Source organism: Pinus tabuliformis, chromosome 5_1 (assembly GCF_031772625.1).
Source record: "Pinus tabuliformis cultivar Carrire ecotype Pingquan chromosome 5_1, CPIR1, whole genome shotgun sequence".
Classification (NCBI taxonomy): domain Eukaryota; kingdom Viridiplantae; phylum Streptophyta; class Pinopsida; order Pinales; family Pinaceae; genus Pinus; species Pinus tabuliformis.
This window is the reverse complement of record NC_142305.1, coordinates 867,857,300-868,001,478: the sequence shown is the minus strand read 5'-3', so window position 1 is coordinate 868,001,478 and position 144,179 is coordinate 867,857,300. Positions and strand designations below refer to the sequence as shown.

Sequence of the window (144,179 nt, the reverse complement as noted above, 5' to 3'; positions counted from 1 at the left end):
GATCAAGACCAACATGGGGGCATCCTATGCCCATCTAGGCACATAATCAAATAGTCCAATGCCCAACTTTTCAAGCTTAGAATTTCAGCATCTAAAGGCACATCAAGAGGTGTATAAGCATGTGTAAGTTTCTCAAAACCCAATGCTCATCTCCAGAGGGGCGAAATTGGGGCCACAAGGTCATATCTGCTCTTAGAACAAGGAAAAGTACCCCGTAGAAGGTGTTGGAGAGGAGTCAAGCTATCCCTCAATGGATCTCTATTTTGTGTGTGATACCACTTGAAAAAAAGCTCTCAAGATCAAGTGATATCAACTTCATTGGGATTATAAAATAGTTAAATCATCAGGATTATAAAATAGTTAAATCATCATAATGGACCATACATAATTCTAGGGTTATAGAAATACTTCACAAGAAACTCACCTTCAAATGTGTAACTAGATTAGAACCTATAAATAAATTCCATCAATTCTATTAGGTATTATTAGATAAATAAGCCTATTAGTTTTTTCCATCCCCCAATGTGAATAACACGTCTGAGGTTGACCCATAAATCCATGCGTGTGTGTGGCATGGTGGTCATGGAGTGATATGCTTAAAGGAAAATGTCACGCCCATGAGACTAGCTAATGGGGTGTTGATGCCTCGAAAATCGCTGCAACAACATTGGGGGATAACCACCCGATCCAGACCTTAAAAGCAGCTCCTTTTCCGTTTGGTGTGGTGGCTCCGACTGTTCATCTAGGTCCAGTTACCTTCTCCCTATTGCTATTGGTTTATAATGTATATTTAACTACCAATAGACAGGGACATCAGATCACTTCTTCTTGCTGATCAGGCAAGAGAAAGACCCTTAAGCTGATTTGGGTTCAGCCAAGCCACAACTAAAGTTTTGCCTCTTTGAGGAGAGGACTTAAAAGAATGTAGAATTTACTCTAAATGCAAGCTTATTCTATGATGCAAGCAAAAGAAACTAATCTAAATCCTATCTTAATTAGGTAGATATAGATCTAACCCAACCAAGAGCAAGATAATCAAAATATTGGGATTTAAATATGTCTTGTTTATGATGAATATCAAGTTAATGAAGTAGTTCAATTAACTGATATTATGGTTAGCAAAACACATTCTATTGAGACCTTAAAACTGAAATAATAAACCAACAACATTCCAGGAAGTAGTTCACAAAAATGATATTGATTACCAAATCAATAAATCCAATAATTGAATAATGATATGTGGAAATAGTTCACAACATATTACCACTCAATAAATCAGTTTTAATAAGGCATATTTCTGAGTAAATAGTTACTCAGAAATCAGAAATTAATCCATAAGAACAGAGATACATGATAACAACATTGAGACAAACTACCCATATTGACAATAATGCACAAACATGAATAAAATGACACATTCTTGTTACCATAAAAATGAAACTGATATTTGAAACAGTAGTATTAGAAATACCAATTTATTGCATCCATTTCTCTGTCCTTGGTCTCCAACAGCCCTTTACATTGCTTGAACTTCTGCTTTCAAAACTAGAGCCACAATAGTGCAAGCTTTGTTCTTCATGCATAATTCAATATACAAAGGGAAAATCCTCAATAATCCCCAGATCTGAGATTTTCTCTCCTCTCTCCTACAACTCTAAATTCCTATTACAGTAGTGCTTTTAGAAGTCTAGCATTGCAGAGGAGAGCAGCCCCTTTTACATTCTGCAATCTGTTATTTATAATATTTGTGAAGGAATTTTGGAGAGGAGAGTTTGTTGAAGAGAACTCTGCCAAATATAATTTTACTTGCTCCTAATTCTGATCTTCAATCGCTGGAGCATTCTCATTGCTTGAAATCCTTTGCTCCATATCTTTTCCACTGTTTTCCTGCAAAAGAAATCAAAATAAATTAAAATGCAATCAAAATATCATTTCTGGCAATTAAATCAAACCCAATCAAATTCTATTTAAATAAATAAAAAATAAAATAAAATATAAGCTCTGTATTGATGCTTGGAATGATTTGATTGGCAAAGGATATCATTGGCCAATGGATCTGCAATTAGAAGAGGCTTTGGATAAATGAAATTGAAGAAAATAACTCAGAAAATTGATTTTGTTTTTCAAAATTCGGAGCCTGATCTTCTGCCTGATTTTTGACCCAATAAATGAGTAAATCTGTTGGTGAAACCTCCTCCAAAATGTTCTCCTTGATTTTATCTTTCCAATGAGCCGTCCTGGGCCTCATTTGGCCAAGTATAACTCAATCTATGAGCTTCCAAAGTTGAGGAGTCAAATCTGGCATGAATCTGGAAATTCTGTTGCTGGGCTAAAAAAACTCAAAATTATCATTAAAAATCAAATCCTAAATTAGAATTCTAATTAATTGTTAATTTATGAATTAAACTAATTTTTAATGAACTATTTATTAATCTAATTAACTGATATCTAAATGATAATTAAATTTAAATTAATCAAATTAATTAACTGTTATAAATTAATTAATATGATTAGTTTAAAATTTATTAATTAAATAATATATATGAATTAATTTAAATAATATAATATATTACATATTAATATAGAAACTAATTAATATACATTATCCTATACTACTTCTAATACATATATAAAACACTAAAACTAACATAATACCATAATGTTAAATAACTAACCTACACCATACGTTAAATATACTAACCTCACTCATAATATATAAAAACTTTAAAACATAACCATATAAACCATTGAATCATTAACGATTCATATGCAAACCATTCCTAAAACCATCGAATTAAGTTATTGGCATTGAAGTCAAAGATTTGACTTATCGCATCGGAGGAGGAGTGGTGTCGGGGTATATAACTTATACCAAATAAAAATTCCCGATGCGATTGAAACGATTAATGCTCCATTGCACTTTGGTTATCGGCGATCGGAGGTATGAAGGCTTATCGGCACTTCGCATCGGGAGGATGGAGGGGTTCATACAAATGTGTTGCGAATAAAACTTGCGATGCGATATCGCATAAACTCCCGATGCGATTATTTATTTATTTTTTATATTTTTTTTTGTTTGTTTTAAATTTTAATTTAATTAAATTAATTATATAATATATTAATTAATTTAATTAATTTAAAATTTAATTTTAAACTTAAATTTTCATTTTTTGTTTTGTTTTTATGAACATAAGTTTTTAAATGATAGCTACTTGGAAAATAAACGAAAAATAAACTGCAGCCATTTGAATGTTTAGATTTTTTAGATTAAGATTTGATTTGGCAATTGGAGTGAATTTCTTAAAACCCCGATAATTAATAATTTGGCTGCATGACTAAAAAATGAAACTTGCTACGGGTTAATATTTAAAATGAATGCCTTATTGAACTAATTTATTTACAAAATGCAATATTGTACATTTTATACATTTTTAACCCAGGCTAGATAAATGATGAGACTTCAAAGGAGTGCCATTTTCAAACCAGTTGACCAAATGAGACGAAACAAGCGTCAATGAGAAGCTTATAAAAAATCGACTCTAACAAAGCAATCAAAACAAGAATCCAAAGAAAATGTAAAATTAACCAAAGCGTAGTGCAATCAACTAAAATAAAAATCCAAAAAGGTGCTTAGCCAAAATTTTTATAGAAAGGGTCCCCATTATTCGAAGTGGACGCATCAATAATGGGGGGTGTTGTGTTTTTACCACAACAATTGGCGACACACGGGAGAAGAACCAGTTATCTCTTTTTGTTATGAATGAGATTTTCCTAAAATTAAAGTAAAAATAATTAAAGAAGAGAAAATATTGCGTGAAATGCTTGACTAGGTTCATTAGTCTGACTAAAAGCAAGAATCATCTAACTGTAATTTTTCTTAAAATTTCTCATAAATTAAAATATTTCAAAACTCTATATCAGTCATTAATTAGCTGAAGGGATAAAGCAGGGGTAACTTTACAGCTTAGCTTTTAAGATATACTCATTTGTCACAGGTAGAGCCACTGTTGCCAGCAAACATCTATAGTCTCGACAGGGTTACCTTTTCAATCATCAATGATTCAGAATCCCATCTTTTCCAGAATTATTGACCTAGAGATAAATCCATTTATATATGTATTACTTTTTATTTTTTTTATTTTTTATTAAATCTTAAAAGCCATTGTCCTAGTATGGTAGCCAGATAGTTGACAATGCCATTCACTAGTTAAAATTGGACTGAACAAGCTGGCTCGTGATGAGACCCCTTGTCTTATAATTGTTTGCAATCATAAGTCATTACCCTGGTTTGTTTAGCAGTGTTGGTAATGTCAGCATATTTTTCCCCTATGATCATGGTAAGCAGGCTCACAATGAGACCTCTTATCTTTTAAGTTTAAATATATTTCTGGATTATTCTCTAGAAAAATAAGACTCTTTGAGACAGGGAGAATTATTGACTCCTTAAGAGTTAAGAATGACAATTTCAGAGTTAAAGGTGCTTTGCTGTAAAGTGTCTTTACTTGGTTAAAAATAACTTTTCTTGACTGATAATAAAACTTTGAAAGATCTTAATAAAATTTTGAAATCTCAAAATGATTACAATTTGATGAAAAGAAATTTTCAGATTTTATGATACTTTGCCAACTTCTCTTGATTGGTAATCTCTTCCTTAAATATGTTTACCTTTATAATAAGAAAATCAAACTCTGCTAAGAGATTTTTAAGAAAAAGCTAATAGATGACTATTAACAATTTTTCTCCATGTATCCTGACCATTGTTAGGTAACAAGAAGACCTTCCATATAAATAATGGCAAAGTCACCAAAATCAAAGCTGAAATCCGAAGGAAAAGAATTCTTATGCTAAAATGAGAAAAGAAATCAGCGAACAAAAATAAAAACAAATAAATCTCTAAAAATGGGAAGGAAAATCCAAGTTTAGCATGATAAATTCAAACAAGAATGTTTATACCAATGTCTCTAACAATATGAAGAAAAAGAAAATAAGCATGTAATCATTCCTTCTTATGTTGAGATCTAGAAAAACATACCTTGCAGAGTTGTGAATGCTTTAGGCTTTTAGATAACAGTGATTGTAAAATTCAGCCACAATGAATACCTTCTGTCTGATATGAATCTTCTTGTTTCCAAGCATCATCTTAATCATTTTCTAAAAAGGAATGCTTAGAGAAACAAACTAAAGGTTCAGAAACTTCCTGGTGTGGCTGTTTCAATGAGGATTATCGCTGCTTCTTGAAATAAAGCCAGCAGAAGAGTATGGACTTTCGAAAATATGATCTGGCAGAAGATTGAAAGCTTTTAAATGGAGAGCTGCAAAACAGAGTTTTATATCAGCATAATTTAAAAACAAAAATGAAACTAGAATGATGAAATGGAAATTAATGAAAGTGCGTACATGAATCTTACCATTGGATCATTGCTTTTGATCTTACCTGAAAGGTATCAGTTTCTCCAAAGTGGCTGACTTCTTATTTTAATTATCATTAAAAGCATGAAAAAGTCAAACTAACGAAAATCATATAACCCAAAATCATTATTTATTTTATTTAAACTAAAGCAAGCAGTAAACAAATGGAATGCTTAGTGCTTAAGGGAATTGAAATTAAAAGAAATGCATTAGAAACAAAAATGAGAATTTGCAGCAATGACTGTTTCTCAAAATATCATTAGTTTCATATAAATTCCAAGATTTTATAAATTGTCCAGAATCAAGACCAAATTCAAGATAATAAAATTTAAATATGAAGATAGAGAGGTCTTGAATTCCATTTTTAATTATGGAATTATATATTTAAACTAAAATGTATGAGAAATTGAAATAATTTGAATATGCTGCAAATTGGTTATTAACTGCTTTCTTACCATAGTGGTTACCCAAGCTCGCTTTTTAAAATAACACATTGCCGTATCGGATGATTCGTATCAAATGTCTCTTCACCATGCTTGAATTTTAATTTGCAAGACTTCACTTTTGTTGCCATGCCATATATCGATTAAATGTTAATGGCTCAAAGGCATGCATTGGGAGCTATTGCATCGGAGATTGCAATGGCAAATTGCTGATAAGAACATGTGCAATGAAATGAAGCGATCGCATCATTAAAGAAATATTATATCGGGGATTAGAAAATATTTACATTGTGCTTCCCGTATCGCAAAACGCACATCGCAGATTCAGAGAAGTGACGTGAGCATAAAAATGTGATGAAATGATTGCACTATCGGCGATGCGATGGATGTCGTAGCTAATCGGCAATCGGGAAACTTTGGGTACCCGATGTAACACAGTGTATTTTTTGCGATGACGATATGCAATGAAGAGCGGACCCGATTACTTTTTATGATGGGATTTTAATAACATATCAGATCCGAGACATCGGCCATAAATAAAACTGCAAGGAAGCGATTGCGATATCAGCGATGCGATGGATGACGTAAATCGGCGATCGGCAATCTTAAGCACCCGATGTAACACAATATGATTGTTGCGATGCCGATATGCGATGAATGACGTGGCTAATCGGCGATCGCGATCGGCAATGTTATGCGCACGATATAACAATTCTCAATATGCCGATATGTGATGAAGAGTGGACCCAATAATTTTATGATGAAAATTTGATAACATATCGGATCCGAAACATCGGCCTCCTTTAAAGTTATACTCCTACCATTATTGCGATTGAACGGACGCGATATTTTTATGAATTTGATTTGAATTTCATATCGGGTCCAAAATTATGTGTTTATCGCAATATCGGTAAAATCGATTATTGGCGATTCATGTTCATGGAAGTATACTTTACTTGGAAAACTCCGATATGTGAAATGCAATATGGCATATGAGTAAGATAATACATCGGAGGTCTTTGATGAACAATTTTTTATCAAAAGAAATACTAAAAAACTACTTCCGATGAAATCTTATGATGCGAATGGTCTTATGATATTTCTTGAAATTTCAATTGGGTTTTCTAATGAATGAAAGCAAAATTAAAAATGCTTAAATTCTAATGCATCACAAATAAAATTTCCCTGAGCCTATTGCAAATTTGAATTGGGTTTGCTGCTTACTTCAAGTTTTGAAAACAAATGAAAACCTGCAAATAAAACATAACACAAATCAAAAATAAACTAAGGAAAAGATGAGCTAATAATGGATGAGAATAAAGTTGTAAATACGTACCTGAAAGGAATTTGTCTGTAAATTTTACCTGATAAATCCTCAAATTCTTCCTTTGATTAAAATCATCTCATTATTTATTCTAATTCTAAGTGTGCAATCAGCCTAAATGAAATCAATCATTCATGTTCATGGAATATAGAATTTACCAGAAATAAATATTAAGCTATGCTTCCCTTTCGAAGTGAAACAACAATTTATTACCTCTGCTCATTCCGAATTAATCTTGAGAAAAATCTGTATTGTTATAGTGACTGTTCAATAATGCCTTCAGTAAATAAAGATGATGCATTTTACAGCATCAGATAATAAACTAAAGATTAGAATGAGATTAAGCCACTAATTGTAGAAAAATATCAAAACAGATTTGAATGTGTGCACTTGGCAAAATGGACATCCTTAAAATCAGCTTTTAGCAAATTCCGAGGAAGATAATATGAACTCCATATGATTACCGTGAAAGGTTAGACTGACTAATAATGATTGAATTAGAATTAAGCTTATGATAGACAGTCATACATTTCATGGGATAATGGGATCATGAAGCTTTTATATCCTTAAATCCTTACCGTATAAATTTCCAAAGAAAATCTTAGAAGGAAATCCCGAAATGAAGAAAAGTGGCTTTGAGGTAATCGATACCAAGTGCAACTTTTAATTGAATTTAATCAAGACATTATTCAAAATAAGCAGAGTTAAGGTATTGCTGCAAGAAATTTTAAAAGGCAAGCAAGAATTAAAACTTTCTGATAAGGAGAAAATGTTTCAGTGAACATACATGAGAATGGCTGATTGCTTTGTTTTATTTTTAATCTACAGAGCTGTTGAAAATAAATTAACTACATAAAACAAACTAACTAAATTAATTCTACTCCTATTCTAACCATATACATGAAAATGACTAGGTATAGTCATATTTCCAGTGTAGCCATTTTCTCATTTTTATTCCCGCATTTATGTACAGTTCAAATGTTAGTAATAAAAATACAGATTTGGCTAAACTAAGGAAAATAAATATGAAATCAGAATGTACAGTTATTGTTAGGAATTTAATTAAAATCTCTCTCTCCTGAAATTTCCTTTCCAATTGACTACCAATTGGATCATAAAAATCTGGATGGATTTCTATTAAGGATTGAGAAATGTTCAAAGGAAGAGATAACAGGCCAGATTGTGAAGATGAGCTTTTAAATTCAAAGGCCTGGAAAAAATTGTTAGTGTTATGTACAAATGTTAAATCATTGTCAATTTTACTTGAAGGAAAAATTTCCAAACAATTTTCAAATGAGTCAATGAAAAATGGATGGAAGCCTTTCAAATAAAATGGCAATTTATTAATTGAATTAAATTGCTGGCCAGATTGCAAAAATACATTCTCTTGTTGACATTGCCTTTGAAAAGATAGAAGCTTTTGATGAAACATTAGCATTGATTGAAATTGAAATATTGATATCTTTTGATGCTCATGATTATAATATGAAACTTCAATTTCCCAATTAGGCAATGCATCAATTGAGTGTTTGATAGTCAGGTATTCAATATGCCAGCGAAAAATGTGAAAATTTTGCAAAATAAAATCAGAAAATAAATCTAAGTTTAAACAAAATAGCTGTGAAAGAAAAACTAAAATGAAATCACTATTTGTACAACTAATGTTACAGCACAATTGGGATCGTTTTGAAATGATTTCATTTTCACAAGGAATGGCCAGAATTATGGAATTTGAATAATTTTGAATTCCAACTTGTGAAATAGAAAACGAATTATGATTATGAATAGGAATGGGAGTTTGATCCTCATATGAATCATAAATTGGAATGTTTTCTTGAATGGTGAAATCATGAAGATAATTTGCTGCTCTAAAATGAGGATTAGTTGGGATAATTCCTAAATTGAAGCGTTCCTCATTTTCAGATGTTATTTGAATTTTCTCATGAGGATTCTCTTGAGAGAAATAGAAATCAACATCCTCAATGTCAGAGTAATTATCATAAATGATTTCACAATATTCTCTACAATTCCCTTCTATCTCATCCAATATATCAAAACAAGGAGTAACAAGAATTTCATGTTCATTAATGGAAAAAGAATGATCAATCATGGTTTCTCTATCTTGATAAAAATTTATTGGCAATTCATTTAAATCATCCTCTTTAATTTCTGAAATACCATTAATACCAAGAGGGGAAAAATTATCATCATTAAAAATATCAGGATAAAGGGAAAAATGTGAACCTGAAACAATGTATTTAAAATTGTCTTTGTTTGAAAGCTCTTGTGCATTATGCTCATTGTAAATTTCAGATTACAGATCATTCCTTTGCATGCGCATACTTTCTTGAAAAACGCTGCTTTGCTGCTCTGATTTTGGCATTTGCTCATTATGGAGAAATTCATAAATTTGTACAGCAGTTTGCGTTTTGATTGCTGCTTGTACTTGCTGATTTGCGATTTGATTTTCCGAATTTTCTTCACAGTAGCTTTCAGATTTCCAGGCTGTTTTTTCTCCAAGATTGCTGTTGTTGTCTTCTTGCATTTGAATGGAAATATTTTCCAAGCTTTGTGAAACCACTTTATCACAATTTATTTGCACATCCAAATTGGGATTCTCATTTGTATTGGAAGGGGATGGAACAAAGCTTGAATCAATTTCATATGGATTGGGAATGGTTGGAAGAGAACTAATATATTTAAACCAATCTAATGATTCTTCTTCCGTAGGTTTATCTTCGTCGTTAAATCTTAAACAATTCAAGTGAAATCGAATATGAAAATCATTAACAGATTCATTTTTAAACCTTCGTAGATATTCAATTTCTTGACATACCTGTTCATAATCGTAGCCGTCAAATTTACAAATGAAAATTGAAACAAATTGATCCCAGCTATGGATTGAGGCAACTGGAAGAGTTTTGCACCAGTTTCTGGCTTTTGCCGCAAATGTGAGAGTAAAAATTCTGCATAAAATGCCTTCATCAATTCCTTGAAAATCATAATTTGAAACATTTTGAATAAATTGAAAGACATGGTTAAAAGCAGAAGAATTTCTCTTACCATTAAACTTTGCCTGAGACAAGAGTCTTACCATTTCGGGTGGAGTATTGGAGGATGCACGTCCATGGATACAACTCCATATTGGAAGGTCAAGAGGGGCCATCACAATAAATAAAGAATTAAAATTGAAAAGACTCCAACAGACAAAAATCTCAAGCCCTCCTTCTAGCGCCAAAAATGTTGATGCCTCGAAAATCGCTGCAACAACATTGGGGGATAACCACCCGGTCCAGACCTTAAAAGCAGCTCCTTTTCCGTTTGGTGTGGTGGCTCCGACTGTTCATCTAGGTCTAGTTACCTTCTCCCTGTTGCTATTGGTTTATAATGTATATTTAACTACCAATAGACAGGGACATCAGATCACTTCTTCTTGCTGATCAGGCAAGAGAAAGACCCTTAAGCTGATTTGGGTTCAGCCAAGCCACAACTAAAGTTTTGCCTCTTTGAGGAGAGGACTTAAAAGAATGTAGAATTTACTCTAAATGCAAGCTTATTCTATGATGCAAGCAAAAGAAACTAATCTAAATCCTATCTTAATTAGGTAGATATAGATCTAACCCAACCAAGAGCAAGATAATCAAAATATTGGGATTTAAATATGTCTTGTTTATGATGAATATCAAGTTAATGAAGTAGTTCAATTAACTGATATTATGGTTAGCAAAACACATTCTATTGAGACCTTAAAACTGAAATAATAAACCAACAACATTCCATGAAGTAGTTCACAAAAATGATATTGATTACCAAATCAATAAATCCAATAATTGAATAATGATATGTGGAAATAGTTCACAACATATTACCACTCAATAAATCAGTTTTAATAAGGCAGATTTCTGAGTAAATAGTTACTCAGAAATCAGAAATTAATCCATAAGAACAGAGATACATGATAACAACATTGAGACAAACTACCCATATTGACAATAATGCACAAACATGAATAAAATGACACATTCTTGTTACCATAAAAATGAAACTGATATTTGAAACAGTAGTATTAGAAATACCAATTTATTGCATCCATTTCTCTGTCCTTGGTCTCCAACAGCCCTTTACATTGCTTGAACTTCTGCTTTCAAAACTAGAGCCACAATAGTGCAAGCTTTGTTCTTCATGCATAATTCAATATACAAAGGGAAAATCCTCAATAATCCCCAGATCTGAGATTTTCTCTCCTCTCTCCTACAACTCTAAATTCCTATTACAGTAGTGCTTTTAGAAGTCTAGCATTGCAGAGGAGAGCAGCCCCTTTTACATTCTGCAATCTGTTATTTATAATATTTGTGAAGGAATTTTGGAGAGGAGAGTTTGTTGAAGAGAAATATGCCAAATATAATTTTACTTGCTCCTAATTCTGATCTTCAATTGCTGGAGCATTCTCATTGCTTGAAATCCTTTGCTCCATATCTTTTCCACTGTTTTCCTGCAAAAGAAATCAAAATAAATTAAAATGCAATCAAAATATCATTTCTGGCAATTAAATCAAACCCAATCAAATTCTATTTAAATAAATAAAAAATAAAATAAAATATAAGCTCTGTATTAATGCTTGAAATGATTTGATTGGCAAAGGATATCATTGGCCAATGGATCTGCAATTAGAAGAGGCTTTGGATAAATGAAATTGAAGAAAATAACTCAGAAAATTGATTTTGTTTTTCAAAATTCGGAGCCTGATCTTCTGCCTGATTTTTGATCCAATAAATGAGTAAATCTATTCGTTAAACCTCCTCCAAAATGTTTTCCTTGATTTTATCTTTCCAATGAGCCGTCCTGGGCCTCATTTGGCCAAGTATAACTCAATCTATGAGCTTCCAAAGTTGAGGAGTCAAATCTGGCATGAATCTGGAAATTCTGTTGCTGGGCTAAAAAAACTCAAAATTATCATTAAAAATCAAATCCTAAATTAGAATTCTAATTAATTGTTAATTTATGAATTAAACTAATTTTTAATGAACTATTTATTAATCTAATTAACTGATATCTAAATGATAATTAAATTTAAATTAATCAAATTAATTAACTGTTATAAATTAATTAATATGATTAGTTTAAAATTTATTAATTAAATAATATATATGAATTAATTTAAATAATATAATATATTACATGTTAATATAGAAACTAATTAATATACATTATCCTATACTACTTCTAATACATATATAAAACACTAAAACTAACATAATACCATAATGTTAAATAACTAACCTACACCATACGTTAAATATACTAACCTCACCTCACTCGTAATATATAAAAACTTTAAAACATAACCATATAAACCATTGAATCATTAACGATTCATATGCAAACCATTCCTAAAACCATCGAATTAAGTTATTGGCATTGAAGTCAAAGATTTGTCTTATCGCATCGGAGGAGGAGTGGTGTCGGGCTATATAACTTATACCAAATAAAAATTCCCGATGCGATTGAAACGATTAATGCTCCATTGCACTTTGGTTATCGGCGATCGGAGGTATGAAGGCTTATCGGCACTTCGCATCGGGAGGATGGAGGGGTTCATACAAATGTGTTGCGAATAAAACTTGCGATGCGATATCGCATAAACTCCCGATGCGATTATTTATTTATTTTTTATATTTTTTTTGTTTTTGTTTTAAATTTTAATTTAATTAAATTAATTATATAATATATTAATTAATTTAATTAATTTAAAATTTAATTTTAAACTTAAATTTTTTTTTTTTGTTTTGTTTTTATGAACATAAGTTTTTAAACGATAGCTACTTGGAAAATAAACGAAAAATAAACTGCAGCCATTTGAATGTTTAGATTTTTGAGATTAAGATTTGATTTGGCAATTGGAGTGAATTTCTTAAAACCCCGATAATTAATAATTTGGCTGCATGACTAAAAAATGAAACTTGCTACGGGTTAATATTTAAAATGAATGCCTTATTGAACTAATTTATTTACAAAATGCAATATTGTACATTTTTAACCCAGGCTAGATAAATGATGAGACTTCAAAGGAGTGCCATTTTCAAACCAGTTGACCAAATGAGACGAAACAAGCGTCAATGAGAAGCTTATAAAAAATCGACTCTAACAAAGCAATCAAAACAAGAATCCAAAGAAAATGTAAAATTAACCAAAACGTAGTGCAATCAACTAAAATAAAAATCCAAAAAGGTGCTTAGCCAAAATTTTTATAGAAAGGGTCCCCATTATTCGAAGTGGACGCATCAATAATGGGGGGTGTTGTGTTTTTACCACAACATGGGGGTCTAACATCTAGAGTGTAATGATGTAAGGATAGAGAAATCACGGTGGAATAAGTTACCCCCTCCCTCTACCTATTTTTTCCACCCCTTTCGTGTACACTTTACTTTAATGATTTATCTTTATTTGGTGCATAAATTAGGAGCCCAAGGTTTTTTCCAATACCCCTTTAAGATGTAATAGTTTCTCACTTAAGGTTGGGACATTGGAGAATTCATTCACTTTAGATGAAGCATGGAATGCTCAAGGAATGGGCTGATGGCCATGTTATTTTTCTCGAAGTCCAGCAAAATGATTGATGTGTTAGCGAAAATTTATATCCATAATTTTATTTTTACTGAAAACATAGAAATATCAAATCTGAAATCTATGCACAACTAGCACAGTTAAGCTTCTAACAAAGTATGCACAACAAAAATAAGGAATCCAAGCACATAAAATTTTACACAATGTTTACCCTAGAAAACCCAATGTGGGGAAAACAAGAAAAGAGGGATTTTAGTAGGCTTCAAAGAAAATACTCGGGAAATAATTACAACAACATATCTAGAGAATGTATAGCCAAGAAAACCACAAAAATCAACCCTCTCTCTTCTACAATGGTACGGCCTAAAGCATGAGCTCTCTCCAATAGAGTACGAACCCTTTCCTTCAAAATATATCATCGCAGGGTTCGACCTCTCCTCTAGCAAGAAAATCAGGCCCAATATTGAACCTCTCTCTTCTACAAACATAGCCTAGGGTTCAGCCCCTCTCTCATTGCTCAATATGGCCAGGCTACATCCCCTCTTTCTCAAGATGGCCCATTCTCCTAGTTGTTCGGCCTTCCTTCTTCTCACCCAAATTGGTCGTCTTCTCTCTTATTCGATGTGATATCTAATGTTTCCTTCACCCACTCATTCCAACAATTTATAATTTCTCTCATAATCCTATTTCCTCCTTGATATCTTCAAAGAAAAGATCAAAGGAAAAATCTTATCGCTTTCCTTGATTTTGTTAAATGGAAAGACTAATTTCCAAAGTTATAAACTTTATAAACCTAAGTTACAAATCTAATAATAACTAATTTATGTTTTTTCTAAGTTTGGACTTAAGAAGAATTAAAAAATGTCGAAATAAGTATTTTTTCAAGATATCATATGCATGCCTAGACACAAGGCGTATGCATAGACACCTAGTTGGGCTACAATTTTAACACTCCCTCTTAGCAAGAAAGGTGTTATGCACCACCCCCAACTTGTCCCTAAAGAATACAAACTTTCCTTTCATCAAGGCCTTCGTGAGGATTTTTGAAACCTACGTATCCATAAGTACATATTGCAGCTTCCTTGTTCCTTTTAGCACACAATACCAGATGAAGCAATACCTGATCTATATGTGTTTTGACTTGTGATGAAACATTGGATTTTTTGATAGATTGATGTAGCTCTTATTTTCACATTATATCACAGTCATCTCCAACTCATGATCAAACATCCCCATGAATAACTTCCAAATCCAAATGGCCTCACATGATGCCAAACCCATTGCCATGTACTCAACCTGAGCAAAACTCAGTGCCATTGACTTCTATTTCTTATTGAACAATGAAATAGCTCCATACCCCAAGCTAAAATAACAACCTGATGTACTTTTCCTTTCAACTGCACTACCTACCTAGTAATCATCCAACTAGCCCACTAACATCACTCCATCTCCCTAGACATAACTCAACCCATACTCCATCATACCATGTAAATACCTGAGTATGTGTTTCGTTGTCATCGAATGCACTTACTTTGGCTCAACCATAAATTGATTGAGTGTATTGATAGAAAAACATATATCCAATCTAGTGTTGACTAGATACACAAGAGAGCCAATCAACTACCTATATAAAGTGGGGTCCACTTCCTCTTACTTGGAAGCATCAATTTTCTTCCAATTGGTCACCATTGGCATAGCTATAGGCCTATAGTCCTACATACCTAATCACTTTAGGATCTCTAAAGAGTACTTCCCCTATCTAATGAATACTTCCCCCTCTAGCACACCTCTAGCCCCAAAAAGTAGTGCATCAACCCCATATTATTCATCTTGAACTCTAAATCAATATCCCTCTTGAAATTTACAATGAGCTTCTTTGAACCTGTAAGAAACAATTCATCGACATATAACACAATAAGGAGTGGCTCTGCCCTAACCAATATATAGTACAATTTTGTGCCAACATCACTCTTGGTGAAGCCCATCCCTATCACATAGTTATCTATCCTAGACTACCACACATGTGGTCCTTCCTTAAGTCAATAAAATTCTCTCTTCAACTCGCAAAAATGGGAATCCCTCCCATGCAACTAAAATCCCTTAGGATGCTCTATATAGACCTCCTCTATTACACCATTAAGAAATGTCATCTTGATGTCCATCTGATGGATATTCCAACCCCTATTTGTAGAAATGGAAATCATGGCCTTGATGGAGTACTTGGCTATAGGGGAAAATATCTCATCATAATCAATTCCCTCTCTCTGAGAGAACCACTTAAGCACAAATCAGTCTTTGAACTTCTCAACACTACCATCGATAGTTGTTTGATCATATAGATCCCCCTAGATCCCACCACTGATTTCCCTTTAGGTCTTGGCACAACCTCACATACATCATTCTTCATGATGTAAGAGTACTCTTCCACCATGGAATCCCTCCACGCCTACTATTCAAATGCCTCATAAACACTAGAAGGCTCTACCTCAATCAACTCACTCATAAGAGCCATGTAATTGGAAAAACTTTATGGTGGTATAATCTCCTTTACTGAAATCCTAGGAGCATCCACCTACTCCTAAGCTTCCCTTAATATATGTTCCACTCATTTCAGCCTCTTCATCCTGGAAGTATCAACATGGGTAAGTGGAGCATCCTACTCCTCCTCATGCTTATGTTGTTCATGCTGCACAAAAGTTTGGGTTCCTACAATCTATAATGGTTGTCTCCCTTCTACCTTTGGTGCTTCCTTCTCTTAAACCTCTACTACAGTTGGCATTGAGCCACAATGCTTTCTAAAATAATTTTCCTCCTCAAAATTCGCATCCCTCTGCACCATTGTCTTCCTAAGTACAGGAATGTACACTATGTAAGCCTTTGAGGTCTCATTGTATCCAACAAAGATACCCTTCTATGCAAGAGGCTCGAGCTTCATCTTCTTCTTCGATGGAACGTGGAAATAAAACAAGAACCAAAAAATGTGAAGATGCCCAACCTCTAGTTTATTTACCTTGAATGCCTCTTCAAGTTTCATCCTCCCCAACAGCTTGTGTGGACTCCTATTTTTCAAATAAATTGTCATATTACATGTTTTCCCCATAAGAACATTAGTAGATCCTGATCATGCAAGGTTTATTTCGTTTCCCTAATAATGGCTTCATTCTTCCTCTTCAATACTCCATTCTGATGTGGTTTGTATGGAACTATAGCTCCCTCTTAATTCCAAAATCTACAAAAAAATCCTTGAAGGCATTCTAGTTGTACTCGCCTCCATTGTCATATATAGGCACCTTGAACTTTCTTCCCATCTGGCTCTCCACAAGAGCTTCAAACTCTTGGAACCCATTAAAGTCCTCGTCCTTGGTCTCCATAAAATAGATCCATGTTTTCCTTGAATGGTCATCTATGAAGGTCTCCAATATACATAGCTGACATGGGTTGTTACACAACCCGCTCACAAAATAGAAGAAAAGATAGAGCAACGACTTCAAAATCAGTCTCTTCGAAGGAGCAACCTCCTTTACATTACTAAAATGAATAATTCTTCAATGATACAAATGACAAAACCTTCTTTCTATATATAGGAGTATAAGGGGTCACAATATAGTCAAAGATGACATAACAATAATAATGTAAGGGTACAACAATAACAATAGTGGGTTTCTATGGTGCACAATAAAAACAATATGGGGACAACATGGGCACAACAATAACAATAAGGGGCTACAATGACAATAATAATAAGGGAATACACTAGTATTATAGGGACCTAGCATGACCCTCTCCTTTAGAAAAGTGTTGTCCTCAACGCTTGAGTAGTTTTGGATGCTTATATATAAAATTCTCATCTTCCCATGTGGAATCTTTAGCGGGAAAGTTCTTCCACTTGATGAGATACTCTGAAATTGATCGATTTCATAGCTGTCGAGTTCTTGTTTATGTGACTGTTGCAGGTTCCAATATGATTTTTCCTTCCTCGTCAAGTTTTGGCAATATTGTTTGAATTGGGAGCTTGTCACCTATAACCTTCTTTAAGCATGAAACATGGAAAATTGGGTGCACCCTAGAAGTTGTAGGAAACTCCAATTTGTATGTTATAGTACCAAACTTTTGCAACACCTTGTACGGACCATAATACTTTGGTGATAATTATTATCCTTCTTAGCTTGCTTGATGGACATTTCTTTGTATGGTTGTAGCCATAGAAATACCCAGTCTTCTACATCAAAACTTCTTTTGTTGTGATGTTAATTTACCTGTTGTTTCATTCTATTATGTGCCAAAGTGAGGTTATCCTTTAAGAGTTGGAGAACTTGTTGTTGATACTCGATGTGATCTTCCACTGCTTTAACATTAGAATTTTCTGTTAAATATGATGTGATGGACGATGGATGATATCCATAAAGTTCCATAAATGGGGTCATTTTTGTTGCAATATGGAAGGTAGTGTTATACCACCATTCAGCGAAAGGCAACCATTTGACCCATTGTGTCTGTTTATCAAATACAAAGCAACAGATATATCCTTCCAAACATTTGTTCACTATCTCAGTTTGTCCATAATATTGAGGATGATAATATGAGCTATGAGCTAACTAAGTACCCAGACAAGAAAATAATTATGTCCAAAAATTTCCAGTGAAAATGGAATCTCTGTCACTTACAATAATCTTTGGGTTTCTATGTATCTTTTGAATTGTTTCCATAAATGCAGTAGCAATTGTACTAGATTTAAAGGAACGATATAATGCACAAAAGTGTGCATACATGGCAAGTCTATCAACTACCACCATGATGACACTCTTTCCATCGGACTTGGGTAAACCTGTGATAAAATCCATTGAAACCTCCTCCCAACGTTGACTTGGAATGGATAAAGGTTGTAATAGACCTGGGGTCTTAATTGTTTCAACTTTATTTTGTTGTCAAACCAAACATTCCACCACAAACTTTTGAATATCATATTTAAGGCCATTCCAAAAAAAATTCTTCTTAACCATGTGGTAAGTTTTTAAAAATCCTGAGTGCCCTCCTAAGCGATAGGTGGGCAATTCCATAAGAATATTTTGTTTGAGTTGGGAATTCTTACATAGGTATAAGAGATCTTTATACCATAACGAATCATTTTTCCAACTAAATGTATCAGATGTACTAGGGTCTTGTTGTAACTTTTGAATGAGTGCCCACACTTCTTCGTCATTCTTCCATTCATCCCTTGCTTCGTTTATCCAATCTGGTTCGATAATAGAAATGGCGCTAAGCAATGCTTCCACATCCTCATCCTTTCTTGAGAGTGCATATGTAACAACATTTTGCTTCCCTTTTTTGTAAATTATTTCAAAGTCATAACCCAACATCTTTGTGACCCATTTTGTTGCTCTTCTGAAGATAATCTTTGTTCTAAAAAGTATTTAAGACTATCATGATCTATTTTTATCTTGAAGTGTCTTTCCATTAGGGAAGGTTGTCATTTCTTAAGTGCATGTATTATTGCCAACATTTCCTTCTCATAAATAGCTTTGTGTAAATAATTTCCTTTGATTGGACGACTTTCGAAAGCAATGGGTCTTTCTTCTTGCATTAAAACAGCACCAATTCCATTTCCTGAGGCATCACATTCCACAATAAAGGTTTTTGTGAAGTCTGGTGTAGCTAAGACTAGTGCTTGGCACATTGCCTCTTTAAGATGTTCAAAGGCTTTCGTTGCTTCTAGAGTCCATGAAAATGCATCTTTCTTTAGTAATGTTGTTAGAAGTTGAAGTATAAAACTTCCGGATAAACAGAAATATATATATAAATACTTTATTAATAAATGAATAGACAGATGATGTCTGATTACAATGGGGTTCCTGGCTTATATACCGCCACGGACACCCTTTGGGAAAGGGCATGATCTTATGATTGTGCCCTTTCATCTAATTAAACCTAAATTAAATAATAAACCTAAAATTAACTATTTTTTACATAACATTGCCTTCCTCTCGAAAGAATGCTTTGTCCTCAAAGCATATGTAACGACGGACGTTGTTGAAGAATGATTCATTCTCCCAGAAAGCGTCTTCTTCGGGTAAGTCCTTCCACTTGATCAGATACTCCAAGATGATCAAAGTCACACACTTTAAAAGATCTTGGATTAATCTCTCAATTCCCGCTTTTTGGAGATGTGGATATCGGTATGGCTTGATGTTGATGGGGTTTGACTCTGTTTTAACTTCTGTTCTACGCTCAATTTCTGTATTAGGCGACATCTTCATAGGTAGGTCTTGAATCTCTGGTGATTCTTCTCTGGTCATATTTGCAGATAACATTTCTAATTGGTGACATTGTATTGCATAAGCAGGTGCTCTTCTTCGACTCAGCTTCATCATCTGAGATGATGATACAACATGATTTTCTGGTGCTTGGAATCCATGTAGTTTGTACTTCTGACCTCCCCATTTGAATTTTATAAATTGTACTTGATGGTTGGCGGCATAAGTACCTAAAGTTCGTAGCCATTGGATACCTAAGACTACATCTACTCCTCCTAACGGTATTGTGAAAAACGGAGACTCTAAACTGAAGTCTTGAATCTGCAATTTAACCTTATGGCATTTTCCCACCTTTTCAATCTTCTTACCGTTAGCTATCATCACTTTCATGTTTGGTAAGGGAAATGAAAATATATTGAGTCTCTTTGCCACAGTTGTATCTAAAAAATTGTGTGTACTTCCAGAGTCGATGAGAACCACTACGTCGTTCTTCTTTATGTGTCCTTTTAACTTTAAAGTCTGAGGGTGTGATATACCTGTCATAGCTGATAATGATACTTGTGGAATACTTCCATCATCTAGTTCTGGTGAAAATTCTGGAGCGTCTTCTGTGTCTTCTATGTCATAATCTTCACTGTTTGAATCATTGGTTGCTTCACAATTATATAGGTTCTTTGGTTCTTTTCCTTTAGCACATCTATGTTTGGGGTCCCACTTCTCACCACAACGTTTACATTTACCCTCTTTTATCCTTTGCATTTCCACATTAGATTTTTCATCTTCACGACAATGTGGTGGAACATATCTTGTATTATTTGAGTCCACATACTGGGGTATCCTTCGTCTTGCATAAGCTTTTTCCACTGTTGACCAAAATATTGGTTTGGATTTCTTTTCGGCTGTTTTTGCTTTTCGTCTTGCTTCTTCTATAGATGTAATATCATGCATCTCAAGTTCTGCTTGTAAATGGGTTTTGAGTCCCGAGATGTATGACTGAATTAGACGAAATTCTGATAACCCAGGTACTCGTGTTACTAAGGTCTCCCATTCTTGAGTGTATTCATCAACACTTCCTTTTTGTCGTAGTTTGATGAGTTTTGAAAAGAACTCTTCTTCCTTTACACCTTGGAATCTTTTGAAGAATGCATCTTTAAATTTCCTCCAGCTAATGACATGTGTTGTCTTTTTCCACCACATATACCAGTTATATGCTTCTCCCTCCATTTTCATGGATGCATGTCTGAGCTTTTCGTCATCGTCAGTGATGTCATATATCTCAAAGTATTCTTCTGCTTTATTTATCCATGCAACATTGTTTTTTTCGTTTCCATCGAATTTAGGCATCTCGACCTTTGCCCTTCGCTGGTATGTTGCCACTGGTTGAGCGAAAAAAGGGTGTTGATTGGTAAAGTTATCCCAGAGTTGCTTGTTTGTAAAGACTGTGTTACTTGCTTCTTGGTGGGGTGTCGCTGATTTTTTTGGGGATTCATCCTTGTCATGAGACTCTATGGACTTAGTTGAATCCGACGAGACGTGTTCTTGATTCTCTTCACCTTCTTTCAGTAGTTGTTCGGGCGTACAATTCGACCTTTTACACAGAACTTTTAGCATTGTTAAGACCTCTTTGAAGTTTACTTCTGTTTGGACATGTTGACTTTCCATCTTTATCTCTATTCGATTTGTCGTATCTTCAAGATTTTTGATTTTATCCGCTTGCTCCCCCAGCTTGCTCTCGACTTCATTTAATCTTTTACTGACCTCGTCGTGGTTGTTATTTATCTTTTGCTCTGCATCCAACAACCTTTTTTGGAAATCCGCCATTGTCATTGTCGACATTGAGCGGGTTTGCGGAGGCGTGTATTTATTTGCCAGCTAAAATATTTTTCCTCCGTCCTTTTTTTTTATTTTAGCTAAAATAAATTTTAATTAATTAAAATAAATTAAATTAATTAAATTAAATTTTATATATATAACATTTAATTAATTTAATTAACTTTTTATATATATAAAACTTTTAATTAATTAAAATTAATTAAATTATATATATTATATATAATATAATTATATATATTATATATAATATAATTATATATATATATGTTATATATATTATATATAAGTAAATAAATAAATTAAATTAATTAAATTATATATAATATATAATATAATTATATATATGTTATATATATTATATATAGATTACCGTTATATATAATATATATATATGTATATTGCACGTTATATATATATATATTTTTAACATACACCGTCACGTTATATTTATAATATATATATATAGTGTATAATATATAACTATATAATATAGTTATTTATATATTACAACTATATATAACGAAATGTTGAAATTACGCCTTACGCCTTTTAATTGAAAGCTATTTAATTAAACGACAGGGCTGGAGAGTCAACAGTCGTGTTGATTGGCAGCAAACGTGGCAGATTAAACTTCTGATTTTACCGTGATACCCACTGTAATAGAACCGCAATTATCACCGCAAACGCAGGTACCGTGCGGGGATAAGCAGTATCAGGTTTATGCGGTTTAGACTTCACAACGTCACGTTTAATCTTTTTTACTCAATTACTCGACTTATATCTCATCGGACTCTACACACGCTCCACTTATATTTAACGGTTTCTACGGAGGAACGATGTAGATACTCTCTGCTCTGTTCTGTGGAATGATGTGGCCTCTGCCAGATGCTTCGAAGATTGTGTTAAACTCACATGGATAGGAAAACAATAGGAAAGATAAATCAGTGAGTACTATTTTTATTAACATAAGATACACCTTTATAGTACAATAGGTGACTCTTGGGATTCAGATCCCAAGGTCTCTTGGACTGCTTTTGTCCATTCTAATTCCACACTAACCCTTTAGGATTAGGTGTCCAACATTCCCCCCCTTAATCCGAAGGGTTATGTATGAGTCCAAGAAGAGAGCTGTAATACAAAATGTGCAAAAAATTGCATGGCAGCACTAGGCTGAATGTGCTCTATGAAATGTTGGTAAAAAAAGGGCGGTGGTTTAAGGATGACCACCAACACTGGAACGCTTAGTGCAGTTCCCGGAACTCTTCCAATACTGGCAAAAAACTGAAGTTTTCTGCTAGAGGAAGTGATCCTATTGTTTTAAAGAGGGAAACCTTCAACCATGAAAGGGAGGTCTCACCCCGCATAAAAGGTAAAACTTCAACCTGAAAAGGGAAGTCTCAACCTGTGATGGTTTAAGGATAACCAACAACTCTGGAATGCTTAATGCAATTCCTGTAACTCTTCCAAAACTGGCAAGAAGCTGGAGTCTTCTGCTAGAGGAAGTGTTCTCAATCTGTTCACGGGCATCTTTGTCTCTGGCTGCAACTCTGAAACTGGTGTGGCAGGTTGTGGCTCAGGCTCGCTTGATGTGACTTTGAAGCTTGTAGATGACCATCATTTCCCCCCCTGTCAGGTACAAGGTGAGAAGATGGAGAAAACTCAACTGCAAGACTGTTCAATACTCTGGAACAAGTTCTGACATGTGTTTGGAATATCTTCTTGGTTGTTGATGCCCATTGCCAAGAAGCGATCCATCCAAGATGAATCTTTGTTCTTGCAGGGTGTTTGTTTCTGAAGCATCTGTTTGAAGAATGGCTAGTTTTATGACAGTGCTCACATGGATGAAGATCAAAACAGTGATCTTTCAGATGGCCAACTCGATCACAGTGTTGGCATTTCTCAATCTGTTGTTGTTGTTGCTGTGGAAGAGGGGCAGAATCTGAAACAGCTAAAGCTGAACTTTCATGAGGAGCAGCTGAACTGTCATCAATGAATCCAGCACTATGAAACTGAATGGGCTTTGAGTAGTCTGGAATATGAAAGGACAAGTCCTTGTCATATCCAAGACCAGTTCTGTGCTTGTTGTGGACAAGCTGTTCCCAAGGTCTGATGATGGGCTTGGGAAGTGCAAACTGAGTTTCTGCATCTGCATGTACAACTGCTGCTTTATTGGATTCTGAATTTGAACCAGCTGTAACATTATTGACTTGCTGTTTATGGGATGCAGTCTCAATGTTCTGAACATGTTTAGAATGATGACTCCTCTGTTTTAATTCTTCTTGCTGAAGCTGAGATTCAAGTTGTAAAAAATCAATCTTTTCATGTACATCTTGTAAACAACTATGAATATCGGTGAGAAAATCCTTGCTGATTTTGACTGTATTATCCATAGTAGAGAGTATTAGATTGTTCACTAACTCTAATATTGCACCGATTGGAGCCATTTCTAACCTCAAAATAATAAAACAGTGAGGAAAAGATGGACACCAAATAAACTTATGGCAACAACTTCAAATCAGCTTGGAATAGATTCAACATACAGAGAATGGTGATATCCAGAAAACAGACTCCTCATTCAAAAAATGAATTTTCTTCAATTCACCTGAGAACAAAGCATGCTCCACTCTTCAGCAGGATCCAACTACATTCACAAAACGCATCATCACTAGTTCCTGCCTCTCAAGTATTTTGTTACAAGGTACAGCTGTTCAAGGACAGGCAGTCTAGCTGAATGTTTTAATAATTATAAGATTCCCAACTGTACAATTACCACCATAAATTTGAACTGAATTCTGTTCTTACTTTCAAGTTCTGACAAAAATCACTCTTAAGAAATATCTATGCCCACACTACTCCCAGTGCTCACAAATTAAATCCTGTGTACAAGAATACTCTCCAGCAAGTGTATGAAAGCCTCCTCATTGGCACGTGCAAAGAATTTATTCAAACAAGATAGTCAAAGTCATTGATATCTTAGAATTGAAGAACATGAGGATTAACCCAGTCTTTATTACCATCGATCCCTTGCGTGATACTCCTTCACAATTGCGTGCATATTTCAAAGAATTTCATGCAAAAATAATGGGGTTGACTGGACCTGTAAATGCAGTAAGACAGGTAGCCCAATTGTACCGTGTTTATTTCAAAAAAACTGATGAAGAAGGATCGGATTACCTTATTGACTGTTCACATAATATGTACTTGAAGGATCCTAACATGGAATTTGTGAGAATGTTTGGGCTGGAGTATAATGCAGAGCTTGTGAGAATGTTTGGGCTGGAGTATAATGCAGAGCAATTGACTGATGCTATAGCTTATGAACTTATATTTCTAATGACATAATGCGCGTGCGCAAGGAATAATGGATTGAGTAATCAAACACATATAAGACATGGGCAGATTTCAGCAACTCCACTGGTCTACAACGATTTCAGCAACATCGTCCTGAAGCGGGTTCACAGTATTTGAAGCGGGTTCTGCTGCCGCTGCCGCTGCCTCCAATCTTGGATCAAGTATTGGTGGATACTTTAAAGATATAGCATAATAAAGTTTGAAATTCACAAAATCTATAAGAGTCTCATAAAATTCTACAAATGTCAGCATAACACGAAAATCAACATCCCCGGGGAGAACTTGTTGCAGAACATGTGGTGTGAGCCACGTAATGTTTTGACCCTCGACTTCTGCCTGATAGTAGATGCCCTTAACAGATACAAATGTCTTACGCAAAGAATGTGTTCTGGAAATGTAGGCCTGCCACTCCAGATTTAATCTTCGACAGCTGTGGACACGCTCAGCAGGAATGTCATGTGTCTTGTCTTCAATAAGTTTACCGGTTTTGTATTTTAATAGTCATGTCGTCACTTACTACAGAATGGCTTGACAGTTATCGGCCTTCAATAAAAATTCAACGCACATTCAATATTAAAACTGCGCACTGTATATAACCACTTTAAAACAGCGCACAGCGCATGCTACCAATATATATATCACGGTATATATATATCACTTCAAAACAGCGCACAGCGCATAAACTCCACAAAACAACTGATAAACATGCATTCGTCCGCATACAATACCATACCATACGATCTACTCCCAATATGCAAAAGAGATGAAGCCACGTCGTCTATCTATGTCGGAAGCATTGGTGTGTCAAGGCCTTTTATTCTCCAGGTTTTTATGTACTCTCAGACATCAATGCTTGATATATCAAATCCTACATAAAATCTCTGAACAGTCCCATAAATATCATAATGCTGACTTATGAAAAAAATCGAACTTCATTTTCCGCTGCAATAATATCACTTTGACTTCAAACCATAATCGGAAACCGTTATTGCTGTTCTAATAATACCAGTCTTATTTATAAAAGGCTTAAACTTGAAAGGTTTAGTGCTTGTTTATAAAGAATAATGTCGGAGAGTAGAACGTGAAGGATGAGGGCAACGACAACAAAACAGGTGAAGGAATCGAACTGTTACCAGAAGGCCAACCAGCTGGCATCGGTATTTCCGGCCTTTTCCACCAGATACACTATTCTGCTGCGAATGCCTCCGCTGTCACAAGTGCCACCATTACCATATCCATTATGTTAAAAAACACTCTGTTACCTGGGTAAGCATTCGGTCTCAGATAGAAACATGCAATTTTATTTATAAATCGAATTACAATCTAACGATTTATAAAGCAATGGTAAGTGGTAACGCCATTTTGAAGGCGATAGTGTGGACGTTGCTCGAGCTCCGCCGACGTGACTGCAATCGGAATGCAAACTAGAAAGATACCAGCCAATGCAATGGCGGTATTGCGCCTCCGGTACTTGGGTCTACTGAACCATCCTTCCCAAACACTAGTATGGATTTCGCACTTGATCAACCTCGGCCAACTGGTTATGATCAAGCCAGCAACGATGGTGGGGCTCTCTCTTGGTGAGAAAAACTTTATACAGGGCGCACAATCTGGACTCCACCACAGCGTCTTCTCTCGCCAAGCGTTGCAGCAAACTTCTTTGTTATCTCTCGGCTGAGCAAAACACGTTCAGATGCATCTAACCCGAAAATAGTGTCAAAACGCTTCAACGGATGTATAGTGCGCAGTCTTCATGACACCTCTGTCGCAGCAGAAAACGGATGCGCAGAGATTCAATGAGGTGCAGAGAATCAGGCAGAGGACAGAGCGCTAGGAGGTGCAGAGGTGTGTCAGGCAGCGTTACCGATTCAGCTCTGACATCATTTTGACTAGGCCAGCTCTAGTCAGCACTATTCAAGGCAACTCAGACCAGTTGCTCAGGGAAAACAGGCCACTCATCATGGCTCTGATACCATGTTAAACTCACATGGATAGGAAAACAATAGGAAAGATAAATCAGTGAGTACTATTTTTATTAACATAAGATACACCTTTATAGTACAATAGGTGACTCTTGGGATTCAGATCCCAAGGTCTCTTGGACTGCTTTTGTCCATTCGAATTCCACACTAACCCTTTAGGATTAGGTGTCCAACAGATTGAACGGCACAGTCGCCAATACAGCAGGGGGCAATTTCAGAGTTTTTAAGGCCACCGGCCCGCAGGGTAACGCAGTGTCTGCCAGGCAAGATCGCTTGCTCCGATACCAGATGAAGTGTAAAACTTCCGGATAAACAGAAATATATATAAAAATACTTTATTAATAAATGAATAGACAGATGATGTCTGATTACAATGGGGTTCCTGGCTTATATACCGCCACGGACACCCTTTGGGAAAGGGCATGATCTTATGATCGTGCCCTTTCATCTAATTAAACCTAAATTAAATAATAAACCTAAAATTAACTATTTTTTACATAACAGAAGTGTTGCTATTCTCCCATAATTCTTAACAAACTTGTGATAATACCCTGTCAATCGGAGAAATCCTTGCATATGCTTTATGGATGTGGGGATTTTACATTCCTTAATGGATTTAATTTTGCTAGAGTCTACCTTAACACCTTCATGAGATATAATTGACCCAAATATTCCACCTTTTGTACTCCAAAGAAACATTTGGAGATTTTTGCATATAATTGTTTCTCCTCCAATAGTTTGAGCACTCTATCAACATGTTGAACATGATCCTTCCAAGACTTTATGTAAACTAGTATATCATCAAAAATTAATGACACAAATATTCTAATGAAGGGTTTGAAAATGGAGTTCATCAAACCTTGAAATGTAGAAGGTGCATTGGTAAGGCCAAAAGGCATGACCAAAAATTCATAATGACCCTCATGAGTTATAAATGTTGTTTTCGGAATGTCTTCTGTTATATACCTAGGGGGGATAATATGGGTTACAAAGGGACATACCCAAGGGAATAACGTAATAATGGGATGGGCCATAGTAATAAATAAGGTGGTTAACCCGTATCATGTAAGGGACCACAAGTAGTTAGTAATAATGTAATGGGCCCATGGTATTAGATAGATGGTATTGATGGAACCATGGTAATGACCCATGGTATTGTATGTATGAGGCCTATATAGAGGCTAGAGACTCCACATTGGGAGGTCAAGGATTATTGTATGAACAGACATATGACTTGTGGAGTGTTCTCCTTCCTTAAGGAGCGAATATATGGTGTTGCCCTACCTTAAGGGTTTGATCAATAAAGAATCATTTTTATCTATATCCAAATCTTCTTATTCTTGGTTTTATCTCTATTATCTTATATTTTTGGGTCAGATCTATAACAAGTGGTATCAGAGCACTTTCTTGGGCAAAAGCGGAGAATTTGTTTTAATTTTTTGTAGGAACTTTCTGGGGCGGCGAGTTTGCAGATCAGATCTGTACGTTTTGGAGAAAATATGCAAAATCTAATTGCAGATCTAGATTCTTTGTGAAAAAATACCCAAATTCAAAAAAAAAATTGGCTGAATCAGAGTCCGGATGAAGGAGATATCGTTGATCTAAAAATCAGTGGTGTTGCAGACAATTTTTCGAGGCAACGAGTTTTCAGCGCAAATCTGGACATCCTAGTGCAAAATCTGCAAAATCTAATTGCAGATCTGGATTTTTTGTGAAAAAATACCCGATTTCAAAAAAAAAAAATCAGTCGAATCGGAGCCCGGATGAGGGAGATATTGTTGATTTAAAATCAGTTATTTTTCAGTGATTTTTTGTGACGGCGGGATAGTTGCAGCATGGATCAGCGATTCCAGTGCCTAGATCAGGATTTCTATCACATGGGCAGATGCAGAATGGTTGTTCCATTTCTGAAAACAGGTAATAATAGGGATTCTGAGCAATATTGACTAAACTGTGACAATTTCAAATTTTCACCAAGTAAGTGAATTTTTTTCAAAACCCTCTTCATGGAGATGTTATATTTTACAGGAAAAAATGATAGCCCTACTATTGAAGAATTCCTACAGAGGCACAAGTTCAAATTTGGGAATTTGTGGAGGGGTATGGTACCGCTTACTTGCAAAGATGAGGTTGCCAAATGGTGGTTCTCACTTGACAACAAGCAATTGTCCAAATTGTCAAATGAAGAATTTGAAAGAGTCATTTTAGACAAATGGTCTCATGCTAAAAAACAGAAGAATGAGACATGTAAGGGGTTATTTTCTACTGGTATATCATTATTGCAGGTTTATGGATTCATTCAGAAGGAGAAGATTGTTGTGTCTATAAATCCTGGTTGCAAGAAAATCTCATAAATGTCAATTTGGCAAAAAAATTGCAAGTCCCTGCAAAACACATTGAAAACACATAGGTTAATGATGAGGATGTGCAAGTTTATAAAGATTTGAAGATTTCTATGGACAAGTATGTATTGCATTCTGATTTTTATGCTTCAGATATGGTTAATGAGGATGTTGTTTTGGGATACCCATGGATGGAATCGATGGGTACTATAAATATTAACGTGCGGAAGAAATTCCTGAAGCTCTGGTATAAAAAGAAGAAAATTACATTACAAGATATTTCCATCAATAAACAGGTAGAGTCCATGGAGGTTGAAGAAGAAGATGTTCCAGGGACTGACATATCAGATGATGAGCCATTGATGATCGACAATCAAACACAAACAGAGGCTGAAGTAGAAAAGGATACAGGTGCTGATACATCAGATGAGGGCTCAGTGGTTGAAGTAATATTGGAAGATAAGACACTACAGCAGGCACCACAACATGCACCAGATAACAGTCAGGCTCCAGTAAGGGGTGAATTAAATAAAAAGACACCATGGGTTAAAACTTCAACATATCATCACCCACATCACCCCGCAAGACAACAACCAACAAGATGGAAACCAATTAGCCACAAGGACAACAACCCCCGCATGACAGATAGAGAGGAGCAAAGATCCACCTACTACACATCAACACAAAAGAGCGGCCACGGTCAACTTCCATCTCAAGCGAGCGAGGCACCAGTGAGATCAAGGGTTCACCTTTCTCTTGGATGGCTAGATGCACGTGCATGGTACCAGTGGACTACTCTTTTGAGTAGATCTTATTATTTGTGTTCTTCCCATGTTTCGGGGACGAAACATGCTAAGGGGGTGGAAAGTTATATACCTAGGGGGGATAATATGGGGTACAAAGGGAGGTACCCAAGGGAATAATGTAATAATGGAATGGGCCATAGTAATAAATAAGGTGGTTAACCCGTATCATGTAAGGGACCACAAGTAGTTAGTAATAATGTAATGGGCCCATGGTATTAGATAGATGGTATTGAGGGAACCATGGTAATGACCCATGGTATTATATGTATGAGGCCTATATAGAGGATAGAGACTCCACATTAGGAGGTCAAGGATTATTGTATGAACAGGCATATGGCTTGTGGAGTGTTCTCCTTCCTTAAGGAGTGAATGTATGGTGTTGCCCTACCTTAAGGGTTTGATCAATAAAGAATCATTTTTATCTATATTTAGATCTTCTTATTCTTGGGTTTATCTCTATTATCTTATATTTTTGGGTCAGATTTATAACATCTTCAGTCTTCATTTTGATTTGATGATATCCTGAATGAAGGTCCAACTTGGTGAAGTAAATTGTTCCATGTAATTCATCCAATAATTCATCAATGGCAGGAATGGGAAATTTATCTTTAATAATGAGCTTGTTGAACTCCCTATAATTCGGACACATGCGCCATGATCCATCCTTCTTGTGCACCAATACTACTGGAGCAGAGAAAGAACTTTGACTAGGTTGAATTATACCAGCCTCTAGCATTTCTGCAACCATACATTCAATTTCACTCTTTTGGTCATAGGGATATCTATAAGGCTTTATGTTTGGAGGAACACTTCTTGGAATCAAATGAATAGCATGATCATGATCATGAATATGTGGGAGGTCTTTGGGAGTCTCAAATACCTTGAAATGATTTTCCAAGACTTTTTGGAAATCTGGAGAAATAGATGATTTCGACGTGGGAACCTCTAACGAACATAATTGTGCAATTACGCCATGTTATTCTTTCTTCAGAAGCTTTTTCATGCCATTAGAGTTGATTATCTTTCCTGGTTTCCCTACGATACCCATTAATTCAACTTCCTTTCCTTCTGGAAAAAAAAAATAATTAATTAATTAATTAAATTATTGAAAATTAAAAACTATTGTACCCAAATATTGTAGCCATTGGACTCCTAGTACAACACCAGCACCACCTATTGGAATGGAAAGCATTGGACTATTCAACACATATTCTCTCATAGATAGCTTGATATTATGGAACTTTCCAGAGAAATTTATGGTTCTTCCATTTGCAACCATCACTTAACACTCTGGTGCTAGATATAGGAAGCAATTCAATTCCTTCACTATCTTACAATGAATCAAATTATGGGTACTGCCCGAATCAATCAACACTATTACCTTTTTCTTCTTGATATGTCCTTCTATCTTGATAGTTTGAGGAGTGGTTATTCCGGCCAATGCATTACAAGATATTATTGGGTTCATTTCTTCTTTCTCTAGGTTTTGTTCCTGGTGTGTATCCTCTTCTTTTGATGTTTCTTGTTCCTTTTCTTCTTCCTCTTCACAATCTATCTAAAATAACTTATTCTCAGCACACTTATGACCTTTAGTGCATTTTCTATCACAACTGTAAGAAAGTCATTTTTATTTTTTTTTCTTCCAATTGTTGTGGTGTCAACCTTGCAAGTTGTGGAAGGTTGGGAGCAACAACACTTCTATCTTTATAGTTGTGATTGGTAGGCTTCCTTGTTGCCATAATTTTTCTTTCATTTTTTCTTACCAACCTGAATGCCTTCTCCAATGAATTAGGTTCCCAAAGGTGAACCTCATGTTGGATGTTATCATTTAATGTCCCTATGAACACATCAATCATATGCTCCTCTGCAATATCTTTTACCCTTATTTTCAATTTTTGGAAGTCCTCAATGTGCTCCACCATTGAACCTTTTTGTTTGAGATTTATCAATTGGCTAAAAAAGGTGTTTCTTTTTGTATCATCATAATGTGCTATCATTTCTTCCGTAAAAATTCCCCAACTGACAATTTTTTTACGAGAGCAAAGCCATCGATACCATACAAACTGACTGGGTTCCAAATATAAAGTCGCAATGCGTACCTTTTGTGTGTTTTGCACATTATGGAGATCGAAATATTGCTCCATCTGTAGTATCCATGTTACGGGATCCTTACCATCAAACTTCCTCATATCTATCTTTGGAACATGGTAGGTATTCAATCCAACGTTGGAGTCTATGAAATCATGACTGACATTTCTTTTGTTCTCATCCTAAGTTTCCTCTACTACCTTTTCGCCATTAGGAATCATTTCTTGTAGCAACTTTGCCAGACCTCCTTTCAAACCTTCCATGTCTTTCTTCAAATCTTCAATGTTTACTTCTAAACCATCCATCTTAGCTTCCACGTCATTCTTTAAACCGTCCATCTTAGCATCCATGCCTTTCTTTAAATCATCTATCTTAGCTTCTGTTATTTTTTGTGAGAGTGAAATTTGTTGCACTTGGTCTCGTAATTTTGATATATCATGTTGCATTTCTTCCTCTTCTTCATAAGTCATGCTAGAACTTTCAAGTTTCTTACTAGGTGTTTCCATGTTACTTCTTCGGGGCATCAATGATAATTATGCTTCACTATGTCATTTGAATTCCTTCAAACTAATTTTTCAAACCAAACTTATGCAAAATTTTAAAAAGACTACACACATTTTTTGGCTTTGTAGGAGCTCGATATTGAATATGTTTTATCTCTTTAATTTTATATCTCCAAGCTCTAAACATTCGTCCTGTGGCGGCCCTCTAATTCCTCGTTCCAACCCCACAAGTATTATCGTGATTGGATTCTCCAAGAAAGAGTTATTCCAAATATCCCACGATGACCTAATTATAGACTAGTTCAGTAGAGCGAACTTGTACAAAGTACCACGTGTCATTGTTTCGACCTTCAGACCTGAAACCAATACACAGAAAACTATAGTATGTCCTCTTTATGTACCATTTTACTAAATTTCAATCTGATTCTCAGAGAGAAAGTTATGACAATTTTCCCCAGGTCACCTGTGTGAGATTTAATTCGGGAGCCTGCAAAAACCATAACTTACTTGGATCATATCTCCAAAAATATATCTAGAAAATATCTGAAATTCAGACCCAATGTTCATCAAGATTTCGGCTCAAATGGGTTTTAATTGTAGCTTCTTAAACGTCGCAAAAAAAAAAAGTTATAGAAAAAATTTTACAATGACCTGTTCAAATCAACAAAACCCTAGAATCCAAAGCTCTAATACTAATTGTTATGCAACCCACTCACAAAATAGAAGAAAAGATAGAGAAACGACTTCAAAATCAGTCTCTTTGACGGGGAAACCTCCTTTAAATTACGCAAATGAACAATTCTTTGATGATACAAATGAGAAGACCTCTTTTCTATACATTGGAGTCTAAGGGGTCACAATATAGTCAAAGCCGACATAACAATAATAATGTAAGGGCACAACAATAACAATAGTGGGCTTCTATGGGGCACAATAATAATAATATGTGGAAAACATGGGGGGCTACAATGACAATAATAATAAGGGAATACACAAGTATTATAAGGACCTAACATGGGCCCACATACATTTGAATAGATCAATTCCAAGATCCCTTAGACCTATTATCACTACAAGGAAACATGGTCTTGGTGTACTTTCCTATGGCATGCCCCTTGCGCATGTCACATTGATATGTAGTGAAATCAGAGCCCATTCGTGGCCTCCTTGAGTACTTTGAGTGCTCTATAATGCACGTGTACCATTCTCCTAGGCCACAGCTCCCCCAAATCATGGATACTATTGTTTCTACTTACCAATTCTTTTCCTAGCTCGAAATAAAGTATGTACACTTGTTCCTTCTCACTCCAAGCACCTTTGTTGTGCTGAAGTTGGAACCCTTGGGATAAATATACACCTTTCCATCTTGGAAAATCGCCACATAGTACTTTTCCTAAGGCTTAAATAGAAATCAGACTTTTGGTCAATCTTGGAATGTACAACATATCCTTCACCAATAGAGGCTTCCCAAACACCCTCTAAAACTTAACAATTCCACTCCCTACTAACCTGTACTTGGCATTGTCACCAAGCTCAATGTGGAAGTCCAAATTGTGCTCCTTTAGATTAGTAAAGTAGTCTCACACTCCAGTCATGTGACATGAAGTGCCACTATCAATGTACCACATGTTGGAGCCCACTGAACTAGAGAGACATGTGATGAGTGAAAACTCATCATCAAATCCAATTACAAACTCGTCCATCTCAATTGTAATGTCAACTTGTTTCTTTTGTTTTCCCTTTTTCTTGTTCGGGAACTTGCTAGAAAAATGCCCTAGATGGTGGAAGTAGAGCATTTCACTTTATTAACATTGAACTTCCTTTTATTTCCCTTCGAGGTAGCTCCTTCAATGGAGCCTTTCTTGGCCTTTCCCTTGCCCTTAGAGGTTAGGGCCAAGTTCTCTTCCTCATCACCCTTGTTCTTTTAGTCTCCACATTGAGACCATTCTCGAATCTCCTCCTATGTGAAATCATCCCACATCCTTTCCCAAGTGGGAAGATGCTCTCGTCCCACGATGCATTTTACAGATATATCCCACTACTTTGTAAAGTCATTCAAGGCTATACGTACCAGTTCAAATTCATGGATTGTCTCCCCTGCATATACCATCTCATCTCACACATGCGTGAACTTGGTAATGTAGGAAGCCACATTCTTTCCCTTGGACATCCTAGTTCCATAGAGCTTATCCTTGTTGAAAATAGCAACAAGAAATGCTAAATATAGAAATGCTAAAAATAACATTGCTATAAATAGAATTTCGGGATACATTCCAATTTTAGTTAGTCCCTGAACTAAAATTGAGAATTAAAATTCGAATTTGATCTTAGAAGTTGTTTGAAAAATAATTAATTAATTCATCTTGAGTTAATTAGTTGGAGAAAATAAAACATGAAGTCTATGTGAAGAGATGCAACAGTTATCCCTTTGATTGAGGAAGTTATCCCTTAATTAAGGAGATCAGAATGAGTTGTACTTTGAGTTGTAATTAGTTAGCTCAATTAAATGAGTTAAGTCCAGTTAGATTAGTTCCAATAGTTTGTGGAACTGATTGTGAGTTCAGTTAGTTAATGCATGCATGCATGTAACTAGTGTACTTCAGATAACTGAATATCCTCTCATAAATAACTCATGCATGTCAGTTCAGTCAAAGACCCAGTTGAGATCAGAGGATGGGATAGTGTACTATCAGTTGCAAGAATATTCCCTTGAGGATATCTCTTGCATGTAGAAGGAATTCATTCCTTGAGGATTGCGCAGTTATTTCTGAGTTCGGTGAGTTGTGTGAGAGGAAAATTCACACAAGTGGCAGCCAAAGGACCTAGGAGAAACTGCGCAAGGAAATAAGAGGCTTGGAGGACTGAAGGAAGGCATATGTTGTGTCTATTCAGTGTATGAGTAGCATTGAGGGATTGTACTGAGAGCTGGATAGCTTGTGAGCTAAAGCTTTGTGTAATCCGGAGATATTTCCACTTGTATGATAATACAGATAGCGGGGTTTTTAGCTGAGGCTTTCCCTAGAGTATTCTTATGTGTTTCATGTGTATGATTTCTTCTTCATCTGTTATATGTGTTCTATTTGATCTTGCTCAAAATCTATTAAGCTTCCGCAAGTTTGTTTGTAGAAGTAGATCAAGTATTTTGCTTTAGTATATTGCATTATCAGGTGATCTAGAGTGAGAATTTCTACATGGTATCAGAGCAAAGGTGATAAAAGCAGAGAACTGTATACAAGGAAGGGAGAAGTTTGAAGTTTGAAGTTCCTAATTATAGAAATCGAATTCTTATCACATCTCAAATTTCACCAATGGCGTTCAACCGTTTGAGACTCGAGTATGCCCTGGATGGAAACTCGAATTATATAGCCTGGAAGGATCACATGGAAGCGGTATTAGAGGACAACGGTTTGAAGGACTTCATTGATCAAGAAGTCCCCAAGCCAGTAGTTTCTAATGCCCAAGAATTGGTGGAATGGAAGAAATGTGTGGCTAGAGCGAGGAGGATTCTTCTGGAGGGAGTTCGAGACCACATTGTCTCAAGTCTCCATGGGAAGGAGACACCGTTTTCAATGTGGAAAACATTGAAGGATCTATATCAGAACAGCAGCAATCAGAGGAAGCTGGCTCTAAAAGACAAGCTTCGGAAAATCAAGTGTGAAAAAGGTGACACGATCTCTACATATCTAAACAAGCTCACCACCTGCAAGGATGAGCTTGGAAGTGTAGGAATCACGACAGCCGGTGATGACATGGTGAGTCTTGCTCTCCTCGGTCTTCCTAAGAGCTGGGATAGCTACCAAGACTCAATAAATGGAAGAAAGGAACTGCCAGATTGAGAACAACTATGGTCGGATCTGATGCAGGAGGATATCAGGAGAAGCACCAGAGATGGATCTTCATCAAAGCATGATGATGAAGAAAATCTAGCCTTAGCGAGTAAGGCAAGGAAAGGGAAGGGGAAGGCTTCCCATTCCAAATCGAGTTCTTCCCATGGTGGGAAGAAGATTTACAAATCGAAAGTGTGATGCTTTCACTGTCATGAAGTGGGCCATTATGCTACGAATTGTCCACAGAAGAAATCCAAGAAGGGATCCTTGAAAGGATCAGATGGTGAGGCACTAGCCTCACAGTTTGAATTGGATTTCACCCTCATCGCATGCATGGTTTCATCGATGGTGGGTTGTGTTTGGTACTTGGACAGTGGAGCCCCATTCCACATGATCGGCGACAAGAGTTTATTCAGTACCTTGGAGGAGAAGGACCTCCAGATGCGCATAGAGATGGGCGATGATGGAAAGTACCGTGTTTCAGGGGAAGGCACGGTTGTGTTTCAGAGGGAGCATGGAGCTCCTCTCACCCTAAATGATGTAAAGTATGTGCCTGGACTGAAGAAGAACCTGGTGTCCGTCTCAATGTTGGAAGACAAAGGCTATGATGTAGTCTTTAGTAAAGGAAAGGCATTCTTGAGACACATTGGCACTGGAAAGACCAAAAGGATTGGGATTCGAGTTAAGAATCTCTACACGCTGGAGGTAGATGATTTTGCTGCATTGAGTTCCAAAGTAGAGTTGGTGCAAAGCCAAGATATTGGTGAGCTATGGCATAGAAGATTGGGCCACTTGCACCATGGGGCCTTGAAGATCATGCAACAGATTTCTACCAGAGTTCCCAAGGGTAAACTGGAGCAAGTGTATACATGCAAAGGTTTTACCTTGGGTAAGTATGCAAAATCTTCCTTTCAGGATCAAGATAGTCAAGCTGGAGAAATCCTGGAGCGAGTTCATGCAGATGTGTGTGGACCATTCTCGACAACCTCCACCGCTAAACAAAGGTACTATGTATTTTCATTGATGATTTTTCTCGTAGATGTTGGATCTACTTCATGCAGAAGAAGGATCAAACCTTCTCAAGGTTTTGTGAGTTCAAAGCCTTGGTTGAAAAAGAATCTAGAAAGAAAATAAGGGCCTTGTGAAGCAACAATGGTGGAGAGTATGTCTCTCAATAGTTTAAGGACTTCTGTGTAGCAGAAGGAATTAAACAGGAGTTGACGGCACCCCATAACCCACAGCAAAATGGGGTGGCCGAATGGAAGAACAGAACGATTATGGGAGCAGCTCAAGCAATGTTGCATGACCAAGGCCTACCACTTCATTTGTGGGCTGAGGCATGCAATACAGCAGTATACTTGCATAATAGAAGCCCGCATTGTATACTGGGGATGAAGACACCAGAGGAGGCTTTCTCCGGGAAGAGACCAAATGTGAGTCACTTCAGGATCTTTGGCTCATCGGTATTTTTCCATGTGACCAAAGATGCCCGGAAGAATATACAGCCAACAGCTGAATTGGGGATACTTGTGCGGTACACTGATACACCCCACAATTATCGAGTGTTCTTGCCTACTAGTCAGAGGACAGTGGTAAGCAGAGATCTGAAGTTCAATGAGCAGAAGGCCATGTGAGTTTCCCTTGAGAGGGAGCTCAAGTTGCATACAAAGGAGGAACTTTTGGTTCCTAAGGAGGAGGAGCCTCAGACTGATGCAGAGCAGCCGCATGCAGAGGATCTAGGAGTGGAGACATCCACTCATGTAGAGTCTTCCAGAGATGGGCAGAAACACTCAAGGGAAGCTGACAGATTGGTGATGGATGCGAGAGAGAATGTGGGACAACCATCTTTTCAACACAGACAAAGGAGGTCACCTAAGTGGTACATTGGTTACATGGCCCTAGTTGGGGAATGTATAGAGACCGAACCATCTTCCTTCGAGGAAGCAGTGCAGTGACCAGTTTGGGTTGATGCTATGGTGGAGGAGTATGACTCCATAGTTTGGAACAGTGTTTGGGACGTTGTTCCAAGACCGGAGAACAAGTCAGTGGTGAGTTTCCGATGGCTTTACAAGGTAAAGCAAGTAGCTGATGGTAGTGTTGAGAAACATAAGGCGAGGTTTGTTGCCCGTGGTTTCTCGCAGGTCGAGGGGATCGACTATGATGAGACTTTTTCTCCTGTAGCAAGGTACTCATCTATCAGATCGATGTTGGCACTATCAATGCAGATGGGTTGGAAAATCCATCAGATGGATGTGAAGACTGCGTTCTTCAATGGAAAGATTGAGGAAGAGGTGTACATAGAGCACCTGGAAGGATTTGAGACCTTTGATCATGAGTCACATGTGTGCTGACTCAAGAGAGCTTTGTACGGGCTAAAGCAAGCACCTCATGCTTGGTACACCAGGATCGACAACTATTTCACCGAGTTGGGCTTCACTAAGAGTGAAGCGGATGCAAACCTTTACCACCTCACGGTAGAAGGTAAGCCATTGATCATTGTTCTTTATGTTGATGATCTGATATTGATAGGTGATTATCAGTTGATCAAGTCTTGCAAGGAGGACCTTGCAAGAGAGTTCGAGATGAAAGACATGGGTCTTATGCACTACTTTGTAGGCATGGAAGTGTGGCAGAAGGATGGGGAAGTGTTTGTGTCTCAAGGAAAGTATGCCAATGAGATACTCAGGAGATTTCACATGGAGAAGTGCAAGCCCATGCAGACTCCTCTAGCAGGTAACTGGAGGAAGGAGGATGCTACTTCAGGTGAGGCAGTAGCTGCTACTGTTTATCGGCAGCGTGTGGGTTCATTGATGTATTTATTGAACACACGACCAGATTTGTGCTTTGCGGTGAACCAACTGAGTCAAGCTATGGTTCAACCTACCAAGCTGTTTTGGAAGGCAGTGAAGCATGTGTTAAGATACATCAGAGGCACAACTCAGTATGGATTATGGTACAGAGGGACAGAGGGAGTGAAGCTTCAGGGCTTCACAAATGCAGATTGGGCAAGGAGTCCATCAAATCGAAAAAGCACTTCAGGAGGAATTTTCAACCTTGGTTCAGCTGTAGTTTCTTGGTACAGCAGGAAATAGAGGTCATTTGCACTTAGCTCAGCAGAGGTTGAATACATGGCTGCCAGTCAAGCAACATGTGAAGCCATTTGGATGCAGAAAATTCTAGTTGGATTGTTTGATCAGAGGATGGATCCAACTGTGATCTATTGCGATAATCAGAGTTGTATCAAACTCTCTGAGAATCCATAATTTCATGACAGGTCCAAGCACATCGATATTTGGTATCATCATCTTTGACACTGTGTGGTGAAGAGGATCATGTTGTTGCAGTGTGTTTCGACCGAGGAGCAGGATGCAGATATTTTGACTAAGGCATTGTCAAAATGCAAATTTGAGTTCCACAGAGACAGGATTGGAGTGACAGATAATCCCTTTCTTATAGAGAGGGAGTGTTGAAAATAGCAACAAGAAATGGTAAATATAGAAATGCTAAAAATAGCATTGCTATAAATAGCATTTCGGAATACATTCCAATATTAGTTAGTCCCTGAACTAAAATTGAGAATTAAAATTCGAATTTGATCTTAGCAGTTGTTTGAAAAATAATTAATTAATTTATCTTGAGTTAATTAGTTGGAGAAAATCAAACATGAAGTCTATGTGAAGACACGCAACAGTTATCCCTTTGATTAAGAAAGTTATCCCTTAATTAAGGAGATCAGAATGAGTTGTACTTTGAGTTGTAATTAGTTAGCTCAGTTAACTGAGTTAAGTCCATTTAGATTAGTTCCAACAGTTTGTGGCACTGATTGTGAGTTCAGTGAGTTAATGCATGCATGCATGTAACTAGTGTACTTCAGATAACTGAATATTCTCTCATAAATAACTCATGCATGTCAGTTCAGTCAGAGACCCAGTTGAGATCAGAGGATGGGACAATGTACTATCAGTTGCAGGGATATTCCCTTGAGGATATCTCTTGCATGCAGAAGGAATTCATTCCTTGAGGATTGTGCAGTTATTTCTGAGTTTGGTGAGTTGTGTGAGAGGAAAATTCACACAGGTGGCAGCGAGAAACTGCGCAAGGAAATAGGAGGCTTGGAGGACTGAAGGAAGGCATATGTTGTGTCTATTCAGTGTATGAGCAGCATTGAGGGATTGTACTGAGAGTTGGATAGCTTGTGAACTAAAACTTTGTGTAATCCGGAAATATTTCCACTTGTATGATAATACAGATAGCAGAGTTTTTAGCTGAGACTTTCCCTAAAGTATTCTTTTGTGTTTCATGTGTATGATTTCTTCTTCATCTGTTATATGTGTTCTATTTGATCTTGCTCAAAATCGATTAAGCTTCTGCAAGTTTGTTTGTAGAAGTAGATCAAGTATTTTGCTTTAGTATATTGCATTATCAGGTGATCTACAGTGAGAATTTCTACAATCCTTTAACACCATGTTTTAGTTCTGGTTGTTGATCCGATACAATTTGGTGATGAATCCCACATCTCTTTGGTAGTATTTTTCTCAAACGGATGGGGAATTAGGTGATCTTTCACCTCATCCAAGATTATCCTTTATGCCCTTACTTATTTCACCTCGTGGAGATCTATGGAAACAGGATATAACACTAGCACAACCACTATGGAGGTAGCAAAGCTCCACAACTTGTTATCCTTTAGAATAGTTGTGATCCAGAGTTTCGACTAAAGATAGTTTAAGCCTTCTTCTAACCATTATTCATATCTGCTACTGGTTTCCATGGTAAATCAAACCCTTAAATAACTATTCGCTAAAAACCCTAGAAAGACCATGAGCCCCTTTGAGCTTGAACATGTGCAAACTTGAATTTCTTTCAAAGGCTTGGCTCTAATACCATGTTATTTTTCTCCAAGCCCAGCAAAATGATTAACATGCCAATAAATGTTTATGCTCATAATTTTATTTTTAGTGAAATCCCAGAAAACTCAAATCTGAAATCTATGCACAATTAAAAGAGTTGAGCTCCTAACAAATTATGCACAATAGAAATAAGAATCCAAGCACAAACTTTTACATAGCTTTTACCTTGGAAAACTCTAGTGTCGAGAAAAACCAAAAAAGGGGGATTTTATTAGGATTTAGAGAAAATACTTAAGAAATTATTACAGTAGCAGATCCAGAGAATGTACAGCCAAGAACGACAACATAAATCGACCTCTCTCCTCTGCAATGGTATAGCCTAAAGTATGGCCTCTCTCCAGTAGAGTACAACCCTTTTTCTTCAATAGATCTTAGCCCTAGGTTCAGCCTCTCCTCCCACAAGAAACTCGACCCTAATACTCAGCCTCTCTTTTTTGCAAACATGGCCTAGGGTTCAACCTCTCTCTCATTTCTCAGTATGGCTAGACTATGGCATGACTTTCTCAAAACAACCCCTTCTCTCAACTGCTCTACCTTCCTTTTTTTCACTCAAATTAGCCCTCTTCTCTCTCACTCAATATGATCTCTAATGTGTCTTTCACCCACTCATTCCAACAATTTATAATTGTCATAACCCTATTTCCTCCTTGAAATCTTCAAAGAAAATATCAAAGGCCAAACTTTCTTTGATTTTTTCAAATGGAATATTAATTTCTAATGTTATAAACTTGAGAAATTTGAGTTACAAGTCCAATAATAACTAATTAAATTAATTATCATGTTTTTCCTAAGTTTGGACTTAAGAAGAATTTAAAAATGCCAAAATAAGTAAATTTTCAAGATATCTTCTACATCCCTGAACACAAGGCCTATGTAGAGACACCTATCCGAGCTACAATTTTAACAAGATAATGAGGGGGGTAGAACTCATGCTAGGCTTTTTCCGCATGCACTAAACAAGTCGCAACCATTTTTCACATTTTACATTTTCTTTCCATTATGACTTTATATGCTTTTACTATTCTTTCAGTTGCATCACCCTCTAGGGCCAAATTTCCAAGTCCTAACTCAAGGATGTGGATATAGGGTGCTAATCCCAATGACCAATAATGATCAACCCAAAGAATGGAGATGGATAATCTAGAGAGATGGAAAGTGGTAAGTATGGAAATACCCTATACATGTTGTATCAATTAGTGCCTCCCCAATAGTGTTCTTCCTAGACCATGAGGCCTTAGAGGAGGTCCCACTAGACTATAGACAAAGAATAACCACCAAAATGAAGTGGGGGAACGAGGATGCAATCAAGACCGTTCAATCATCCATTTTTCCCTCTGATCCATATTGATATGCCCATAACATTAAATGAAAGTGCATGATTGCTAGAATGGTTAGAGCACATGTTGAAATATGACCCAACTTCCATCAAAAAGCATGTTAGATGGGTCAGAACACTGACCAAAGTAATAAGTGAAGAACTCTAGCATAATGTTATTTGTCGGCCATCATAGAGTTATGTTGAGCCCTCAACAACTTCCTTTGATTTTTGAAAGAAAAAAAAAAACAAAAGGGCCCCCATGTAGATTTTGAAAATGCTAGCTTTGTTTGCATTTGATTTTTTTTGCTTTTATGGTTAATTCTTTATGTTTTATAATTTCCCTTTATGAGGTTTTCATCATCTTCTACTCTTCAAGATCTTTCCAGTGATATATATTTTCCTCATTTCAAGTTTCGGATGAAAAGTTATGGTCCTCTAAATAGTTGCATTATTATAATGTTTTGATGGCGTGGCATGTTGACATTGCAGGTAACATGGCAGTGAACATGGATGATGAATTCGCAGGTTGACTTGGCATGCTAACTAAAAAGATGATTTGTCCCCTAGATCCATGTGGTAATTCATCATAAGGAATACGATGACATGGAAATTGATGTGGCAAATCATGTAGGTTGATGATGTGTCTTTTCATTTAGCTGACATGAGTGTTGATGTGTCAAGGGATGTGGACTAATGATATGCGGATTCGAGCATCTGAAGGTGCATTAGGATGGCTACCAGTTTTCACCTTGACTTCTGGATGTGCTTTTTTTTATTTTATTTTTATTTTTAAGTTCTATTTATATTTTTATGTTATTTTATTCATCTCTTTGCTATCCGGGTGACAACTTCAACTTGTTCTTCTATATGTGATTTAGGATGAGGCCTTTTTTTGTTATTATTTTCTATCTCCTAACCGAATATTCAAGACGGTCAACTTCAACTTCTCCTTCCGAATCTCAAATATGTGGCTCCATGTTCTATGTCCTCCACAACTCTCATGCAAACTACATGGAAAGCACAAAATAATATAAACTCTTCACATCTCCCTTCCACAATGCACGTGGTACAATACTTTGGGATTTTAAATCAACCACTAGGATCAACTCACAAATTTCATCAAGAATTGTTGAGCAGCAACTTCCCAAAGCTACATCTTGAGTTCTAGAGCACTAAATTAAGCACTAGATAGCTCATTGGAAAGTTAAAATTATGAAGAACAATTTGAGAAGGATAATATTGTCAAATAAATAAGAAAAATGTCTTAAAAACTGAAAGAAACCAATGAACGTTTTGACTTTCATTTTCATGTTAGTTTTATTTGTTTTTTTAATTTTCTTTTGGTTTGATGAATGTACAAGTGTGGATTTAAAATGATACAAGAGCAATTGTAATAGGAAGAGAAAAGGAATCAAATCCCAACAATTCAGATGGTGGAGTCTGATTCGTCAAGCATTGGAACAAACTCAATTTTGTTAGATGATGGGACAAATTAATGGGAAAATGAAATGTTTTTGGCAACAACTCCAACAACTGAACTTTAATTTTGGAAAGTCATCAAATATGTTTAATCAGATTTGATATGCACAGTTTCTTTTATGTTTCCAATTTTTTTGAAATTAGACAACAGAATCTTTTTGTAAAAAAAATAGAACTATTATACATTATATACAACTATCTTCTATAGGAAAAGGGTGGGTCAAATGAATTGTATTGTATAGGACTGGTATTCTCTATCAACTGTTTTTTTTTTAAATCAATTTTGAAAACCTGGAAACTTTCAAAGTCCATTTTGTGCAATGAAAGTGTGTCTGCCATATATTACTATATGCATTCCTGCATTTATTTGATCCAAAACACAAACTCAATAAATGGTTTCCTGTTATGAATATCAGTGTTTATTTCGGTTCTATAATTGAGATATATATATTTGTGCTTTACAATTTATTTGATTTTCAAATTATTTCTGAGTTCTTAAATTAATTATCTTCTATCTGATATTTATATTATTACTTACAGATTGACTCTCATTATTGAGATAGATTATCTAGTTTATTGCATATTAAATTAGAGCTGCAAATAAACATGTCAAAAAATCACAAAACACAGATCTTCCCCAGCTCACTCATCAGAGCATAAAACTATCAAATGGTTGGCTGAAACCACATTTCAGCCAAAAGGATTACCATTTTAAACATCTACAATTCTTTCACAAATCTACATTTGGGCAAATCCCTTCTCCCCTTTTGGTTACAGCAAGATTTCCAAACATCGGCAATCACAGTGACCTCTAGGATAATTCGATTAGATTAGCATTAGGTTATATAGTTTTCAATTTTGTTAGTTTGGTCATTTAGATTAGTTTAGGTAATTAGTGTAGATTAGTTTAGGTAGAGGCAACTGGGCCTATATACTAGTGAGTACCGCTACACCAAACAAGGGTATAATTGGGCCCCGATTGGGTGGTATCTCCCCATTGCAGTTAACAATTTTCTCGCTTGTCAACAGGCTGCTGACTGGCTAGCTGTCAAATGAAGAGAAAAAATTTCTCCTATAGGTTACCCACTTTCGGAGAGTAATAGTGACTTCAGAAGCAGATGCCCTCGGGGAGATTGAAACCCTAGTGAGTGACTTCATAAGCTACCTCCCACACTATTGAATCCTATTGGCATCATTTTGAAAATTTGAAATCCAAAGAAATACAATCTTCCATGACTTATGGATAAATACATCAACACAATCCTATTGGCATCAATTTGAAAATTTGAAATCCAAAGAAATCTTCCATCACTTATGGATAAATACATCAACCCAAAATAAGGTTGGGGAAGGTCATTTCAATCATTGAAAATCTCAAGACAAGCATACCAATCAATCACTTGGTCTCACACTTGCAAGAGGCATCTAAGAATAAACCATGATAACATAAAAGAATGCATGCATCAAACATGCTTAACAGAACTGCCCCTCTACCAGATCCACAGAATAGCATTTACACAGTGACATGGGAGGACTACATCTGTACCAAAACCACAGAATAAGCATTTACACAGTGACTTAGGACGACATTGTACCATATTCACAAAATAAGTTACATTTACATGGTGACTTTAGAAACATCGTGCTCCGAAGTTCATGATTTTTGACAGTGCAAGGTAAAATAAAAAGAATTCTCATTTGACAGAGTTATGAAGCACTGATGTTGAAAGAGTCGGTACACAATAATCGGCAAGGTTGTAAAGATCACGTTCAATTCAGTGCATCGAAATTTCTTTTTTCAAGCTGAATTGGATATCTGGCCTCTTCGGGTGGAAAAGCATGATATCCCCATGGATAATTTGCATTAATGAAAAAAACAACTTGCCTTTTGCATGGCATGTAGGCCAACACAAAGGACGAAATACAACTACAGCTGGAGACAAGAAAGGAGAAAATTGTCCAGATCTTTACTGCAATTGCTGTAGTATTCGGCGGCTGCGGCTGCTCCTGCGCTCAGCCAGAGCCTGTTCTAACTGGGAGGAGATTGTCTTCAGAGTTGCATAGTTTGCTTCCAAATAGATAACTTTTTTATCAGTTCTTTCGCTGTTTAGTGCTTTGGACTGGCTTTGTTTACCTCCAAATGATGGCACTCCTCCCACATGTTCTCGATTTAATGAAAGCTTCAGAAGGAAGGATGGATCTGTCTGGTGAAACAGACTTCTGCTACCAAGCTGCAGCACAAGGAGAATGTAGGATTTAAATGCATAAAGATATACAAAACCTAGTGCAGATTGAAACAAAAAGGTGCCAAAACTAGCCCTTTGATATAGCAAACTTGTGAGTATTGGGAGAACTATAGGATGCTTTCATTTGCTTCAAAATAGTGTTTTTTCCTTTCTTTTGATTCAAAATCGTGGTTTACAAAGTCAAACAATGATATCCCGACTTGCAAATGTTGATAAATTTCTAAATTGAATTTTAACTTCAGAATCTACTTTTATGGGCACACTTTGCAGCCATGGCTCAGACTCTTTCTCATAATAAATTTTGTGAAACCACGAACCTGAAAATACTGCCCTCAGCATCACTTATCAGTACATTGCATGTGAAAAAAACATGAAATCAGACTGAGCATCTCTATTCCAGTCAGAAATATATGTAATACGAGCCACAGTCCAAACAGCCAGTCTAAGTCTGGATTTGGATGATTACTAAATAAACCTAAAAGATAATACTCAGAGTAAACCTTTAAAATCATGCATGAATATATTTAGGACTAATATGTTTTCGCATTTTAGTAACCAATATTTTTTTGGGAAAACACTTCTTATATTGAAGAGAGAAACATAAAGTGAGATTAATTACATCGAGTAACCAATCTATTTGACCATAAGATAAAATTAAAATCAAATGCTTATTGATGTTCACAACCACTAACAGATAAATGGAGTGTAAAACTGATACATACAAAACCAAGGACAATGGAGTGCTTCAGGCATCTCTAACATAAAATGAAAAGGAAAGGAAAGAAAGGGGAACATTTAACTTCAAAGAGTTGTCTAGAATCAGGATACAAGATGGGGACCTAATAAGACCAGGTGATCATGGCAGCTCAGTTAAGCTATCAGTTTCCACCCCTAACATCCATGGTCAAGAAGAAGCTTGTAATAAGAGTTATTGAGATGTTATACTTTTGTCCCTCTGTAGTCTGCAAATAAACTGCTCAATTATGGTGTCCCTTGTCATGAGGTCATTTCCTGTCGGAATTTCCTGTAGGCTGAAAGTAGGATGTGAAAAGCTAGATATTAAATGTAGGCTCTTTGCTGAAGAAGATCTTCCTATTTTGAGTCATCCCAGTGATGCAGTTGGCTACACATCTTGGGTCCCATTATGTGTCAAAGTTGATATAGAACCTTAAAGTCTCCACACATACAGTAATAACAACTATGGGTTTCATAATAAACCAGATATCTAATAATAAAAGGACAGCAAAACTTCAAAGAAATTGTCTTAGAGAAAGTAGATGGTACTCATCACGATGAGCAATTGCTTATTTGTAGAAGCAGAAATCAGTGTACTGCAGCGGGCTTCAGGACTACTGTATAGTAGATTATAGAAGTAGACCATAGGGATAATTGTCCTCAAATTAATTCTGTGACTGCCAGTCACCACTAATCTCATTCATTGTAGCATAACCACTTAAAATATCCAGAGTAATGCTTATGTAGAACTGCAGATGCAGGTCAAATGTATAATGTGCTTAGACATGAGTTTGAACTGTCACATGTATGGCAGAATGTTCTTGGTTTGATTTTAACACTGAAAGAAAAGTGTTTAATCCCCTTAGGCTTCATACCTCTCATCTGGCATCATGATGATCACCTAAATCCGAGACTTGGATATGACAAATGTTCATCATGTCTTCTACGTTTGTTTGGATTGGTATCTTGTTTTGTATTACAGTACAATTTGCCCTTAAGTATACATTTTATCCATTAGTGTGTACAACTAGAATGGTAACTCCCACTATCTACATAATTAGTTGCATAAGGCTGCAGGAGTATGCAAAGTCATCTCCTCTAATTAGAGGCCCTCACTTCTGGTGTACAAAACATGTTGAGTTACCTCCCAGTAAATCAAATTCTCTATTTTTTCAGCAAGTCCAGTGCTCCAAAGTTGATATTTTTCCATTTCCAATCTTTCTGAAGCAGTGAAGCCACAACTCCTTGCAATATCTCACTCACACAGAAGATTGTTTTCACAATTGCTATAAACAAATTCATTTTCCGTATTAACAGGCAACCATTACAGGTATATATTTCAATTGCAAACAAGCATATGTTGATAATAGTAGCATCGGACATGTGATTCTACATAGGTCTAAGTGTCTAGACATGTGAAAGTCATCCAAAGGTCCTTTAACCTTAACATATTACTTTAATTGAAGTAATTGTTTTTTATAAGAAAAAGTGAGTTTAATTTAATGAAATGCAAAGGTTTTTTGTATTTTTAGTGAATTAGATGAATCTCAACCTTTGATCTCAAGGGAAGTTGACTTTTAATATCAACCATCAATCATTTTGGAGATTCGGGCTGTGGATTCGGTCAATAACTCAAACTTATAAAAGGAAGGCTAGGGTAAGAGAAAAGACACATCAAGCACAAGAGAGTGATATAGTCAAGATATTAGTGATTGGGTGGCGAAGAACCTTCATCCAAGTGTGCAGATTACAGACAGATTTTGAACAAGAGTGATAAAGGTATTTTGCTCTAAGTGTTCAAGAGAGTGATAAAGGACTCACTCTCAGATATTCAGTCAAAAGGAGAGTGGAGTAGATTTACAGCAAAAGGAGAAAATCCAGTAGCCAAAATATTCAAGAGAAAATTCAGGGCATCCATACTAAAAGAGGGCAAGTGGCAGGCCATACAGGTTGTAATCTTTTTGCGGCAAAGATGCAGGGCCGTTCAGCAGCAGATCCGCAGTTGTACAGGACATGCGTGGACCATACAGCAAGGTTGTAGGACAGAACAATACATGTGTGAGTTTACAGACACATAGGCAACAAATCAGGGATCTTACAGGCCATACAGACAAGGCAGCAGGGGTCTTTTTATCTGGCAAAATTGCCAGGTTTGCTATAACTTATATTTTTCTCAGTGGGCAGTTTATTTTCCTAGTTGGGAAAGCCTGTGTATACTGAAGAATTTAATTAACGAAACAACACGTTTGAAGGAAAGAATTTATGTGTGTGCATATGTATGAGATTGGCTATTTTGCTTCCACAATTTATATTTTAGTTACCTGTTAAAAATTTCAGCAGTGCTTTTAACTAATAGATCAACAATAAATTTTATAGCAAGAGAATTTACTAGGTAATAAATTGCCAGTAGCTAGGGTTAGTAAAATTTAACATGGTGTCAGAGCACACACACTACGAGAGAGGCTGATTTCGAAGTTTTGCACAGATCAGCCCAGAGTGGGATTGGTGGAGACCATACTTTAGAGGGAGAGAGGAAGCTCGTACCAGTCAAAGATTTGGCAAAATTAAACTTTTGTGGGTGTTTTAAAGGACCAAAACATAGATCACAAAATTTTGCAGTAGATCTATCAAATTTGTAAGGGGATCTTAGCAAATATACAAAACTAGCAGTATTTTTTATTCTTGTGGGTGCTTGAAGGAATAAGCACACGACAGATTTTTATCAGATTTAGGAATAGCAACAAGAAGTCTCAAGTTTTAAGACAGGTTGGATGGGGATTCAAACTTCCTGCCCTAGAAGGTAAGGTTTACATTTCTATTGAAGGAAAATGACATTTAGGAAATTGTGGATAGGATAATTCCTTCACCGAAAGACCTAGTGCAATTAGCAGCTCATGAAAAGGACATTAGGGCTCAACAAGTTATTATGGAAGCCATGAGGGATCATTTGATCTCTCCCTTAAAAGAAAAGCAGTAGATCAGAGAGACATTTAAGATTCTAGTGGACCTGTTCCAAAATGATAACATGAACAAAAAGATGATCTTGAGGAACAAGCTTAGATCCATATAGATGTCAAGATCTAATGGTGTTACCAGCTACCTCATGACGATCACACATATATATAATCAGCTTGCAGCCACTGGGGAGAAAGTGGATGAAACAGAACTCGTCAAAGAGGCATTGAATAGTTTCACCAAGTCATGGGGACCATTTCTCAAGGGAACTATGCTTGGGATGATTGCATTAAAGAAGAGGCTTGGGAGGAGTCGAAAACCAGCAGGAGGGAAGATGGAGAGGACAACCTGACCATGATTAGTCAAGCAAAGAAGGGCAAAGAAAAGGGTTCCAAGGGTAATAATGAGGGGGCAAACTCTCAAACGAGGAAGAAGAAAGACTTGAGCAATCTCAATTGTTTCGTTTGCCAGAAGAATGGGCATTATACATCACAGTGTCCAAAGAAGAAGGGGAAGGGGAAGTTGCAGTAGACAGTAGCATCAACAAAGACACAGCTAGATGAATTTTCAGTGAAGTTTGAAAAGGACTTCTCACTAGTCTCCTGTCTTTCTACCACTAGCATCACCGGGAATATGTAGTACTTGGACAATATTGCATCATGTCATATGACAAAAGCACAGGAGCTATTTAGTAGCTAATGGAGAAAGACTCATGGATTCATGTAGAGCTTGGGGATGATACCAAATAAGCAGTGAAGGGAGAGGGAACCATTAAGTTCTAGCTCGAGTCGAGGAACATTGGAAGCCAAGGACGTGTTGTTTGTACCAGGACTAAAGAAGAACTTGCTCTCAGTCTCAGTGATGGAGGGCAGAGGATATGAAGTCATGTTTAAGAATGGGCAGCTGCTCATCCGTCTAGAGGATTCTATCTCTAACATAGCAGTAGCCATCAAGGTTAGTGAGGGAAATTTATACAGGTTGAAGGGTAAGCCTATTCAGGCTTTGGTACATGACAATGACAACTTCTATGAGTTATGGCATAATAGAATGGGACACCTACACTACAGGGTGTTGCCGATCTTGAAGGATATTGTCAATGGTATCCCAGGTTTCAGTATTGAGTAGCAAGGCATGTGTAGGCAATGTGCGCTTGACAAGAATGCCAAGACTACTTTTCCAAGCTGCAAGAGTATCAAGGGAATCTTGGATCTCATACATTTAGATGTGTGTGGACCAATGTCAGTAGTGTTAGTGCAGGAAGCACTATATTATGTGATGTTCATCGATGACTTTTCCATGAAACCCTAGATTTTCTTCATGAAGACCAAGGATGAGGTCTTTAGTTGGTTTCGGAAGTTTAAGGCCTAGGTGAAGAACCGAACAGAGAATGGGATCAAGATCTTGAAGTTGTACAATGGTGGAGGGTAAACTTCCAATGACTTCACGGATTTTTGCAAGGTAGCAAAGATAAAGAGGGAGATGACAGTCTCATACGACCCTCAGCAAAATGGGGTTGTGGCAAGAAAGAACTGGTTCATCATTGGTTCTACCAAGGCCATTATACGAGACTAGGATTTTCCTATGTTCCTTTGGGCAGAGGCACATAACACAACCATATATGTGCGAAATAGGTGTCCTCACAAGATATTGGTGGACAAGACGCCATAGGAGGCATTCACTGAGGTGAAGCCAAAGATTGGAAATTTGAGGATCTTTGGTTGTCCAATAAACATCCATGTTCCTGTGGAGAAGAAGATTAAGCTAGAGCCTTCAGGAGAGAAGGGTATATTCGTGGGATATAGCGAGACCCCAAAAGCTTACAAGATCTTCATACCAATGCAAAGGAAGATAGTTATAAGCAGAGATGTTAAGTTTGAGGAGAAGTTGGCATCTAGGAAGTCTCATGAGTTGCCACCAGAAGTAATAGAGGACAAGGAGCAAGAGGTAATGAAGGGAGAACAATGTTCAAAGACTTCCAATTCAGGGAGTGAACCTTCAAGTAGGGAGGAGGGGTTAGTAGCTCACTCCAATTTTGTTAGGAGACGCAAGTGATTCACATAGACATTAAGGGATGCTCAAGAGCATGTTGAGGCTCCTAGGAGCACATTCAGGGAGAGAAAGCCTTCAAAGAAGTTTCTAAACTACATGGCACTAATGAGTAACATTGTTGATGACATGATAGACAAGGAGGTTTGGAGGAATGACATGGTGAAGGACGATTTATGGGACATTGTCCCAAGACCTGAGAGAAACTTAGTTCCAGGTGGCTCTTCGAGACGTACCTTCCTTGCTAAGACGGAGTTTTGATGATAGTAACATCGAACAGGTACTTTTGCATAGGTTTAAGTATCTAGACATGTGGAAATCGGTCAAAGGTCCTTTAAACTTAGCAAATTACTTTAATTATAAAAATTGTTTTTTATAAGAAAAAGTGAGTTAATCTAATGAAATGTAAAGATTATTTGCATTAGTGAATTATATGAATCTCAATTGTCAATCACTTCGGAGATTAGGGTTGTTGATTCAATCAATAACTCAAATTTATAAAAGGAAAGTTAGGCTAAGGGAAAAGAGACATCAACGCACAATATAATGAGATAGTGAGACTCTCAATGATTGGGTGGAAAAGGACATTCATCCAAGTATGCATGTAATGTCCTCTTCAAATACAAGGATAATGAGGGACGAAATAACCTATCTGATGGTGTAGACTATAGAGTTGTTAAAGGGGTAAAAACCCAGTGTTTCCTATGTTAAAGCAACATTGGGCAAAAAGTGGGTCGGTTGGGGCTAAAATAGGGGTTACACACACGACCCCTCACATTGTTGGAGCCCATGGAAAATCTATAAATAGAAGAGGGTTCGGATCAAATGAGGCTCATCATTGGTTTGGATCATTTATCTCTATTTTTTCTTGAGCCTGAGGCTCTAAGGGTTATAAGACCTCTTTTACCCTACTAATTTCGATGGTGAAATTACACCCTAGTTAGCAAATTTATTTTTCTTCTTTGTTTTGTTCTGGAAAAGCAAGGAGATTATCTAGCAAATTTTTTGTATTCTCTCTATATCCAGCGAATCAACCTAAGGCAGAACAAGTTCTTTTGAGGTTGTTCGGGTACCTTCTGTGACAAAGCCATGATACATGACTACAGGGCCATAGTACAAAGTCGCAGGGCTGCAAGGTGTGATAATTCTACTGTGCAATTTTGCTAAGTAATTACCAGTTTTGCCAATGTTGCAATTTTGCCTATCATAAACTTAGGAAGAGTGGGTTAGCAGGACCCCACATAGCAATTTTTATTTGAGGTGGCTCCAACACAGGAGAAAGGAGGGAAAATCGACTTCCAAGTGGGAAGTGGGGGCCACCCAAGAGAAATACACACCCCTTGGAGAAAGGCATATTTGTGGGAAGAGAGAGAGGGAAAAGGGGTCAATGTATGGGGCCCACTTGGTGAGGGAGAAGCTCAATGATAAATAGGAGGAGGGGCCCACTTGGTGAGGGAGAAGCTTAATGATAAATAGGAAGAGAAGACTTCATTTGGAGGATTTTGAACCTTTGACAAACAAACTCACCTAGTACGCTTGAGTTGTTGAGCCAAGTCTACAAGTGTTGTTCAGCACACGAGATTTCAAGGGGAAATCTCAACTCCTTCTTCGGTGGACTTCGAGTGCCACCCTAGGGGAGCCTTTGCTACATTGTGGAGTTGTTTCGGAGAGCATTCTACAAGGAAATTCGAGTTATTCTGGAGCAAACTGGGCGCAGGAAGAGACCATGCACTCTTGAGGGGAGTGTGCCATAGGGTAGAGCTAATTCCGGAATTTAAGAGCATATTCCTTTGGGGTTTAGCAACATTTTTGCAATGGATTGACAAGGGGTTGGAAAGGCTATTCTTTAGGCCGAATTTGCCTTTCCTTGGTTAGTGCAGAAGTGACTGGACTGGGGCCTACGCAGTCATTGGTGAAGATCATTCGTTGTCGGGGCTTGATCAGGAGTTTAGGGGCTGAGTTTGCTTGGGGACATAAGAATAGTATTGGGGGGGAGTTTGATTAGCATTTTGGAGGTCTTTGAATGCAGTATTTCCTGGTGGTACGAAATACCTAGTTGGTGGAGGAGCACGCTATAATTGGGGGTAATTTTGGAGGTTGGAACTAGGCCCAACCCTTTCTGGGTCTTTGTGGGTTTGTTGAGGAGAGCCCAAGGCTAATTTCGTAGAATTTTTTGAGCACTCTAGAGGGGTCAAACAATAGTCTCTTTCCAGCCAGCAGTTGCAGATTTCTAGGGCCAACGCAAAGCTTGAAGAGGAATTGCTTCCTAGCATTCGGGAAACACAATTTCTCACCTGGGGTTTGTCTAGCTTGCTTTAGCAAGCCCAAGTGCACACATTCCATACAGATTTTGTACATTCCTCTTATATAATAAAATGGCTCAGTTTGGCGCAGTTTTTGGCTGAATTTGTGGGTGTCTAATTGCATGTTAAATTTTGTGTGTTGCATGTGGAATTTGCTTTGTTTATCACTATTATTTCCTAGTAGGAATATTACAGTGTATCAGAGCTTTGGTCTTGGCTTAGCTGTGGGGACATTTCTATGACCACAGAAGAGAAACAGAACATTACTTACAGGAGGCATAGATATAAGAGCCAAGAGAGGGGGTTGGATATTACACCCAATACAGAGACCCTAGGACAAAAGGAACAGGAAATAGACATGGTGGAGCCCAAGAGCAAGGAGGAGGCAGCATTCGATAGCCTCTTGAGGGCCCTGAATGACTTGGCCAAGGGACAAAAAGAAATGTTGGAAGAGATTAAGCAGCAAAATAGGGACAAGGGTATTCACCAAGATTTCTTGTTTGGGGAGACTTCAAGGGCTTCCCACCAATATGATCATCAGTCCCCTTTGACTCACCCACATGCTTTTAGTGGGCCAACCAAGACTACATTGCCCATGTTTTTGCCCTTAGGAGTAGGTGAGCACTGTAACGAATAAAATATATAAATAATATAAATATAATGTAAAAGATAATAATCATAAATAATAGTTAGTTAAACTAGTAATTAGGTTGAAGAGGTATGTCTAATAGGACATGACTCTTCATGAAGAGACACTTGCTTGGTATATAAGCAAGCCTCTCATTCTCATTGTAAATTCATTCTCATTCTCATTCTTATTCACATATTTAATATAATATTTATATCCTCAATGGATAATTTCATATTCCAAGTCTTCTGGAGTAATTAATTTATAGAAGGAACTTTGTTCGCTTCATTTGGTATCAGAGCAGTTCGGTCCTCTAGGTTGTTTAACCGGTGCACAAAGCTCGTTCTCCGATCCAAGTCTTTGGCTATCAACTCTTCGTCAAATTTATTGCTGTTGCAGTTCAAGCGTTTCGCTAAATATATTTGGGGTTTCTCCGTCTCACTACCAGGCCTTTGGCTATATATATATATATATATATATATATATATATAAAACAACAATTTTAGCTTAATAACCTGGAAGCTTAGACGGTCGGGAGAGCTCTGCCTGCGGAGGAGTTAGGGTTTTTTGACCTACTGCCGCCGTTGCGCCTGCGGCGGCAGGGCCGCCTCTACTCTGCGGTTCCTGCTCTGCATTGGGCAGGGACATCTTCAGCCTTCCCTCCTTCCTGCTGAACCGAACCGTTGTTCCATAGCGCGGCTCTATTCCTTTTTCTCGACTTCGGCTTTGACGTTCCAGGTTTGGAGGTCCGCCGCCTCCCAACTTTCTTCGTGCATTAAGTCGGGAGGCGGCGGCATGGGTTTTTACTTCCTGGTTCTCGGCGGATACTGCTCGCCTCTCCGCGCTACTCTGTTTTGGCGGACTATACCAAGGTTTTTGGTCTTTGGCGTTATTGGATCTGAGCTGCGGCGCGCGGGTGTGGAGTGCTTCTGATCTCTAGTATTTCTCTTCTTGGTGGCGAGGTGGCTGCCCTAGCTGCCTCTGCCCCCGAATCGCCTCTGCTCTGGCTGGGACCTGAAGGTTTCCCCTGTTGAGGCTTTTGGTCCTATTTTTGGTCGAATGCAAGCATTCCTCTGCAGTTATCTGGAGCGTTGAGGGAACTGGGCTGTGGAGTCTATCTCTGCATCGTTTCGTGCCGCTTCATATGGTTGTTTCTGGTTTGTTTTTTTCTGCGGGCTACTGAGATATATGGGTGGCATCTTCCTATGGTTTCTTCGGTATTAGGAGGAGAGTTTTGAGGGGGCGGGGGAGGAGTGGCTATCTTGCTGCTCTCGACCTCATTTCGTGCCTCTCCTCCTTTGTCTTGGCGGCCATTTGAATCTTCTACACATTCCTCTAGAGTTGTTTTACTTTTCTGCTATTCTTGTTTGTAATGGGTATGGCTATCCTCCTGGTCTGTCCGCAGACTAGTTTGGGGTTTACATAACCTTTTTTCTTGCTGCCCTATCTGAGGGCTTTTCTGTATACTTCTCTTGAAGTATAGTTATTGTAAGTGGCATTGCCCACACTTCTGCATATGCGCTAAGCATCTACAACATGTAATTTTCTGAAATTAATGGAAATTACGGATTCTTTTCCTCGGAAAAATATATATATAACAAAAATAATAATAAAGATTATTAAAAAAAAAAAGATTAAAAAAATATAGAGAAAAAAATAAATAAATAAATCAAATTCAAAAAAAAAAATGCATAATAAAGATAAGAGGGTTAAAACTTTTTACGTGAAGAAGCCTGTGGTTTTAAAAACAACCCATGGTAATTGCCCATGGTATTTTAAAAAGTTAAAAACAAAAAAACAAAAAACAAAAGGAATACGGTTTACTTTTTAAATGGAGAACATTTTAACAGAGGTTTTAAAAACAACCCATGGTAATAGCCCATGGTACCATGTCATATGAAAAAACGTGACCTTTATATTTATTAAGTGGGGTGACATTAAAAATTTATCAAGGAAGTAATTAAGTATATAAAAAAAAGGGACCATTTTATTATTAAAAAAAAAAGTGAAACTATTATTATTATAAGATAATAAAGTTATTTTGAAAAGGGGTCTTAATATAAAGAAATACATACATAAAAAGAGGGCAACAATATAAAGGGAGTATTTTTTTTAATAAAAGGGTATTCCAGTTTTTAACAATCCACATTAAAGGAGAATATTTGAAAAATATATATAAAAAAATAAAGGAATTACTTACAAAAAAAAAAATCCCAAGTTCATCTTAACAAAGTAAAAATGGAGTCAACCATTGACGATAAAGAAATTGAGTGTAGTCCAAAAATGAGAGATGAAAGGTTTCCTGAAACCTTTGGTAAATATGTTGATACATTATTTCAAATCAAAGGATCGCTCGCAGGAAGAGACATCATAATCTCTATTTGTCCTGTTGAAAGAAGTAATTATGTTAGTCCTAAATGTGCTAACCAATTGGTGATTCCTGAATCAAATATAGTTGAAACAAATATTTTTGGCAAACAATACGATATAAACAATTTACACCTAAATATTGGAGATTATACTTTTACCTCAAGATTCACCTTGAAAACCTTACGTTTTGACGATAGTGACATTGATAGTGACATTGTTTTGGGGTTACCTTGGACGGAAACTCTAGGTCCCTTTATTCTAAATACAAATAAGTTTTTAACATTTTCTTACAAGAAGAAGAAAACAACGCTCCAAGATTTTACACTAAAACCAAATTCAATAACACCAGAAGATATCTCAAATATTTCAAAAGTAATGTCTCAAAAAGGTAAAAAGGTATTACAAAATATGCAAAAAGAAATTGACAAAATCAATGTTGACAAAAATGAAGAAGTTTCTCGATTTAAAAACCATAGCGAAAAATTATTGTCGCCAATTAAGAAACTTAAGAAGGATAAGAAGTCATTAGAAAACAAGGTACAACAACTTATCGAGAAAGAAGCATGAAATGTAGGAATTCAAGTTGATGACAAAACAACAAATACCGATCGAGTGAATATGACAACTCAAGAAGACAAGTCAGTTAAAGAAACAACACACTTAGATGTTGCAGTTCAGACAATGAACATCCCAAGTGAATGTTCCATAACCATTTCAACAACATCTTTTCCAGAAGAAAATATAAAAATTGGCACATGCCCAGTAAAGAGAAATCAAACCAAAAAAGTTCCATATCGACATCTGAATCATGAGAACAGACGAATCAAACATGCTACATATTTGAACCAGTCAGAACCGAAACAACAAACTAATGTTCCGGATAATAGTGATGTAATCCCAATCCAGTCTTATGCTAACAAGTCATTACAAAATTCCAATGATCAGAATACTACACAGAAGATTAATCTGGGATGGTCTGATCCCTTCTCGGTGCGACAATTTTGTTTGTCACTAAGAAGATCATATCAACTTGTATCGACGAGGATGACTATTCCAAGACAAAAAGACTTTCGAAGCCGAAAAAGAGATCAAGCCTTTTTTCATCAATAAGCTTTGAGGACAAAGCTTTTTGAGGAAGGAGGCAATGTAGCGAATAAAATATATAAATAATATAAATATAATGTAAAAGATAATAATCATAAATAATAGTTAGTTAAGCTAGTAATTAGGTTGAAGAGGCATGTCTAATAGAACATGACTCTTCATGAAGAGACACTTGCTTGGTATATAAGTAAGCCTCTCGTTCTCATTGTAAATTCATTCTCATTCTCATTCTCATTCTTATTCACATATTTAATATAATATTTATATCCTCAATGGATAATTTCATATTCCAAGTCTTTTGGAGTAATTAATTTATAGAAGGAACTTTGTTCGCTTCAAGCATGCTAGATAGGATGAGATGCCTATGGGAGAGTATTTTCGGGAGTGGCAATCTATGGGGGAAGACTTTTGAGTTGCACTGTCCTTCTGGGACTTCTGCCAGCTCAAGCAAAATGACAAGGGCAAGGGCGCAGGGGGCTCAAGCACGCAAAATTCAGAGTTGCAGCGTACCATTGGGAGGATGTATCTCCCCACGTTCGATGGGTCATCCAACTGCACGACTAAGGCATGGGTGGAGAAGTTGGACACATACTTTCAGCTTAGCCGGATGACTAAGGTGGAAGCCATCAAAATGACTACCTTGCACTTGGAGGGGGCAGTGCATGATTAGTGGTTCCATGGGTTGACCACGCTAGGGCATGTCAGTGTGACTTCCTACGAGGACTTCACACAGAGGGTTGTGGAGCATTTTGACAAGAGGGATCCGAAGGTACATTTCAGAGAGCTGACACAGCTCAAGCAGACAAGCAGCCCTAAGCACTACATGTCAAAGTTTTTGAGAGTATCAGTGATGGTGTCAAACTTGTCAGATGCCAAGAGGGTCTAACTTTTGTGGAGGGCTTGATTGGGCCTTTGCATGGGACTAGTGAGGTCCCACAGTCCCACTACTTTACAGGAGGCAAACACTTGCACCAGGGACTTGCAAGACGCAATTCCCAAGGCTAGGGCACCAGTTCCACCATGAGCTCCTTTCCCACAAAGGGGTCATGACACTAGGCCTCCACCATAGCGAGATATTCTAAGGGCGTGGACAATTGGATGATGAGACCCAAAGAGACTTTTGTAAGAGGAAATTGTGCTTAACTTGCCAGGAGTCGTGGGTACCCGGGCACAAGTGTACCAAGGGCAAGGCACACTATATAGAGGTGTTTTCTGACAATGTTTTAAAACTCTGACTCCGACACCGACTCGGCCGAGGGTCAACTCCGACTCGGTATTGACTCGGCTAGCTCGATTTCAATGACTCGGTTGTTGTAAAAAATACATTAAATATTTAACTTTTTTATTAAAAAACATAATTTTAAAGATTTTCATTCATGTTTCCAAACACAGCATTAGAATATAGATAAAAGACAACATATGATCAAAGCAGGCTCATGTATATATCCATTATATCAAAATGGCACCCAGTGCACTGTCCAATACATACATGATGATGATATAGAGATCAAAACAAAAACACATAACCAAGGAGGCTAGAAATGGCCTCTACAACAAAAGTAAACTGTGACCAGTACTACTGGCTACTGCCAGAGGAGCCGAGATCATGTGGATCAATCTCTGGATCATCATCAGAGTCAGACAGGGGGCCCCATGGCTCCTCCTCATCATCATCTCCAACCGCAACTGTAGAAGTGGTAGCACTAGCAGGCTGTGTAGCAGCTGCAAGCTGAGATAGACGAGATATGCGCTTCTGTCGTGGCTCCACAGAAGAAGCGCTTGCAACTGGAGGACTTGGGGCTAGCCCTGAGGCTGGTACAAGTGGATCAGGATCTGCATTCAACTGAACATTATGTTCGAGTGATGCCTCCACCTGTAAATCCAAATCAAGATCCTCATCAGAATCAAACTCTGTTGGATGACTCTCCACTACCCAATCTGATGTTGGATCAATGTCTTCCAACACAATGGGATCAGAATCAGGTCTTTTGTTCAGCAATTGGTTGCGTTTGAGTCGGAGGTTGTATTGGACATAGACAAGATCATTTAACCGTTTTTTATCCAAACAGTTTCTCTTCTTTGTGTGAATCCTCTCAAAAACATACCAATTGCGCTCACACCCAGTAGCACTGCAAGTTTGACTCAAAATATGAATTGCAAACCTCTACAATTCAGGACAATGGCTACCAAAAGCCTCCCACCATTGTGCTGCAAAAAACATAGGAGTGTAATGAGTTATCTCAACAAAATTACAAATTATATCCAACTTTCAAATTATAAACGATTTAACGAAATAAGTATTAAGAATTTGAAAATTGAAATTTTTGTTTACCTGACTCATTTGCTTGCCTTGCAATCTTTGCTAGGTTCTTCTCAAAGGTACCTGAGGTACTACTGAAGGTTGTGGCCTGTCGGTGTATCTCCAGCTGATCACACTCCAATGGGATCATGTGATCAATGCAGTCAATCAATCCATCTCTAACCTCCCCCTTCAAAGCTCTTGTCGCCTTAGCTTTATAATGATACCGTGGGTTCAAAAAATACCCAGCTGCATGTATAGGGCAATGGAGTTGATTGTTCCATCTTTCATCAATGATTGCCCAAATGGGCCCATACTTAGCCACTTTATCCTTGTATGCCCTCTTTATTTGCTCCTTTGCTTGATCCATAGCCTCATAAATGAAGCCCATAGCCAATCTTTCCCCATCCACCAACCACAACACCTTAACCAGTGGCTCAGCAAGCTTCACAATCTCTGTTGCCTTTCTCCAAAATATTTCTTCATTAACTTTCTTTTTCAATTCTTTGCCTTCCAGTTTGTGAGACCACTGGCTTTGATTCCATTCTTCACTGGAAAAAATCTTTTGCAAGTTTCTATGTTGTGAAAGCATAGATTGCAATGTCAAAAAATGAGTAGCAAATCTAGTGATGGCAGGCCTAATAATATCCCTGCCCCCTATGTGTTTCCTCATCAAGCTCAAAATCCATGAATGATTGTAGATAAATTTTGTTATGCTTTTGGCATGATCTACAGTGTTTTTGACCCAATCTAATTTGCCAATATCCTCAAGCATGAGGTCTATGCAATGTGTAGCACATGGGGTCCAAAAGATGGTTATGTGCTTTTCCTCTAACAGTTTACCAACAAGAACATAGTTAGAGGCATTATCTGTGATGATTTGAACAACATTAGCCACCCCCACCTCCTCAACAACCTCATCCAATAGCTGAAACAACAATTGTCCATCTTTTACCTTATCAAATGCATCAACTGATTTTAGAAACATGGTTCCCTGTGGGCAGAAGATAAGAAAGTTTATGATGGTACGGTTTCTTTCATCAGTTCATCCATCTGACATGATGGTACATCATGTTCTTGCGCATGAGTCCTTGAAATCTTTCAAATACTCATTAATGGAGGCAATTTATTTCTGCAAACGATACCCCCTTAGCTCATGCATAGTAGGGCCTTTGAAGCCTTTTCCAGTAGCATGTTTGCCATCAAACATAGGCTCATAATATGGTGAACGGGAAGCATTGAAGGGGATATCAGCATCATACCACCATCTAGCTATGTAATCACAAGCAGTCTCCCTCAATTCTTTCTTCCAATGGTCATCTAAAGTGGGTTGCAAATGACTTCTACTAGCTTGAGGACCATGTGCATCTGATGGAGAGGAGGGAGTGAAATAACTTTTGATATTCATATCACCCTTTTTCATTTTACCCTTTCCCTTTTCTTGAATAGACTCAAAAGAGGGAGGAACATATCGGAAGGGGTTGGATGCATCAGTATAAGGGATAGAGGAAGAACCCTCAAAATCAAAATGGGGGTTGGTAGCCAGCATTTTTTGTATATTCCTCTTCCTCCCAATTTCAGCCTCTAACTCTTTTTGCCTAGCCTTATCTTCTTTAAACTTCTCAAAGCTGGCTAACAAATCCTTCCTAATCTCCCCAATTTTTGGTGAGGTACATGGAGTAATTTGGCCTCTAATCCCTGCCAAGTGTTGTTTCAGCCTATTAATGCCCCCAAGACCTTCCTTAATTTTCCTATGGCAAAATTTGCAATGTATTTGACTATCAACCATTTCAACATATGCCCAAGCAGCATCTTTCACTCTAGGTGCCATTTTTTGACTTGGAAATGAAAGCAAACAATCTGAAATTGAAAAAAAAAAAAAAGCATTGATTCAATGTTCATTTCTTTCACAAAAAACACTCTTTAGGATTTCCATATTTGCACATAAAATTTAATAAGCAAAAATAGATTTTTACAAGTGAAAAAAAATACCTCCAGGCACAAACTGCCTCCTCAAGCTTACTCCAAGAAACCAACTCCTCAATGGCAAATGTTGCTCCAAATGGCTGCCCAAGAAGCTCCTCACTCCAGCTACAATGCTTGCCCAAAACTTAAGAAACAAACAAACTCAACAACTCCTCACAAACTCTCACTGAAATTCTCACTCAAATGCATGAGATGGTTGTGAGAAAATGAGAGGAGTTGGGTGGGTTAAATATGGTTTAGGAGAGGGGAATGGACCCCAAAGACAACATAGGCAAAATAAGAACCGGTTTGGAGTCCCCTAAGAGAACATTAAAAAAAAAAAAAATCGTTGTTTGACGAGTTGCTGAGCCACTTTTTCTAACCCGGTCGGGTTAATGCGGGGTCGGCCGAGCCGGCCGGGTTAATATCAAGCCAACCGAGTTGTTAGACAACTCGTTGGCTCGGTATTAACCCGGCCGGCCGAACCGAATCCAAGGCCAAGTCAAATTTTCTTGACCTGGCTTGGACCAACTCGGCCGAGTCGGTTTCGAGTCGGCCGGTTTTGAAAACAAAGTTTTCTGATAGTGAATCGGAGGATGATGCGAAGCAGGGGATAGGTGTTGGTGATGATGAGCCACAGGTGACAGGAGGAGGAAGAGGAGGCCCACCACCCCCACCAGGAGGAGCCTCTTTCTTGATTGCAACAGGAGTTATCGCTTCACTTCGGGGAGTGCCGAAGTACCTTACTCGGAGGATCAGGTGCACGGTGCAGGGATGACGTGTGTCGGTACTAGTAGATAGTGGGGCAACCCACAATTTCGTGGATCCCTAGATGGTGGACAGGAGAGGCATATGCACAGAGGCCTTTGAGGGCTTCTTAGTCTTGGTATCGGGAGACCATACCATGTAGTGTACTAGATACGTTCCCAAGATGACAGTAGTGATGGGGAACTATTCAATGACAGATCATTTCTTTGTGCTTGACGTTCCAAACACCAATGTGGTGTTTTGTATTCAGTGGCTATACTCTCTTGGGCGTGTTACCACAGATTGCAGAAATTTGAGATGGAGTTCACAAGACCTGATGGGAAGCTAGTTTTGTTGAGAGACATGCACTCGTAACCCCCCATAGACATTGTCAACGCACAAGTTGGAGGCAGATTTGAGACATGGGGAGATAGAGTGGGTTGTGGAGCTCAAGATATCAAATGTAGGGGACGGGCCTAAGCCACCACACCTAGACATTCAGGTGATTCTAGACAGGTACCCAATAGTGCTCAGAGACATTCTACTAGGGCGACCACCACGCAGTGATTACCACACCATACCAGCATCCCAAGGCTTATCGGGATGAGATCGAGAGAGTGATACAGAAGTTGCTCACCAAGGGACACATCCAGCCTAGCTCTAGTCCCTTCACCTCATCAGTGGTATAGGTGAAGAAGAAGGACAGGACCCTCCATATGTGAATAGACTACAGGGGACTGAACAAGAAAACCCTGAAGAACCGATATCCAATACCACGTATAGATGAGTTCATGAACGAACTTAGAGGGGCCAAGTACTTCTCTAAGATAGATTTGCAATCGAGGTATCATCAGATTCGGGTGAGGGAGCAGGATATCCCGAAGACGACCTTTAGGTGTCATTACAGCCACTTTGAGTTTTTGGTGATGCCCTTTAGGCTAACCAACGCACCTGCCACTTTCCAGTCCTATATGAACCATGTGTTCCGCAGACAGTTACGCAGGCATGTTTTGGTCTTCTTCGACGATATTTTGATCTATAGCAGGACTTGGGAGGAGCACCTTCAACACTTGGAGGAGGTGTTGCGCATCCTAGAGGAGCAGCAACTATACGCCAAGATATCCAAATGCAAGTTTGGACTTACAGAGATGCTATATCTTGGCCACATTATAGGAGAGGATGGGGTGTGAGTTCACCAGGAGAAGATTAGGGCCATCTTGGATTGGCCTACACCTATGTTACAGGAAACGTTGGGCCAGAGGCCGTTTCTGGGTAGAAACAGTACGGAAATGCTGAAACGCGTTTGGTATGGCCTGGAAACATGTTTCAAGCTAAACTACCATGTTTCACGTGGGGGAAACGTGGCCTAGTACAGCCTTAAACACGTTTCTAGGTCGTACAACCATGTTTCAACGTTTAAGTGGTTTTTTTTGTTTTTTGTTTTTTATTATTTTATTTGGCGAATAAAATATCTTTTGGATGCTTCTAAATGGCTCTCACAAGTTATAAAAAGACTCTCACCTCATTCCCTCATCACACGAATTGAGCAAGTCGTTTCACTTGGAGACAGGCGATTTTAGCAAGGAGAAAAGAGGAAGAGAGCAGTGGTTTCAGCTAGGGTGTTTTCAACAGTGAGCAAAGGAGATTTCAGCAGCAAGAGAAAGAGATTTCACAAGCAGATTTGGAGTGGGGAGTTTCCGGCTACGGCATTCTTGGTTTTTGGCTCAGCTACAACCATATTTCTCGTCTTTTGTGGCATTTTGGGGTAGCTTCAACTACAAAAAATTAATTTGGGTAAGAAGCATTCATTTTCTTAGTTTTTTCCCACTATTTCTTCTATTTTTCGAGGGTTTATGCTTCCAAAAATGTGAAAAACGTTTTTTCTTTATAGATTTGTTTTTTTTATTTTTTTTGCAACAATGGCTTCCAACCAAGGTGCAAGTTCAACCCCCAAGTCCAACCCAAGGGCTGAATATTATCCTCTTTGGAGGCATGTTCAGAAGCTTCAAAAATGTGGAGGTGGTGGCTCATGGGAATGACAATGTAATCTTTGTAGTAATTCGTACAAGGGCTCCTACACAAGAGTGAAGGCACATCTTTTCCATGGAGGAGGACAAGGGATTGCAGATTGCACAAAAACAATAGACCCATTGCTGAGGAGGGCATATCAAAGAGAGCAAGATAAGGTGGATGGAATTAAAAGAAGGCATGAAGAGCTTACTCAAGCTACTCCTCAAGCTCCACCAAACATTGAACCAAGGATTTTGGTTGAAGCAAGGAAGAGGAGAGCCACTCAACAACAAGAACAACCAACATCAAAAAAATACCAGAGGGGCATCCGCTTCAGTTCAAGATAGCAAAATTGTTAAATTGGTGAATGTGCAAGCAAGAGAAGAAGTTGATTCCAGAGTAACTAGGTGCATTTATGCATGTGGTATCCCATTCAATGTTGTTCGCTCTCCTTACTGGCAAGATATGATAAGGGCAGTTAACAAAGCTCCCATAGGGTACAAGGGCCCAACTATGAGAAAGTCAGAACTCAACTTCTCTAGAATGAGAAGGAGCTTATGGAGGATATCTTATCACCAATTCATTCTTCTCAGAGTAGTTGTGGGGTTACCATAGTCTCAGATGGATGGACAGATATTAGGCGCATGCCATTGATAAATATCATTGCCACTTCACCAAAAGGAGCAATGTTTTTAAAGGCGGAAGACTGCTTAGGAGAGGTAAAAGATGCACAGTTCATTGTTGATGTTATTACAAAATCTATTGAACAAATAGGACCGAACAGGGTGGTGCAAGTTATCACAGATAATGAACTAGTTTGCAAAGCTGCAGGGTTGACTATTGAGGAAATGTATGACCACATCTTTTGGACACCCTGCATTGTCCATAATCTGAATCTAATCTTAGAGGAGATCGACAATAAGGTTCCATGGATAAAGGAAATCACAGGGGAAGCAAGGGATATTGTTAAATTCATCACCAACCACCACCAATCTCAAGCAATATTTCGAGATTACTCAAAAATTGGAGTTGATAAAAGTTGTCGAGACAAGATATGCCTCAAACTTCCTAATGTTGCACCGCCTTGTTGAGGTTAAGCAACCATTAGTTTCTATGTTGCGGAGTCAACTCTGGGCCGAGTGGACTCAGGCAGATTCAGAGTGGGGATAATGGTGCGTAGATTGTGCCTTGATGAGAAGTGGTAAAGCAAGATAGATTTCTTGCTAAAGTTCACAACGCCTGCATTTGAACTTCTTCGGAATGCTGACACTGACCAACCTTTCTTAGGAGAGGTATATGATGGCATGGATACCATGGTTGAGAAAACTATGGAAATCATTTCACAAGAGTCTCCACAACTTTTATTTGTTGATGATCATTTTGTTGATTTAGTCAAGAAAATCATTGTTGATAGGTGGAACAATTTCAACACTCCATTGCACACTTTAGCACATGCCTTGAACCCCAAATTTTATGATGAGGAGCTTATTGTTCAAAGCAATGGGAAGAGGAAGGCACCCCATAAGGATAGAGAGGTGGCTAATGGGGTGAAAAAAACCCTTATGAGAATGTTTCCAGCTCATCTACACAGGGAGGTGAAGGAAGAATTTGTCAATTTTGCTGCAGGATTAGATGATTATTCAAATATATCAACTTTGGAGGAGAGAAGCACCATGAATCCAGTTAGGTGGTGGATTTGTCATGGAGCAAATGGTGTACATTTACAAAACCTTTCCATTTGTGTTCTTTCACAAGTTGCAAACTCTTCATCAGCAGAAAGGAATTGGAGAACTTATGGTTTTATTCATTCTGTGAAGCGCAACAAGTTGGGCTCACAGAAGGGAAGGGATCTTGTTTATGTGCACTTCAACCTTCGCCTTGCATCTCGTAGGGGTCCAGAATATAGCAGTGGCCCTTCTAAAGAATGGGATGTGGATCCAGAAAGTCCTAATTTGGAGCTCTCTCTTGCTACCCTAAATATTGGGGACCGGGAGCCTAGAAGTGGAATTGGCCAATCATCTTCTTCAGCTCCACCATCCACTATTGAGCCCCATTTCCCCGTATCATGCAACTTAGGTTTATTTTAAATTAGATGCCTAACTAGGTGAATCCTTTCCCTTATCTATTTTGAAACTAGTCTCTAGAGTAGGTTGTGGAGAGAAGTCCAAGGAAAGATAGCAATGGCTATATTAATGATACCTCCCCTGGAAATCTAACCACTCGATGCCTTCGGCTTTGCAAAGACTGTGGCTCTAACGACTGCAAGGTCACCATGTTAACCACAAAAGAGGGTCTAGACTTTGCAAGTTGGGTGAGAAAGGTGGTCCTATTTTTATATCAACCAAGCTTATGCTTGGAGGTAAATTAATTAGTGCAAGACATCCTAAAAATGCAAGTGCAAAATATGAGTGATTACTCTTAAGGTGAAATTGTTAAGGTTCTTAAGTACTTAAAGACGATGATATTCAATCTAGAACAATGAATAATGGCAATCTTCACCACAAGAGAAAGTGCTCAACAAACAAGACCAATGGCGCTAGAAAATGTTGCCAAGATTACCAATATCACAGTAGACAATTTCTCATGAAATGACAATAAATATATAAGTCCAATGCTTCTTTTAACAATATTAGAATGCTAATTAGATGATCAACACAATTAGCAAATTTCTTGTGATTGCTTAGATGCCAATGTGTCAATTAGAACTCTAAGACAATTAGCAATTCCTTAGGTGGCTTACGATTACTCTTGTCACAATGATCAATTAAGATGGTCAATTAAATACTTCAAGAGTGAAATAGTTGCAAGATCAATGTGTGATGCAATTATTACCAAGATGAGCTTACAAGAGCAAAAGATGTAATCACTTGTGAAAGCAATGCAACCAATTAGTAGCCAACTTCCTTTATGACAATCAAAGCAATGCTCCTTTTATGATACTCAATGATAACAAAAGAGCTCAAAACCTTACCAATCAGATTTACAATTAGGAGCACAAAGTTAGCCTTAAAAGCAAGTGACAATCAAAATTTGTTCCTCCAAAGTCCAATTTGCAAAAATGCTAGCAATTTTTTTTAGACAAAAGGAGTGCAACTTCCACAATTCTGATTTCTAGATTAGGAGACAATGTGTTAGTGACAATATTACTCTTTAAACGATGCAAACAATACAAGAGCAAATTAGAAACCCTTTTTAGAGCAAAAGCTAATGTTGCTTGCCAATCAGATTTTGCAATTGTCCTTAGAGCAAATATTGATATTTAAGAGCAAGTTTATTGTTGATATGTCAATTACTAAGTTACCAAGGTGAGATCCCTAACAATGAAAGAGCACTTGTGAATGTAATGATGCAACTAAATGCAAAAGATGCCAATGCAAAGAGTGCTCATGCAAGGAAGAGAGCAAGACACCAATGACTTCAACAATGACAATTTAGAGACCATTCACTACCAAATGAACCCTTATAACTTATGCAAACTTCCTTGTCAAATTCAGAACCCTTTAGAACAAGTTCTTACCACTGTAACCTTATATTCAGAGATCTGCAATATTCATATCAGACTTTGCAATCAGTATGTCAGTTCTCCAAAAGACAAGAAAGATGTCAAAGATGAATGAAACAATTAAATGCCAATGATTTTTAATGGCTGTCACACACTTTTGTGCCACTGTTATGTTATTTTACCACTGCTGTAGGTGAATTTAGATGGTTGTAGCAAACATATCAGATCTGGAATTTTACCCACAGTCCACAAAACTTCACTTATATCAAATCAATTCAACCACAAGATTAATATTTAATTCCTTGAGTGAATGAGTAGTGAATTTAGGATTGCTTTGGATGTGTTTAGGCCCTGAATATACTGTTGTCATAAAATGCTTCAGAATTATAAATGGATACTGTGATGACAAAGAGGGATTTGAGGGCAAACCAAGAGAACTAATGGCCTTGTAGATGACTAGTTTGGATTCCAATGAACTTGACCACCTGCAACCACTAAGTTAACTCTGAAAGTGCTGCAAAACCAAAATGTTAGAAACAAAATGCTAATGCAAACTAACTCAATGACTGAAAAATGGCTAAATGAGGGCTAGACAGATTAGAAAAGGGGCTGCAAGGGGCAACGATGAGGAAGAAAGGCCAAAAGAGGGCACCTCTAGGGGAAACAAGCCCAATAGGGCTGCCGTCCAAGGGAAAGAGGCCAAAGAGGGGGGCCGAGAGGGTTAGAGGCTCTCCTAGGGCCATGGCAAGACCAAAAATGGCCTGCGACTCACTAAAGTGAGCCTCTAGGGCTCATGACAGCCCTAAAAAAGGCTGCGGTCAAGAAGAAGAGGGGCAGCGGCTAAGGGTTAAAGCCCTGAAGGGCTTGCGGCTCAAGGAAAAGAGGCTAGGTACTTGTAAATCTCTATAAACAAAATTATTTACCACAACGAAAGGCTAGAGCCCAAACAAGGTCTGCTCTTCCATACAATTTGTGAACTTGGGGCTCAAGGGCTAGCGTACTTGTAAATCTCTATAATTTCTCAAGATAAAATTGTTAGATCATATAGTGAATCAGGTCACCTAAGATAACTTGTATCAATAGAATGTTCTTACCACCAACAAATGAAACAACAATTTAAAAATTATTTAACACAATATACGATAAACACATACCACAGATCAGCAGATAGAAGAACACCATGAGCTGAACCCCAAAGTCCTTCTATTATGATTAAAAAATGTTCCCAACAAAGTAGCAGCTTAGTACCAGCGTTACAAGATTACCACATCCAAAGATGTCAAATAGAAGCTCAATAGCTTCTTTATATAGAGAAAACCCCTTCAAGTGGAAAATAACGGCTAGTTGGCTTGATCCTCGTCAAAATAATCTCAACCGTCGAAAATAACTTGATCATCTTTTAATCTCCACTGTCGAATTTTTAATTTTGAGGAAAAAATCGAATTTCTCTTAAAAACCATTTTTTATTAATCCAAAAATTAATATTTTGGATTAATTTCCTCAAAATTTTGATTTTGACTTAACCACCAAGGTCCAACAGCTCAAATTTTCTTTAAATATTCATTTTTCCCTCGGTGGAGGACCTCCAAAATTTGATTTCTTTTTTACCCACGAATTTTTGCTTATTTTCCACTTGGAGAGAAATTAATTTCTCTATAATTATTTTTTTGACTTAAAATTAATTAATTTTCTGGCTTAGGATTTTAATTTAATTTAGCCAGAAAAATTAATTAATTGATTCTAGAGGGGATTAATAATTTTTTCCATCCTCAAATATTTTAACCATGGTTTCAGATTGTGATGGACCATGCACTAAAATATTTTTACATCAGAATAATTACAAATTCAACCCTTAGAAGGGGAAACACAAATTTAGGCATAGACCTGCAATAATTTACCCAATTTTGCGACACAATATGATATAATATGAAACCAAGTGCGTTTATAATAAATAATTTAGCCATGGTGTCTAACTGTGAGGGACCATGCACTAAAATTATTCCTAAACACGTTTTTACAATAGACTCGATAAACACTAGGACTCACCTAAGACCTTGTCAATGAATTCCACCCTAGCTTTGGGGTTTAAGCTAGATGAAAAACTATGTCAATTAGATGTGTTTACAAACACACACATAATTTGGGGAGGTTAAAAAAATTCCTAGGATAAAATCCTTTGCCAAAATTAGAGGCTTACCTAGGTGGTGTTACATAATTAAATGGTCATACTAGCATAATTTACAATAAAATCTGCAGAAGGTTTATAATGACATATTAATGTTGACTTATGACTTTGATCTTTTGATCAAATTTGTACACTGCTTTCTCGGATTGTTGACAAAATTGTGGATAACAAGCACATTGTTGAAGACCATATATTCCTATTTGAAGACTTAATTTCATTTAACAGGCTACACCCTAGCTACATGAAATTTACAAGCTGCTTGATTTTTCACAACTAAACAGGTATCCACATGACTTAACTGAAAAGGTCATTGACAAACTACCCCACTTTCCAAGGAAACAATGTTGTTTCAATGTGGGATCATTGGAAAGCCTTCATTAGTTTAATTGTCAAACATCATCTACCACATTTGGACACTCTTATGAAGTTGTTTGTCTTTTTTGAAGAATCTAGGGCATGTATGTTATAGTGAGATTCTTCTGACAATGATAACAATTTGTGAAGTACTTTTACTTTTCTTGTTAACACGATCTTCTTCTTATTATTATTATTGTATGTTCTCTAACTTCATCAAACAGTTACCAAAAACACAAGAGACAAGAACACAAGATGTTGGCTCTCAGCCAGGACAAAACCTCTCTCTCCTAGAGAGGAAAACCCTTCTTCAAATTTCTCTTATTGAAGCTTCAATTGACAAATGCCAAACCCTAGACCCTTGACAAGAAGATCCTCCAAGCACAAGTCAAGCCTTTTTCTTTTTACTTCTTTGTAGCACTTCGTCCCCCTCCTTCCGGCAACTGATGATACTTCTTTCCTGCAATAACAGAAACCCTAGATTATATGTCCTAGAGAGAACCTTGTCCTTTTCTTCCTTTGCTTGAGGTGGAGCCTTTCTAACTCAAGAAGATGACTTTGTTACCACCCAACTGAGCTTTCTTTTCTTTGCTAAGATTGCAGATCTGGAACAATAGTAGTATGTCCTTTTCTTCGCACGTGTGGGGTATACCTTCAAGAATATGATGCTTGATTCCTTCTCTTTCCTTCGCTTGAGTAGCCTCCTTCTTCGCTTGAGTAAGAGGCCTAATAGGCACTCTTTTCTAGCCAATTAATTCTCTTTTATGACTGCAATAGGAGGGCTATTATGACAGCAGAAAGAGCCTCCTTATCTTCCCACGTGTGACTGTAATAGGCCCCAAAACACGCCTTGAAAACTCGGTCTTCAATTCCTCCTTCTTCGTTGCAATAGAGACACCTTTCTTTGTCCTTCTTGAACCCTTTACTCATCCTCCTTCTTCGCTGATTCCGGAGATGAGATTATTTGTCTTTGGAGAGGTCGAATGGCTCTTTATATAGAAGTCTGCCCCTTCTATTAGGCCGACTTGATCCCTATAATTCGGATTACTTCCTTTTATGATGCCGACATATGGAGGAGGCTTGTGACTTTGCTTGGAGGTATTTCTTGGACTCTAATACATAAATATACATGGTGTAGCATGCCCTTAAGGGTCTTCAATATTTCTTTTGACTCTTTGACTACCCTATAGCACTTTGACATGTGCTAGACCTATGCAATGAGCAAGAAACTCATTTCTATAATTTACAAAAATAATATTTCTTTTTTTTACAAGTACAAAGATCAAAATTATAATATTTCTTTTCTTTTACAAGTACAGAGATCAAAATTACATTTATGAAGACCGAACCTAGTTACACTTTCTTCAACAGTCTTATCACTAAAAGGCAAAGCCCTTGATTGGTTCATTAGTTTACCTACAGTAGTATTCAAGATAAGGATCAATTAGAAAATGCTTCAATGGAAAAATAGGGGAAATACAAAGACAACATATACTTGTTGGTTTCCCTAAAAAATGCAAAAAGAAATGAAAATGAAACCATAGAGGAGTTCGACAAGAGGTTTAACCAAATTACCAAAAGCTACATCAAAATATTAAACCTCCTGTTAATTTTTCATCAATTGTTCTATGTTGTAACTGTTACTTCAACAATATCCAATAGCATCCAATTTAACAATTTCCACTTCTTCAATTTAACCAATGACAGTAGAGCAATAGTAGATAGAACAATTATTCCAGTGAATGAAAGACAGCCAAGAGACAAGAGCCACAATATTTGGTCAATGACCAGGGAAAAACCCCACTAGGGGGGAAACCCTTGCAAATCTTCTTCTATTAGATTGTCTTCAAATGTTCAACAGAGAGAGTACATCATCCAAGAGTCAAAGTCAAACTTTGACTAGCCACTATCCAATGTCAAATATGCCAAACAACTATCCAAACCAGAGACAAAGGAGAGAGATGAAGTCAACAAAAGTCAAATCTGATCTTCCTGTAATCTGCCCAAGTCAACAACAGTGTAGACAGCCCTAACGAGTTAGCAGTCAATGGTCAACACAGTACTTTAGGAGCTTAGTGAACTTCAGTCAAACTCAGCCTCAAATGTTGGTCAAAGTTAGCCCAAAATAGTCTTCAAAAACTCAATCAAAGGAGAGAGATAGTCTGTTGTACTAGTCTGTAATTTTCTGAAGTCAAACCATAACGTCGACGCCAAGTCAAATTGCTTAGATTTCCTCAATTTGTGCGCCCTCCAATGCGGCCTAGAGAGACAACGAATTTCCACCCAAAACCACAGTCAAAGGAGGTCAACTTCACCCAAGTCAACGTTAGTCAACGTCTTGCAATAGTCCTATAATTCGGCCCAATCCTGTCCTTCACACGTGTGAGAGAAATCTTCCACTTTTGAGCTGACAAACCAATAGGAAGAAGACTGAGAAGATGTGATGTGTGGTGATGAAGTGTCAAATGAGGTTTGAGGTATCTTGTATTTATATGAATCCATGAGGGTGAAAAGACATGTCTTTTGGGCTTCATGAGCCTACATGATAGTGTAGCCGACCTTGAAAACTTGCACATGTGTGGGCTTTATTTCAAAAATCCATCCATTTCTCCTTGTCCGATTTGAGTGAACTTTAGGTCAATTTTGGTCCTCTTGAAAAGAGGAATTCAATGCAATGATTATCTCCACCAAATGAGTTGTCCAAAGTGGATTTTGACCCTAGTTGCATAATTCAACACTCCCCCTCAACTAGGAAGAATTCCACCTGTCAATATTTGACCATCGATCATTATGTCATCTCGTCATCATCATCATTAGGGAGCCAAGGCTACCACCTGGAACTAAAGACAATGGGTGAGATCAACCTACCCCAAGTGTAGGGATCACACTCTATCCCAAAGTCCCTGACAATAGGTGAGATCAACTTACCGGAGGTAAGGATCACACTCTACCCTATTGTCCCTGATCATCCATCTTAACCCTAAAGAGTCAGATGGTAGAACACATGCATCCACCAACTTGGGCGAGATCCACCTACTGCAAGGGGTAGGGATCACACTCTATCCCAAGTCCCTCAACCCATTGGCCAGATGGGAGAGGTTATCCCATAGAGTGGGAAGGATGCTAACTGGGGCATACTCTGACTAGGGGAGATCCCAAGTCTCAACATCCTATCGGTCAGAGGTCTCTCATCCCCAGGAGCCCTATAGCTCCATTCCTCACCCTAGGAGCTCAACCAAGGGGGAAGAGCACTGCTCAATGTTCTTGATCAGCCCAGACCCTTATTCGAAAGGGTCATCTCAACCAGTCCAAGTTGTACTCTGAAGACCAAGAAATTCCCTTTAGGTAAAGCCTTGGTGAGAATGTCGACTATCTGCTCATTTGTCCAAGTGTGGAGGAGTCTCACGACTCCTCTCTGCACCATGTCACGGATGTAATGATATCTGATCTCGATATGCTTGGACTTGTCATGAAACACAAGATTCTCTAACAAACGAATCCCACTCTTGTAGTCGCAAATTGCAATAGATGACTATCATTTCCAAAACCTGCTCAAATTGCTCTCCAAAGAGCTTCCTCAACCAAACTGCTTCACAACTCGCTAGGCTAGCTGCAATATACTCAGCCTCAGCAGTGCTAAGGGTTACAGATTTCTGCTTCCTGCTCATCCACGATATCGTGCCAGACCCCAGACTAAAACAACATCCAAAAGTACTCTTCCTATCGACAACACTACCAACCCAATCTGCATCCATATATCCATGTAGTCTAACATCTCCAACGGCATATCTCAATCCAAGGTTAATAGTCCCATGCAGATATCTCAATACATGCTTGGCAACGACCTAATGTACATGGTGAGGCTCGATCGTAACTGGCTCAAAGTGTTAACTGCGAAGCATATGTCGGGTCAAGTGTTCACAAGAAACATTAGAGCGCCAACCAGTTGTCAATACTCAGAGGGGTTGGCTAGGTTCGGTCCAGCACCCTCTCCACACAGCTTCTTAAAATTCATCTCCATAGGTGTAGGCAAGGATTTGCACTCAATCATGCCAAATCTTTCCAACAATTTTACAAAATATTTTCCTTGTGAAAGGAAAATCTCGTCTGGATTTTGCGATACTCCTAGTCCCAAGAAATAAAGCATAAAACCAAGGTCTTTCATCTCAAATTCAAAAGCCAACTTCCTCTTACATTATAGAATGAGAGGGTCTGCACCTGTCATGAATAAGTCATCAACATATAATACCAAAATGAGAGGCATACCTTGGATTGTTTTGAAGTACAAGTTTGGATCAGCATTGCTCCTTGTGAATCCCAACTTTATCAAGTAATTGTCGATACAAGCATACTAAGCACGAGGGGCTTGCTTCAATCCATAGAGAGCTTTCTTCAATCGACATACATGGGTCTTCCTGTCATGAACTTCAAATCCTGGAGGTTGTTCAACATACACTTCTTCTTGAAGCAAACCATGTAAGAAAGCAGTCTTCACATCCATTTGATGAAGAGTCCATCCCTGACTTGCAGCAAGGGCTATTATCGAATGAATGGTTGTATATCAGGCCATAGGAGCAAATATATCATCGTAATCTTCTCCCTCTTTTTGGGAGAATCCACAGGCTACGAACCTTGCTTTGTATTTTTCAATGCTTCCATCAGCCCCATGCTTGATCTTATAGAGCCATTTGGAGGTTACCACAGATCTTACCTTCGGTCTCGACATGACATCTCATATGTCATTTTTCATAATAGAGTCATATTCTTTGGTTATAGCATCCTTCCATACTTGTTCCTTTACGACTTATTCAAAGGTATTAGGTTCAGCTTGAATCATATTGCTCATAGCAACAACATATGCTTGGTACATGCATGGCTTTTTGCTTCCCTGAAAATTCCACGAGCAACAGCATGTTTCTCGGCATCTTGGAGTGTGTCCTTGAGCCAAAGTGGTATTTTCCTCGCAAGGGGATCGCATGGAGGAGGATCCAAAGGGTCCATAGGCTCCATAGGATCATCAACGATGTCCTTCTCAGATTCAGGCATAGAAGGACCTTCTAGAATATCCATATCATCACTCTTGTCTTTAGGAGGAGGAGGAGGAGGGAGGTCCCTTGCTTTTCTAAGGGCAATATCTTCATCGAATATTATATCCTTGCTAATTTCAACCTCCCTTTGACTAGAAATATATATTCTAAATACTTTAAAATATTCACTATATCCAACAAATGCACCTTTATTTCCTGTAGCCTCTAGCTTGTTTATTTTGTCCTTTGGCACATGGAAATACATGGGGCAACCAAAATTTCTGAGATGACCAATATCGGGCTTGACAGCTGTGAAAACTTCCTCAAGAGTCTTGTTGTCTAAAGCTTGATGAGGCAACCTGTTTTGAACATATACCATTGTGTTTATTGCTTCAACCCAAAGGAAATTTGGTAGCTTTTGATCATGAAGCATGGATCAGGAAGCTTCCACAAGGGACATGTTCTTTCTCTCAGCCACTCCATTTTGTTTGGGAGTGTAGGACACAATGATCTCCTTAATTCCTTCCTTCTTGCAAAAGTCTATAAATTAGTTTGAGATGTATTCCCCGCCATTGTCGGCCCTGAAGATCTTTATTTTCTTCCCTGTATGATTTTCAAAAAAGCCTTGAACTCTTTGAATAATTTGAATGCCTCATCCTTGTGCTTCAAATAATATATCCAGGTATTCCTTGAGAAATCGTCAATGAAGGTGATGTAATAGAGATGACCCCCAAGAGATTGCCCAGGCATTGGACCACATATATCAGAACGAATGAGATGAAGAATTTATTTCGTCTTGTTTTCGCTAGAGGGGAATGGTCCCCTTGTCTTCTTTCCACTAGTACACCCAGGGCATACTCCATCATGTTGAGCTTGAACATCGAGGATCCTGGAGACTAGCTTCTTTAATTTTGGAAGAGCATCATAATGTAGATGGGCTAATCTTCGGTGCCACAACTCGCTTTGATGATTTGTATTATGGACCAAAGCTAGAAGAGGTCTTCCAGTGACTCTATAGAGTCCTTCAAACCTAGATCCCAATGTGAAGGCATTTCTCATAAAGGATCCAACAAGCCAAGTGAGTACTTTCCCTTTGATGAATGCAACCCTCATTCCTTTATCCTCCAAAGCAAATATCGAAACCAACTTCTTCTTCAATCCAGACACATACATTACATCATGAAGCAAAACAGATTCCCCAGAGTCCAAATGAAATTTGACAGAACCAAATCCCTTTACGGTATCAGTGGTATTGTCACCAAGAATAATGTTCAAATTAGTCTCCCTTTCTACCAAATTATAGAGAACCACCTTATGTCCAGAGAAGTGGTGAGATGCCCCATTATCAACCAGCCAACTATCCCAAGACTTCGGAGGAGATGAACTAGACAATGCAGAAATAAGAATACATTCAGATTGATTAGTAGCATTGCCTTCATACCTGGAGTTCCTTGACCTCCTTGGAGGATGATAGTTATCTTCATGATCATCGAGGGAGCCTCTTCTTCTTTCATTCCTTCTTTCATTCCTTCTTCCATTTCTTCTATCATCTCTTCTTTCATATGACCTGTTGTTGTTGAAGCCACGGTTATTGTTGTAGGACCCTAAAGAATTTTTTCTTGGAGCATCTCTCTTTTCGAGACAATCTTGAGCATAGTGACCCTTTCAATGACAATTGTAGCACTCAACATCTCTATCTCACCTTCTTGAATCCTTGGAATCTCGATTGGATTGAGGAGGTATTCTTGATTTAGATGGCTTTCCCTTTCCTTTCTTTGCATTCTTTTTCTTTCCTTGAGCAATGAAGGCAGTGGGCTCTCCTTCATTTGGCCCTTGAATTCTTCCTCTAGATATCATCCTTGATTCTTCTTGAGTGAGCTTTCCAACAATCTCATCAAATGACAGGAAGCTATTGTTGTTGCTTATAGTAGTAATGAAGGTTTCCCAAATGGGAGGGAGACCTCTAAGTGTTCTAATCACCAATTCCCTATCAGGCGTGGTTTCCCCAATTCTTTGCAATTGCTCTATAAGATGAGATATCCTCATAATGTATGATTGCACAGATTCTCCTTTGTTCATCTTCGTGTCTTTGAGTTGATCTTTCAAAGAGATGATTTCATTCAAATTGTTGACTTCATACATGCCAGCTATATTATCATACATGTCCTTAGACTTTCTCAAATTTCCGACATATGCAAGTAAATTATCTTGTAAACCATCAGCTATAATTTGCTTTGCTTTTAACTCACCTTTCTTATGCTTGTTTTTGACAGCAGCGGAAGCATTCTCCGGAGGCTCAAGTACTCTTCCTTGAATGAAGTCCAAAACATCATTGTTATCAGCAATGATCTCCAACCTGACTTTCCATGCAGCAAAGTTAGAGGAGTCACCCAACTTCTCATGTTCTTTGAAGAAAGAGGAAGACATTTTACCAAAAGATTTTTCCCTTTTCAATCAATTGCTTAGAATATGGATGCTCTTGCTCTATGTCTCTTGGGCTTGTCTTCAACTTGGCTCCAATACCATGTTAATTTTTCATCAATTGTTCTATGTTGTACTATTACTTCAACAATATCCAATAGCATCCAATTTAAGAATTTCCACTTCTTCAATTTAACCAATGACAGTAGAGCAATAGTAGATAGAACAATTATTCCAATGCATAATGAAAGACAACCAAGAGACAAGAGACACAATATTTGGTCAATGACCAGGGAAAAATCCCAATAGGGGGCAAACCCTTGCAAATCTTCTTCTATTAGATTGTCTTCACATGTTCAACAGAGAGAGTACACCATCCAAGAGTCAAAGTCAAACTTTGACTAGCCAATATCCAATGTCAATATCCAATATCCAAATATGCTAAACAACTATCCAACTTTGACTAGCCAATATCCAATGTCAATATCCAATATCCAAATATGCTAAACAACTATCCAAACTAGAGACAAAGGAGAGAGATGAAGTCAACAATAGGCAAATCTGATCTTCCTGTAATCTGCCCAAGTCAACAGCAGTGTAGACAGCCCTAACCAGTCAGTAGTCAACGATCAACACAATCCTTTAGAAGCTCGGTCAACTTCAGTCAAACTCAGCCTCAAACGTTGGTCAAAGTCAGCCCAAAACAGTCTTCAAAAACTCAGTGAAACTCAGTCAAAGGAGAGAGATAGTCTGTTGTCCCAATCTGCAATTTTCTACAGTCAAACTAGAACGTCAACGCCAGTCAAACTGCTCAGAATTCCTCGATTGTGTGCCCTCCAATGCACCTAGAGATATAGAGAATTTCCACCCAAAAACGCAGTCAAAGAAGGTCAACTTCACCCAAGTCAATGTTGGTCAACATCCTGCAACAGTTTTGTAATTCGGTCCAATCAAAACAACCACCTGTCCTTCACACATGTGAGAAATTTTCCACTTCTGAGTTGTACGAGCCAATAGGAAGAGGAGAGAGAAGATGTGATGTGTGGTGATGAAGTGCCAAATGAGGTTTGAGGTCTCTTGTATTTATATGAATCCATGTGGGTGAAAAGACATGTCTTTTGGGCTTCATGAGCCTACATGATGGTGTAGCAGACCTTGACAATTTTCACATGTGTGAGCCTTATTTCAAAAATCCATCCATTTCTCCTTATCCAATCTGATGAACTTTAGGTCAATTTTGGTCCTCTCGAAAAGAGGAATTCAATGCAATGATTATCTCCATCAAATGAGCTATCCAAAGTGGAATTTGACCCTAGTTGCATAATTTAACACCTCCCAAAGTGTCAATTCTCATTTTTTTATCTCAATTCATTAAACATTTGATGGAGAATTGGGCTTCCAAATTAGAGAGAAAGACCTTCAAAACCTTAGAGCTACCTAAGAGTCAACCATAAAAATAGAGAGGAGCATGATGGCTTCTATGAAATAAAAATTGTTTGGTTCTTCTCAATCCCACAAAAAAAACGAAACACAATCTAAAGCAATTAATACAACTAATCCTTGCTTGGTTCTTCTAGCTCCCACATGAAAAACAAACATGGTCTCGAGCAGTTAACATAGCTAAGACTAATCTCGATCCCATCACTAAATTAACTAAAACAAATAAATAAACGGAAACCAATTTTATCCAACAATGCATGGCTATGCCAAATAGATTGATACAATTGGAAAATGCTCAACAAAACATATATCGACCTAGGGGGAATGGTGGAGAGGAAAGAAAGAGGGGTCCTCCAAATCAAAACCAAAGACATCCTATGCCTTTGAATCCTAATAATAAGGTTGAACATGGGACATTGCCTTGGTGTAGAACTTATCAAGATTCCCACTATGAGAATGCATGTCATTAACCATACAAACTAGAGAAACAAGTGGTGATGCACTTAAATTTGAAAACATTAATTTTGCAAAGGAAGATTGTTGTTGTAGCGGCTGTAACACCCTCCAAAATTTTGGCCTGCACTCAAATTTCGGAGCCTACTGTGGATCCTATGATTGGTTGTTCCTTAGTCACTTATTGGTAAGTTGATGATCTCAAGCTCCCTTCTTCAATCTTAAGAGTCGTTCACGCTTTTATCTTTATATAGTATGTGTCATCTTTGGGCATGGGGATTATCGCTTGTCATGCAAAGGGAAGTTTGTTTTGCTTCAAGGGGAAATCTTTGTGAGAATGGGTTGTTCTCATCACATAGACATGTTTCGCACTCATTTCACGCACTCTTGCACAAGTGTCGCCTTTATCCTCCCAAAGTCTATCATCGGAGCCACACTTGTCGTAAGCTGCCACAAAGGTTGTTGCATTAAGCGAAGTATGTTTTTATATGTTCTGGATGGTCTATGTTGTATCACTAAGTGTTCAAGTGTGTGATCGTAGTCAAGTTCTATCACTGTTCACATCGGTTCCACTGATCCCACACTTAACCAAATTCCGGAGTTTCCCTAGCAACCTAGCCTCATCCAGCTTTCCTAAACTGCGCACTTCGCATCTACAACCCTCAAGCTTTTTCCCTTGCCTGCTAGAACTGCGCAATGCGCAGAAAGCCCAGCCTCCCTTGGCATCCAAAACTGCGCAGTGGTTTCCTCCAATGTCCTTCCCTCAGCCGGAACCCACTCTCCAGAAACTGCACAGTTTTGTCCCTCAAGCATCTCAGTTGCCCAGTCCACCTTGCATCCTAAAACGATGTGTCCTCCCAGGGCCATATCCCGCAGCAGTCACTACCCGCTTAAACTGCGCAATTGTGTCTCTCAATGGCCATGAAGATGGATGACATGCTAGATGACTCTCAAGGAGCTGAGGAGAAAAAGAGGAGACCAAGGAACCCAAGGTATGATAGAAGATCGAGACTGCATGAAGACTCCATCTAATGCATAACCCTTTGGAGGGTAGGTATGGAAAACGAAACACATCTTTTGAAATACACCTCTTAGTGTAGCATGAAGGACCGCTTATCATTGTCATATCATTATGTCTTCAATGACATGCATGGTTGCAAGCACTGACAATCATTCCATGTGTTTCCTCTAAGTGTCTTGCTCCCTTTCGCTTGTTGGATCAATTGTCGTCTTTTGGCATGTTTGGTTGTTATGTCATGTTTGCGAGCCTTTCTGGTGACCTCGAAGGTTGGTCTTTGTGTATACAAGTTGTCCTAGCCATGTAAACACCTGTCGCACTCATACACAAAGTTTTAAGCACTGTCGCACAAGTGTCGTCACGGTCGTCCTAAGGTCTATCTCAAGTGTCACACTTGTCGCTTTTAGTTCTAGACAGTCTCACAGAGGGTAATGCTTTGTCTTGTTGTTCTAGTGGTCTATGTTGTCATGTTGTCAAAGTATGCTAAGTGTGTGATCACAATGTCAAGTTCCTCACAAGTTCATTTGCCTCCCACACTTAGCCATTTTCTTGAAAATCCTTCCGACCAGACAACTCTCTTCACTGGACCCCAACTGAGCTGCACACTGCGCAGTCTCAGCCCTCAGTGATGTTGCTCTACTGCCTGGAACTGCGCAGTGTGTAGGCACTGCCCCCTAGAGCAGTTGCACTACACAATCCCAGAATTGAGCAGCCTGCCTTCCTTCCAAGAATTGCACAGAAGCTACCTCAAGCTTGACCTGAACTACACATTTCGCAAAATCAGTCATCAAGCCTCCTCCCTGCCTGTTGGAACCCCGCAATGTGCAGAGAACCCAGCCTATTTTTCCTCCAAAAACTGCGCAGAAGTGTCCCCCAATGTCCTCCCTCAGACGGGACTCACTGATCTCCATAACTGCGCAGACATGTCTTCCCAAGCCCCTCTGTTGCCCAGTCCTACCTTCCCTCAGAAAATTGCATCGACCTGCCTCCCAGGGTCTCATCTTGCACCTTCCACTAATGATCTCAACTACGCAATCCTAACTCCTAGTGGCCTCTTCGCAATTTTTCCCGATAGTGAAGATTGTGCTCAGAAGTTCCTCAGCCAAGCCTGAACTGGTCTTTGTGCAGTCTCAGTGACTAGTCTCCCTCCCTGTCACCTGAACTGCGCAGTTGTTGGGCCCTCTTCCTAGCCTGTCATCCGTACCGAACCTAGTCCATGGATAACAATGCATCATCTTAGACTAGGAAGTTTTGGATTTGATGTCGTCCAGTCACGAGTGAATTGCTGGTACAGGTATACTGTTAAATCATGGCGAGACGATGAAGAAGGAGAAGGAGGGGCAAACATGCTAGAAGACTCGCTTACAGTTGGACAAACAAAGAAGCTTATCAAGTACAAGCAAAGGGAACACATGCATGCAACCACCTCCCAAGACCAAAGTGCTGAAGACCCTGCGTCATCAAGCTATGCAGAGGAGAAGAGAAAGTGCATCCAAGAGCACATCTATCATTCAGGGGCAACAACGGCTTGACATCGCCACCTCAGCAAGCTAGTCGTGTCAGCAGTGTCATGTCAAGTCGTGTCATGAGTTGTCAAAGGCCACATCACTATTATGGGCCATGTCTATTGTAAATCAAATGTAATGTAAAGTGGAAGTCCAATGGACACACATGAATATGAAAAGTCATGTTAGTGGAAAATTCATAGGAAGTTGAACAGTCATGAGGTTGGTCGAATAGTCACAAGGGTCAAGCATCACCCATGGTTATATATACCCCTCATTGTATGAGCAAAGGACTTTTTCACCTTGGCTCCTCCCACGAAGCATAGAGAGTTTCCAATTAGTTCTTTGAGGAGCAAGGAGTGGCTCCAATGTCCCACTACTGGAGCTAGTGATGTATTATGTACATATGTGTCTTGGAAATTTTGCTTAACACAAAAGTTTGTCCAGGCCAGCGCGTTTTCATGCATGTCTTGTGGATGTTGTAAGACTATTCTTTCGACATTTGTAATTCATGTTTGTTTCACATGTACTAAGATAGTTGAACTATTTCGGTTGTTTTAGTACTTACCTTGTTGGGAATGTGTTGTATTGGTTATCACTGTTGTCTCATCCTTGTGGACTACTCCACAAGATACTAGACAGACCTTCCTCGCTTACTGGTTATAACGACTGTCACATCCGTTGTGGACTACTCTACTGGATGGTGGACGGGTCTTCCCTTCTACTTTGGTTTTAACGACTACCGCGTCCACTATCGACTATTCCACTGGATGTTGAACAGACCTTCCTGGTTCGTGTGTCTCTTCTTGGGTGGTACTATTACCTCTCACTTAGAGGCTCACTTTTCTCCCCCTTTTTGCAGTAAGAGAACCTTGACACAGTTACGTTACGCACTCATCATGCACACTTACCTTGTTATTTGAAGATACTAGCATAACACTCATGTGATGACAGCTAGAGCCAAGGCATATCTCTAAGTATATGGCAACTAGGCCTTTATACCGGATGGGACTCCTACACCAAACGGTGTGAGGTCTAGTTGGGACTTCATATCGGGAAGATCCCCTTGGTTGACGGATTTTCAGCACTGTCAACAATTACTTTACACATAATGCATATGATGGGAATGATGAGTATGGTCATGTTTACAATGTTCGAAGGAAGGTGTTTAACGTTAATGATAATCAAATGAGACAGATCAAAGGCCAAAGCATTGATGTGGATGTCATAATGAAAATGTGTGGAGAAACGCCATGCTAGGAAGAAATAAGGAGGAAAATAAGGGCAAAGGAATGGAACATAGTCTTAGATATTGTGATGATGATTTCATTAATAACATAATAAAGTTGTGTTACATATGTAATTATTAATTAGGTCAATTGTGGTTATCCTGAGTCGTTGGGTGGAATGATTATTATCCTCCCTACCCAAGTTCAAATCCCCATTAGTTATGTGATCAGCTTTGATGCCTTGATGATTATTGTAATAATGGCTTCAAGCCTAAGAAAAGCACTCTTAAGTGAGTATACTCTGGGTTGGCCTGGTAACAACAACCTCACTCTTGCCTTTAGGCTAAGAGAGAATTAAGTCAATGAAGAATTAAGTTGTTTGTGAATGAAGTCAATGAAGATTGCCCAATAGTATTATAATCCATGAGCCTCAGGAGACAAAATAGTAGCCATATCCCTTTCTTCATTACCTTGATGGTTAATGACTTATTGTTGCATAACTACATGATTGATTCCAGTGCATCAACAAATGTCATGTCTCTCAAGATGATGAATCAATTGGGACTTGGGATTACATGACCTCATAGGAATGTATGTGGGAATTTCCACTTTGGGGGTGCCAGATTTTGTTGCAACATGTGGTAATGGTGGCCTTGACCCTTGTACTTTTGTTGAGACAGTGCATAGAATGGGGAAGAGATAAACATTACAAGCAATTTAACTTGAAAGTGGGTTTGACTATCAATGCCAAACTTGGAAATGGTCTTGCAATTGTGCTTCTAAAAAAATCATTGAGCAACACAATAAGAGGTATGAGGAACCTATAATTGTTGCTAGTGTGGTGATTTGATTCAATTATTGGTTGCTTGCACAAACTGGGAGATGGGATGTGAAAATGTGAAAGACATGGTTTACCATTCCAATTGATTTGCAACTTGTTCAACTTCAATAAACAAAATCAACACAAAATCAAATCTACAAACAATGTCAATTAGAGAAACTTCCTAAATATTTTTTCTCAACATCACTTTGAGGTTGAAGTGTTTTGAAGGGGGAGGCAATGTAATGAATATATATCATAATGGATATAATAAAAAAAGATGATAATGATGATAACTTTGTATTAGTAATAAAAGATGAAGAGACTACGAATGAAAAGGTGTGATTCTCAATAGAGAAACACCATAGAGCATATCTATACTCAAGGTTATCTTCATTGTTAATATCTAATCAATTTTACCAATTATCCAATATATTATCATATTAATAAACATATTTGTCTATATTGCATAGAGCACTTTTATACTTATTACACTAATAAATGAATATATCACCATCCAGCTAACATAACTTGGATGCCAAGAAAGAAATGAAACATACTTAAGTCAATAATTTCATCTATTATTTGATTTCACTTTTAGTATTTGATTTCACTTTTAGACTAAATGATTCGTAAATTGTTGTGGATATTCCATTGGACAGTTCATCACAACAAATCTGATAAGAATAGACTAAAATCTATACTATTAGGGTTAATTTATTTATATTCCATATTTAATAATTATTGTTTTTCTGCTTATGCATGTAATAGATAAAAATGCGGAAAACAGAAAACAATAAAATACAATCACACACCAACCACAATGAACACAAGATATGCTCTAAGAAACTCTTAAGGGAGAAAACCCACAGAAAGATGTGGCTACTCTACTCTCTTGTCTAGAATGGAAATAATGTGAGTACAAATGAGAAAGCACACCTTACACATGAGGCATGTTACTCACCACTTTGTGGGTGATATACCTAGGAGAAAGAATTTCTCCAAGATGGTCCTCAACCGGCAACCCCTTGCAGAGACCAGATAGCTCAATGTGCCATTTTCTCTGCCACCTGAGCCAACCTTGTGGTCCCTCACCCCCAGGTATGACTTTTCATTGGTTTAGTTGAGTAATTTTGTTTACTGGCCATGGATTGGTGGGGGTATTCGGCGGAAAGAGTGGACTAGGTTTGTACTCTTGTCTCCTCTGTCTGATTCGGTAGTTAGCCTTGTATCCTAGTCCCATGGGATCTCTTTTACTGGCCATTAGCTTTAGGGATGGCACTACATGGGAAATCTCGATTTTGGTTGCATGGTCCCACTTCCCGACACCATATACATCACTCCCCTCCGCTCATTTTAACCCCATTCATCACTTTTCCCATCTGGGTCCACATAGGGTTAGCCTCCCCCTCCCCTTGTCCACACTTTGGGTCGGGCCTGGAACGATGCCCAGAGGTTGATGCAACTAAAAAGAAAGGAAAAAGCATAATTTGGCCACTTACAACAAGAAATGTACCACAAAATGCAAAAGATGGTCGGGACATACAAATTTAGCACGTGGGCAAAAGCCAAACATGAGCTCTACCCCTCATTCATGGCCATCACCCTGGTTCCTATGGGCCCTAGATGAGCCCCCTCCACATTAAGGAACCCATGATTGTCCCAACCCCTGGTGGGCAATGAGCTGCCCCACCTCAAAAGGGGGTATTTACTGCTATATTCCACACATCATGCTCTCATCCCCTAGAGCCCTGAGCAGTTATGAAGAAAAATCAATCAAAGGCAAAAGGCATATGAAGAAGGGTGGAAAAACAAAGGTCGGGGTAACTCATGTACCACGATTTTCTCCCTCCTACACTCATATACCCAAGTGTGGGCTTCCCTCATCATAGCTACCCTTGTACCATAACATGTGGTTTGGAGCCTTCCCCTAGTCCTCATTCTATCCCATTACTTATCACATGCTACCTACTCATTGGTGGATGTATCATGGACATGTCACCCCCTTTAAAGGCTGAAACCACCTAATAGGGTCCTGTGTTAACCCCCCTTATTGAGCCTGGAAACACTTGAACATGTCAAATCCCACTATGGAAGGGCATGCCACCATGAAGTGCCCCATTGATTCCATGGTTTGTAAGCTCTTTTACTTGACTATTCTAATTATTTGTTGTATTGGATGGCAAGGGGACACATTGGATCATATGCAGGATTGCAGGTGAGTCTCCATTTGGGGATTGGTCTCCCTATATGGGATCCATGCCCTCCAGAGGACCACATTGGCACTTATAAGGTGAGCGTTGAAAGCCATGTACCTCCACCATAGCAGAGATTACTTCATGGATCCCTAACACCGCTCATTGATTGCTTGTATTCCACCTTTTGGATGAGGATGATGCCCCTGGTTCACCATGCCCAGCTGTCTCCATGCTTGCACCATACACTTGGCAGATGTTTTAGGGTCCAAATGAGGATATGTTTCACTGCAAAAGACAAAGGGAGGGCTTATGTCACCATCCTAGCCTTTACAGATGGTTTACAAGCATTTTCGATCCACTTGGAGACCCATGAGGATGTCCTTGTGCCCCCCACACCCACTTGGGAGCACCACTGTGATTTGCTTGGAAAACAAGGGGTCAACCCCTTGTCCATTATGTTTGAGGTCCATTCTCACATCATGCACACTCTAGACTTCATTAGGCCTCCTCAAAGGCCCAACAACTCGTTTTATCGATCATTCTACTCTCTTGAGAGGCTTATTCTTATGTTATTGAGCAATCTTGGTGGGCTTGTCACCAAGGGATGTTATTATTTCACATTATTTTATTATTTGGGGCTCAATTAGGCCAAATTAGGCAAATCGAACTCATTAGAGATTGTATAAATAGATGAGAGGTGATTCATTCTCTCATCATCACTTTTAAAGGATATTTCTCTCACCTCTCCTTCTCTTTCAAGGCCTCGCCTCCATAGGTCACCTAGGGCATCATTTCTCTCACATTGTAGCCATCAAAAAAGTTTGATCTCTTGTCCATAACTATGCTAGGGTTTTCTCTAGAGGCCCTTCAAATTTCAGGAAATTCCGACGGTGGGATCTTGAGATAAAGCAAGCTCTAGATCAAGGATCATTTCTTGCCCTAGGTTTCCCTTGGCTAGTGTTCTCATTTGGATCATTGCATTCAATTCTCCAAAGAAAATTCATCCTTTGATCCTCTTCTCTTCCATAATTAGATCAATCCCCTCCTTGGTTGATCAACTCCAAATCGTTGACCTAATTTTGGGTCCACTTGGTCTCGTGTGGTCCCACAACCTTACAACTCTAATTCCATAAAGATCACATAAAGACCAATTATCCATAAGGATCCTTAAGTCTAGGAAGCCCCTTGTCAAGGCATATCCTCTAAACCTAGGCTCAAGTGTCCTCTTAGCCCTTCCTAGAGAGCCTATCACCTTGTTTCTCAAGCAAGTAAGCTATTTAATTGAGTCTCTCTTGTGAATAGGCTTTAGGAATCACTCCTTATCTGATCATTGATCTATTCATCATTGTGATTCCTCTTCTACCGGGTCTCCTCCCATCGGTGAAAGTCTGTAAATAGCAGGGAGCCTTCGCTGAGGTGATAGTGGGCTACCGCTCCATTGCTGCCCCTTGACCTAGTAGTTGCTCTATAAGATCAACTCCTAGGACCCCTGCTAGTTTGAGCGGTAACAAGACCTAATAGGATACTACAAAACACTAACTTCCTCTATTATGCTCTCTCACTCCCACTACCAATTGTATAACTCTATTGTGGAACAAGATATAACCGAAAATTAATGGAAACCCTTTTCCTCCTACTGGCCTAGTTATAACATAGCCCAATATCCAACAAAGGGTCAAATTTGACTCCTCCAACTCTCAGCGAGAGTTACAAATTTGACCCTTCTAGAGTCTTCTTCCAACTCTCCATGTGGTTCGCTCCTTTTGCATAAGTAATGGGGGCGAACGTGGCATCCTCTCAAACCATGGTGGTCAAACAAAGTAAGTCAATTTCCGACAAGCATAACATTTTCATACGAACTTTGATTGATGTGATTCTTGCACCATTGGAAAGGTCTCTAAGTGGACAATAGCATAACAAGGTCTGGCATTTAAGATGGAAATTTCGCAACCAAGTAATGTCATTTAATGCCTCAAAATGGTCTTGAAATGTTTCTAACCCCAATTCTCCACATTGGATCCCACCAATAAAACTACTCTTGCATGTTGATTCCTCTTTTTTTCCACTCCCAAAGCATTAAGTTAGATGACAAACAATATAATGATCCAATCCAGATCACCAAAAATGGAATCACCATTATTCCCAATAAATAATCAAATCATCCAGATAAAGTATAATTAATATAACTACATCATTTGGATGTAGCACATAAATATTGTGATCTATGTCACAATGCTTGACACCAAGTTGAAGAACGTAGCTATCCATATTCTCACACAATGCCCTAAGTCCCTATTTCAAGACATACAAACTCTCCCTATTTCTACACACATGATTTCCATCATGCACAAAACTAGGTGGCTATGCCATGTAGATCTCCTTAATGAGATCCCCATCAAAGAAGGCGCTCTTTACATCCATTTGATGTACCTCACAACCAAAACTATCAACAAGAGCAAGAACAACTCAAACCTAATTCATCTAAGCTATAAGAGCAAAGTTCCTTGTACAGTGATAACCTTCTTGTTGAGAAAAACCCGTTGCTACCAAGCAATACATATGTCTCTCAATCACAGCATCCAAGGTAAACTTGGCCTTATAGACCATTTGCATTTTATCACATTCTTTCCTTGCAGACTAGGAACCAAATCCCGAGTCTTAATTTTTAGCAAGGAATTATATTCTTCAACCATAGCAATTTCCCATTGAAGCTTGTTATGTGCATCTTCATACATTTCAACACCATGTCTTTAACACACACAGCACGAGTGCAACATTAACATGTTATTTCTTTCCACGAGTCTTCCTTGAATCAGTTGCATCACCCACTCACTATCAACAACCTCAATGGTCTTAGTTACCCACTTGGGATAACAAATATCCTTGACAAAAGGTGTCCCTATGATTCATTCATGATGAACAGACTCGGCCATATTGCAAAAGGATTCATAATAAGCAATTTAATTGGCAATTGATTGAATAATAGAAATTCAACTAGAAGTTATTTCAGTTACCCTGGTTGATTCAAAAACTGGACTACTTAATTTAGAGTTCAAACTAGTCAATTCAGAATCTGCAATATTTTGAATACGTCATGTACCTGAAACACCAGAAAAGGGTGCCAACAAAACAGCACCAGAAGCTTGCACATCGAAGATAACAACTCTTTTAGTGTCAGATAACTACTTTGCTTAGTCGCATCATAAAGTGGATATCTTCAAAGCAGTGGACCATGATCCAAAACTAGCTTTTTGGTTCCAACTTCTTCCACTTCTCATTCGGAATATGAGCCCATTCTATGCAACCAAAAGTTCTAAAATGTCCAATCGAAGATTTCTTTCCTCTCCATTTCTCAAGAGGATAACAACCCATGTTGCGCTAGTCAAAGACTTGTTTAGAATGTAGTTTGAGAAACCAACAGTGTCTGCACAGACTCTGGTCTACATTCCCTTTGCATGAAGTGAACATCTACCCCTCCCAATCTAAGTTTTGTTCTTCCTCTTAGTAATACCATTCTACCAAGGAATGTAACGTACAGTTCTTTGCGATGATATACCATTCTAAGATAAGTATCCTTTAAAGGATTTACTCATGTATTCTCCCCCATTATCATTTTTGTTTTCATCCATAAAACACTTAAGTTGATTTCCTGCATTTTCTCATTTAATTCATTCAAACTCAGCAATTACTTGTAGCAAGAAAATTATCACATGTTCTAGATGTTCTGTATGTACATAGAAAACTTTATTTCCCCCCTAATTCCTTCAAGGATCTTTTTTCCTCTTTGATATGAAGTTCCCTTTTATTCCTTCTCACCTACTATGAAGGGGTTCATCCTTTCTTCTCAAAATATTCCTATTTCTTGCCCCACTTCCAATGTTTCTAAATCTTCTAATACATTTATATTTGACCTGAATAACTTGTTCTTTTACTGTGGTTTGAGGTTTTATGGTTACCTCAATGAAGGATCTGAAATCCCTGCTATTAGGATAATCCAGTAAATAGACCTGGTTCATTCTGAGTCAAGTGCTATAGCCTAATGCCAGAAGTTCAAATATTACTGCAAAATATCTGAACTTGCCAATAATAGAAAGAAAAACATAGAAATTGCACCCATAAACAGTTATGAAAACCAAGGCAAAATCAAGAACTCTTTAAAAACATCCAGATAATGCCGAGTCAAGGAAGAGACCACAGAATAGCTTCAGACATATCTAGATTCAATTTACAAGAATTATGTTCCTCTTTGATTTTCTCCACAGTTTCAAGAGGGATATTTCTAGAACCTGCACATCAAGCCGCCATTCCAGCTTTCTGTATGATGACACATTAAGTCTTGGAACTGCAACCAGACCCCTTATTTCCCTGAATCGTTGACTGCAGTAATCTACCAAGCATTCTCTTGTCTCATTATGGAACCCAAGATCTTTAAGAAATTCAGTCATCTGGACAGCCGACAAATTGGATTGAGCTGATCTTATGAAGATGTCACGGAGCATTTTCACTCCCTGATCCACTGCATCTACTGTTATTTGCAATGCACTGGCTGCTTTTGCATATCCTCTAGCAGCCACATCACCTTTAAGTATGATATTAACTGCGATTTTAGCAAATTCCTGAGCCACTGGAAGAAACACAAAATAATGAGAGATTCAGCACAATTTTAGAACTATCAAGAATCCTCGAGCTATAAATAACCCAAACAAGATATGAAGTTAAGATTTCCACATCCCTGATTATATAATGTAGAATACACCCAAAAATAATACCATCAAAAGCATGCATATGTTCACTTGAATATACAAATCACTTGGCATTCATATCAAAATACAAATTTAATAATATTAGATCAACAAATGACAAACATTCATATAGCTATATCAAGGAGTATTATTCATTCAGAAAATACTCTAAAGTGTCTGGCTCTCATCTACGGGACCCAAAACATTCAAGTTCCATTGGAGGTCTATATTCTATCCATCGGGCTAAAGCAGGAAGTGAATTTTGTATAGGCAGGTGCCAGAGAGAAGACAACTGATATAAAAAGAAAACATAAGGACACACTGAAGCAACAATAAGAATTCTTTTACTTTATAGGGAGCAAGCTGACAGCTCTGGAACAGAACGTAATTTTTACCTGCAATGAGGTGTTCAGCAATGGTAGCTCCTTTGTCCTAGAAGAAACAATGTGGGATGAAAACTTTGAAACCTTGTTGAACCACCAGGTACCCAGCCCTGTGCTTATCGAAGAGGAGCTAGAGCCCTGTGATAAAGCAGCTTAGGCCCTCTTCATGATGTTCCAAGTCCTTGGTCTGGGTTTGCAAAGAAAATGGGTATTAGCTTATTGAAGGCTGGTCTTTGCAATCATCTGGTTTAATGGATTTCAAGCAATTTTTCATGCCTGACATTGTATGGGCATTCCTTAATAGGTCCGGATTCCCAGTCATATATATTTATAATCTGTTAGTTCTGTGGGGGTCATTTTGGTGTTGTCAGGCCACCCCTGAGGTGCCTCTTGGCTTTGTGTTCCTTGTTGGAAAACTTGATAAATCATGGTTGGCTGGTTGTAATTTTCGGTCCATGTGACCAGAGCAGTTTCCTTTGCACTCTGGCAGTCCCAGAAATGGGATCTTTTATTTAATAAAAGTCCTGGTTTTACAGAAAGAAAACCCTAGAGTGTGTAATTCTCGTAAGTTTTCATATATGGTTGGCTAGTTGTGGTTTTGGGTCCATGTGACCAAAGCAGTTTCCTTTGCACTCGGTAATCCCAGAAATGGGATCTGTCATTTAATAAAATCATGATTTTTCAGAAAGAAAACCTTAAGAGTGTGTAATTCTCATAAGTTTTATATATGGGCAACTAGGGATTCCACTCATTAATTTGTTTCTATTTAGAGAGACAGCCACAAACTTATCATAAGCCAAGCAATATACAGCATCCAATATGGGCAATCAGGGCTTTCATTCATTAATTTGTTTCTATTTAGAGACACAACCACAAACTTATCATAAGCCAAGCAATATACAGCATCTCAAATTACTCAAGGTAATAATAGCTACAGAAGCATAAAGCTTTAAAGACTGCTACAATTTAGTGAGAAATTCTATAGAAATCGAAATAATATAAAGAATATAACTGTGGTTCTCTGTCGATGTAGTTATATATGTGCATATGTAGCATACAAATAAATCACAAGCCAAATTTCCGTCATGTGTGATGGCTCTCACTTGTATTATCTTATCTTGTGATCTTCCTCATCTGAAAAGCAAAGTGTTGTAAGCTTAAGGGTACTAAATTTTAGCATTCTTTCATGTGATTAGTATTGTTTTCTTAAGCACACAGTTGTGTATTTCTATTTTTCAACAATTGTGATTGGGTTTTGCACTTCTTCATGCCCTAGGTATATCTCTTTCTACAGCACTACTGAGAAGGTTATAACTTATTTCAGAACTTGGGTAGATTTGGAACTCCCTTATAAATGTCAACATTGTATCAGAGTTCGTGTGAACCTTACGCTCAATTCTATTGGCTGATTTGAAAACTATTGGTTAGTAACTTAGTGGCATCATATCTTATGGTTCAAAACTAGGGTTTTCTTAGATCATAACATCCTAGGTTTTTCTAGCAGTTCTAGAAGTATAAACCCTAATTAATTTTTTAGATTTTATAGAGGTTCTGTAACATATAATGGATCCATCTTACAATGCACATTTGGCTACTCTACAGATAGCTCCTCCTCCACTTCATAGGAATGGATTGCTGACCCTAGAGCTACCAGGTATATGATGAAACACCAACACCTTCTCTCTCATTAGTGACTGCAACAAAATGGCAGGAGAGTGATTATCGGTGATAACTCAACTCTGCCCATTTTAGGATGGGGTAACGTTCTCATTGAGATTACCATGTTTAGGGAAATCCTTCATTTCCCAGGAATAGGACCCAGTCTTCTCTCTATTTACCCCATCACTCACACTAATAAAAAGGTGGAATTGTGGCCAGATTGATGGATAATAAAAGACATCGATGATGGTTTTAATGTTGTTGTCCCGATATATTGTACAAGTTGGGGAAGCCTAGTTCTCTTTCAACACGGAAACGATGTGTTGCTATGGTGGCTTATGCTGGCAGGTTGTGGCATCAACATTTGAATCATATCAACTTTCGGTCTTTGTGACATATGAGTCATTCATAGATAATTGAAGACCTTTGACAAATTGAACCACCTGATGGTGTTTGTGGAGGATGTCCACTGAAGGAAAATCATCAAGAGTCCTTTCTTAAAGAAAGACATGCATCTTAACCTCTTGCATTGGTTTGTAGTGATATTTGCAGACCTATGACCATTCAATATCTTGGGGGAGCTAAATAATCCTTGCTTGTAGTGACAGTTTTTCCAGTCTTACTTGGATATATATTGTTCAATCCAAGGATAATTTTTTTCTGAAAAATTCAAGGATTTCAAACTATTAGTGGAGAATTGAGCTATGAAAAATATCAAGTGTCTCGGGACTATTCCTTATGAAGTTTATACCAGCAATACTTTCCAAACATTATTCAAAGATCACGAGATATCTTGGCAGGAGACTGTTTCACATGAAGACAAAGTAATTGTTTGGAAGAATAAAACTATTCTCTGAGAAGGTTCAATGTATGCTTCAAGGCAAGAAAATGAAGGCAAAAATTTCTATGCAACTCACATTATCAACTAGATTCCCAGTTATGCAATTCAAGATATGACTCCATATGAGAAGTGCTGCAGCTCCAAACCTTCAATTTTGTATTGAGTGCATGGGCTCATATTCCCAAGGCAAAGTGAAACAGATTGGAACCCAAAAGTCACAGTTATATTCTGGTAGGTTACAATAAAATTCCAGAGACATTGTCTATATGATCCTTCCTCTCATTAAGTCATAGTCCTTCATCATGGTTCACCAAGGTCTTTCCCACTACTTTCTACAGATGTTTTGCAAATAGTTTCAGTGCATCTCTCTCCTACACACTATGATGATAATTCTCCTCCTACAAGTTTTCGTCAAGCACTCTTTCTACAGTAACAAGTTAGATGAGCATTGATGGTGAGACTCTTACTAACTCACCTGAAGTCTCTTATTCTACAATGATTACACCTTCTAATGCCCCTGCAGCTATGCAACTCAAAATTTCTGAAGCTATTCCTCCATGATCCATCTATTCTAGAAAGGCCAAGGGCTATTATGTACTCTTCTAACTCTGGCAATTCACTTTCTAAAGGTGACCTTGGTCCTCGTCAGCATTTACCTACTAGTGTTCCACAGGGTCATGTCACATAGGGTCAGGGGCATGCCTCCCTTTTTCTGAAACTCTATGAAATGCACCCAAAAATGTTTCATCAAGTTGCAGGAGATGTTTTGCAAACAAGCGAGCTTGTGGGTGCCCCCTCTAGAAAAGCAAGACACATTTCACAAAAAGGGGGCTTGTGGGCATCCTCACCCCCTCAATTTTTTTCCTGAATTGATAAAAACTCTTTAACCCAAAAAAAAAAACTTAGTGAACTACTAAACTTAATTCACCTTTACCTATACACCTCTTGTATTTGACATTTGCAAGTCACTTAGCATTTGACTTTGAGATGACATCGAACCACAGTTTGTCTTGGTTACCATTGAGAGTTACTCTGACTCAAATATTGACACTCTCATTGATGGTCCTGATGCCTTCATTAAACAAATGGATGTGGAGGACCAAACAATGGCATTGACTCCTTGATGTTCATTAGATGTCGACTTCTTTTAGCTACTTCTTGTAGATGTTGACTTCTTTTAGATTTTCAATGACTCTCTTATGTTGACTTGCTTGGTGATCTTGATGGACTTGGTTCCACCTATGATTGCTTGTTTATCCGTGGTTCTAGACCAATTTCCTAGTGTTCTAAGAAGCAACAAATAGTGGCTCTATTTTTTACGAAGACCGAGTATGCAGCACTTTCCTAGCTGGGAAGCATTTTGTTTGGATGAACATGATTTCTAATTAGTGGCTCTTCCTTAAAAGAGCCCTACAACTCTCTACTATGACATCAAACTTATTCATAATCATGTGGATCATCATATTTCTAAACATGTTCAGCTTTCGATGCATTATATCTGCCATCTCTATACTCTGGGATGCATTGTGCCCATCTTTGTTCCTTTAGCCTATCAACGTACAAATATCTGCACCAAATTCTTGTCAGAGTCCACCTTCACTAGTTTGAGGCATCATATAGGTGTAGGAAACTTACCATTTAGTGGGGATGTTGTGCTATAATGGCATTTCTTTGTGACCATAATTCAGCATAAAGGGAGGTGTTCGAATTATTAGTGTAATCTATACATATTCCCACAACTTATGTATCATTATTACTTTTAAAGATGGCTAAGATCATGTTCTTTATTCGTTTTTTGGTATTACTTGGTATGGCTAAAATTTAAACCTGACCTAGTCAATTTGATATGTAGACTCAATAATCCTTTTGAGGTGTGCGACCTTGTTTTGTGAACCCATAACCCCCTCTTGAAGGGACACCTCAATTGACTTGTGTAAAAATACACAACTCAAGCTTTCATTTGTATTGTCTAATCTTGTGATCTTCTTGATCTGAAATACAAAGTGTTATAAGCCTAAGTACACTTAATTTTGGCATTCTCTCTTGTGACTGCCATCTTTCTCTTAGGAATACCAGTGTATTTCTAATTTTTCAGCACTTATTCTTGAGCTTTGCACTCTCTCTCTAGCACACTAGCCCTATCTCTCCATAGGGCATATGTGAGGACGCTATTTCAGAATTTAAGTGAGATCGGGATTCATTATTTCATTTGTTAGACCCTTACAAATCTCAACAGAATGTGCATCATTGTTTTGATATTTAAATCTTAGACATAAGTTTAACCAATCAACTCGACAGACAGCCATGTCTTTAATGATCATGATTTTAACAATTAATAAATGTAACAAAAACAGTTACATCAGTTCACATCAAAAGAATGTAATGCAGTTTGCTGTAAATATATTAAGTTCCTCATAGCTAACATAATTTCCAGCTTATACTTCTTCAGTTTCTCGAATAGATCATATCATATCTGGCTAGAAGAGAGGCCTTTAACCAGCATTGTAAGCAGTAAGCTGTCATTTTTTTTAAACCTACTGCAGAGAGAAAAACTTACCTTGTAAAACCCTGCAGGGTCAAATCAGACACAACGGTGTAAAGATGCCACTGCCTATTCTTAGAAATGTAAAAGACTAGAAGAACAGGCACAATCGGTCTAACAAGCAGCGCCTCTTGGCTTTGAGCTATCATATATTGGATCCAACGATAAGATTACTCCTTAAGGATGCGGGGCATGTGTGTATTAAAATAAGTGTGAACACAACTAGTTGACCAATTAATCAGGGATCCATTAATGCCCAGCCTACGATGACACTCGCACGAAGACAGCCAACAAGCAGAACTACACATAACAAATAATACGGTCGAATTAAATAGATATATTAACAGAATCTTGGATTATATGGCAAACATTTCAAACCCCATATAAGCTGGTCTGGTAGGCCTATATTTCAAAGTTTATATAAACAAATGTAACAGACTTGAATGCAAAGCCAAGATGAAGTGCAGGTTGGCATATGGTGTTTGCCAGCAATTGATCATGGAGTCAAATAATGAGAACAATGTGTTTGCCAACAATTTGTCATTTGTTCATTTCATGAGAAATCACACAACAAATACAAGCCCCAACAGTATCATTGGTTGCAACCAACAAGAAGGAAACACTGGACTCTATTCCCAATGAGGGCTTGAATTCCAGTACGTATCTGGTCATCATCATTTCTGCCTTCAGACATCTGGCCATTTCATAAATTGCCCTGAATCAGACGGACTTTCATTGCATTGCATTTCATTTTCTACTGTCTTCGTAACATTAAGGAATGGCTAGACCATAGATGCTGAACTACCCAATTGGGAAACCTATACCTGGCGATGTTCCCAACTGGTACAATCGGTTTGTGCGGAGAAGAAATAAAAGGCAAAAGGAAATCAATTTATTGAGCAAAAGTGGCCTGATCAGCTCCTCTCTTACTTCTATAATTTGGGTTGGACGTAAATTGCGGTGGGGAAATGATAAGAAAACAGCGACCGTGGTTCTGAAAGTTGCTAATAAAAGGCGAAGGAGAAAAATAGAGCATTATAACTTGGTGGGATAGAAAGTACCCGGTGGTGCAGCAGATAGGAGAAACTGGGCCTGCTTGGGTACAATTGCCTCTGCCTTTGGAAGAATCTTCGCCATGGTAACAACCAACCATAGAGCCTATTCACACCCAAAAGGTATGTAGGATGTCTGAATATCGAAGTGATGACGTGCTTGTTTCCCAAGGAGGTTAAGGATGTTTAAATAGGAAAATGGTATGTGCTCGTTTAGTAGGAAACGGGTAGAATATTTTTTTGTTGTAGTATTTTCTTTTTCCAAAAAGAAAAAACTAACATTTTTTATGAAATGAAATGAAATGATATTTTAAGGTTTATGAGACTAAAAATAGTCTACAAGATCATTAGTTTCTTGTTTTTCACTCTTTGCAATTCAGTCCTTTTCCGATTCAAATTGATGATGAGCTGACCCAACCTTCCAACAATCCTCTCGCTAAAAAGACAATGCCAAGAAACTGATGCTAACATGTTCTCATAACTTTTTCTGATGTCTTTGAATGCATCACATTCCAAAATGAAATGTTTTTCCGATTCCACAGCGCCAAACGTGCAAAATTTACACACCCGTTCTTCCCAAGCTTCTTTAGGCCTTTTCCACCGTCCTGTTTCACACTAAAGTTGATGTGAGTTGGTCCTTAATTGAGCAATAAGAACCTTTGCCCTCCACGAAATGCTAGCTCCAATGAACTCTTTTTGTTGTAAATCACACGTAGGGTTGAATTCCTCAATGTAATATTTCTTCTTTCTACCCAACTCTTTTCCCCATACCTTTTTACGAAACTTCTCCATAACAAAATCCTTTAGCTCCTTGCTATTTGTGGGACAGGCATTGAGGTAGATATTCCATTTTTGCATCCATGTGTAGTTTTGTTTCATCCATGTTTTCTTTCTTTCACTGATGCCTTCATTGAAGATAAGATTAGGCCATCTACGTACTCTCATTTGTTCAATTCTTTTTAGGTATCTTATGAGCCGCACCATAGCAATTGCTTCAATGGAAGTTGCTCCTGTTTCACTCAACATTATCTCATAAGGTACCAAACTTTTTATTTTGAACTTGCTCATGATCAAGCGTTTTTGGATTTTCTCAATTTGTTTCCATTTTGAGACAGGAGTGCTGCTAGCCCACAATTCACACCCATATAGCATCACTAGACAAACTAGGAGTCCAAAAAGCACTTTAATCGTTTTCCAATCCCATAACTCTGCCTCTCTACATCTGTTTTGAAGAGCATATAATGCTTTCCACCCTCCTAAAATTCTCTTCTTTCTACAGTCCTCCCAATTGAGTTTGTTGTTGAAATCAATCCCAAGGTACTTGTACTCATTTACTTCTTCAAGAATGTTGTCTTCAAAGAAGAAAGTATGTTGGCTCTGCTTCCTTTTATTAGAAAAAATCATTATTTTGGTCTTGCTAGTATTGACTTGCATCCCCACTGCTCTACAAAAATGCTCAAGGGCATATAAGTGCATTTGCAATCCATGGACTGATTTAGAAATCAATACAATATCAACAGCATATAAAAGAAACTTTATCACAAACTCCCCCCAATCGAACACCATTTCCACCTCGCAGATTTAGCCACTCTTCCAATTTATCAATATATAGACCAAAAAGAGTGGGGGGTAGAGGGCAACCTTGCTTGACTCCAATGTCACTTCTAAAGCTTTTTGAAATCCCTGTTGAGGTTCTAATTTTGACTTTCACTTCTTCATAAAGTCTATGGACAGCGGCTCTATAATGCACAAGAATTTCAAGTTCTATGGACAGTGACTCTTTATTAATTAAAAAGAGGAGGTTTACGCAATCTTGTTTCAATAAGCTTTGAATCCAATACCATTTATTTTAGAGTCAGGGAGATACAATGATAGGGCATCGCGGCGGAGCTCATGAACCAAAAGATTAAGAGTAAAAACTACGACAAAGTAAATACATCATAGGGGCCAGTGTAGACCGGCGTATGCCACAGAGATCCAATCTTTAAAAAGGAACAGCTACAAAAAGGTACCAGAAAGTATGAACTGTCTGCAAAAAAGATCCTGCACAAGGCGAGACAAGACAAAATGGAGAGTAAAAAAAATCATGGTTATTTTTTCTTGTAGTCCCTTGTAATTGATGGTTTATGTGTCGAGATAAGATAAAAGATAGATAAAGGTTGTCAAATTACATGTTCATGTTGAATCACATTGAACATTGCAGAAGGCATTGGTCGAAGGTAAAGCATGAATGTGCAGGTTATTGTTCAGAAGGTGGAGAAGAGTAACGTACCAAACATTGACAATGTTAAGTAAGTACTCTCCTGCTACCACAATGAAATGACATGTGACATTATTTAACTTATTCTACATAGTTATATAGTTAAAAATTATTATTAGAAACTTAATTTGATGATTACAATTGTGTTGATCTCTCCCTTATGATTCAATTTTGCTAGATATGCATTTAATTATTTAAAAAAAAAATGAATTAAAGTTATGGTAATGGATTTTCAGATATCTAATCTCAGCTGATCTTACTGTTGGGCAACTGGTGTATGTGGTGCGAAAGAGAATAAATCTGAGTTCAAAGAAGGCGCTCTTTATTTTTGTGAACGATGTGTTGTCATCCACTGGTAATTTCAAGCAAATTGATTTCTGCTTTACTATTTTATGACACTATCTAGTTTTGGTTTTATGTGTGTTGCTAATGATTGTTATGGCCAATATATTTGCATGCAGCCACTATAATGTCAACTGTGTATGAGGAGCACAAAGATGAAGATGGATTTCTTTATTTTGTGTATAGTGGTGAAAATGTGTTTGGCCACCGAAATGAGGCTTTTTCTGGAGCTTAAACAAAGTTATGCTTTATGTGTTTGGCTACCGCAATGAGGCTTTTTTTGGAGCTTAAACAAAGCTATGCTTTATCGAGAATTCGATAAATGATAGTATATCTGGTTTATTTTAGAATAAGTTTTTTAGAATTTTTTTAAATAAAACTGGATCGTCCAAATTTAATAATCTGATAAATTTTTTTCATTTTATAGTAGATGAAATCAAGGATTAACATTTTTTTTTAATAGTAGATGACATCAAGGATTACCAAACATTATTTATATTTTAGAACTTATGCAATGTGTTTGCTACCTCTACTTTGTGCTGGTTTTACACATTCTCGCAGTAACATAGATTAAATAACACATAAATGTTTTGATAATATCATTGTTTATCATTCATTTAATTTATATGACTGCTATTTATATGTTATCTAATTTGTAGTTTTTTATAAAGATTATGAGCAACCTCATTGGTGCACATTCTTGGAAAGTGTGTTAAACATTTTTCTCATTGAACTACCTTTGCACACTATTTAGGAAGAATTGTATTACATTGTTATACATTCAATTTGAGTGATTAAATTTTTTAAACAAATCAACAAACACCCATTGGTGTTGGTATTTAGTTTATAGTTTGATGATGATTTTAAAATTAAATTATTATTATTATGAAATGTTCAAACTTGTTCTTTATGCTTACTATGAAGCTGGATTTGTTATGAGAGATGTTAGCAACTTGTGCTTCTAGTTTTGAAAATATCTATGCTAACTCATCATGTTTCTTTGTTAACTTAAGCACTCTTTTTTAGACTTCATGTGAATTCCTGGATCATGTGCCCCAAATAAAGTTGCTTTGTTATCAATACGATTTGTAAATTATCATGGATATTCCGCTAGAATAATTTGTCACAACAAACATTATTATATTTTGAAATCTCTTATTGTATTCTGTTTAAATTAGACCACAGTTTTAATGTAGATTAATGCATGAAATACTAAATAAATTGAAATTGAAACTGAAATTGAAATGAAAGGGACAAGAAAATAACACATTGTCCACAAAATGAACACAAGATGTACCTTAGGAACATTGAATACTAGAAAATTATAGCTAGAAGCTAAAGCATATACAAAGAAAGGGACACTTACCATGGAGTTTCCATGAACATTATGGCTAGTATGACTCCAACAATACTTTTTTCTTTCTTCATTGTACTTTAATATACCACATTTAATGCATTGCCTGCATATGGAATAAAAAAAATAACATTTGTTGTTTTCCAAAGGCAAAGAAAGAAAACCTTTTTTTTTTAATTATATTTTTTACTTTGGTTTACTCAAAATTTCAAGTCTAGGCACTCATTAGATACAAAAATAAATTTCATAGTATACACTATGCATACTTGGATATATTCACAATGAGATAAATTGGAAATACATTAAAAACAACATGTTTATTGAAAAATAAACATGGAGTGAGTTTTGATAAGGGTCATACATCTGGAGTCGTGCTGAAATCAATTAGACATTGGAAAATTTGGTTGGGAGCTTGAAACTTGTTAATAGATTGTTGAAACACCACATAAGGGCATTGTACTATATCATATCCTCTCATAAACTGTTTAATTATATGCTAGAAAGTGTCATTCACCAATAACAATTGAGTCTCCATTAGAGAGTTTTGGGAGCAATACAATAAGTAGCCTCAAACATATATTAATCCCTCCACCTTTGGTGTTTATCCTAATTTGTAAAAAAAAAATACAACAATATTTTAGTTTATTTCTTCTTTCCAGTGGCTTTTGAATCACCTCAATTGGATCTTTTAATCAAAATTTATGCCTCTTTTAATTTAACATGCTTTTTAAAAGTCTGATTTGGAGATATCCTACATGCCAACCTTTAATGTAACTCCAAAATTTCCACACCTTGAGTCTAAATTTTTTTCCTATGATAATGTACTTTGTCTTCTCTATAATTCCACGAATGTCACCAAATATGTTGTACCAAGATAAATTTATGATAATTTTACTTGGCGGGTTGATTTTGGAACCTTTTAGGGGAGCAAACTTGTAAAATATGCCAAATGTCCATTTTTCATAGCATATTCTAAAATTTGAAACGTAAAAACTTAACCTCATATTCTTTACAATGACATTGGTGTCCCCTGGTTTAGAGCTTTCAATCTTCAAATATCAATATTTTACTTGAACCACCTATAAGTCTATTTTCAAGACTAAACAAAAAGTTTAACTTGCATAGCTTATACATCTCAAAATATATTGAACTAGATTTGATTTAATGTACCTCACTATATCCTCTATTCAAATTAAAAGTTTTGCTTATTGAAATTATCCCATGTTATAGTTAGAGTAGAACTAGTAAAATCCACGTAAGATCACTCATTCAAGGAGCCTAAACAAGGATCGTCTACTCTAATACTAAATTGTATGTACAAAATACTTAAGATATTATAATAAGCCATAGTACACAATGCACACAATATGTGAACATGGATCATAACTATAGAAGAGATAATGGAGATTAGTTACACACTAACTCCTTATAATATAGGACAATCTCCTTCAACAACCTTCATACATTTATATATCCAAATAAAATGGCATCCCTCAATAATGACTATATTAACCTCTAAATATATCTATTAATTATTAATTGTTACACATATGGGTTCTTTATTAGGCCAACCCATATTACATATGCTAAAACCATTACATATACATTTAAACCCATATATACCCCTCTTGGGGTCATATCACCATAGTGTCTCATAACATTGCAAAAGCATTGGACTACTTTGTGTTTTGTATTTTAATCTCCATTATATAAAAGGCAAAAGGCACAATCGTTCATGTCTCATTGGGTTTTCCCACACCTAGTTTCCAAGGGCATATTTTGTTTTCTAATGTGTTGGGCATTCCATTTGAAGATTAGAAGGCTTTGTTCCTGACAAATCCACTTTGAAAAATTTGTGAAATGTGTTAAGACATTTAACCCCTCCAAATCATGTGATGCTACCTCTCAGTTAATCTAAGTACTCTTCGGGCTATAGATAACAGAATGTACAACAAAAACAACCTGCATATCAAATCATCAAAACAAGAAAAATACATTCAAAATTTATATGTCTCTCTTACTTGCAAAGATTTTCAGATTCTATTTGCCCCTTCAACCTCATTAAGATTTCATAGGAACTTAACTAAGTCACCAAAATGATCCACAAGGGCAAAGAATTATCTTGAAATTTAGAAAATACAACTAAAGACATTTTTCCATGAATTGCAGACAAGGACATTCACTACGAAAATTTAGCCATGCAAACTGAAAGAAGATAGAAAATACTCTCTATCATTGCCTTCATAATACAAGTTCCTGAACTACCGCAAGTAGCATGATCTATTTGCTTTGATTCATTTCATTTATAGAGAGATACAAATGTGCATTCAGAATTATAGAGGTATTATCATTCCATTTTCAAGGGACTGCATTCTAATATTCCTATAATTAATTTTATATATTGTACTTATATGACTAACATTGATGTGCATACCTACAACTCTACCCTAGTTAGAGTATGCAGTGCTCTTGACAAGTCAATATGATTGAAATCTTCAGCAACCATAATTGGCAAGCTCAACGGAACTAAGCTATTTCCTTGAAGTTGTGTACAGTTTTCTTCAACATCAACCTAAGCACAAATAATTACGAATGTGAGGCCATTGTAATGGGATTTTTGCAGGATATTAACAACAATATCAAGGGTCTTTCCTGGCATAAACTCCATCAAAACTTGAACATTATAATCCCGTTTGTTATAATTGTCATTGTGCAATAATACACGATATGGTGGAGATGTCTTCCTTGATTTTGTTTTATCATAGTAACAAGCAAATAGAAAGAGACTTAGAAGTTGCATCGAAGGAATTGCAAATTCTAAAGACATCATATCTATTTCATTAACAATGAAAATAAAATTCAAGTAAAATTCTAGTCACATACACTCTAATAACCATGTCGTTCAGGGTAGATATATTTATTTGAAAAAAGTTCTACACAAGACAATACAATGAGGCAAGAATCTATTCATAAGTCATCATTCTATTTACCGTAGATCAAACTCAGATTCTCGACTCTGTGTAGTTTTCTCAATTGTTGGCATCCCTATCAATCCACTACCTTTTCCCCATGGTGAGGTTGATCTGATTGCAGAAAACACCCGAGCCATGCATGTCCCTTTTTCCTGTGATATTTTTTCACCTTAGAGACTTTGCAACGATGTTGTCTTGTGGTTGTTCTCCTTACATTTCCCTCTTTGTACATGCAGTAGCTCACACGTGCTTAATTGCTAATGTACCCATAAGGGAAAGCTAATTTATGTTGATATGATTGGGAATGGGGAATAATTAATCTTGAAGATATCAAACTGGCCACCACTTTTGACCCTGCTTCAGAGTACAAGCTCATGTTGTACATAATGAGAGGGAAACTCTAGAATCATGGGTCTCCTTCCATTATTCCTCTTTCATTGTTGTATGTTTCCATGACCTTTTTTTCATTGTTGTTTGTTTTTCTTGCTATTTTCTTTTAATAATAGTAATGAACCAATGACTAAGCAAGAGACGAGACGTCCCATATTGACCACAAACGAAGTGAAAACTCCTTGGGGCCTCCTACTGGAGCCTAATCAATACAGGTTAAGCATGTCATTTCATGGAATCAAACTTGGGTGGTGAGGGAGTTAACAACCCACCTTAACCACTCAGTCTACCCTTACTTGAAAAATAGGCAAGAGAGAGGTTGTTGGCTAGCCCTTAGTATAGTTACTATATTTCATCTTATAGTTGTCTTGCTTGATATTTAAATAGTTAAGATAACATAGGTGATTGGGATCTAGATTTCCCTATTAGGACTAAACTTGCAGTGTACAAGACCCTACTAGAATACTATAATGATTGTCATAAGTGCTAACTGTCTAATGAACAATTCTACCTTTGCACTTAGATCTACAACAACAAATTCACCATTACAATACCTTTATCAAATTTTATAAATGAGTTATCATGCTCCTATTTCCTAAAGATGACTAGTTTTTTATTTTTCCAAAGTTGGGAAATAAATTCAATGTAGAACATATGACAAGCTTAATTAAAGTATCAAAATTATTTCATACTTAGAAAAGTTTCCTGTTAAGAAAGCAATAAGTTCAAGAAGTACATATAGAGGCTCCTAATCCAATCTTAGTATTTCTTGGTCTTTTGTAGAATTAAAAGAAGTGCTTAAGGTACTTAGATCCATTGACATAAACCAATTGAACAAAGCCAAAATGTTGAAACCCTTTTTTATAGCAAGGCCACCATGCACAAGTGATAATGCAAAAACATCCTTTCTTAGAACCAAAGGCACTTTCTATAATACCTTACACTAATATGGATGTGTATTGATCCTAGAAAGATTTCTTCAAATAAAATGAGCATGAGCTCAATAACTAAAGTAATGCTCAACCATTTATCGACACCATCAAGCTTTTACTTGTAACCATCCTTTCCACATTTACCAAATTTCACCGCCCTGCTAGGGTAAACATGAGACGAAGAGTTACTATGACATGAGCATAACTCCAAGCTTCAGTTATAGAAGTGGGGCCAGCAACTAACAACTCACAGACATTCCTCAAGGCTTACAGGACACCTAGTGGCCAAAGAACCACCCCAAGTGACCAAACCCTGACTTGTGGCTGCTTTTTAGTGAGCTAGACCCCCAACTTCACCCTTGACACTATCTACTTGCAATTGAAGGTACCAAGCACACCCAAAAGCCTTTCTCCATGTGATTGTGACCTAAATTGCTCAATTCAGTGCCTACGATTCCAGGATCTAAGCCACAATTCCAAGCCAGCCTCTAGAACCCTACCTAGAACTACCAGAGATTTCTCAAAATGATAAATAACATAAGGACGATGCTAAACATACAAAACTTGAACTATAACTTGACCTAATCAGGCCTAACCATGACAATCATTTTGTCAAACATATGGCGAACATGTAAGCTATAGGTCATGAATGCATATCTGATCACATGAACCTGAAATTTACCTTAGAATCACCAAGAAGGTCTAATGCCCTCGCATAATAGTTGCGATAACAATTTATAGTCATTTCATTCATCAATCATTCATACATTCATCAAAATATGTCAAAATCCATAATCAATATGCATTAGATAACCATCATGTAACCAACAATTAACGAGCATAGAAACCATTCAACTCAGCCATAATATCACCAACATAATCTCCACAAATATACATGAACCACAATAGAATAATAACTCTCATTAACATATGAAAATACCAACCAATTCAGGGACTTCCATATACCACCCAACCATAGATTTAGCTAAACAAATCTCTCTTTAATCCAATTACCCCCGTGCCATATTCTAAGCATGCATGTGGGATTTAATGGAATAAACCAAACCAAAACCAAACCAGCGATTTCAGAGGCCAAACCACCTAAACCCTCAACCATAGTGATTCCACCTCCACAGTTGGACATCGTTAACACCAACAAGATTGGTCTCTACCTAAGTTGTCTAGGGCTCTTGTAACTAGTAACTCAACCCACAACCTTTCAGGCTCTACAACATTTTTCAACACGACTCCAGGGACTAGTAACTCAACCCACCATGGGCTCCATAGCATTTGTCCCAACATAGGCTCCAGGGCTAGTTACTCAACCCAAGTTGTCCCAAGGCTTCCAGAGCATTTGTTCCAACCCATAACCATAAGGAATTATGAGCACCAACCAAAAAAAAATCAAGTGGAAAAATCCACAACACCATGGCTATCCAGGAAATGGCAAGGCAAGGCTAAAAATTTTGTCAATCCAGGCAAATATCCATGCCAATCAAAACAAATAACCAGAAAATCACATGCATATACCATCCATCCATAAATCAACAAGGAAATCATACATGCAACCTATTACCTGCAAAGCAATCTAGTTGTAGTCATTGATCCAATTGTTCCCTTATGCTTTCTTGATTTCCTTTGCCTTCTTTCTCCAAACCTAAGTGAATGCTAAAGTGCTCCAAGCATGCTCCAAGGATGCTCTTAGTATGCAAGAGTATGAGAGAATAGAATAGATTTCAACCCAAAATTATCAAAAGGCTAAACTGGCAAAAGCCATGAACTGATCCTCAAAAGCCTTTTTTATCATTGAGGCCTCTATTTTCTTCATTTTCCTTCAATTTCCCTCTCATGCAAATTTGTGACCCTTCATCTCTATTTTCTCATATTTTATTTTCTTTTATAAATAAAATGCCAACTAACACCTCTTTGCCTTTGCCAATTTCCATAGCCATTTATTAAGCACCAGTGATACCCATCACTATGTTTTACCCAACATTCATCTTGGAATACATGTCCCATGATATTGGTCTTATTTTTTTCATTAACATAGGAAATCAACCAGGGGTTTTTACCAACCCCCCCCTGGGGGAACACCGTCCTCAGTGTTCAATGACACTTATGAACCAACAAACCACATGCTTCCCATGGAGCTTTATAACACAACCCGATGCAACATTTACATCATATCATACTGCCAAGACCAGTATTTACAGACATATTCATAATATATAGACATAACCAAAACACAACATCAAACACATATATCAGAATACATCCGCTCAACAAGCAAATAAAGAAGGATACATAGCCTACATCTAATGAGTCATCTCCCATGTAGCTTCGTTGGGCCCAAAGTGATTTCCACTACACTTTAACTTGCTCGATTTCTCTGTTCCAAAGAATGAGTTATTTCCATTGCAATATGCACTAAGGTTCTGGTTGGAATTCTCCTTCTAGTTCCACTTGCAATACAGACTAGTCAATTGCATGATCAACATAATTCATGAATATTTTAAACAATGAAACATGGAAAACATCATGGAATTTCACAGTCAGAGGTAGTGCAAGTCAGTATACCACTGGTCCAATCCTCCTAAGGATCATGAAAGGCCCGCAATACCGAGGTGCCATCTTGGCACATGATCCAATGCTCAAGGATCTCCTCTTAGGCTTGATGTGCAAGTACACATGTTCCCTAACCTGAAACTCCTTAAATACTCTATGCTTATCTACATAACTCTTCTCCCTGTCCTATGCTACCTTCAAATTCCTTTTAATAACTTTCATTTTTTGTTCCATCTCTGCCAATATATCTGTTCCAATAAATACCATGTTCACTGGATCACTCCGGCTAATGGGAGTATTACAACTCCGCCCATAAAGTGCCTCTAACAGATTCATCTTCAAGGAATCATGATACCCATTATATGAAAACTCTATCATTGGAATATTCCCACTTTTGTTGCTAATGCATGACATACATTCTCAACATGTCCTCAAGACTCATGTTAACCCTCTCTATTTGTCTATTATTCTATAGATGATAATTTTTATTGAAAGTTAACTTTGTCCCCAAACCTGCAAACAACTCTTTCCAAAATATGGAAGTGAACTTGACATCTTTTTCTGACACAATCTTCTTAGGAATACCATGCAACCTCACTATCTCCCTAATGAAAACCTTAGCTATGTCACTAGTTGAGTTCATAGACTTAATTGTAATGAAATGATCAACCTTGATTAACCTATCAACCACAATCATGACAGAATCATGATGTTGTGATGTCCTCAACAAACTTGTAATGAAGTCCATGGAAATGACCTCCCATTTCCACTCTAGAATTAAAATCGGTTGAAATAAACCACATAGATGCTTAGAATTTGCTTTTACCCGTTGAAAATCCAAACACCTTACGATGAACTCAGCCAACTCTTTCTTCAGATTCAGCCAATAATAGAACTTCTTCATAGTTGTTAGAGTCTTCTGATATCCCAGGTGACCTGAATATGGATTGACATGAAATTCCCTCAAGATAAGTTTCTTGAGCTCATTGTTGTTCGACACATAGATCATGTCCCTAAATATCACCAAACTTCGGTTGTGAGATGATAATCCACATCCTGGTCACCTGTACCCTGCTGTTGTAACTTGTGCCTCAACTGTTGATACCTGTCATCCTGTTGTCCTCCTTGTAAGTATGTCCCATATGAACTCATATTTGCAATGTGATTTACTATTACTCTTCTACTAAGAGCATCTGCAACCTAGTTCTCCTTTCTCTTAATGTACCTGATCTCAAAGTCAAAATCACTAAGCGTAGCCAACCACCTAGCTTGTCTTACATTCGGATTAGGTTAGTCAAACAATTACTTCAGCCCACTGTGATCACTCATCATAATTAACCTCCTACCAAGAAGATAGTGCCTCCACATCTTCAGTGCATGAATGTTCATTGCCAACTCAAGATCATGAGTCACATAATTATGCTTGTGCTTATTCAGTTTCCTTGACTCGTAGCATACCACTTGTACCTCTTGCATCAAGACTCAACCAAGTCCTCTCTTGCAATCATTTGTACACACCACAAACTATTTATTTGGATCTACAATCTTTAGAACTGGAGCGTTTGTAAGAAACTACTTCAACTTATCAAAACTAGTTGAACATTGCTCTATCCATTATAAATTCTTTCCTTTCCTCTGCAAATATCTAATATGATAGGAAATGTATGAGAAGTTACTGATGAACTGTTTGTAATAACTTGTTAATCCCATGAATGATCTGACCTCATCCACATTCCTAGGATTTTCCCACTCCATGATAGCTCTGATATTTTCTGGGTCCACTGTTATACCTTCCTTCGAAACTGCATGCCCCAAGTAATGAACGTTTTTCTAAAAGAAACTGCACTTAAGTTTGGCATACAATTGATTCTCTCCTAGAAATTTCAACACTACTACTAGATGTTTTGCATGCTCTTCCTTATTCTTAGAATATATTAGTATTTCATCAATGAATACTATCACAAAATTTTGCAGATAGGGACAAACACACTATTCATCAAACACATGAAAGTAGCTAGAAAATTAGTCAAAGAAAAGGGAACCACAAAAAACTCATAATTCCCATACCTGGTCCAAAAAGTAGTCTTGTAGATGCCCTTTTATTTGATGCATTCTTCTAAATATCCTGATCTCAAACCAATATTCGAGAACATTGCTGCTCCCTTCAACTAATCAAACAAGTCATCAATATGTGGTAAAGGATACATTTTCTTGGTAGTCACCTTGTTCAACTGCCTATAGCCAATACACAACCTGATAGTACCATCCTTCTTTTTCACAAACAATATTGGTGCACCTAAAGGCAACACACTTGGCCTAATGTATCCCTTGTCAAGAATTTCCTTAAGTTGCAACTTCAATTCCACCAACTCTGGAGTGCTCATCCTGTACAGTGCCTTCAATGTTGGTGCTGCTTTCGGCATCAACTCATTAGAAATTTCCATTTCCCTACGAGGAGGCAACTATGAAATCTCTGCTGGAAATGCATCTTGAAACTGCTGCAAAACCAAATGCCTCTTCAAGACTTCAACATCCTCAACATCCTTCCCTTTGTCACTAGAAATATGAACTACAAACAATACACACCCTTTCCTGCTACTGTGCATTTCCTGCATAGTTGTAACCATTCTCACGGACATAGGACTCTTCCTACACTGTAAGATTCTCTTCTCTCCATCATCATCCAAACACTCAATAAAATACTCATACAAATATACCTTATTCATGTGAATGTATAACTAATCCATATCCAACGACATATTTTATGATCCCAATGGAGGTACATTTAGATATGTTGATGTAACCATACCATTCAGCTCAAATGCACAAGATCTCACCCAATGATAAACTCTTTTCTTAGTACTTGTAGCCAACTGCATCAATTTTCCTATTATCCAATGCTCCATAAATCTGAGCAATACTCTGTCCAACATCCCTAACTATTTGTGCCTCCTAAGCACTGTAAACATGCGGTCTGCCACCTTCATGTTTTGGGCAATCACTCCTGCGATGATCCTTGCCACAAGTCCAACACTGCAAAGGATTCCTGCCATCACCCTTGTTCTGCTCGTCAAACTGAAATTCCTATCCTCTATTAGTTGTATTGAACTTCTTTTGTGGCACTACATTCTCCATGTCATCTGTATCCTAAGGTTTTCCTCTCTTATTATCCCACTTTCCTTTATTCTTCTCATTACCTTTCCAATCCTGCTTAGACTCAGTCTTGCGCTTTTATTGCTCATATCAATGCTTCAAATTTTTTATGACTTCCTCCAGTGACCTAGGTTCATCAAACTCAATTATGTCTTTGAATGATACTAACAACCCATTGATGAATATCTAAATCTTTGCTTTCTCCTCCTTAAGATAAGGCACATATATCAACAACTCCAAGAATATGCTAATATACTCCTCATTGGTCATAGATCTCATCTTCAACTCATAGAACTCCTTTGCCCTATCATCATATTATCTTTTAGATAAATACTTATTCCTCAAAAGTTTATCGAACTCACTTTAAGACAACTCCTCTTCTCGAATGCCTTTGACATTCTTCACATCTTCCCACCAAATGTCTTCTTTCACTTTAAGACTAAAAGTAGCTATTACAACTTTCATATTTTCTGAATAATCATGTAATTTGAAAAACTTATTCATCCCAAGCAACCAAGGTTCTACATTGTGTGACTTCTTTATTTCTCCATCAAATGTAGGATGATTTTCTTTCTCGAACTCCTTTTTGGCAAGTATTGCTTCAAACTCCTCCTATATGGATGGTGGTGTGATGGTGATGATGTCCCTCTAAACCAGAACTAGAATAGAACCCATGGTCATTAACCCTCCTGTCAGGTGTATCCAAGAACATATCATCTATCACTGTGTCATCACTATCAAACATGTATCATGATTAAGACCTGTTGTGATATGCCAATTGGTCATTTCCTCCTACCCATAACTAATCTGTGGTTGTCCCTGTCTCTGCAAACCTAGTAAACTCTAAAGAATATCTACATAGACCTCTGCTTTATTTTCCTATGACTGAATGATCCTATCATTATCTTCCTTACAACTTATGATCTCTGATTTCAAACTTCTCAATGTATTTTCTATGTTAGGGGAGTACTCATCGCCATGTTTTTCATCTGATCTGTAGGAATAATCACGTGAACTATAGTCCACCATTATGTTGGTCATCTTGATATTCTTCTTCTTGCAAGCATGCTATGTCAGTTAATCCAAATATAAACATGATCAAACATACCTCAGTGAAGTTTAGGGGAGGTTATCTCATCTACACAACCAATATAGATTAGCACGATACATATATATACATAATCATATAAATATGTCAACATTGCACATGATAACACTAGATGCATACAAAGACCTTATGCACGACAACTACAACCGTGATGATGCATGCATAACAACCACAAACGCAACTAACATGCATGCATGACAAACACATTCCGCCCATTCAGTCCAAGTGTTGAACTTGGGAGCTTTGGTACCAATTTGTAACCACCCCTCCCAAATTTACCCAATTTCACTAACCTGCCAAGGTAAACATGAGACGAAGATTTACTATGACATGCCTTGATCTCAATGCTTCAGTTAAGGAAGTAGGGCTGACAACTGACAACTCACAGAAATTCTACAAGGCTTACATGACACTCTGGGGCCAAAGAACCACCCCAAGTGACCAAACCTTGAGTTGGGGCTGCTTTTCAGTGGCCTAGACCCCCAACCGTGCCCTTAACACTGCCTACATGCGGTTGAAGGCCTCCAATAACACCCACAAGACTTGCTCCATGTGGTTATGACCTATATTTCTCAGTTTAGTGCTCGTGATCCTGATATTTGAGCCACAACTCTAGGTCAACTTTTGGACTCCTACCTAGAACTGCCTGATATTTCTCAAAAATATAAATAACATAAGGATGATGCCAAACATACAAAAATTTAACAAGAACTCGACATAACCAGGCCTAACCATGAGTGTCATTTCGTCAAACATATGGCGAACATGTAAGCTACATGCCATGAATGCATATCTGATCATAGGAGTCTGAAACTTATCTGAGAATCACCAAGAAGGTCTAATGCCCTCTCATAATAGCTGCAATAATAATTGTTAGTCAATGCATTCATAAAAACATTTCAAGAGCCATAAGTAATATGCATCACATAACCAACAATTAACCAACATAGAAACCATGGTAACTCAGTCATAACATCACAAACATAATCACTACAAATATACATGAATCACAATAGAAGATTATATCTTATTAACATATGAAAATACCAACCAAGTCAAGGACTTCAACACACCACCCAACCATAGATTGACTTGAACCAAATCTCTCTTTCAACTAATCACCCCCGCACCATATTCTAAGCATCAATGTGGGATTTCATGGAATAAACAAAAACAAAACCAAACTAGGGCTTCCAGAGGCCAAACCACCTCAACCCTCAACCACGATGATTCTATCTCCATGGTCAGACATCACTAACACCAACCAAATCGCTATCTACCTAAGTTGTCTAGGGATCCAAGAACTACTAACTCAACCCACAACCTTCCAGGGCTCCAAAGTGTTTGTCGAACCCAACTATAGGGACTAGTAACTCAACCCACCAAGCACTAGTAGAAAATGATGAAATTAATGACTACGTGACTAAAAAAGTTAGTCACCGCAATTATTTCAAGTGAATTACTACTAAATTTGAGCAATTTCAAGTGACCGAACTAACAATGACTAACTTAAATGACTAATTTAGTCTAGGATTAAAAAATATGACTAGCTAATAAGTGACAAAATAATTTCATGACAACACTACCCTACGAGCCATCAATTTTCTATCATATCCATGAGGTCAACAATAATATGTGATTCAAGATATAGCTAATTTGGAACAAACTTAGCCCCAGAGCCTAGGGATTTTTTCAACCTCTAATGTTTATGGACAAAGAAATCAATTTCTAAAGTATGTGGGAGCCAAACTATCACCTTTCCCATGTTGAGTCCCTCTATTGAACATCATGGAAAATCTCCGTAAATTAGTTATCCTTACTAAAACAAAAATTTAATTGGAAATGATCATTAATCCTATGACATTTCTACTTCACTTTTTTTTTGACCACAAAGAGCTTATTTTTATGTCTACCCTTCTTATTTCATGGCAAGACTACCCTACAAGCCACCAAATTTATATCATATCCATGAGGTCAACACCAATTTGTAGTTCAAGATATAACTAAGTTGGAACAGACTTAGCTCTAGAACCTATGTTATTTTTCCACCCCTAATGTTTATGGACAAAGAGATGTCAATTTTCTAAAACATGTGAGAGCCAAAGTATTAAATTTCCCATGTTGACTCCCTCTATTGAACATCATAAAAAATATCCATAAATTACTTATCCTTATTAAACCAAACATTTAATTGGAAATGATGATTGATCATTACCATGACATTACCACTTTTTTGCACTTTTTAACTGCACAAAACTTGTTTTGATATCACCATAATTCACTTTTGATAAATCAACCAAAATCCCCTCAAATAATATTTGGTGACACAAAGACCTAACAATTTTCATACAATTAATAATTATTTATAACCAGAAATATGTCACATTAAACAAAAGAAAATATTAAACATTTTATTTAATGGAATTTAATTCCCCTTCATGTTCTCCACGGTCACGTCTTTTTCCCTCCTGGTTTCTTCTTTCATTTTTGTATCTTTCTTTTTGTTTGAGTGATTTGTTATTCCTTGCATTCAATTATGGGGTCTCCGTCTTATTTTTTCATTTCAGTGTTCTCTTGTTCAACACATTGTTGGTGAGCCCATAATCCCACACCTTCTTAAACCCAGCATTCACGTTCCACTTTCAGGAAGGAAGAAAACATCCTCACCTTTCACACCTTCAGGAAATATCCTTAGGCTCATATTTTTGGGCGTGGGATCGGGCAGGAGGCTATAGCTAGCTAAATGGAAGCTAAAAATGAGGGTGCTTATAATGATGGCTTATGCTATCGGGTACTATGGGTGGTGGTGCCCCTCTTTTCACTCAATGAACTAAACCTCCTTTCTATGGTTATCAAACTAGAATTACAACCTGGTCATAGTTGGTGAGATCTCTACTTCCAGGGGACTGGGGGACTATATGATCTCTACAAACCACAAACTCAATCATTTCACTTATATATCGCTCAGGGCTGCTTGGATTTGGATCTACTACCTTTGTTGTTGAGTAAGCCACTGGATCATTCATTAGCTCCGGATCAATTGCACCTGGAACCAGACCTACTACTTCAGTTGCTGTGGAAACTACTAATTCCAGGTAAACTCGCTTTTGAACTGTTACCAAAATGAACTCTTGAATTTGTGCGAATTACTTATTTTAACCAACTGGTCCAAACTGAACTATCCCACCTGGGTCGAATAGTGTGGTATACAACTCGTTATTAGGACCAATTGGCATAAAATATATTATTACTTTTTGATTGGATTGACAGATGGGTGAGTGTTCTGTGCAGTTATACTAGTTTCAAGAAAAAACTCAGTTTAGATGTACTGTTCTGTGAACACTTATCAACAGTTGCTTGTTAGAAAAAATTTATGACATACGCCTTAAATGATCGAAAAGTCATTCATTTATCCTCATTGTCTAACTCACATAGTACTCATGAATATTTTTTGTGTTTGAGGTTTGAGCATTGCAAGAAATAGGTTCCGAGATACTTAGATATCAGTAATGGGGTCTTACAACTAGACATGAATGTCTTTTGTTAGAGCCTTTCCAATTTCAAAGTTGGATTTAGTGTGCATAACCCCAGGTGGATGTGATTGTATCTTTCCTCAGTCTGGAATTAGCATCCTTAACGTATTCAATGCCATACCTTGTGTTGTGCCTTGTGGTCTTCTTTGGCTCACAATTGTCATCTTTGTGATGTCCAGGATAATTGCAACTATTACCACAGTGGCATATCCACTTTCACAAATCTGTGAAATGTGTTAAGACATTTAACCCCTCAAAATCATGTGATGCTAACTCTCAGTTAACCTAAGTACTCTTCGGGCCATATATAACAGAATCTTCAACAAAAACAACTTGCATATCAAATCATCAGAACCAGAAAAATACATACAAGATTTATATGTCTCTCTTACTTGCAAATATTTTCAGATTCTATTTTCCCCTTCAACCTCATTAAAGGTGCAAAGAAACATAAAAATGTAGAATGATTGACTAGATAGAATCATATAAGTAAGCTTTCTTCACAAGAACTTAACTAAGTCACCAAAATGATCCACAAGGGCAAAGAATTATCTTTAAATTTAGAAAATACAACTAAAGACAAGTTTCCATGAATTGCGGACAAGTATATGTACTACAAAACTTTAGTCATGCAAACTAAAATAAGATAGAAAATACTCTTTATCACTGCCTTCATAATACAAGTTCCCAAACTACCACAAGTAGCATGATCTCTTTGCTTTGATTCATTTCATTTACAGAGAGATACAAGTGTGCATTCAAAATTATAGAGGTATTATCATTCCATTTTCAAGGGACTACATTCTAAGATTCCTATAGTTAATTTTATATATTGTACTTATATGACTAACATTGACGTGCATACCTACAACTCTACCCTAATCAGAGTATGCAGTGCTCTTGACAAGTCAATATGATTGAAATCTTCGGCAACCATCATTGGCAAGCTCAATGGAACTAAGCTATTTCCTTGAAGGTGTGTACAGTGTTCTTCAACATCAACCTAAGAACAGATAATTACGAATGCGAGGCCATTGTAATCATATTTTTGCAGGATATTAACAACAATATCAAGGGTCTTTCTTGGGATAACTTCCATCAAAACTTGCACATCATAATCCCGTTTGTTATAATTGTCATTGTGCAATAATACATTATATGGTGGAGATGTCTTCCTTGATTTTCTTTTATCATCGTAACAAGCAAATAGAAAGAGACTTAGAAGCAACATTGAAGGTATTGGAAATTCTAAAGACATCATATCTATTTCATTGACAATGAAAATAAAATTCAAGTAAAATTCTAGTCACATACACTCTAATAACCATGTCCTTCAGAGTAGATATCTTTATTTGACAGAAGTTCTACATAAGACAATACAATGAAACAAGAACCTATTCATAAGTCATCATTCTATTTACCATAGATCAAACTCTAATTCTCGACTAGGTGTATTTTTCTCAATTGTTGGCATCTCTATCATCCACTTCCTTTTCCCATGGTGAAGTTGATTTGATTGCAAAAAACACCTGAGTCATGCATGTCCCTTTTGATTATGATATTTTGTCACCTTAGAGACTTTGCAATGTTGTTGTCTTGTGTATGTTCTCCTTACATTGCCCTCTTTGTACATGCAGTAGCTCACACGTACGTAATTGATAATAGGTTGCTACATAGTTTTCATCTGATCAACCATCTCCCATGTAGCTTCATTTGGACCAAAGTACTTCCTCTATACTTTAACCTACTCGATTACTCTATTCCTGATCCGGATTTAAACAGGAACGCAACAAATTACAGAGATAACCATATACACAAAGATGCAGCGAAAATAATACTTCATTTCATTAATGGAAAATACTGAAATATGCTTACAACCAGAAATGGAAATAAACCAGCTAGGGCGATGGTAGCTTATCTCTGAGAAGAGATGTGATGGCTACATGCCTCTGAACTGTGTTACAATGAGGCTCGAAGGCCTATTTATTGTTGAGAAACAATGGAAAACCCTTAACATTCCAAAACCTAACCCTAGGAGATGAAACGCCAAACTGTGGGCCCCGTTTGGGGGTAAATTGGTACATCAACTTCCCGGGGTTGTAACTTTGGCATATGATCTCCGTTTGACGCGTACAATAGCTCATTAGAAAGATCTATCTGAGCACTATCATTGTTGGAACTGGCAACATCGGTCCATGGATTCCCCAAAAAACATCGTTTAGGGCCTCAAAACGGCTCCGGAAGTTCAGGACCCGAAAAACTGCTAAAAATAGTAAGTTGTGCTACAATTAAGGAAACTGAAAATGTTGAGAAAGACAATGGTGGGGGTCCAGGTGGACTTGGCAGGTGGCCACCAATATCCACCTGGATCATTCCTCCCCCCTTAGGAAGCAATGGTCCCCATTGTGTTGAGCTCCTCCATGAGATGAGGAAACTTCTGCTGAACTTGTTCCCTGGTGAGCCACTTGCCCTGCTGAAGGAGTTGGCCTGCTTTGACAACTCGATACAGTTGGATATTCTGTTGGCGAGTGTTCTTGATCTGTGTGTCCATGATCCGATCAGTTGCAGCTTGTTCCATGCAATCTGGATTTAATTCTGTGGGTTTGAGCTGTTTTGCATGTCGGATGTGTCTAGCAATGGTGGAAAGTATGGCCAAAGGCGGTCCACATTGAACACTGGGTGCAGGCCAAGGAATGGGGGAATGCTGAGCTCAAATGCATTGTCTCCCATAGCCTTAGTAATGGTGTAAGGACCATATCGGAGTGGTCTCAATTTCCGATAGGCTCCAGTAAGGCGTTCCTTTTGCAAATGCAACCAAACTTTGTCGCCCACCTGAAACTTGTGTGGCACCCGGTGTTGATCATGTCGCTGCTTGTACTTGGCATTTGAGTTCTCAAGAATGTCATGGATCTGCTGGCGAATATGTTGGATGCGCTCAATGAAGCTGGTGGCCTTATCTGTTTTGGACTGGACATGAGCTGAATTCATGTGAGTAGCTGCAAGGGGCATGGCCACATCAATGGGGCATAGTGGCTGGAATCCCAAACCCACCTGAAAAGGGCTATGGCCAGTGGAACTGTGAAGAGCTCGGTTGTAGCTGTGCTGAACATAGGGGAGGCTCTCGTCCCATGTGCGTGGATGCTTTGAGTTATACATGCGCAGAATGTGCACAATCATCCTGTTGACAACCTCTGTCTGGCCATCAGTTTGAGGATGGAAGGCTGTGGACTTCGTGAGTTTGGTGTCCAGCATTGACCAGAGATTGGACCAAAATGCGCTGAGAAACCGACTGTCCCGATCTGAGATGATAGACTGTGGGATCCCAAAGTGCACCCACACTCGTTCAAAGAAGAGTTTAGCAGTGGCTTCTGCTGTGATATTCTTCTTGCAGGCCATCATAATGGCCATCTTCGAGAACCTGTCGACAACCACAAAAACACAGTCATTTCCATGCTTAGTGGAAGGAAGGCCTGACATGTAATCCATGGAGATGGATTCCCAAGGTCGACTAGGGGTAGGCAACGGGGTATAGAGGCCGTGCTTCTTAATGGTCGGTTTGGCAATGGCACAGGCAGTACATGATCGGATGTACTTCCCAACATCCTGTCGAAGATTCGGCCAATAGAAATAATTTTGCAGTACTGCCACTGTTTTCTCGACCCCGAAATGCCCAGCAGCCCGACTGTAGTGTGCTTCCCAAATCATCTTGGCACGCTCGCTTGAAGGAACACAAAGGTGACCGAGGTGGCATAACAGGGCGTCCTGGAGGTGAAAATCTGCAACATGCCGACCCTCCAAGAGTGTCTGGTATGTGTGGCCGAATTCTGGGTCGCTTTTGTAGAGAAGTGGCCAATCAGCAGTCTCGTGCCCACAAGAGTTGAGCACGGTGGTTAGCGCCATGATCGGTGGCCGACTGAGGCAATCTGCAACATTATTGGTGCTGCCCTTTCTATACTTGATATTCAAGTGAAACTGTTGCAAGTATGTAGACCACTTCTGATGGCGATCATTCTACAATTTCCCTTGGGTCTGTATGAACTGCAGAGGTCGGTGGTCTGTGTGGATGACCGTTTCCTTCCCCAAAATGTAATGCTTCCATTGTCGGCAGGCCTGTACAATGGAATACATCTCTTTATCATAAGTGGGTACTTCCGGACTGTGTCTGAAAGGGTTTCACTGTGATATGCCACTGGATGTCCATGTTGAGTAAGGACTGCCCCAATAGCATAGTCAGAGGCATCTGTCTCGACCTCAAATGGTTGCTGTAAATCTGGTAACGCGAGCACTGGTGTCGTGCAGAGGCGATCCTCCAATTCCCTGAATGCCTTCTGTTGAGATTCAGACCAAAAGAATTTTGCTTTCGCCCCGCCCTTGGTGACTTGACTCAAGGGCCAAGAAATATGAGAAAACCCCAACACAAACCTGCGGTAGAAGTTGGCAAGACCTAGAAAGCTGCGGAGCTCTGTTAGAGTGGTTGGAGAGGGCCAATCCCGAATGACTTGGATCTTGGCTGGATCGACATGCACCCCCTGTTCATCAATGATGTATCCCAGATACTGAACCTGGGTCATGCCAAAAGTGCATTTCTCCAAATTGGCACATAGCTTGTGTTGCCGCAGTGTTTGGAGAACCTGTCGGATGTGGTGGAGGTGCTCTTCCCAACTCTGGCTGAAGATCAGAATGTCATCCAAGTATACTACTACAAAGGAGTTGGTGAATGGCCGCAAGATGTCATCCATTAGCCGTATAAAGGTTGCAGGAGCATTCGTCAATCCGAAAGGCATGAACAACCATTCGAAGAGGCCCTCCTTGGATTTGAAGGCAGTCTTCCACACATCGGAGGGTTCGATTGGTACCTGGTGATATCCTGACTTCAGATCGATCTTGCTGAAATATTTCGCCCCCTTTAGTTGGTCTAGGAGGTCATCAATCCGCGGGATCGGGTACCTATTACGGACAGTGATCTTGTTCAGCGCCCGATAGTCAATACAGAGTCTCCACGTCCCATCCTTCTTCTGTACCAACACGATCGGGCTCCCACAGGGCGATGAACTCGGGCGGATGTGACCTTTCTGCAGGAGCTCCTGAATCTGCCTCTTGATTTCATTGTTCTCCAGAGCGGAGCGCCGATAAATTGGTCCATTGGGTAGCGGCGCACCTGGGGTCAGATCGATGGAGTGCTTGACTTGACAGTGCAGAGGAACCCCTGCCGGGGAGGTGAAGATGTCCTCGTACTCCTCCACAACCTTGTCCATCTGTAGTTGTCGTGCAGAAGGACCCCGTTTGGAGGCTGCGGCCACTGTATTTTTCTTTCCTTGAGGGCGTATCATCAGGAAAACAAATTTCCTGGTTTTGGAAATGATCTTACTGCATTGTTTTGCAGTAATCAAAGAGATGGCGGCAGGTGGTGCTACCTCTGGTATCCTGAACAACTTATTTCCCAATGTAATAATAACAGCACGGGGCCTTGATTCATACACAGCATGTCGCTTCCACAAGTATGGTTGTCCTAGTAATACATCACAAACTTCAAGGGGAGCAATGTCACACAATACCTCATCCGTGAAGGGCTTGATGTTGTATGGAAGGCGACACTGCTGGCTCACGCCAAGATCTCGTCCTTGGTGAAGCCACCCAATCGTGTATGGTTGTGGATGTGCTGTGGTCGGTAAGCCCAACCGCTTCACGACCTCTGCCGAAATGAGGTTCTTTTGACTCCCGCTATCAACAATGAACTGTATCGGGGAGCCCTTTACCCACATCTGGGAGTGGAAGAGACGCTCCTCCTCCTCGGGTTCATTTTTTCTGGATCTTTGCGGTAGCAACAGTGGCGCTGGGATCCGCATCAATGATCTGCTTCCCTTTTTCATACCCCTTATCGGGTTCTGACTCAGAGTCGGAACATGCATCTGATTCTGAAACCTTTAGCTCAGCCACCAGTGACGGCTTGGCCCGACACTCACTTGTGTTGTGAGTGGAGCTCTTATGGAACTCGCACCATTTTCAAGTGTCCTTTCTCGGCTTCGCGGCGCTGTTCTTTGCTTGCGGCTTCGGCTGGTTGTCTTGGGCTGTCCCGCCTTGGCTTTGTCCTTTGTTTTGTGGTTTAGGGGCACCTTTCCCCTGCTTTGGATTCGCAGATCCAAAGTCTCGCTTCTTTTGTTTAAACTTCTGCTCGACCTTGACGGCATATCGGTATGCTGCGCTGAGCGAGGGGATGTTTAGGAATTGTATTTCTTCCTGGATGTACTTGTGCAGGCAGCCACGGTATTTGAGTATCAAATGTTGCTCTGAATCCTTGATACCCAACTTTGTGCGAAGGGTATGGAAAAGATTGGTGAACTATGGCACGTCTTGGTCCCTTCCCTGCCGCAGCATGGTCCACTTTATGTATTCATCCTCATAGCTTCCGACAGGGTAGTACTGCTCCTTGATGGCATCCCGGAACGAATCCCAGGTGGGTGCGGCTGAAAATAGTGAGCCAGTACTTTCATCCTTCTGCTCGCAGTAGGTTTCCCACCAGTCCTTGACGTGAGGGGCTGCTTTGAGAAGAGCAAAAACAATCTTTTCCCGACTCGAAAATTCATGAACAGAAAAATAACCCTCTAGCAGATTTAACCATTTATCTACGGTATCAGCGTCTATCTGACCCTCGAATATGGGGATTTCAAAATTAACTTGTACCTTAAAGGGTGTGGCGTTTCCAGAGTAGCTGCTGGAAGCCGATGCGTTGCTTCTGGGTAGCTGCTGAAGGATCTGGGCAAAGCTGTCCATCATCGCGTTCCGTTGTCGCTCGAGAGCTTCTTCGAGCAAGATTTTGATAGGATCTCCTGCCCCCTCGTCTTTCTTCTCGTCCGCCATGGGAGGCCGTCGGGATTTGCAAGGCTGGTCTTGCAGAGGTTCAACCAGTTCAAGCCCTAACTCCTTATATCCCGACCTTGTTGGGGACATGCAAAGAAAAACAGAGAAAAAAGCAGACCGCTCTGATACCACTGATCCGGATTTAAACAGGAACGCAACAAATTACAGAGATAACCATATACACAAAGATGCAGCGGAAATAATACTTCATTTCATTAATGGAAAATACTGAAATATGCTTACAACCAGAAATGGAAATAAACCAGCTAGGGCGATGGTAGCTTATCTCTGAGAAGAGATGTGATGGCTACATGCCTCTGAACTGTGTTACAATGAGGCTCGAAGGCCTATTTATTGTTGAGAAACAATGGAAAACCCTTAACATTCCAAAACCTAACCCTAGGAGATGAAACACCAAACTGTGGGCCCCTTTTGGGGGTAAATTGGTACATCAACTTCCCGGGGTTGTAACTTTGGCATATGATCTCCGTTTGACGCGTACAATAGCTCATTAGAAAGATCTATCCGAGCACTATCATTGTTGGAACAGGCAACATCGGTCCATCCCATGGACACATGTTGCCCCTGGATTCCCCAAAAAACGTCGTTTAGGGCCTCAAAACGGCTCCGGAAGTTCAGGACCCGAAAAACTGCTAAAAATAGTAAGTTGTGCTACAATTAAGGAAACTGAAAATGCTGAGAAAGACAATGGTGGGGGTCCAGGTGGACTTGGCAGGTGGCCACCAATATCCACCTGGATCAATTCCAGAGCATGAGTTGTTTCCGCTGCAATATGCACGGAGGTTTTGGTTGGAATTATCCTTCTAGTTCCACTTGTAATGTTGGGTGTGTGTTATATTCTTTCCACAACTAGCCCTCGAATTCTCCTTTTGGACCCTATCTTAGGTGGGCAGACCTACCTATTGTTTTGTGCATGGATTTCACACATGCTTTTGGGCATGATGGTTTTCTGCCCATGGTATTTTGTAGATCCAGTCAAGGGAACTATGATTATTTTCTAATCCAAGGTTAATGGATTGGGGATTATGAATGCTTTGGCATGTATATATATGTATTGTAACATTGAAAGGAATATAATGAAAAATCAACTTGGTAGTCCCAGTTTTGGGATTCATGGGAAAATCTCTGTGTATATCTTTTTTATGTTTTATGCTTTCACCATTGTTTAGTTTCTATTTTTTAAGAATTCGTTTGTAGTTAATTTTTGTACAGGGTTAAAACCTACATGTAATACAAACCATTCAATCATATGATCATCATCCTTCACGTATATTTTAAGCAATGAAACATGGAAAACATCATGGACTTTCCCTGTCGGAGGTAGTGCAAGTCGGTAGGCCAATGGTCCAATTCAGTAGAACCATGTTGCATCTTTAAGTATTCAATATCTGACTCCCTTGTGTCTTCCTCAAGAACCTCAGGAAAGCTTCTCCAATTTTCCCCCTCCAACTGACTTGCCAATACATATTTCTAGGTATTCTTAAACATTGACCACTGGGACAAACCTTTCTTTGGGGGCATATACAACTCCCCATGAAGTTTCCCAATTATTTGAGAGTTTTGAAAGTTTTGCTGATCATTGGTCAACTGTTATTAGAACGTCTACTATTGGGCCAACCAATTGTCTTGAAAGTTGGGGTATGAAAAATTACACTGCACCATTTTTGAATAGTCATGCAGTTGTCACCGGCTTTTGAAATTTTAGTCAACAACCTAGCCAGCAGATAAATCATCTCCATCATGGATGGTATAGAGATGATGAAGCACTTGTTTTTAATGGGATGACAATTACATTGAAGCAATAGTAGCTTCAATACGAGGTTCAACAACAACAACAACATCAAATCCAAGTGCTTTTGCCTAAACAACAACAACAACAACAACAATCTTTGTGGTCTGCGAGGTACTTTGGTTGAGATCCGTAGGTTCTATGAAGCCAATTCTAGGAATGAAACAATATGTGCACAAATATTATGATAGTGCTTTCAGTTTTCCTTATCTATGTTTCTGTGTGCAAAGAATGGAATTTTCCAGGTGATTAATTTTTCTTGTTGAATTTACAATCAAGCATTGCATCTCTATTTCTCATTAGATTATACATCTTGCATCGTAGATTGTATATGCATGTACCTTAGATATATTTCCTGGTAAAAGGGTAGACCATATATTCTTCAATTGTTGGACAGGAGTTGAAGATGTTTCCTTTTAATAGTTGTTTGTGGTTTTAACAAGATCCCATCAGGAAATGCTTGTTGGTTGGAGTTTGAGAATTCCATCTGTGATGGAGGCTACTCCAATGGCCATTTGACCAAATTCTCATTTCTATTTTCTTTAGACATGAAGGAACTTCATAGACAATACTAGTGGCGGTTTGGGAGAGCACATATTCTGAGATAACATCACAATTTGCACTTACTTCCAAGACATGTTGTTAGGATTATTATGTTTTGTGCATGGTATACTTTCAGGCATTCATGTGAAGGCTCCTTCCTACATTAGACTGGATATTTGCTATTAACATTTATTTTAAATGTTCCTCTACAGGGTGCAAAGCCTGGTGAGGGTGGTGAAATTCATGGCCATAAATTCATTGGTGATATTGTTGTTTACAAGAAACTCAACTACTGATGTGGGGCTTATTATCCCTCCACATATTGATATTTATTTTGTTGAAGATCTAGCACAACTTATTTATGATATTAAGGAAATTATAGAGTAATGACTTAAAGGAAGAATTTTCATTTTACTTTTTAAAGAATATGTACACATTGTTCTGTTATGCGTTATTTTATTTTTATTCAATTCTTAAAGTGGTCTAAGAATTTGGCATGCCTTGGGATATCCTAGAAGGAGATGGGTTGGGCATTCCAATTGAATATTAGAAGGCTTTGTTCCTTAAATTTATATGTAGTTCTATCAACTAATCTGTGCAAAATTCATTTCATAATTTATGCTTAAATACTAGTAGGGCCATTTTTTTCTGACATGAAATGCATAGGAACAACTTTCATTTAATTTGTAGACTATAATTTGATGTGCATGTTCTAGATTTCTGGAATTTGGAGGATTAATTGAGTATTATCTTTCTTCCCAATCCCTATTTTCTTTAACCACACACAATTTCAAATGTTTTGTTAGCATGAACAATGAAATGTACATTTCCTAAAAGGACCGTCAACCAAAGTTGGTCAAAACCATCTGCCTTCCTCTCAACCAAATGTGGGGGACCTTTGCATGTTGTAAGGTTTCATGTTCAAGATATGAGGTTTGCAGTGATGGAATGTGTTGATGTGCTGGACCCGCCAACATTCAGGGGATCACCCCGGTATGAAGTCCCAACTAGAACTCACACCATTTGGTGTGGGAGTCCCATCCGGTTTGATGGCCCAGTTTCCATTGTCTTAATGATTTGCCTCAACTCTTGCTTATCAACAAAGGAGAGTGGTGGGCTTTGTCTTCGGGAAGTGAGGTTCACATGCCTGGTGAGTGTAAGTGTACTCGTGTCAATGGTTCTTTCACTGTGTGGGGAAGAGGGTGAAGGTGAGTTCCAAGTTAAAAGGGATCAGTCCCAACTTAGCTAGGAACACACAACCCAATGGGACATACACAGCTTCCAGTGGAGTAGTCCACACGGATGCGGTAGTCACAATATATAAGGTAAGATAACACGTACAACACTCATGGCTCAATCCGAACAAGTGCAACGATTGTTACAACAAGGTTCATGTGAAAGGTCTGCCTGATGTTCAGCAGAGTAGTCGACAAGGAATGGACAACATTAACAACATATAAAACACATTTCCATTAAGAGATTATGCATTACAACAAATGAAACAATTCAGATGTAGAATACAGGTTAAAGCAACATGCATTACAAGTGTTAAAGACCAGTCTTACAACAAATACAATACATGTGTGAAAATGTCCTGGCCTGTTAACAGGCTTCTAAATTAAGCAAAAGTTCCAAGACACATCATTTCACCATACATCTCTAACCTCGTCAGCGAGGTATTGGAGCCACTACTTACTCCTCAAAAAAAAGATTACAGACTCTCTTGGCTATGTGGGAGGAGCCGAGGTGAAAAGTCCTTTCTATGTACAAATGAGGGGGTATTTATAGCCAAGGGTGAAACTAACCCTTGTGGCTATTCAACTACACTCAAGACTATTCGACTTCCGTGACTTTTAGACTTACATGACTCTTCATTCACAAGTGGGTCTCTTGGACTTCCACGTTACATCACATTGATTGACAACATAGCCCATAGTGTAGATGTGGGTGACATGACTCATGACATGACTCAACATGACTTGACATGAAAATGTTGGTACATTGCTACTGCTGGAGTGTATGTCGAGATATAGTGCTGCTGGGTGTGGATGTATTCATGATGTATCATAGCTTCACCTCCGCATGGTGAAGTGCACGGAGTCTTCAATGGTCCTTGATTCGCTTGATGAAGCTTTAGCATGTTGTTCCTTGCTTTCATGCTGGAAGGCTCGACATGCTCAACTGTTCGCGAAGGTGCATGTGCAACGCATTCATCTGCTTCACACGCTTCGTTCATTTGTCCATTGGTGGACCTGCCCTTCTGCATGTGCTCCCTTCTTTCATCCTTTTCGTCGTATTGCCATGTTTGTTGGTGTACTTGTACCTACAGTCACTCATGACAAGATGACATCAAATCCAAAAACCTCCTAGTCTACCATGACACATGATCGTTTCAGATGCAGGTGACCAAGAGAGGCAACAAGGTTGTGAAGCGGGATGATGGCTCTGGGCACTGCTGATGAAAACTGTGCAAGAGTCACTGAGTGATTAAGATAGGCAATCTGAGTCAACAGTGATTGTCAACGAGGCCTGGCTCGGCTGGGAGGAAAAATTGTGCAAATTTTGGGAGGTATAGTCTGGGCTGCAGGAAGGCAAGGTGGACATGCTCTGCACATTTTTCGGAACGAACAATCAGCGAGGTTTGGATAGCGAGATTTGTGCAATTTTCCAAAGGAGTGGGTCAGGCTGCATGATGGGTCACTTGGCAGGGATTGCACAATTTTCTTGGGGAACTTCCTGGGAGACTAGCAGTCTTAACTGCGCAATTCCCAGAGGGAACTGCTAGTCTGCTGTTGGGGTCACTGCCATCCAGAACTGCGCAATTCCTAGAGGGAACTTCCAGTTGGCTGCTGGGGTCACTAACATCCAGAACTGTGCAATTCCCAGATGGAACTGCCAATTGGCTGCTTAGTCACTGGCAGCAGAAACTGCGCAGTGCCTAGACGGAACTCGCACTTTGCTGTTATGAGCTACTGGCAGGGAAATGCATCGAGTCAGGGAGGCTTTCTTGCTGATCATCTCTGCACAATTTCTGAGATGAACAACCAGTCGACTATCTGCATGATTCCTTGGGAAAACTGTGCAATTTTCTAAAGGAGACAGGGACTGGCACTTGGTGTCTATCCGGCCTGTTTTGGTCCATTACTAGCACAGGGCCTTGGTATTTCAGGGAGTATTGAATTGTTGTGTGGGTTACTTTAGTTTCCCCATTTAGCCCATGGACATACATGGTTCACCCTTTGCCAACTCAGTTAAACACAATCAAAAGTTTAGCTTAGATCTCAGTGTTTTGAATCTGGGAAGGGTAGTTTAGTTCGCGAGTTGAAGATTTTTAGAGTATAAGTTTTCATCTCTGGTGTTGCTCCACTGCCAGCAGGCCTGGACAATACCCCAACAAAGTCACGCAGGAACACACACATTGCTCCACTACCAGCGAGCCTGGTCAGTACCCTGGTGGAGTTGCATGCTTCACCTTTCTGCACAAGAAGCCTTTCTCTTCTTTCGCCTTTGTATTTTTCAAGAGAACTGTGCATAGGAACTTATTTATTTTTGGGGCAGAAGAGGGATCCCAACTTATTGGGAGCAGAAGAGGTTGTTCCTTCATAGAAGCATGTAAGACATCTAACATAGGTTTGTTGGTTTAGATTTTCCCCTTCTCTGTTTCTACTAGTTGGATGAGCTTAAACACACAGAGCAGAAGGCTGAGTACATGAATGGGGTTTCCCAGTGTGGACACAGGTTCACGGTTGGACCGAAACTTCCCTTGCAGATGGTTTGTATTTTCCATCAAGACTTCATTGACCAAACGTTACAACAAAGCACAGAGAAGGTGGACACAAGACTGGCCAAGTGCTGAAGTGTCACAAGTCTCTTCAAATTTCATCCACATACTCTATTCAAAGGCAAGAACGTAATAGTTGGCAGCACTTATTTCTAGAAAAAAAATAGTAATATACTAAACAAACAAAACAAACGTAAACAAAAATAGTAAGCAGAGCAAGCAAAGCAAAGCAAAAGCAAAAGTAAAAGTGAAAGCAAAGTGAGTAAGCAAACACACGAGTAAGGAAACAAACAAACATGCAAAGCAAGAAAGAAAACTGAAAGCAAACACTACTCCTACTCCTAAGCTAACGATGCATGTGCCTGATTATGTAAAGTGATATTTCCAATGCAGCCACCCGCGCATTGGTTGACCCATGTTGGTGAAGGCTTGGTCCACGAGTAACCCAGTTGTGTGACCCAGAAAATGTGAAAGATACAACAATGAAAACAGGCACATTCCAAACTTACAAGTGTCCACAGAACAAAAATGAGTGAAAGCGCATGTCATGCACTCTGTGGACTTGCCATGGTGTTGTACTACACTAAGTGTAGATTTTGAGTGTATGCATTCCCTTGACCGTGATATGCAAGAAAAATTGAGAAAGGTAGACCACTTGTGTTGCACAAGTGTGCTTGCTGTGTATGATTCCTCCAATGCATGAGCAATGGGATCGTGTAGTTCGCATGGAGGAAGTAAAATCTTAGTGTTAGATTGATCTTGAGTGCATATAGATGAGTGATGAGGAGCCTTGTGTTTGAAAAATTTCCTGATCAGAAGTTAAACCAACCTCAGGACAGTGAGGGCCTAACATAACCATCAGCTTGGGCTGAAGTGCCTCAATAGTCTGTGGGGTTTTGACTTCGATGATAGATGGATCTTTGTAGACCAGTGGCTTAAACTGATTAACAACGAGTGAATCAACATTGTGATCGGATGATGAGCTGAAGAGATCACGACAACCAAGATCAGAAAATTCATGATGTTGGTCGGCATCCTTATGTTTGATGAGTCACACATAGGGGTAGATGGATCTTTGTAGACCAGTGGCTTAGACGGATTAACAACGAGTGAATAAACATTGTGATCAGATGATGAGGTGAAGAGATCACGACAACCAAGATCAGAAAATTCAGGATGTTGGTCGGCATCCTTATGGTTTGATAAGTCGCACAGAGGGGTAGATGAGAAGGAAATATGTTCACCCTCTGCGTTTCCATAAAGTGCAGATGAAAGATCAAGTGGATTTTCAATGGATGATTGGTCCTCTCCATTGTTGTATGTTGGGCCAACATCCAGCGAGTCTTGCAAGTGATCAACAGTGAGTACATCTGTGGATGAAGACACACATGCAAAATCATGTATGGCAGGTTCACCAAAGATGTTAGAAAAGAACGGAGGGGACTCAAAAGGAAGGGAGTCATCCTTCGCCGAGTGTTGATGCTCAAGCTCCCACTCATACTCTTCATGAATGACAATGCATGTTGGTTGTGCAACACCAACTCCGTCAATGGCTTGTTCCTCGTTCCCAACAAGTGAAGATTCCGAAATGGATGAACACAAGACATCATCATCCAAAGGAACACCCAGGTGTGAAGACGGAGGTCATAGAACATAATTCATATGAGAACTCGAAGGACTCACAACCAAATCTGCGCGAAAATTAAGTGAAGTGATGTTGGGAGTATGTTAAAGATGAACAAGTGAGTGAGCATGATCCTCAACATCACTCAGCAGTGGTGGAGCTGTTGGATGAAGGGATGGTGGACAGTAAGTCGAGACAGTGACCACATCAACATGAGATTGCGCAGCTCCATCAGTGAAGAATGTTGAGCAAGGCTTGACCTCAAGCTTCTTCTTGTGACTAGTAGATTTCTTAAGGCAATACTTGAACCGATCCTAAAGATAGGCAAATTTCATCTGGCTCCTCGAAGCTTGAAACTGCAAGTCATGGAAGCGCTGCCAAAAATTAATAACCGATTCATGGGGAGCCTTCTATTGCTGTAACAGTTTCGGGTCAAGATATTCTGGATCAAAATGATAGAAAATGTCTTCAACAAGATCAAAGAATTGTTCAAATGAGTGCACGCTGTCAGCCGGTAGGCTGAGCAACCAACGAAATGGGGATTCATGAAGTGCGTGTGCAAGCAGCAAACAACCTGTTTGTCAGAAAACTCATCTTCCTCATGAAGCATGGAAATAAATTCGTGTAAGTACTTGGGCTAGGCCACTTAGACTTCACCATCATACGTGTAAGTGGACAAGAGATCGAACAACTCCCTTGTGATGGAGACATCTTCACGATTCGAAAAACATCGCGGAGGGAGAAGAGTGCAAGATTCCATGAAAGATATGTAAAGGTTCAAAACTCGATGAGAGAACATAGCTTGTCATCTGGCCCTCCTTCTAGCGCCAAAAATGTTGACGGTGCTAGACCCACCAACATTCAGGGGATCACCCCTATATGAAGTCCCAACTAGACCTCACATAGTTTGGTGTGGGAGTCCCATCTGGTATGATGGCCCAGTTGCCATTGTCTTAATGATTTGCCTCAACTCTTTCTTCAACACATGAGAGTGGTATTCTTTGTCTTCGGGAAGTGAGGTTCATGTGCCTGGTGAGTGTAAGTGTACTTGTGTCATTGGTTCTTTCACTGTGAGGGGAAGAGGGTGAAGGTGACTTCCAGGTTGAAAGGGATCAGTCCCAACTCGGCTAGGAACACACAACACAATTGGACATACACAGCTTCTAGCAGAGCAGTCCACACGGATGCAGCAGTCACAACATACAAGGTAAGATAACACGTACAACACTCACGAATCAGTCCAAACAAGTGCAATGGTTGTTACAGCAAGGTTCATGTGAAAAGTCTGTCTGATGTCCAACAGAGCAGTCGAAACAGACATGACAACATTAACAACATATACAACACATTTCCATTAATAGATTATGTATTACAAGAAATGAAATAGTTTAGATGTAGAAAACAGGTTAAAGCAACATGCATTACAAGTGTTAAATATCAGTCTTACAACAAATACAATACACGTGTGAAAACGTGCTAGCTTGTTAACAGGCTTCTGAATTAAGCGAAAGTTCAAAGAAACATCGTTACACCATACATCACCAACCCCGTCAGCGAGGCATTGGAGCCACTACTTACTCCTCAAAGAAGATATTACAGACTCTCTTAGCTATGTGGGAGGAGTTGAGGTGAAAAGTCCCATCTATGTACAAATGAGGGGGTATTTATAGCCAAGGGTGAAACTGACCCTTGTGGTTGTTCAACTACCCTCATGACTGTTCGACTTCCATGAATTTTTGACTTACATGACTCTTTATTCACAAGTGGGTCTCTTGGACTTCCACGTTACATCACATTGATTGACAACATAGCCCATAGTGGAGATGTGGGTGACATGACTCATGACATGACTCGACATGACTTGACATGACAGTGTTGGTACATTGCTACTGCTGGAGTGCATGTCGAGTTATAGTGCTACTGGGTGATGGATGTCTTCATGATGTATCATAGCTTCACCTTCGCATGGCAAATTGTGTGGAGTCTTCGATGGTCCTTGGTTCGCTTGATGAAGCTTTAGCATGTTGTTCCTTGCTTTCATGCTAGAAGGCTTGACAGGCTCAAATGTGCGCAAAGGTGCATGTTCATCACGTTCGTCCACTTCGCATGCTTCGTTCGTTCATCCGTTGGTGGACCTGTCCTTCTGCATGTGCTCCCTTCATTCATCCTGTTCGTTATCTTTCCATGTTTGTTGGTGTACCTATACCTACAGTCACTCATGATGAGACAACATCAAATCCAAAAACCTCCTAGTCAACCATGACACATGATCATTTCAGATGCAGGTGACCAGGAGAGGCAGCAAGGTTGTGAAGTATGATGATGGCCCCAGGCACTACTGATGAAAACTGCACAAGAGTCACTGAGTGATGAAGACATGCAATCTGAGTCAACAGTGACTATCTGTGAGGTCTAAGTTGGTTGGGAGGAAAAATTGTGCAAATTTTGGGAGGGACAGTCTGGGTTGCAGGAAGGTAAGGCAGACATGCTCTGCATATTTTTCAAAATGAACAATCAGTGGGGTCTGGATAGCTATATTTGCACAATTTTCTAGAGGAGCAGGCCGAGCTGCATGATGGGTCACTTAGCAGGGATTGCACAGTTTTCTTGGGGAATTGTCCCGAAGACTAGCAACCAGAACTGCACAATTCCCAGAGGGAACTTCTAGTCTACTGCTAGGGTCATTGGCAGCCATAACTACGCAATTCCCAAGGGGAACTTCCAGTTGGCTGCGGGGGTCATTGGAATCTAGAACTGCGTAATTCCCAGAGGGAACTGCCAGTTGGCTGCGGGGGTCACTGGAAACCAGAATTGCGCAATTCCTAAAGGGAACTGTGAGTTGGTTGCTCAGTCACTGGCAGCAGAAACTATGAAATTCCCAGAGGGAACTAGCAGTCTGCTGCTATGAGCTGCTAGCAGGGAAATGCACCGAGGCTAGGAGGTCTACCTATTGATTATCTCTACGCAGTTTCTGAGATGAACAACCGGTCGACTATTCGGATGACTGATTGGGAAAAATGAGCAATTTTCTGAAGGAAACAGGGACTAGCACTTGGTGTCTATCTAGCCTATCTGCGCAATTTCCTCAGTCAGTTGAGTGAGTGAGGTCACTGGCCTCTACGCAAATTTTTAAGGGAGTCAGTTCGGGGTGACCGCTAGGTCCGACTATCCGGGTGGCCAACATGAGAGTTGATTGCATTGATTGCGGGTAGCACAACTTGAATAGGCTACCTAGGTGCTTCTACGCTTTTCTGGTTGAAAGTCAATCAAGTCGACGACGGGGTGATGGTCTGGGTGTTAGAGTGGAGTTTCATCGTCAGAACTTCAACAAAATGACTAAGTGTGTGAACAATCGAAAGATGCATAGGTGATCATACGAACACACACTCACATAACTTGACGACGAAATGACCCAAACCATCCAGACACACATTTTCAACATGACTAACCAACGATGTAAGTGACAAGTGTGACACTCGTGATTGATAATTCATGTTCGAGACGACGCTTGCAAAACAGTGAATGTGACTCTGTGTGTGAGTACGACAGATGCTTTCATAGCAAACACAATAAGCACATATGAAGCGAAGACTTTGAGCATAACCAGAACATGGTCACAAGCATGACTTAGACATCAACATGCAAAGACTTGAATACAATGAACAAGCAAGGTGGATGTAAAGACTCACACGAGCTCACGGAGTGAACCTAGGTGTGTGTGGTCATCAAGTGAAACTCTTCAAGGGAGGCTTCGAAATTGGTGCAGGCCAAAATTTTGGAGGGTGGTTGTAGCCGCTACAACAGAATATAGAAATTCTGACTATATATTAATCTAATAATTGAATATAACTAAAGCAAAATATTGTAATCTACTTCTACTATCAATTTGAAGAAGCTTAAAATTGAGCAAGATTGAGCTAGACACATATAACCAGAAGAAGAAGAAGAATCAATGCACATGAAACACAAAAAATACTCAGGGGAAAGCCTCAGCTAAAAACCCTGCTATATGTATTATCATACAAGATGGAAATATCTCAAAATTACACAAATCCTTAGCTCTCACAGATAGCTAGCTCTTAGTACAATCCTCCTGGATGCTCACAGGAAAAAAAGGCTTCTCACAAACCTTCTCCTCAGCCCTCCAAGCCTCCTATTTCCTTGCATTGTTTCTCCTAGGTGATCCTGCTGTTACCAAGTGTAACACTGATCACTCACACTGATCTCACACCCTCTAAAACTATGCAATCCTCAAGGAACCTTGTTCCTTCTGCATGGATGATTTTCCTTTATAGGAAAACTCATGCAACTAATAGTAACCTGTCCCTGCCTTTAATCTCAACTGGGTCTTTCTTTGAATAGACATGCATGAGTTATTTATGAGAGAATCTTCAGTTATTTAGAGTAAACTAGTTGATGCATGCATGCATTAACTGACTGAACTCACAATTAGTTCCTCAAACTGTTTGGAACTAATTTAACTGGACATAACTCAGTTAAATGAGCTAACTAATTACAACTCAAATACAACTCATGCTTATCTCCTTAATTAAGGGATAATCTCCTTAATTTAAGGGATAACTGTTGCATGACTTCACAAAGACTTCTAGCTTGAATTTCTCCAACTAATTAATCCAAGATGAATTAATTAATTATTTTTCAAGCAGCTGGTGAGACTAAATTCGAATTTTAATTCAAGGACAAATTAAAATTGGAATATTTTGAATGCTATTTTTAGCATTTGTCTTTTTAGCATTTCTTGTTACTATTCTCAGCACTCCCTCTCAACAAGAAAGGAATTCAAATTGATCCCGATCCTAAACCTTTGGAATGTTTTGCATGCAACATTTCTCCCTAGTGTTGTTGCTCCAACAACTCCAGAAACAAAAAATATCCAACCTGAATCAGTATGATGCATCTGTCATCAAAGTCTCTGACTGTTATTACCTCTGTCAACTGAAAACTCTGTGCCTCTGCTGACTCAACCTTTCTGCATTGTTGTCAATCCTTCTCTATGCTCTATTATGTTCCTATACCAATAGGTGTTAGAATTTATGATTGACTTAGTTCATCTCTGTAACATGTACATACCTTTGCTTTCTGCAAATGTTTTCCATATTCAAAACTTCAAAAAAAAATAAAAATGTAAAGAGGGTATATCCTAAAAGAAAATCAAAGGATAAAAAGAATAAAAAGAAAAGGTCAAAAAAGATGAAAAATGAACCCCAAGGAAAAGAAGACCATGAAAGTGTGCAAGTCCAAATGCCACTACTATTTACTTTGATAAAAAATAAAAGGTTGTGTGCAACTTGTCACTTATGCCACAATCCATGAATGGTCAAATAGTGTAAACTTAGCTATTTCATGTTGATAGATAGAGAATAAAATCTGACCAAACAGTGTAATCTTGGCAGATAATTAGATTAGGTAGAGTAAATAAAAGGAGCTCAATAGTTTAATCTGAGCCCTTGGATGTAATAAGGTTAGACTTAGATAGATTTCCATTGTAAAAGAAAAGAAAAGTTTGATAAGGGTTTGCCAGTTTAAGTGCAGGGTTTGCCAGTTTAAGTGCATCCTAATAAAAAGTAGAAAAAATGGTAGGATGTGTAGGTGGGTAAGTAGATGAATGGTTGCAGAATGGTGTATGATGAATGATTAGTTGAAACTCATATCATTTACTTTCATCATCATATTACTTTAAAAGTATGGATAACAATGAGACATTTACAAAGTCAAGTTATTAATTTCCTCATTCCTTTTACCCATAATTTCACTAATTTCCCACAAATAACAATCTAAGCACCTAAAACCTTAAGTCAAAGGGGCTCAGAGCATTTCTCTGACTTTTGGAGGGACTGGACCCTTGGCCCAATGACTTACAGGTTCCAAGTGCTAAAACCCCCTCATCAACATTAACCCCCTTCATCATTCACTCATTTCCCCTAAAAACCCCTTTTCCTAGAGTAAAATCACTATTTTCTTAGGAAAAGTAATTATCCTCATACAAAACTCCTTCTCACAAAAAACCCACAAAATACACCTAAGCCTAATGTTTAAATCCGAAAATGTGAATATATTTAAAAACATTTTACTTGGCGCATTCTTATCCCCGTTTCCATTTCATATTAACATTAATTTATTATAGTTAACTCCCGGAAAATACACCCCATCCTCGTATATATTAATAAAATTTCTTATATTAATATTCTGCCCCGGTTTGAAATATAAACCTTAATAATGAAATAATTAGATAGATTAATTAATCTATCTGCAATCAATTAAGACCTATAACCCTCCGCTGCATTAAAAGGAATTAATTAATCAACCTGTGATTAATTAAGAGCCTTCCTCCAATCACATCGCCCCCGACATCATTAATCTCCCCAAATCTGCAATTATTATCCCGTCGGGCCCCTCCATTAAATCCCGAGCAAATCCCTTCCTCGACCACCATATGATCTGACCCCTTCAGATCTGATGGTTGAAGCTCATATCGGGTGGCCTTCGATGCCGAACTTTACCCGCCCAATGTGAGAGGTTTTACTGTACACCCTGCTGCTACGTGTCGCCCGATGAATGGAATTTGGCTGAACCTCTCCCAATACCAGCATACCCTTATAAGCAGTGTGATAGATTCCGCTTACCGCTTCCACTTACCACCTTCGCTAAACGACAAAACATCACTTGCATCAATCGCCGCCAACTGTTTCATTTCCATTATATGCGCCAAAAGCATTGACTTTTCCAAATAAACCCAAAAATATTCATTATTTTTGTTTTACCAAGAAAAGAACCTTCTGCTTTCCATGCACACTCATAGTACGTTCGAGTCGTCACCCTGCTTCCAACCGTCAACCTCCAGAAGCCGTTGAACTCCAGATTGCCATTGCAAACCTGTGTGCTCCATGAAAATAGTGCACCAGAGCCATTTGTCTCTCCATGCAACCATAACCAGGTATTTACCCCGTTTCAACTAAGAAACCTTGTTTTCCATACTAAACCTAAACTAAATTGCTATAAGAATTAAGTAATTTAGGGAAATTAAGCCGTTTGATAGCCTTGACACTCTCTGAGACGACCCATTTTTCCATAATTCCCCAAAAATTCCCTGCCCTCGTCCTTGAATCCACAAGAACCAAGGATGGACGCCCCAGTCACCTTAAATGTCATGCCAGTTACCACTCCTCATAGATATTTAGACCATCTTCCCCTAGCCGACAAAGACTTCTAGATAAAAGACCTCATCTTTGATGAAACCCCTCTAAAATTGCATTGCAAATACCGAGATATCTACTTGAACCATGCAGATAAGAAAGGTCTCTGGGAATCAAATCTGCCCAAGTATCAATTCCCCAGTGTTCATGTCTTCCCGAAAATGTTCATTATTGCCATGCAAACTATGACCCTATTATGAAAGCTGTAATGTCCCCAGACCAGAAAATCCTATTCACCATTACAGCTGAGTCCATAAACAAGATGTTACAGTTGCATCCTGGACAAGACCTCACCCCCCTGTCTATTGCTGATTTGCTTGAAAGATTCTCCAAATTGTCTAGTTCCAGAATTACTCAAATCCTCCAGACTTTCATTTCTAAATAAAAACACATGCGAAAGGACCCTCCTCCTTGCATGTCAGCCTTCTTTTCTGATCTAGACAAAGATATGACAACAATGCTATCATGCATTTTAGGTTCTACCACTAATGAGTATGTAGATGAGACTATTTTTGCTGGCATGTCTATTTTTACCCCCGATCAACCTCCTGCAGTCAAGTTTGATTATGCAAAATTCATCACAAATAAAATGAATGATCAGTTTATGAGACTTGAAAATGAGAGGGTGTTCAAGTATTCATCAGTCCTGTATCATTTGTTTCTATACTACCAAACTGATAAGTTTCCCTTCCCTATCCAAAAGCTTGATACTAGAGGGAATCCTAGATCTTTCACCTTCTGGACTACTCTATTCCACATGTCTTGTTATTCTCACCATCCATACACAGATTTTATTGACCTATTTGTACATCCAGTGACTACAATGTTATTAGGAAGTCCCCCTCCCAGAATTAGTGCAGACATTAAGAGGGTTCTCCAGTTGTCCAAACAATACAAAGTAGGGGATTGGTACTTGTACCAAAACCATACTGAAATCAGAATTTATGGGTGTGAGCTTCCTCCTTACAAGTTACCTAGATATCTCCCCATGTGATTATTTGCTCTGGAGTACTACAGGCAAATGATCAATTCTGATGAGATTCACTTTGTCAAAACCAAGAAGAAGGCCCAACTAAGAATAAAGGATCATCTAGGCCCATTTATTTGCAATAACAGAGAAGCAGGAAAGGAAGCAAATGAAATCCTCCAAAAATGAAGTTAAAAGAAAGTTTCATATGGGCCTATGCCCCCCATGGATTCATTTGTAACAGAAGGCAGAAACATAAGCTATCTCCTTATATCCACCATAGGATCCCAGAAATTGAACAATATGCCAATCAATCAGAATGGGTGGAAGGCACTCTGATAGATCAAGATAGCACACAAGTTGAAGTTGAAAATGTAATGGTGGACTTAGAAAGAAGGTTTGATGAAGATTCATTTGTACAGGTGTTTGGAGAAACTTCATCATGAAAGCAGTCACAGGAACACAGCACACAGCCATCAGAGCAACAAGGAACCTCAGAACAAGCAGAAGATTCAGAACAACAAGAAGAGTCAGAGCAGCCTGAAATCTCAGAGGAGCTTGCTCAACCTGAAAAAATCATGAGCAAACCTCCTATTTTGCAGACTCCTCTAAATGAGGAGAAAAATTTAAAGAGAAGCCGAGATGAAGCCACTCCTTCTACTATGCCTATTGATCAAACTTTTGTTAAAAGGCAAAGGTTAAACCCATATGCAGAGGAGGAGTACAGTGAGGAAACAACAGGCAACTCAACAGCCGAAAGGAGTGACAACAGGACAACGATCCCAACAGGAGGCACACCATCTGTCTCATAGATACAAACATTGGAAAGACACCAGAGCACAAAGGTATCTTCTTTTAGAGCTCCCCCTGAACAGAATTTGGACATTAAAGGAAATTACAAAGAAAGTAAAGCAATGGATGAAAAACTGAAAGCTCAGACCTATGCTCACTACCTCAAAATGGCTCCAACTAACTAGGCCAGGCTTATGTCAGCTTTCGACATAAAGGAAGAAAAAATGTAGATGAGCTTCCTCAAGCCAAGTGTGCAACAGCCAAGATCCATGGCTGATTATTTAAAGACGAATTTTGAAGTTTTGGCAAAGGATATCCATCCTATTGACCAAATAGAACTACACAAGTAGACTGGTGAAATGGTCTATACTACATTGACTAATAAGGTCATCACAGCACACCAATTACAAAATTCATTGCACAACACCACTACACAGCTGCAACTAGAAAGGGCCTCCTCTCAGGCTAAAGACACCAGGATAAAAACTCTAGAAGACTTGGTGATAGAATTGGGACATGATCCCAAAGATGTCAAAGCAGCTGAACAATTAATTAAAAAGAAGAATGATGATATATCTGCACTAAAGAAGCAGCTCAAGATCCCTCCTCTCCACCATCCTCAAACTATAGAAGTCATAGAGAAACAAAAGGAGGAAGAACTTATGGACCTAGTCCTGAAGTTAAATGATTAGTTGAAAGAAACTGAAAAGGAATTGGAAAAAGCAATACAGTCTAAGAAAAGTGAACTGGCCACCTCTCCTCAAACTGTCATACCCATAGTTTCTACAGTAGTACCCTCTACTTTGGCAACTTCTTTGGCACCAACACTTCCACCAGTGACAACATTGCCAGTAGCAGAGACTATTCCAACTACAGGTACATCAAACAGTGTAGGGACCTCAGCAGAAAAAATAGATGAGATGATTAAAGCCATGGAACAAATGAGTATCCGGGCCACAGAGTTGAAAAATCTCAAAGAGAAAATATCAAGTATGGAAACAAACTATGAACTTGCACAAATTCAGAACAAAGAAGAAGAAAGAAAAAACAAAAGGATGGAGGAAAGAATCAGAGTCTTGGAGAAGGACTTGACATTAGAAAAACCACTGGGAGACATGAGAAATATATTGTGGGCCAATATCATTGATTCCATCAATGATATTTGGCCTTCTATCCAGGTAATTTTTGAACAGATTGAATTAATAAAAATAGTTGTAGAAGCTATACAAAAGACTAAAGAAGAACTAGGAGATAAGCCCGAAGAGGCAAATTAGTTAATTGATTTTTTGAACAACAGGAACAGGTACCAACTAGATGATTTGGAGATTGAAGATAGAACAACTACTATCATTGAAATAAAGAAAGTTCTTACTGAAAGGAACTTGATGCTTAACTTAGAGAAAAGGTGTCAGAGTATTCAGGCAGATATAGATAGCTTCATATTGAAGTATGGCATTTTGGGAGAGAAAGGCCTTCCTAGTCCAAAGGTTATACATGACAAGTTAATGACATAGGATGACTATATTGATAAATTAGAGAAATAGGCCAAGATTCAAGCAAGTTCTTCAACAGTAAAAGCATTACCTACAGGGAAGGTACTTTATGATAGCTTGGAGAATCTATTTTACATAGAACGTGAAGTAAAACATCTATTCACCAGCAAACCCAATTTTGCTAAGTACACAGAAGTTGATAAAGTTTACAGGAAGATGATCAGGGTGAAATTGCCAGATAACGAAATGTGGACCAATTTGACTGACTTACTGGAGTAAAAAATGTTTATTATGGTAAAGTCTGGCAATACAGGGAAAGAGTATCAGCACAGGTAAAGAGTATCAGTAGGTGAAGATAAGCGTGAAATCCAACACATAACTACCAAGGCAACTGCAAGAGGCAAATCCGAGTCCCAGTATCCAGTACAGTCATAAATAAAGGGATAGCAAACAATCTGTTTTCCATCTGTCCCTATCTTCGTGTTGAAGATATTTTTTGTTTCCTAGATTAATTCTCATGTAGTTATGAGATATTTTGTATCAAATTTTGTATAAATACTTCACAAAATGAAGTAATTAGTGTGGATTAAAAATAATTTCTGTAGACTTTTGTTTTGAGCTAAAGGAGCTACTATAATCAAGGCTGGACTGGTTTACTGGATTAAATAAAGCTGAGGATATTTCACTTGATTCATGTGCACTGTGGGAAACAAATAAGTATCATTTCTCTGAGTTTGAATATTTTTTTCCTTTATGTTATGAAATATCATATGTGTTTTCTTATAATTCTTAAAAGCAAACGAGGAATAATATCATTAGAATTAGCTTAAGTGCTCTCTATTTTAACTGTTTGCTTATTTAATGTTTTCTACTAAATTGCTTAAGTCTGGGAATTCTTAATTGCTCCCTCACTTTTGTAATTCATTCCTTCTATTGGCCCCTAGTACAGGATTCTTAATTTCCCTTGCTATTTTCCAAACTTCCCTTCTTCATCTTGATCCCTGCTAAGGATTCTTCATTGCCCTTGGCCCTGGTTAAGATTTCCATTCATTAAGACTTTCAGATTTGTCCTTGTTGTGCTAGCTTGCCTTGTGAACTCTTACCTTAGTGATTAATCAAATCCTATTAGACTTTTCCAACTTGACTCCATAGCCCAATGGCCTGAATACCTACTCTGCCCATCTGTTTCCTTAATTCCACCAAACAAATCAAAACAAATCCCTTAAGCATTAATAGCTAGCCTAATATCATATCAAAACAACGCTAAATCATAAAGAGA

General features: G+C 38.3%; 1 protein-coding gene across 1 annotated transcript; it reads right to left on the bottom strand.

Annotated features, from left to right (window-relative positions):
• Positions 1-46,027: 46,027 nt before the first annotated feature.
• On the bottom strand, positions 46,028-99,391 carry LOC149167587 (uncharacterized). The gene is made up of 3 exons (XM_089433035.1): positions 99,219-99,391; positions 92,277-92,614; positions 46,028-46,661 (listed from the first exon to the last, which is right to left on the bottom strand). Exons 1-3 carry the CDS (start codon positions 99,292-99,294, stop codon positions 46,398-46,400), a joined length of 678 nt encoding a protein of 225 aa, XP_089289161.1. The 5' UTR covers positions 99,295-99,391; the 3' UTR covers positions 46,028-46,397.
• Between the last annotated feature and the right edge of the window lie 44,788 nt (positions 99,392-144,179).

What these genes read in the sequence shown, in the direction of transcription:
- LOC149167587 (XM_089433035.1), bottom strand. Translation starts at nt 99,294, where the DNA reads ATGGCGAAGATTCTTCCAAAGGCAGAGGCAATTGTACCCAAGCAGGCC. An exon ending in CCTATCTGCTGCACCACCGG is followed by an intron (nt 92,615 to 99,218) that starts GTACTTTCTATC and finishes TGTTTCTTCCAG; the next exon opens with TGGCTCAGGAATTTGCTAAA. An exon ending in AATGGCGGCTTGATGTGCAG is followed by an intron (nt 46,662 to 92,276) that starts GTTCTAGAAATA and finishes CTTGTGCTGCAG; the next exon opens with CTTGGTAGCAGAAGTCTGTT.